General features: G+C 49.4%; 4 protein-coding genes and 1 long non-coding RNA gene across 13 annotated transcripts in view; 2 read left to right on the plus strand and 3 right to left on the minus strand.

Annotated features, from left to right (window-relative positions):
• The window catches only part of PLA2G4C (phospholipase A2 group IVC), a 61,681-nt gene extending 30,391 nt beyond the window's left edge, over positions 1-31,290 (minus strand). The window contains exons 1-11 of one of the 3 annotated variants that reach the window (XM_033223844.1): positions 30,925-31,290; positions 29,088-29,336; positions 25,276-25,315; positions 24,177-24,257; positions 23,398-23,534; positions 19,003-19,192; positions 17,508-17,628; positions 15,035-15,175; positions 9,006-9,059; positions 6,708-6,737; positions 3,065-3,121 (exon numbers count right to left, since the gene is read on the minus strand). In XM_033223844.1, coding sequence (XP_033079735.1) covers positions 3,065-3,121; positions 6,708-6,737; positions 9,006-9,059; positions 15,035-15,175; positions 17,508-17,628; positions 19,003-19,192; positions 23,398-23,534; positions 24,177-24,257; positions 25,276-25,315; positions 29,088-29,336; positions 30,925-31,079 — 1,255 coding nt within the window. In that variant the 5' untranslated portion in view covers positions 31,080-31,290. Of the gene's footprint in view, positions 1-3,064; positions 3,122-6,706; positions 6,738-9,005; positions 9,060-15,034; positions 15,176-17,507; positions 17,629-19,002; positions 19,193-23,397; positions 23,535-24,176; positions 24,289-25,275; positions 25,421-29,087; positions 30,306-30,924 lie in introns of those variants that run through there. The other 2 variants (XM_033223843.1, XM_033223841.1) reach the window with 2 other exon arrangements.
• A 2,741-nt stretch (positions 31,291-34,031) lies between these two features.
• LIG1 (DNA ligase 1) lies at positions 34,032-90,051 on the minus strand. 2 transcript variants are annotated; one of them, XM_033223848.1, is made up of 28 exons: positions 89,693-90,051; positions 85,198-85,271; positions 81,690-81,779; positions 80,807-80,942; positions 75,751-75,877; positions 72,301-72,396; positions 69,836-69,943; positions 68,691-68,813; positions 68,365-68,443; positions 62,921-63,001; positions 62,582-62,638; positions 59,141-59,313; positions 56,681-56,847; positions 56,180-56,256; positions 55,245-55,336; positions 54,896-54,995; positions 53,189-53,274; positions 52,196-52,311; positions 50,269-50,364; positions 47,096-47,206; positions 46,479-46,550; positions 43,082-43,226; positions 42,853-42,935; positions 41,055-41,207; positions 38,756-38,809; positions 37,110-37,253; positions 34,456-34,548; positions 34,032-34,317 (listed from the first exon to the last, which is right to left on the minus strand). In XM_033223848.1, exons 2-28 carry the CDS (start codon positions 85,212-85,214, stop codon positions 34,234-34,236), a joined length of 2,760 nt encoding a protein of 919 aa, XP_033079739.1. In that variant the 5' UTR covers positions 85,215-85,271; positions 89,693-90,051; the 3' UTR covers positions 34,032-34,233. The 2 variants fall into 2 exon arrangements, with proteins under 2 accessions (XP_033079739.1, XP_033079740.1); XM_033223849.1 differs by lacking the exon at positions 89,693-90,051 and adding an exon at positions 89,096-89,208.
• Positions 90,052-90,206: 155 nt separating this feature from the next.
• Positions 90,207-116,328, plus strand: ZSWIM9 (zinc finger SWIM-type containing 9). The gene is given in 5 exon segments (XM_033223847.1): positions 90,207-90,479; positions 91,237-91,520; positions 102,201-102,513; positions 113,353-114,976; positions 114,979-116,328. Coding segments are annotated over 5 exon segments (2,850 nt in total). The 5' UTR covers positions 90,207-90,407; the 3' UTR covers positions 115,536-116,328.
• Positions 116,329-122,667: 6,339 nt separating this feature from the next.
• The window catches only part of LOC117091496, a 48,537-nt gene continuing 29,719 nt past the window's right edge, over positions 122,668-141,485 (plus strand). For both annotated transcript variants that reach the window (XR_004440438.1, XR_004440439.1), the window contains exons 1-2: positions 122,668-123,038; positions 125,257-125,354. This is a non-coding gene — a long non-coding RNA (uncharacterized LOC117091496). The remainder of the gene's footprint in view (positions 123,039-125,256; positions 125,355-141,485) is intronic.
• The window catches only part of CARD8 (caspase recruitment domain family member 8), a 52,489-nt gene continuing 36,348 nt past the window's right edge, over positions 125,345-141,485 (minus strand). For 3 of the 5 annotated variants that reach the window (XM_033223852.1, XM_033223850.1, XM_033223851.1), the window contains exons 7-10: positions 141,193-141,318; positions 136,855-136,996; positions 135,028-135,072; positions 133,866-134,548 (exon numbers count right to left, since the gene is read on the minus strand). In XM_033223852.1, coding sequence (XP_033079743.1) covers positions 134,283-134,548; positions 135,028-135,072; positions 136,855-136,996; positions 141,193-141,318 — 579 coding nt within the window. In that variant the 3' untranslated portion in view covers positions 133,866-134,282. Of the gene's footprint in view, positions 126,711-133,865; positions 134,549-135,027; positions 135,073-136,854; positions 136,997-141,192; positions 141,319-141,485 lie in introns of those variants that run through there. The other 2 variants (XM_033223853.1, XM_033223854.1) reach the window with 2 other exon arrangements.

The raw sequence follows: 141,485 nt of genomic DNA on the forward strand, positions 1-141,485 counted from the left end.
AGGAGAATTGCTTAAGCCTGGGAGGTGGAGATTGCAGTGAGCTGAGATCATGCTGCTGCACTGAAGCCTGGGTGACGGAGTGAGACTGTCTCAAAAATAAATAAATACATGGGACCTGAGTAAATTAAATACGTTCTGTACAGCAAAGGAAATAATTATCAGAATAAACAGACAACCCACTGAATGGGAGCAAATATTTGCAAACTAGGCATCCACAAGAGACTATTATACAGTACCTATAAGGAACTCAAAGAAATTAGCAAGAAGAAAACAAATAATCCCACCAAAAAGCATTCCAACGATATGAATAGACATTTCTCAAAAGAAGATATTCCAGTGGCCAAGAAACATAGGAAAAAATGGTCAGCATCACTCATCATTAAAGAAATGCAAATTAAAGCCACAATGAGATACCATTTTACTCCCACAAGAATGGCCATTGATAAAAATTCAAAAAAACCAATAGACGTTGGTGTGGATGTGGTGAAAATGGAACACTAATACCCTGCTGGTGGGGACGTGAATTAGTACAACCATTTTGGAAAACAGTATGGAGATTCCTCAAAGAACTAAGAGTAGATCTACCATTCAATCCAGCAATCCCACTACTGGGTATCTACCCAAAGAAAAGGCAGCCATTATATGAAAAAGACACTTGTGGGCTGGGTGCAGTGGCTCACGCCTGTAATCTCAACACTTTGGGAGGCCGAGGAGGGCACATCACTCGAGGTCAGGAGTTCAAGACCAGCCTGGCCAACAAGGTGAAAGCCCATCTCTACTAAAAATACAAAAATTAGCTAGACATGGTGCACGCCTGTAGTCCCAGCTACTTGGGAGGCTGAGGCAGGAGAATCACTTGAACCTGTGAGTTGGAGGTTGCAGTGAGATTGCACAACTGCATTCCAGCTTGGATGACAGAGCGAGACTCTGCCTCAAATAAAATAAAATAAAAGGCCGGGCACAGTGGCTCAAGCCTGTAATCCCAGCACTTTGGGAGGCTGAGACGGGCGGATCACGAGGTCAGGAGATCGAGACCATCCTGGCTAACACTGTGAAACCCCATCTCTACTAAAAAATACAAAAAACTAGCCGGGCGAGGTGGCGGGCACCTGTAGTCCCAGCTACTCGGGAGGCTGAGGCAGGAGAATGGCATAAACCCGGGAGGCGGAGCTTGCAGTGAGCTGAGATCCGGCCACTGCACTCCAGCCTGGGCGACAGAGCGAGACTCCATCTCAAAAATAAATAAATAAATAAAATAAAATAAAATAAAATAAAAAAGACACACGCCCATATATGTTTATAGCAGCACAATTCACAATTGAAAGATATGGAAGCCACCTAAGTGCCCATTGACCAATGAGTGGATAAAGAATATGTGGTATATAAACACCATGGAATATGACTCAGCCATAAAAAAGAGTAAAATAATGTCTTGCAGCAACTTGGATAGAGGCCATTATTCTAAGTGAAGTAACTTAGGAATGTAAAACCAAAAACCATATGTTCTCACTTATAAGCGGGAGCTAAGCCATGGGTATGCAAAGGCATACGGAGTGGCATAATGGACTTCAGAGATTCAGAAAGGGGAGGGCAGGGAGGTGGGGACAAAAAACTACACACTGAGGCCAGGCGTGGTGGCTCATGCCTGTAATCCCAGCACTTTGGGAGGCCGAGGCGGGCAGATTACTTGAGCTCAGAAGTTTGAGACCAGTCTGACCAACACGGCAAAACCCCATCTCTACTAAAATTATAAAAATCAGCCAGGCATGGTGGTGCGTGCCTGTGGTCCCACCTACTTGGGAGGCTGAGGCAGGAGAAGCACTTGAACCCAAGATACAGAGGTTGCAGTGAGATGAGATCCCTCTACTGCACTCCAGCCTGGGCAACAGAGCGAGACTGTCTCAAAAAACAAAACCAAAAAACTACATATTGAGTGCAACATACTCTAAAACATACACTGATGGGTGGACTACAATCTCAGAATTTACTACTATATAATTCATCATGTAACAGAAATCACTTGTACCCCCAAAAGCTATTGAAGTAAAAATTCAAAAAAACAAAAAAACTTAATATAATATTTTAAAATATTATTACCTAATAGTAGCAGAGTTAATCCCTATAATTAAAATATTGTACATGTTATACATTTTTACTTGAGATCAAATCAAAATTCAATTTTTCCACATGTGTTGAAAATGTGATAGAAAGCTGAGTCCGGATATGTGTTGGTTAGGTCAAGCTTCTGCTTCATCTTTTTCAGATTTTTGAATAGTCAATAAATTTTGTCTGCTTTTTTTCTTTCTTTCTTTTTTTTTTTTTGAGACATAGTCTCGATCTGTTGCCCAGCCTGGTGCATAGTGATGCGATCTCGGCTCACTGCAACCCCTGCCTCCCAGGTTCAAGCAATTCTCCTGCCTCAGCCACCCGACTAACTGGGACTACAGGTATGCACCACCACGCCTGGTTAATTTTTGTATTTTTAGTAGAAATGAGGTTTCACCATGTTGGCCAGGCTGACCTCAGGAGTCTCAGACTCCTGACCTCAAGTGATTCACCCACCTCAGCCTCCCAAAGTGCTGGGATTACAGGTGTGAGCCACTGTATCCTGGCCTCAAGTGATCCACCCGCCTTGGCCTCCCAAGTGTTGGGATTATGGGTGTCAGCCACTGCATCCAGTCAGATTGCTAATGTTTACTGAGTGCCTTTATCTGCAAGGCACTGTCCTATGTGCTTTTGATGAATTAATTCATTCATCATAACTACTATTATTATCACCCGCATGGGATAGAGGCAGAAACTGAGGCACAGAGAGGTTAGGTAACTTTTCAGAGGTCACAAAGCTCACATGTACCAGAGCAACATTCCTTCCAAGGGAGTCTGTATGCTCATCTACTCTGTGGTCATCCTGGCTGCCCAGTTACATGAGAATAAATGACAGGAAATGCATTTGCTAGAACAATTACATACAGGTCTCTCCTCTGCCATGAGTAGGAAAAGTACTGTGAATCTCCTCGCATAAAATATCTCTAGGCTTTGACCTTGCTGTTCCCCAAATACTCACCAAAAATAAGGCGTCCAATGTTTTTAACACCTGCAACAGTCCTTCTCCATAAATATCCTAAGAAAATAGCAATAAAATTCAAACATTCTCCATCATGTGACTGTCATGCTTGATATTCAAAGCACCAGCAGACTGGTATAAAGCACTGCAGGGATCTGTAGCAGGAAGAAAGATCATTCTTCCATTCCATAAATATTTACAAAGCAATGAGTGGACATCCAGCCCTCTTTTGGCTGCTGGAATAGAGCAGTAAACAAGACAGATTTGTCCTCATGAACCTTCTATGGGTGGAGCCAGCCAGACACGGTAGACTGGCTACTACTCCCAGGCCCATTTCAAGCTCCCTTCCATGCCAACATTTCTCAGCCCACAGGCAGGAAGGGCAAATATTTCCCAGCCTCCTTTGCAGCTAGGGGAAGGTCAAGCTCTGGCCCATGCACATTGCTGGGGGCACTTCTAGAAAGTCCTTGCTCTCCTACTACGAAAGAGCAAGACAGCAAACATGTTGGATTAGAGGCATTGCTGGCATACCCCTCCCACGTGGAAGGACAAAACACTGTGTAGAGATTCACACTGTGAACTTTTTTTTTTCAAGAAGTGATTCAGGAATTGGACAGGAAATCTGAAGGAATCCACCGTCCCTTTGAAGGAACTGACGGGCTGCAGCCTATACTGTGACTCAAGTGTAGGGCTGAGAGTCCCCGGGGTGTGAGATGGGGAAAGACTGCGGGATACACGCCCCCACTTTCAGGGAGCCTGAAAGTCCAGTCTCTGGGGCAAGGCCTTAACCCTATTCAGTGCAGGATATGACTTGGGGAGGTTCATGGAATATAAGTAGGAGCTGCAGGAAGAACCCTGCATGCACTCCCAGATCCCAGTATGGACTCAGGGAAGCCATTCCTTACTGTTCCTCACAGGGCACCCTGCAGTGGTCAGCCAAAAAGTTCAGGGGGTGGTGGCAGGTTGAAAGAAGCCTGTAACTGGGTTTCATGAGATAACTGTGGGTGCCGATGAACTTCCTTGGCCAGGGCTGGGATTGGGGCATGGGGTAAGCGAAAAGCAAGCTGCAGTCACGTGTATGCAGGACCCTGGCACATGGCTGGGTGGGATAGATGGGGAGGGGCATGGCCTGAAAGCAGTGGTTGCTATCTCTGCAGGGAAAGCTTATGACTTGGAAGCATTTGCAAGTTCTGAGCGCAGGCTGCCTGGAACTTAGCTCGCCGCTGCCAGTGGAACAGGGTTGGAGGAGATCTGCCTTGCCAAGTGTGTGGGATGTGTGTGGGGCTTACTGCCACCTGCCACTCCCCACTCCCTGCAGAAACTCTTCTGTGCAGCAGAGGCAGAAACACTCCTCTCTGAATTATCAGCACACTGGTCTGGAAACCAACCCCACCTCCGATACCCAACAGGGATTGCTGCTTGCCCCGCACAGGGAGAGTTAGAGCACAAAACTGCCTGACCCAGCCCACACCTGGCTTTGCCCTGCCACCTGTCCTGGTAGCTTAATACAAAGAATAGAAATTTTGGGGAACTCTATGACCCTGCCCATTGCCTGAGAAACAAGAGTAGCCACCCTGGGCAATATAGGGCAAGTGAACATCCCACTGCTACTCCTGCAGCTGGTGCTCCGCCTGCTGGGTGGAGGCCAACCAACACAGTCCATGACAGCATCTCCTGGTAGGATAACACTGCCCCCAGGAAGGAGAAAAAGGCTGTATGTCCTCAGCTGTCACCACTGCGTGCACCACTCTAACTAACCAGGAGGTCCTGAGTCTGTCCACATGATCCGTTCATTACTACTGTAACTAGCATTCAAGGAAGCCAATATACTAAGGCTACCTATAACAGGAATCTCACAGAGCCTGTGTCTCTCTCCCGCCACCCCCATTAGAGCTGGTGCTGCTCCCCACTGCTGGGAGTCTCAAGGACAGGTGACATGATCGGATTCCTTGCAGACATTCCCCAGAACCAGCCTGAAGTGTGGCAGCTTCACTGGGTGGCTAGACCCAGAGGAACAGCACTCACTGTAGTCTGGTGCCCAGTGACTCCTATCCTACGGGCATGGGGAGTGCACCATGTCAAGGGAACGCCCCATGGGACAAAAGAATCTGGACAGCAGGCCTTGAACACCAGATCTTTCTGCTGGTGGGAAGTTTTTTTCAGCAGGAGCACAGTTTCAGTGCCGGGCTCAGCAGGGAAAGCCCACAGCTCTAACCCAACCATCAGACAGCCCTGGTGTGAGTGAAGGGTCTTGGAGAAGGGGATGTCTTTCTCCTCTCTTCCATCGCCACAGGCACAGCGGGGGCTTCTCCCATGGGAGCTCAGCGTGGGTGCAACTGTAGACAGTCTTTCTGGAACACATCAGGGTGACGGCATCCCTGCAGGAGGAGCACCCTCTAGGTTTAGGCTTGCACAAGAGACAGATCCCCAATTCCTCTCTACTTGGAACACCAACATTCCTACAGATGAAAAGAGGTACCTGTCTGATCTGAATAGCTGGAGCACTGGATCACGAGTGTGTCTGAGAGGTGGATGGCTTTCCAGCTGACCTGGCAGGGGAGCTGAAGTGGCTCCAACCCTTCCACTTGATAAGACCTCGGTGCACAGCCAGGTGCGGTGGCTCACGCCTGTGATCCCAGCACTTTGGGAGGCCAAGTTGGGCGGATCACCTGAGGTCAGGAGTTTGAGACCAGCCTGACCAACATGGAGAAACCCCGTCTCTACTAAAAACACAAAATTAGCTGGGCGTGGTGGCAAGTGCCTATAATCCCAGCTACTCGGGAGGCTGAGATAGGAGAATCACTTGAACCCGTGAGGCAGAGGTTGCGGGGTGAGCTGAGATCATGCCATGGCACTCCAGCCTGGGCAACAAGAGCCAAACTCTGTCTCAAAAAAAAAAAAAAAAAATCTCAGTGCAACTCACTGAGAGGTCCTCCAGTCACCTCTGTCAAGGCTGGGACCTTTGCTCACCATTGGGTGTTGCATTTACTCACATGCTTTAGCCACAATCACTTCCCATGCAGGCACACCTCCCCTACAGACCTGAAACCTGAACCATCACACCAGCCAATAAAATACTGGGGAAAAAAATTGCATGCCATGTGGGGAATGAGTTAAGCTTCAGAGACTTCTACCATTCCCACCCTGTAGGCAACAGTGAACTTGCTCACACAGTGAGCACATTGCTTCTACAACCAGCATATGAGAAAGCCATCACACAAAGACTCCCTATATCCAAGGAACTCTTCCAGTCTTCACCCCTGAAAGCACCAAGGACCAAATTAGGCTGTAATTAGCTAGGGACATTAAAGTCACATCCTTAAGCGGAAAAAAGAAAAAAAAAAAAGTCAAATCAAACATAAATTCAAGAATAATTAAAATAAATAGTCTACTCAAATGAGAAGGAACCAGAAAAGTAACTGGTAATATGATAAAACATGGTTCTACAGCACACCCCCAAAAGATCACACTACCTCTCCAGCAACAGATCCAAATCAAGATGAAATCTTTGAAATACCAGAAAAAGAGTTCAAATGGGCACCAAATGAATCATACGTGTAACGTTCTTAGGACAATGGCTGGCCTCAAGCAAGTGTGCAGTCCACATTATCATTAGGGATTCACAATGAAGTAGGATGCTTACCTCTCAGGGTCAGAAGATTCCTTAACTGATCTGCAAAAGAGTAGAAGCAGGGGGAATGTTTAGCTGTACAGCAAAGTCCCTAGTTATAACATAAAAAATACAGATGACCTGCAGGGATATTTCATTAATAGAAATGGCAGCCATGGGTTCCAATGGCAGCCAATGCCTCTCGAGAGCCAATTTTGCACCTCTCTTCCAACTCTGTGCTCAGTGACCTCATGTCGGTAGCTTGAAGTATGGCCATGGTGGGAACATTTACACCACAGGAATTGGCAAACACTACATATCAGGAGTTTTGTTTTTGTTTTTTAGAAAGCTTAGCAGACCCGCTGGAGAAGTAACACTCAGACCCATCTCACACCTTCAGTTAGCCATTTGGAGGTTGGAGATAGATAGATTCCCTTTTTCAGTTTGTTTTTAACCAAGTTATGGTGAACACCGACGTCAAAGAAAAACATCAACCCAGGCACGGTGGCTCACACCTGTAATCCCAGCACTTGGGGAGGCTGAGGCGGTGGATCACTTGAGGTCAGGAGTTCAAGATCAGCCTGGCCAACATGGTGAAACCCTGTCTCTACCAATAATACAAAAATTAGCCAGGCATGGTGGCACGCACCTGTAGTCCCAGCTACTCAGGAGGAGAGTCGCTTAAGCCTGGGAGGTGGAGGTTGCAGCGAGCCGAGATCACACCACTGCACTCCAACCGGGGCAACAGAGCAAAACTCTGTCTCAAAAAAACAAACAAACAAAAAAGTCAAAGTATAAGAACTAGTACAGTGCCTGGCATACGGGAGGTCCCATGAATATGCATTAAATGAATGGTGAGTTGTTCAGGGTGTGAACTCAATAATGATCCTAAAAATACGATTAATATAAAATGAAATACTCCCATGTGTCAGGCTTTGCTCTAAGCATTTTACATACATGAGGTCATTTAAACTCCACATCAAATATACGAGACTGGGACTGTGTACTCTTGTCTCCATTTTAGGAAGGTGAAATTGGGTCACAGAGAATTTAAGCAGCTTTCCAGAGTCAGCAATGCAGGAGAAGCAGAGCCGGGATGTGGATCCAGGCAGACAGGCTTTGGATTTGAACCACCACACTATTCCCCTAGAGATCCACCACCCAATTCTCCTATAGAATCCTGCGTCTACGCTCCCTGACCAGCAGCATGGGTGAGTCACGCATCCTTCCCATGACTTGGTGGATCTCCGCAAAATGGAAGGGACAAAAGCATCTGCCTCCTAGGGTACTGAAGGGGTTAAATGTTAAATGAGGGGCTGGGCTCGGTGGCTCATGCCTGTAATCCCAGCACTTTGGGAGGCCGAGGTGGGCGGATAACGAGGTCAGGAGATTGAGACCATCCTAGCTAACACGGTGAAACCCTGTCTCTACTAAAAATACAAAAGATTAGCCGGGCGCGGTGGCGGGCCCCTGTAGTCTTAGCTACTCAGGAGACTGAGGCAGGACAATGGCGTGAACCCGGGAGGCAGAGCTTGCAGTGAGCCAAGATAGTGCCACTGCAGTCCAGCCTGGGCGAAAGAGCGAGACTCCGTCTCAAAAAAAAAAAAAAATGTTAAATGAAGGACCAGGTAATGATTGCTAATGTTTACTGAGTGCCATTATCTACCAGGCACTGTCCTATGAGCTTTCAATGAATTAACTCATCAAATATTCACTATTATTATTATTATTATTATTATTTTTTGAGATGGAGTCTCACTCTGTTGCCCAGGCTGCAGTGCAGTGGTGCGATCTCCACTCACTGCAAGCTCCGCCTCCCAGGTTCACGCCATTCTCCTGCCTCAGCCTCCCGTGTAGCTGGGACTACAGGCGCCCGCCACCGCACCCAGCTAATTTTTGTATTTTTAGTAGAGACGGGGTTTCACCATGTTAGCCAGGGTGGTCTCGATCTCCTGACCTCGTGATCCGCCTGTCTCGGCCTCCCTAAGTGCTGGGATTACAGGCGTGAGCCACCGCGCCTGGCCCATAACTACTATTATTATCACCCGCATGGGACAGAGGCAGAAACTGAGGCACAGAGAGGTTAAGTAACTTTTCAGAGGTCACAAAGCTCACATGTACCAGAGCAACATTCCTTCCAAGGGAGTCTGTACTCTCATCCACTCTGTGGTCATCCTGGCTACCCAATTATATGAGAATAAATGTCAGGAAATGCATTTGCTAGAACAATTACATACAGGTCTCTCCTCTGCCATGAGTAGGAAAAGTACTGTCAATCTCCTTGCACAAAATATCTCTAGGCTTTGACCTTGCTGTTCCCCAAATACTCACCAAAAATATAATTCCTATTGACTTCAGCGTTACCAAGAGCACTTCCCCATAAACCTGCCAAGAAAATAGCAATAAAATTCAAACATTCTCCATCACGTGACTGTCATGCTTGATATACAAAGCACCAGCAGACTGGTATAAAGCACTGCAGGGATCTGCAGCAGGAAGAAAGATCATTCTTCCATTCCATAAATATTTACAAAGCAATGAGTGGGCACCCGGCCCTCTTCTGGCTGCTGGAATAGAGCAGTAAACAAGACAGATAAGGTCCTTGTCCTCGCGAACCTTCATTTTTTTTTTTTTTTGAGGCAGAGTCTCGCTCTGTCACCCGGACTGGAGTGCAGTGGCCAGATCTCAGCTCACTGCAAGCTCCGCCTCCCGGGTTCACGCCATTCTCCTGCCTCAGCCTCCTGAGTAGCTGGGACTACAGGCCCTGCCACCTCGCCCGGCTAGTTTTTGTATTTTTAGTAGAGACGGGGTTTCACTGTGTTAGCCAGGATGGTCTCGATCTCCTGACCTCGTGATCCGCCCGTCTCGGCCTCCCAAAGTGCTGGGATTACAGGCTTGAGCCACCGCGCCCGGCCGTCCTCGCGAACCTTCTATGGGCAGAGCCAGCCAGGCGCTGTAGACTGGCTACCCCAAGGCCATTTCAAGCTTCCTTCCATGCCAACCCTTCTCAGTCTACAGGCAGGAAGGGCAAATATTTCCCAGCCTCCCTTGCAGCTAGGGGGAGGTCAAGCTCTGGTCCGTGCACATTGCTGGGGGGACTTCTGCAAAGTGCTTGTTGTCCTTCTCAGAAGGAGCAGGCCAGATGTGGTGGCATGCAACTCTAGTCTCAGCTACTTGGGAGGCTGAGGCAGGAAGATCGCTTGAGGCCAGGAGTTCGAGACCTGTATCGGGCTATGATTGTGCTTCTGCACTGCAGCCTGAGTGACAGAGAGAGACCCTGACTTTAAAAAAAAAAAAAAAAAAAAAAAGTTGTGGCTTCATTGGATGCAGCAGCCATCCTGTAGTGTGGAGGAGTTCAGCATGAGGGTGACTGTTAATATGCTAAGGATGGAGGAGCAGAAACCCAGAATAAACGTGGGTCCTTCTGCTTAATGTTCCACAGCTAAACCAATGTCACCAGCCACCTATCTTTGCATTATTTATGTATTTATTTTGAGATGGGGTCTTGCTCTGTGGCCCAGGCTGGAGTGCAGTGATGTGATCTCGGTTCAATGCAACCTCTGCCTCCCAGATTCAAGTGATTCTCCTGCTTCAGTCTCCCAAGTAACTGGGATTACAGGCATGGCCCCCATGCCCTGCTAATTTTTGTGCTTTTTTAGTAGAGACGGGGTTTCACCATGTTGGCCCAGCTGGTCTCAAACTCCTGACCTCAAGTGATCTGCCTGCTTCAGTCTCCCATAGTGCTGGGATTTCAGGTGTGAGTCACGATGCCCGGCCTGTCTTTTTCTTTTATAAGAAAATTAATCCCACATTTCCTCAGGGCACTGTGGTTGGTTAGTGACTTTTAGCCAAACACATTTGTATAGATACAGGGAGACATAAAAAATGAATAATCAGCCAGGGCCAGGCGCGTTGGCTCACACCTGTAATGCCAGCATTTTGGGAGACTGAGGTGGGTGGATGAATTGAAGTCAGGAGTTTAAAATCAGCCTGGCCAACATGGTGAATCCCTATCTCTACTAAAAATACAAAAATTAGCTGGGCCTGGTGGTGTGCACCTATAGTCCCAGCTACTCGGGAGGCTGAGGCAGGAGAATCACTTGAACCCGGGAGGTTGCAGTGAGCAGAGATTGCACCACTGCACTCCAGCCTGGGCGACAGAGTGAGACTCCATCTCAAAAAAAAATTTAAAAAAAAGAAGGAGAAGAAAACTCAAAGACACTATAGACACACCCATTGGGTAGGCTGGTATCCGAAAAACTCCAGAAAACAGTAAGTGTTGATGAGGACATGGAGAAATTGGAACCCTGGTGCACCACTGGGCAGAACATAAAATGGTACAGCCACTGTGGAAAATGGTATGGTCGTTCCTCAAAAAATTTTTTTTTTTTTTTTTTTTTTTTTTTTTTTTGAGACGGAGTCTCGCTCTGTCGCCCAGGCTGGAGTGCAGTGGCCAGATCTCAGCTCACTGCAAGCTCCGCCTCCCGGTTTACGCCATTCTCTCGCCTCAGCCTCCCGAGTAGCTGGGACTACAGGCGCCCGCCATCTCGCCGGCTAATTTTGTATTTTTTTAGTAGAGACGGGGTTTCACCGTGTTAGCCAGGATGGTCTCGATCTCCTGACCTCGTGATCCGCCCGTCTCGGCCTCCCAAAGTGCTGGGATTACAGGCTTGAGCCACCGCGCCCGGCCTTTTTTTTTTTTTTTTTTTTTTTGAGATGGCCCAGGCTGGAGTGCAATGGCATGATCTTGGCTCACTGCAACCTCTGCCTCCCAGGATCAAGCAATTCTCCTGCCTCAGCCTCCCGAGTAGCTGGAATTATAGGCAGGTGTCACCACACCCGGCTAATTTTGTATTTTTAGTAGAGATGGGGTTTCACCATGTTGGTCAGGCTGGTCTCAAACTCCCGACCTCAGGTGATCCTCCTGCCTCGGCCTCCCAAAGTGCTGGGATTACAGGCATGAGCCACCAGGCCTGGCCTCAAAATTTTAAAAATAGAATTACCACATACATGATCCAGCAACTCTACCTCTAAGTATGTACCCAAAAGAATTGAAAGCTAGGTCTCGGCCGGGCGCGGTGGCTCAAGCCTGTAATCCCAGCACTTTGGGAGGCCGAGACGGGTGGATCACAAGGTCAGGAGATCGAGACCATCCTGGCTAACATGGTGAAACCCCGTCTCTACTAAAAAATACAAAAAACTAGCCGGGCGAGGTGGCGGGCGCCTGTAGTCCCAGCTACTCGGGAGGCTGAGGCAGGAGAATGGCGTAAACCCGGGAGGCGGAGCTTGCAGTGAGCTGAGATCCGGCCACTGCACTCCAGCCCGGGCGACAGGGCAAGACTCCGTCTCAAAAAAAAAAAAAAAAGAAAGCAAGGTCTCAAAAAGATATTCATAGACCCATGTGCAGCTTCCTTCACAACAGCCAAAAGATGAAAGCAATCCCGTGTCCATCGATGGATGAATTGATAAGCAAAACGTGGTATATTCGTACAATGGAATATGATTCATCTATGAAAAGGAAGGAATGGTACACATGGTACAATATGGATGAACTTCAAAGTCATTTTCCTCAGTGAAATCAGACAGACACAAAAAGACAAGCAGTGCATGATTCCATTTACATGTCATACTCAGAGTAGTCAAACTCATAGAGGCAGAAGGTAGTATTGTGGTTGTCAGGGGCTAAGGGAGGGGTGACAGGGAGTTAGTGTTTAATGGGCATAGAGTTCCAGTTTTACAAGATGAAAAGGTTATGGAGATGGGTGGCGGTGATGGTTGCACAACATCATGAATGTATTGTATTTATACCACTGTACTCGACACTTTAAAATGGTTAAAATGGCAAAATTTATGCTATGTGTATTTTGTAATAATAAATAAAAAGCACCCAGGTGTGTGAGGGGGGGATAAGAGACATGTACAGAACCACTTCAGTAGGTGATACATACACCCGAGGAAATAATAATGTTATAAAGAGCACCTGGGAGTGACAATTCCAGAATATCTGATGCCCAAGACCAGATTTTGCAAAGAGATGGGGGGGATAGGAGACAGGAGCCAGGCTTGGCAATATGAAGGACCCCTTCTGTTCAGACCAGAGAAAGGGGGAAGATCCCCTTCATCCTATCTCATTCTTCTCCCTGAGAACACCCCTCCATCTACCAGGTTGCCGGAGCTGCAACCTTTAATGTCATCTCTGATTCTCCTTACTCTCCACATCCAATCCAGGTATAATTCTTCTTCATCCATCTCCAGGTTTCCAGAGTCCAGCCACTTCCCTCCCATATCCACTCTGGTACCCAACCTTAAACTGCCATTATCTGTCACCAGGACCATTAGCTTCTCAACTGCTCCCAACTTCTAAGTTTGCACACCCACCCCTAATCCATGCTGAGAGAGAGAGATCGATCTTTTCCAATATAAACTGAATCAAGTCACCACCCTAATCAAACTGCCTCCCTGGCTCTCCCATCACACTTGGAATACAAACTAAACTTCATCTGTGTCCCTCAGGATCCCATATGATCTGGACCTTGCCTACCTCTCCAGTCCTCTCTCCCAGCCTCATTCAGGAGGCTCCAACCTCATTGGTCTTCTCATTGGTCTAGAGTAAGACAAGCATGGTCCTGGCTTAGGGTCTGATATGGTTAAGCTTTATGTCCCCACCCAAATCTCTCCAGTTGTAATCCCCAGGTGTTGAGGGAGAGACTTTGTGGGAGGTAATTGGATCATGGGGGCAGTTCCCCCCATGCTGTACTCGTGATAGTGAGTGAGTTCTCACGAGATCTGATGGTTTTATAAGTGTTGGGTAGTTTTTCTTTGGCTTGCTCTTCTCTCTTCTGCCACCATGTGAAGAAGGTTCTTGCTTCCCCTTTGCCTTCTGCCATGATTGTAAGTTTCCTGAGGTCTCCCCAGCCATGTGAAACTGTGAGTCAATTAAACCTTCTTTGTCTACAAATTACCCAGTCTCGGGTAGTATCTTTATAGCAGTATGAAAATGGACTAATACAGGGTCTCTGTATTTGCTCTTCCCTCTGTCCATGTGCTTTTCCCCTAAGATATCTGCATGGCTTCAGTTTTCATCAGGTCCACACTCAAAGGCCATCTCCTTTCAGAAGCTCGACCACAAATTAAAAATAATACTGTGGTCACTCTCCAGCCCCTTATCATGAATTATTTTTCAAGATAGCATTTACCATGATCTGACATTATAATATATATTTATTTTTGTGTGTGTTCATTCATCATCTCCTTCCCTGGAGTGAAAACTTGATTAGGGAATGAGCCTTCACTGTCCTGCTCATGACTGAATCCCCTGCATTTAAAATAGCATCAAGGTCCCAGCATGTCTCAAAAGTGTATGCTAAAATCATGGCAATTCAACCATCCTTGAATTACTACCATGTGCTGGGGACTGGGCTGAGTGCTTTATTTGTGGATTATACCTAACTCTCACACCCACATTTTGAGATAAGTACTTTCCGTATGAGAAAACCAAGGCTCAGGTAACATAAACGACTTTCTCAAGCTGGCATTATTTGTAGGGGAGCTGTCTGCCCAGCAGGGTAATGCCTTCAGACCCTGAGTTCTGAGAAGATTATGAAGCCACAGCTAAAAGTGATACCAGTGTGTAAGCTACAGTCAAGGACATTTAATCAAGTTCTGATTTTACTCACTATCACTGTTTCGATTGTTTTTGGTTTTTGTTGTAATTTTTTTCTGAAAATACCCTGTTTTAAAAAAATTGTATGCCCCTTGCTTTGCTGGTGCCCAAAACACATTCTAGTTTTTTTTGTTGTTGTTGTTTGTTTTGAGATAGGATCTTTCTCTGTCATCCAGGCTGGAGGGCAGTGGTGGATCATAACTCACTGCAGCCTTGAACTCCCAGGCTGAAGTGATCCTTCCACTGCCTCAGCCTCCTGAGTAGCTGGGACCCATAGGCACATGCCACCATGCCTGGCTAATTTTTAAGTTTTTTTAGAGACACAGTGTTGCTATGTTGCCCAGGTTGGTCTCAAACTCCCAGTCTCAAGGGATCCTCCCATATCAGCCTCCCAAAGCACCATGTCATCCCAAACACATTCTGAATCTGCTTATTGGAAGCCACAGCCCTGGACTTGAGCCCCTCTATTAAACTCTCTCTCCTGGATTGTGTGATAGGATATCATGTATCTGACACATTAAGGAGACCTTTGAGAGACACTGAAGACTCAGCAGGAGGAACACACCATTCCTCTTTCTGGAAGCATACCAAGTCCTTTTCTTTCCCCCCAGAAATGTAAGAGCTGGGCAAAGCCAGACCCTCTTACCTCTCCTCTACTTCCCACCCCCATTTAATCCCCTCTGACCCTAGCACTGACCTCTCAGGAAAGACAGGTCTCTCTCAGGGTGAGTTCTGACCAGTCTTCCCTTCTCGAATTTGCTTCCAAAGTGGGTTATGGAGACATAGGCCCCCAGTGCAGGGAAGCCAGCATGGTGAGGGGTGAACTCGAACCAGGTCTCTGCAGAGGAAATACAAGGGCAAGTGAGTCCCAGCACAGAACTTGGAACATAGCAGGTGTGCAGGAAAACAAACAAACAAAAAATCTATTAATGAGGAACCACAACCATGCCAGGAGAATGTTAGAGATCGACTGTGTGATGTCAGAAACCACTGGGGATCTCATCCTCAGACCTGAGTCTTTATGCTGCTGGTGGCAGCTCATAACTTCCACAGCAGCCTGTTTCCAGTATTTTCCAGAGCTTGAACCCTCAGCCCTGCCTCTCTCTTCCGTCTCATTGTGGCTACAACTCCATGGAATCCTGGAGTACAAAGGAAGAGTGTAGCCACGTGACTGCATGGAGGTTTGTCTGTGGGCATAAATCTAATGCATGATTCCAATGTGAGTCATTAGAATATTCCAGGGAAGAAAATGACATGATCAGATTTTCATCCTGGAAACTTCCATCAGGTAGCCAGGGAAGGAGGTGAACAGCTTGGGTTGGGTGGGCCAGTGAGGAACTAATTACAAGAGTCTCCCAGGAGACTGGGAGACCTGGTCTGGGGGTGATGTAGAAGAGCACAAAGGATGAAAATGAGAAGGGGGTGATTTCTAGGTCTGGGAAGGATTGAATTTGTGGGGCTTATGGAATGGATGGAGTCAGCTCTATCTGCTCTGGTGAGAAAACAGCACAAGGAACCACACTGAGGAGAGAGATAAATTCACGGCCAGGCGCGGTGGCTCACGCCACCCAGCACTTTGGGAGGCCCAGGCGGGTGGATCACCTAAGGTCAGGAGTTTGAAACCAGCCTGACTAATATGGTGAGACCCCGTGTCTACTAAATCCCAGCACTTTGGGAAGCCCAGGCGGGTGGATCACCTAAGGTCAGGAGTTTGAAACCAGCCTGACTAACATGGTGAGACCCTGTGTCTACTAAAAATACAAAACTTAGCCGGGTGTGGTGGTGTATGCCTACATTCCCAGCTACTTGGGAGACTGAGGCAGGAGAATCACTTGAACCCGGGAGGCAGAGGTTGCTGTGAGCTGAGATCACGCCATTACACTCCAGCCTGGGCAACAAGAGCAAAACTCTGTCTCAAACAAACAAACAAACACCATTCACACTGGGAGCTTCTGAGCCTTGAGGTGCCGGGAGATGTCCAACCACTGGTAACTGGTAACATTGCCTGATATATCTTGAGAAACCAGGACACAGTTGCTGAACAAGTAAGTGCACAAGTAAGCGCTTAGGAAATAGGGTAAGGAGGTGTGGATCTCAGGAGAGAGATGAGCTCAAAAGAGAAACTGGAATGACTGGAGAGCTGCCAGCATTTGGTGACAATTGGACCTATGGAGAAGGAAGACATCTAAAAAGTGAGAGATGGCTAGGAGTCGTGGTTTATGCCTGTAATCCCAGCACTTTGGGAGGCTCAGGCAGGTGGATCACCTGAGGTCAGGAATTCGAGACCAGCCTGACCAACATGGAGAAACTAAAAATACAAAATTAACCGGGCGTGGTGGCACATGCCTATAGTCCCAGCTACTAGGGAGGCTGAGCCAGGAGAATCGCTTAAACCCGGGAGGCGGAGGTTGCGGTGAGCCGAGTTCGTGCCGTTGCACTCCAGCCTGGACAACAAGAGAGAAACTCCGTCTCAAACAAAACAAAACAAAACAAAACAAAACAAAAGTGAGAGACAGCCCTTCCCACCCACCCCGCCATCCTTCAAGCATCCCTTATTACAGTTTTCTTTCCTTTTTTTCTTTTTTCCTTCCTGTCCTCTCTTTTCTTTTTTTTTGTGGGGGGACAGGGTCTCACTTTGTCGCCCAGGCTGTAGTGCAATGGTGCAATCACAGCTCACTGAAGCCTTGAATTCCGGATCTCTAGTGCTTCTCCTGCCTCAAACTCCTGACTAGATTCTTCAGGTTCCTGCCACCATGCTTGACTATTTTATTGTGGTTTTTTTTGTTTTGTTTTCCTATTGAATGTTGCTGTTGTTTTGAGATGGGACCTCACTATGTTGCCCAGGGTGGTCTCCAACTCCTAGTTTCAAGCAATCCTCCCACCTCAGCCTCCCAAAGCACTGGGATTATAGGCATGACTAGGATTACAGGCGTGAGCCACCATGTTGACCTCTTAAAGGTTTTCTCGATCCATGCAAAGCAAGTGCGTGTCCTCTGGTCACTTCTGGGACTTCCCTCTTCTCTCCTCTAAGCTGAGCACCCTGTTTTCTGCAATCCTGAGCCCTTCGCTCTTCCTGGGCTCCCCAAGGGAAGGGCAGGGAAACATTCTTCCATTTCCCTCCATGCCGTTCCGTCCCTTACTACCTCTCCCCCCTCTAAATGTCTGCTTACCCTGTGCTTTTGCCTCCTGCCAGGAGGGTTGCAGGTCATTGTCAATGGCTGCAAATATCGGGTAGGGTAGTGTCCCTTCTTCCACAGGCTTCTTCATATTGGACAAATGGGACTCCGGTAGCTTTGGGAGAAGGTGCCAAGACAAAGTGTGAGGGAGCATATGGGTCCCTGTAGGCCAACTTTTTTTTTTAGAGGGGTCTCAGTCTGTCACCCAGGCTGGAGTGCAGTGGTACAATCATGGCCCACTGCAGCCTCAACCTCCTGGGCTCAAGCAATCCACCTGCTTCAACCTCCCAAGTAGCTGGGACTACAGATGCATGTCACCATGCCCGGCTAATTTATTTTTTGATAGAGACAGGCTCTTGCTATGTGGCCCAGGCTGGTCTCGAACTCATGGCTTCAAGCAATCCTCCCACCTTGGCCACCCAAAGTGCCTGAATAGGCTAGGTGCAGTGGCTCATACCTATAAATCCCAGCACTTTGGGAGGCTGAGGTGGAAGGATCACTTGAGCCTAGGATTTGGGGACCACCCTGAGCAACGAAGCAAGACCCTGTCTCTACAAAAAAATAAAAAATAAAAGACAATTAGGCACAGTGGGGGGTGCCTGTAGTCCCAGCTACTTGGGAGGCTAAGCTGGGAGGATTGCTTGAGCCCAGGAGATCAAGGCTGCAGTGAGTATGACTGCACCACTGCACTCCAGCCTGGGTGACAGAGTGAACCCTGTCTCAAAAACAAAGAAAACAAACAAAACAACAACAAAAGCCTAAAGTGTTAGGATAGGCTGGATGCAGTGGCTCATACCCATAATCCCAGCACTTTGGGAGGCTGGGGTGGGAGGATCACTTGAACCCAGTAGTTGGAGGATTGTTTGAGCTCAGGAGTTTGAGACCAGCCTGGGCAATATAGCGAGATCCCTGTCTCTACAAAAAAAAAAAATTTAAAAATTAGCCAGGCATGGTGGTGCATGCCTGTTGCCCCAGCTTACTCAAAAGGCTGAGGCAAGAGGATTGATTGAGCCCAGAAGGTCAAAGCTGCAGTGAGCCATGATCCCACCACTGCACTCCAGCCTGGGTGACAGAGCAAGACCCTTTCTGAAAAATGAAATGAAATGAAATGAAATAGTGAATTCAAGACATCAAATGGCCAAGGAGGGATAGAGAGGAAAGTTGTTTTGGGTCTGAGACTTTCCCTATTTTTGCCTTATTCCATCATAATTCCTCATTGTTCTTCTTGCCCTGGATGTCTGTGTATCTTTCTAGGAAATCATATCACTTTATTTTTTGCATAAATGAGTAAGAGTCAGTTTCTGTCACTTGCAACCAGTTATCCTGATATACTTAAGTTTTGAGGCATCCATCAAAATGCCCAGATTTTGATGTCTTGAAAGTCCTGAAAGACTTAAAAGGTGGTGCCAGTCAGGATCTTTGGCAACCTCACGCCCTGAGACCCCTTGCTCCTACCCCCACCCCAGGTCCCCAGAGGGGAATGTCTTACTTCTCTGGTTTGCTTGGAGATAACCAGGTAGGCCCAGAAGTCGGTCAGAGAGTAATTCTCAGACCTCGCTGCTTGGATGGTTTTCTGTAGGCTCTTAGCCAAGTCCCACTCCTGTCGGCTAAACTGATGTCTCAGGTCAGCCTCGACAGCTTCCATGTCACCATCACTGGTGTAGAGAGAAGATATCGCCCTGGAGGACAGAGCAAGAGAGTGAGTTCGGCATTGTATGTGTGGACGATGAAGACTGCGGAAGGATGCGTGGGAGGAGGTCCTTCACAGGAACACCTGCTTCACAGAGAGGGCGACATGCAAAGGAAATGGAAAATTTACATTAAATAAATATAACTGCAGAACAATCAAGTTCAAAGGAGGAGGCTCAAAATCATCTGGGACAATCCTTCTATTTCACAGGCAGGAAAATGAGAGCACGATGGGAGAAAGGCCTCATCAGAGTCAAATGTTTTTTGCAGTCAGCATTTATTAAAGGTTTACATGTGACAGCAACAAACTGTCTTTAGTCTTTTATACCTATTAACTCACATAATCCTAGAAAATCAATGAAAGGGACCAGGCGTGGTGGCTTATGCCTGTAATCCCAGCCCTTTGGGAGGCCGAGGCGAGAGGACTGCCTAAGGTCAGGAATTCAAGACCAGCCTGGTCAACATGGTGAAACCCCGTCTCCACTAAAAATACAAAAAAATTAGCCAGGCGTGGTGGCATGCATGGTGGTGGGCACCTGTAGTGCCAGATACTCAGGAAACTCCGTCTCTACTAAAAACACAAAAATTAGCCAGGCATGGTGGCACATGCCTGTGGTCCCAGCTGCTCGGAAGGCTGAAGCAGAGGAGTGGCTTGAACCTGGGAGGCCGAGGTTGCAGTGAGCCGAGATTGTGCCACTATACTCCAGCCTGGTGACAGAGCACAACTCTGTCTAAAAAAAAAAAAAAGACTTGATATTCATTTGTTCACTCAACAAATATATGTGTGTGTGTGTGTGTATATATATACGTATGTGTATATATATATCTTTTTAAATTTATAAAGAAAAGAGGTTTATTTAGCTCACAGTTCTACAGGCTATACAAGAAGAAGCATGGTGCAAAAAGCTTCTACTCATGGCAGAAGGCAACGGAGCTGGTGTGTCACATGGAGTCTATATATATATATATAATTTTTTTTTTTGAGACAGGTCTTGCTCTGTTGCCCAGGCTTGAGTGTGCAGTGGCATGATCTTGGCTCACTGTAGCCTCAAACCCCTGGGCTCAAATGATCCCCTCACCTCAGCCTCCTGAGTAGCTGGAACCAGTACTCACCAGGTGCATCACCATGCCCTGCTCATTTCTAAATTTATTTTCTGTAGAGACAGAGTCTCACTATGTTGCCCAGGCTGGTCTCAAGCTTGTGGCCTCAAGCAATCCTCCCACCTCAGCTTCCCAAAATACTGGGATTATAGGTGTGAGCCACTGTGCCCGGGCTCAATAAAAATTTTTGATGTTCTTAATGCTGCTTATTGGGTGCTATCTACACTCACACCATCCAATGCATTAAACACACATTGTAGCTCTTGAGCCCTTGAAGTGTGGCTAGCATGATTTTAAATTTTTATTTTATTTTAATTAGCTTAAATGTAAACACTGGTACTCCATTCAGTTACTGGGAAACTCTGAAGTATGTTTGGAACAAGCTGGGTATGAAAAGCTCTTTCCTTTAACAGTTTTTTTTTTTTTGGAGACAGAGTCTTGCTCTGTCACCCAGGCTGGATGGAGTACAGTGGTTCGATCTTGGTTCACTGCAACCTCTGCCTCCTGGGTTCAAGTGATTCTCCTGCCTCAGCCTCCCAAGTAGCTGGGATTACAGGCGCCCACTACCACAACCAGCTAATTTTTATATTTTTAGTAGAGACAGGGTTTCACCATGTTGGCCAGGCTGGTCTCAAACTCCTGACTTCAGGTGATCCACCCGCCTCGGTCTTCTAAAGTGCTGGAATTACAGGTGTGAGCCACTGCCCTGGGCCTTCCTTAACATCTAATGAGACTTCTGCATCCAACTGGGAATGCGCTGAGTATAAAATGCCCAGCAGCTTTCAAAGACTTAGTCTGACAAAAGGAATGTCAAATATCTCATTAACAATGTTTTTCTTAATGATGTGTCAAAATGCTAATGTTTTGGATATATTGGGTTAAAGAAAATTGATCATTCATTTCACTGTTTCTTTTTACCTTCTTGAAGAGGCTACTAGAAAATTTAAAATGGGCCAGACATGGTGGCTTATGCCTGTAATTCCAGCACTTTGGGAGGCCAGGGCAGGCAGAACACCTGAGGTCAGGAGTTTGAGACCAGCCTGGCCAACATGGTGAAACTCCATCTCTACTAAAAATACAAAAATTAGCTGGGTGTGGTGGCAAGTGCCTGTAATCCCGGCTAACTGGGAGGCTGAGGCAGGAGAATCGCTTGAACCTGGGAGGTGGAGGTTGCAATGAGCCAAGATGGCACCACTGCACTCCAGCCTGGGCAACAAGAGCGAGACTGCATCTCCAAAAGGAGAAAAAAAAAAAAAAAAAAGAAAAGAAAAGAAAAGAAAAGAAAAGAAAGAAAGAAGGAAAATTTAAAATGATAGAATAGATGAGATATGGCTCATGGTATACAGTTCTACTGGATAGCTCAGGTTGAGACGCTTTGCATATGTTTCATCATTTAATTCTCAAAGAGTCCTGTGAGATCAGTAAGTTATCCTCCTCAACAGTGGAGGAAACCAAGGCACAAAGAAGTATGTCTGGGCTCATAACAGCCCACGAAGGACAGCTCCAGGAACTAACCCAAAGCTGTTGGAATATAAGGCTTTTGTTGTTGTCATTTGTAGAGATGGGGTCTCGCTATGTTGCCCAGGCTAGTCTTGAACTCCTGGGCTCAAGAGATCCTCCCACCTCGACCTCCCAAAGTACTGGGATTACAGGTGTGAGTCCCTGTGTCCAGCCAGGTCCCAACCACCGCAGCCTTGGAAAGATTACAGAAGAAATCATGTAGTTCCTATCTCAACAGCGCCCCCTGGAGTTCTGCAATGTGCAGTTCGGCTAAATCCTCATGCCATGCCACTCAACATGTTAGATGAGCCTTGGAGGAATAGAGGGGTCCTAGGTGTGACTCTCCAGTACCTTTCCCACTCCCAAGCTCTGCAGCTCTGCTCTTCATGCTGTCATCTCCATGAACCTCATCCTCCACACCCAGCTCAGAACCCAGCTTCATATCAAACTTTGAGCACAGAAAGGAAAACAAATCATGCCAGCCAGGTTCAACATTCATGCCTCTGCCCTGCCTATCTCACTCGAGCCTCTGCTGCTCTGCCCAGCCTTACCTCCTGCTCTGAAAATGTGCCAAGATCGATTAGTCATGTCTGCCCTGGGCTTGGAAACAAACATGCAGATATGAGGTTTCATACCTGCCATCTGGGGCCACCTGAATGAGACAATCCTACACAAATCAATGCAATACTTTATCATGGAGGCTGAGAAGTTAAAAGGGCAGTATTCTATCCACCTGCAGTGTGAAAAGTGCACCTGAACCTGTAAATCCTCCTTTAAAGTCAGAAGGTAGTATTATTATGCTTTGTCCACAGCAGTTTTGTGTAGTAAAGAAAGATACTTGGTGTTTTTCCCTGCTTCCTGGTGCAGAGTTCCTAAAATCCTTGGAATTTTTTTTTTTTTTTTTTTTTTTTTTAAGAATTTTTGGGTTTTTTTTTTTTTCAGACAGGGTCTCTCTGTCACCCAGGATGGTGTGCAGTGTGTGACTGTAGCTCAATGTAGCCTCAGCCTCCCAGGCTAAAGCAATCCTCCTGCCTCAGCTTCCTGAGTAGCTGGGACCATAGGCATGCACCACCACACCTGGCTAATTTTTTCACTTTTTGTAGAGATGGGGTCTAGCTATGTTGCCCAGCCTGGGTCTCAAACTCCTGAACTCAAGCGATCTTCCTGCCTCAGCCTCCCAAAGTGCTCGGATTACAGGCATGAGCCACCACACCTGGCCCATCCTTTGTAGTACACCAGCAAATGTAAGTAAAGTATGTTCCTGAGTTCTGTGAGCTATTCCAGCAAATTATTGAACATGAGGAGGAAGCTGTGGGAAACCCCAAACTATTGCCAGTCGGTCAGAAGTACCAGCAGCTAGGTAATTGCAACTCATGTCTGAAGTGGGAGCAGTTTTTTGGGACTGAGCCCCTTTAACCTGTTGGAATCTGACCTGAACTCCAGGTAGACAGCATCAGAATTGCCCAGCACACCTAGCTAGTATCAGAGAGCTCAAGAAGCAGCGTTGGAAAAACCACACACATTTGGTGTCAGGAGGAAAACAATAATCCCATTTATGTGTCAGAAAGCAATCTGAAACACGAGTGACACTTACCAAGTGGATCCAGAGACCCCTGCGAGGTACGTGACAGCATCCAACAGGCCCTGTTCTTTCATCTCACTCAGGACCCCAAGGCAGGCAATGTGAGCCCGCAGTCCCCCGCCTGAGCCCAGCACAGCAACAACTGGGACCTAGACATTGGGGAGAGAATCAATCAGAGGTTCAGAGCCTGAGGATGGAGGTGGGAACAAGAAGAAGGGTACCTGGGGTCAGGCACTGTGGCTCATGCCTGTAATCTCAGCACATTGGGAGGCCGAGGCAGATGGATCACTTGAGGTCAGGAGTTCAAGACCAACCTGGCCAACATGGTAAAACCCCATCTCTACTAAAAATACAAAAATTAGCTGGGTGTGGTGGCACACACCTGTAATCCCAGCTGTTTAGCAGGCTGAGGCAGAAGAATAGCTTGAACCTGGGAGGTGGAGGTTGCAGTGAGCCAAGATCATGCCACCACACTCCAGCCTGGGTGACAGAGCGAGACCTTGTCTCAAAAAAAAAAAAAAAAAAGAAAAAGAAAAAGAAAAAGAAAAGAAAAAGGAAGGAAGAGGAGGAGGAGAAGCAGAAGGATAAGAAGAAGACCTAGGATCTCCCTTAGGCCAGGGCAATGTCTGTCCCATAGAAGTTCATATCCTTCTATTTCTGTCCCATAGAAGTTCGTATCCTTCTATTTCCTCCCTTTGGTCTAGCTCTCCCTGGCTGAGATGGGCCCTGGACACTGGGCACAGAGGGGGCGATTCCGGGATCTCTGGGGCCACCCTCCTCCCCTCACTTACCTTATCAGCCTCAATATGTAGCTTCTTCAGAGCTTTCAGCACGTGAAGTCTTCGTCTCTCCACAGCCACCTTTTCTTCTTTCTGGAGCCCAGGAATTATGGAAACCTCAGAGCTTCCCAGGAGAAAACACAAAGAAGTCCAGAAAATTCACAGGGAAAAGGGATAAAACACAGAATTTGACCTAGAACCGGGCTGTCCAAGCAGGTAGCCACCAGTCCATGGGTACACGGTTTCCTTTTGGGGTGAGGAAAACATTCTGAAACTAGATAGAGGTGACGGTTGTACAACACTGTGAATGCATTGAATGCCAGTTAGTTATTCACTTTTCAAAATGGTTAATTTTGGGACCAGACGCAGTGGCTCACAGCTGTGATCCCAGCACTTTGGGAGGCCGAGGTGGGTGGATCACTTGAGTCCAGGAGCTCAAGACCAGCCTGACCAACACGGTGACCTTCCTTCCCTCCCTCCCTCCTTCCTTCCTTCCTTCCTTCCTTTTCTTCCTTCCTTCCTTCCTTCCTTCCTTCACTTCCTCCCTCCCTCCCTCCTTCCTTCCTTCACTTCCTCCCTCCCTCCTTCTCTCTCTCTCTCTTTTGAGACAGAATCTTGCTCTGTTACCCAGGCTGGAGTGCAGTGGCGCAATCTCAGTTCACTGCAACCTCCACCTCCCCAGTTCAACGATAAGACAGGGTCTTGCTCTGTTGCCCACCACCAGTGCGGTGGTGCAATCATAGCTTACTGCAGCCTTGAGCACCGGGACTCAAGTGATCCTCCTGTCTCAGCCTCCCAAGTAGCTTGGACTACAGGTGTGTACCACTATGCTGGGCTAATTTTTAAAAATATTTTCTTTTATTGTAGAGATAGGGTTTTACCATGTTGCCCAGACTAGTCAGTCTCGAACTCTGGGGCTCAAGAGACCTTCTTGCCTCGGCCAGCAAAAGCACTGGGATTACAGGCGTGGGCTACCACGCCCAACCTTCAGCTCTTTCTATCTCCACCAAGCGAGAGGAACGGTCGCAGCCCTCACCTCTTGATACTCACTATGCATTCCATTACACAAATGCTCTGCCTCCCCGCAGTGGTCAGCTCTGAGAGGACTTACCTTCCCATGGTGCACTGCGGTCAGAAAATTCTCAGTCCTTCTGCCAAAGAAATGGCTCTTCTTAGACCTGTGCCCACTGTTGGGCTTAGCAAAGACAGTGGGGGAGAGCTGGGACTGTCACGGGCTCACGGGTTCTTCTTGTGCACTGCCCAGACAAAACCAATGTGAACAGCAGGTGTTGCAGCAAAGAGAGAGAGTTTAATAATCTCAGGGGCGGCCAAGAGAGGAGAATGGGAGAAATATTTCAAGCGCGTCTCTCTGATATTTGGAGGCTAGGGTTTTTCCTCTCTGTCTTTCTCTTTTTCTCCTCTCTCTCTCTCTAGATGAAGTTTCCCTCTTGTTGCCCAGGCTGGAGTGCATTGGCATGATCTTGGCTCACTGCACCCTCCGCCTCCTGGGTTCAAGCAATTCTCCTGCCTCAGCCTCCCTAGTAGCTGGGATTACAGACATGCACCACCATGCCTGGCTAATTTTTGTATTTTTAGTAGAGATGGGGTTTCTCTATATTGGCCAGGCTGGTCTCGAACTCCTGACCTCAGGTGATCCGCCTGCCTCGGCCTTCCAAAGTGCTGGGATTACAGGTGTGAGCCACCGCACCCGGCCTGAGGCTAGGGTTTTTTAAGGAAACTTTGGTGGGCAAGGGGCTGGGGGAACTGAAACAATGGATCAAGTATGGATGAAATCACAGGGGTGTCCAAAACTATCTTTGTATGGCTGAGTCAGTTCCTGGGAGTGGGTCTCAGGACCAGGTGGTAGCTCTTGGTCTGCCAAAATGCTCACTCTGAAAACTATCTCAAAGACAAGTTCTTTTTTTTTTTTTTTTCCTTAAAAAAATAAAAACAAAAACAAAACATTATTGCCAGGAGCAGTGGCTCATGCCTGTAATCCCAGCACTTTGGGAGGCCGAGGCAGGCAGATCACCTGAGGTCAGGAGTGACCAGAAGACAGGAGTGTGACCCTCTGTCATGTCCGGACAGGGCCACTAGAGGGCTCCTTGGTCTAGCGGTAACGCCAGCGTCTGGGAAGACGCCTGTGGCCTAGCGGACCTTGGTCTAGCGGTCACATCAGTGCCTAGAAAAAGCACCCATTACTTAGCAGACTGGGAAAGGGAGTCTCCCTTTCCCTGGGGGAGTTACAGAAGACTGCTCCACTGCCTCTTGTGGAGGGCCTGACTGATGTCAGCCGCCCACAGCCATCCGGAGGCCTAACCATCTCCCTGTGATGCTGTGCTTCAGCGGTCACGCTCCTGTTTCACTTTCATGTTCCACTCTGTACACCTGGCTCCGCCCTCTAGAAAGCAGTAGCAAAATTAGTGAAAGTATTAAAGTCTTTGATCTTTCTGAAAAGAGCATAGAAGAAATAATGACGTAAGCTGTCCTCTCTCTCTCTGCCTCGGCTACCTAACAGGGAAGGGCCACCTGTCTGGTGGACACGTGAGTCACGTGACCTTATCAATCACTGGAGATGACTCACACTCTTTACCCTGCCCCTTATTATCCAATAAATAACAGCGCAACCGGGCATTCAGGGCCACTATCGGTCTCCCCGTCTTGGTGGTAGTGGTCCCCCAGACTCAGCTGTCTTTTCTTCTCTGTCTTGTGTCTTTATTTCTACGATCTCTCATTTCCGCACACGGGGAGAGAGACCCACAGACACTGTAGGGCTGGTCCCTACAGTGGCGCAATCATAGCTCACTGCAGCCTCCAACTCTTGGGCTCAAGCAATGCTCCTGCCTTGGCCTCCTGAGTAGCTGGGGCTAGAGGCATGCACCACCATGCCTCTAAAACTTTGCCTCTGGCAACGTTTTAATTTTTTTGTAGAGATTGAGGTCTCACTATGTTGCCCAGGCTGGTCTTGTTCTCCTGAGCTCAAGCAATCCTCCTGCCTTAGCCTCCCAAGAAGTGGGGATTACAGGTGTTAGCTACCACAGTCCACTAAAAAGATGAGATCTGTAGGTTTCACAATAGTGATGTTATTTGCAGAAGTAGCTGGGGAAGTTACAGATCTTGCGACCCCTGGTTACATGACTCTGGAGCACATATAGAAAGGAAGCTAAGGGATGGCAGGTCATTGTTTAACCCACAACTGTTGTTTCGCAAAGTTCCAGCACCTTCATGATTCTAACCTTGTCTTATGAATGTGGCTTCAGGCCGGGCACAGTGGCTCATGCCTGTAATCCCAGCACCTCGAGAGGCCGAGGTGGGTGGATCACTTGAGGTCAGGAGTTAGAGACCAGCCTGACCAACATGGTGAAACCCCATCTCTACTAAAAGTACAAAAGTCACCTGAGCATGGTGGTGGGCGCCTGTAATCCCAGCTACTCAGGAGGCTGAGGGAGGAGAATCGCTTGAACCCAGGAGGTGGAGGTTGCAGGGAGCAGAGATCACGCCATTGCACTCCAGTCTGGGCAACAAGAGTGAAACTCTGTCTCAAAAATAAATAAATAAAAAGTAAATGAATGTGACTTCAGTCTCTCAACAAGGACTGGGGGTCAGTTTTCCTTGTCTCAAAGTTTAACTATGAATTAAATTCCTCTCATGGTAATTTTGGCCTCTGCACTAGAATAAGAAAAAAAAAAAATCTAGCCTGTGAGGTTAGAAACAAGATGGTCAGTCATGTTAGCTTTCTCTCATACTTTCATTTCTGCAAAGGCAGTTTCAAGATCCCTGTTATGAAATTAATCGGCTTCCCCCCACCACCTCCAAACTCATGTGTTGGACTTGTAACCTCCAGAACCTCAGAACGTGACTGTATTTGGACACAGGATTCTTTTTCGTTGCTTGCTTTTTGAGACAGGGTCTTGCTTGGCACCCAGGCTGGAGTGCAGTGATGCGATTGTGGCTCACTGCAGCCTCAGCCTTCCCGGCTCAAGTGAATCTCTCACCTTAGCCTCCCGAGTAGCTGGAAGTGCAAGTACATGCTACCATCTCCACCTAAATTTTTTATGTTTTGTAGAGATCAGGTCTTGTTATGTCACCCAGTCTGCTCTTGAACTTCTGGGCTCTAGAGAGCTTCCCACCTTGGCTTCCCAAAATGCTGGGATTACAGGCATGACTCATCGCACCCGGCCAGACATAGGCTCTTAAAGAGGTGACTAAGTTAAAGGAGTCCTGAGGGTGGCCTGGAATTTGGCTTGATTGGTTTTATAAGGAGAGATTAGGGCCTCTGCAAGAGGCTTCAGGAGAAACCAACTCTGCCAGCACCTTGATTTTGGACTTCCAGCTTCCGGAAGTGTTAGAAAATAAACTCCTGGCCTGGTGCAGGGGCTCACGCCTGTAATCCCAGCACTTTGGGAGGCCGAGTGGGGCAGATCACAAGGTCAGGAGTTCAAGACCAGCCTGGTCAACATGGTGAAACTCTGTCTGTACTAAAAATACAAAAATTAGCCAGGTGTGGTGGCAGGTGCCTGTAGTCCCAGCTACTCCAGAGGTTGAGGCAGGAGAATGGCTTGAACCCGGGAGGCGGAGGTTGCAGTGAGTGGAGATTGTGTCACTGCACTCCAGCCTGGGCGACAGAGCGAGACTCTGTCTCAAAAAAAAAAAAAAAAAAAAAGCCGGGCGCGGTGGCTCAAGCCTGTAATCCCAGCACTTTGGGAGGCCGAGACGGGCGGATCACGAGGTCAGGAGATCGAGACCATCCTGGCTAACACGGTGAAACCCCGTCTCTACTTAAAAAAAAAAAAAAAGAAAAAGAAAAAGAAAAAAAAAAAGAAAAAGAAAAAAAATCCTGTTGTTTAACTGCACCCAATCCCTGGTCCTTCGTTATGGCCACCCCAGCGGGATGAAACAGCCCTCCCTGCCCCGACGGCTTGCCTGAGTCTGGGCTGGGGCTTGTGCGCATGCGCAATGGAGCTGGGTGCGCGGGAATCCGGTACAGAGGCTTGGGCTCCCTGGGCGTAGCGATGTAGTCGCTGCGCAGCTCCTTCAGCCGGGATCTCAGTGGGTGAAGACTGCGGGAATCTTCGGTGCCAAAGCTTCTGTGGTCCTCCTGCTTTCCTTTTCCCGCTGTGGGGGGAGGTCGCGGGCTGGAGGTGTTTCCGCCTGGTCCTGAGTAGGGCCAACCTGGAGGTAAAATGCCCCCTGCGCTTTTATACAGCCCTCCTCGGCTTGTGGGCCCTGCTCGGTTGCTCCAGCTTTTTCAGCTGGCCCGAAGCTCACCCAGAGCTATTTGCATCCGTGGGATCACGTGGAAAGATGGACTTTCCAGGGTTCCTTAATGATGTCACTCTTCTATAATTAGGCACCCGAGACCAGTATTCAAAAAAGGAATGTTGTCGTTATATAACTATATTGGAGATAAATATTCCTCAGAACAGATTTAGCTAATCTTCCTATGCAATGGGCTGCCTAATAACCATCATGTATAACATCATACTCAAATACCCAGAAAAAGAAATATTGAAGCCAGGCATGGTGGCTCACACCTGTAATCCCAGCACTTTGGGAGGCTGAGGCAGGCGGATCATGTGAGGTTAGGAGTTCTGAGACCAGCCTGGCCAACATGGTGAAACCCCATCTCTACTAAAAAATACAAAAATTAGCCGGGCATGGTGGTGTGTGCCTGTAATCCCAGCTACTACTTGGGAGGCTGAGGCAGGAAAATTGCTTCAACCCAGGAGGTAAAGGTTGCAGTGAGCCAGATTCTTGGGGCCAAGTCTGGTTCATTTAATGTCAATTTTTAGAAAATCTGTGAGCTCCATTCACAGTGAAGGTTTGAAGCCCAGAAGTGGCTTCCCAACAGGGAACCGCATTTCCCAGCATCCTTTGCAGCTAGGTGTGGTCATGTGACCAAGTTCCAGTCAGTGCAAAGGAGCATCTGTGGCGAGCGCCACTTCTAGGAGCGGCTCCTAGAAACCTCCCGTACTACCCTCCTGCCTACTCTTCCTGAAGCCCAGCACTAAACATCCCAACTTGATGGGTTTTGAATTTTTACTTTTTTTTTTTTTGAGATGGAGTCTTATTCTTTGTCAACCAGGCTAGAGTGCAGTGGTGTGACCTCAGCTCACTGCAATCTCTCCCTCCTGGGTTCAAGCGATTCTCCTACCTCAGCCTCCTGAGTAGCTGGGAATATAGGCACCTGCCACCACGCCCAGCTAATTATTTTTGTATTTTTAGTAGAGACGGGGTTTTACCGTGTTGGCCAGGCTGGCTCGAACTGCTGAACTCAAGTGATCCACCTGCCTCGGCTTCCCAAAGTCCTGGGATTACAGGCACTAGCCACCACACCCGGCCTGAATTCTTATTTTTTAAAAATAGAGATGAGGCCATAATCCCAGCACTTTGGGAGGCCAAGGTAGAGTATCACCAATTTTAGAACAGGATTTCACCAGGGAGAAGATGGTTTCCCCTGCTCCCCCTAACTCCAGGCTCATCTCTTCAATGCTCACAACTCCAGCCATTGCAGGATCTTTTCACTCCTAGACCTGACCATGCCATTGCCCGACCTGTGGGATAAGGTTCCGCACCTCACAGCAGCTCACGAGGCTCTCCACAGTAGAGAGAGTAGTTACAGATGCAGGGTCAAGGAGCTGACAGCATGGACCAAACCCTGGCCCACCACCTCCTAGACAGTGGACCTAGGGAAGGTAACTTACATCCCTGCACCCCTCAGTGTCCTCACTTGTTAAATGGGGAGAATAAAAGTACCTACCTGATGGAGCCATCATGAGGGTCACTGAGGAGGATGACCCTGCCCAGCTCCAGCAGAGGGACATGGCGGCCCTGTGTGGCGGGAGAAGAGCCAAGCCTAAGGGAACCATGGATCTCCACACAGAGCCGGACAGTGACGTGGGAATCCCCTGTCATACAATATTTAAATACGTAGTTTTTTTTTTTTTTGCCTTAAATATTTTATTTGAAATTGACACACAAATGCATACTAATTTGCCAGTTCTTTAAGGCAGAGCTGTATCAGGAACTCTTGGCTGTGAGAAACAAGTTATATTTTGCTTTTTTTTGAGACACTTTTGCTCTCGTTGCCCAGGTTGGAGTGCAACAGCTTGCTCTCGGCTTACTGCAACCTCCACCTTCTGGGTTCAAGTGATTCTCTTGCTTCGCCCCCATGAGTAGCTGGGATTACAGGGTGTGCAACTACACCCGGCTAATTTTGTATTTTTAGTAGAGACGGGGTGCCTCCATGTTGGTCAGGCTGGTCTTGAACTCCTGACCTCAGGTGATCTGCCCGCCTCGGCCTCCCGAAGCGCTGGGATGACAGTCGTGAGCCACTGTGCCCAGCCGAAAGCCATGTTTTAGAGTGGCATAATCACACTGGGGCTTATTCTTCCCCCACTCCCATGAACAAAAGCCCACAGTTAGGCAGTTGCTGCCGTTGGCTCGCCGGCTTAGGGTCGTCAGGGGTAGTCCGTTACTCTCCTTTCTTTTTCCTCATGATTACAAGGTGGTGACTTGGCTCCAGCCATCATCTCTAGTCAAGGCAGGAGGAGGGGAAGAGCTGCCACAACCAGGGCTGTCCTTTTTGTCAGGAAAGATGTTTCTCCAGAAGCCCCCAGCAGCCCCTGTGCTTATGTCCCCTGGGTCTGCCCACACAGGGCCACAGGGCCACGGCTAGCCAGGAGAATGGGAAGACAATGTTGTATTCTTGGGCTATGACAAATAGAAACAAAATGCCCAAGAGATGGCGTGTGCAAGAGACCATGATGGAGACACAGGAAGAGAGACAGGGAGGGTGAGAGTCACAGTGACAGACAGTAAAGTGAGCCTGGCACAGACTTGCATAGCAGGGAACAAGGCCTGGCAGATACAAAGAAAGGGAAGAGAGGACGAGTGGGAGACAAGGGCAGAGGAACCTGATGAGAGAGAAGGGAAGAAGGGAGGGCAGATGTGAGAGGGAGAAACAGAATGTGAGGGGCAGGGGGACGGCTAGGAGCTCTTTGTCCAACTCCTGCAGGAGTATCAGGACATCCTGATACTCTCATGTCCAGAAGCTCATGTTCCACGCTGGGCCCCGAGGTCAGAGGCCTCCTGCTCTAGAAGACCCAAGCCTGGGCCGCACCCCGAATGTACCTGTTTTCCCCGACCCAGCCCTGTGGTACCCAGGGCTGGGTGCGTGTCCCAGGCATCCTGCTTGCCTTGTCTGACCATTTCCCGATGGTTTTCCTCTAACGTATCATCCCATGTGGGGTGGCTGGAATAATAACAGCCCCCGCCCCCCCACAAGAGATATCCAGGTCTTAATCACCGAAACTTTTAATGTGATCTATTTTTTTTGAGATGGAGTATTGCTCTGTCCCCCAGGCTGGAATGCAGTGGCATGATCTCGGCTCACTGCAACCTCTGTCTCCCAGATTCAAGTGATCCTCTTGCCTCAGTCCCACTAGTAGCTGGGATTACAGGCATGCATCACCATGCCTGGCTAATTTTTGTATTTTTATTAGAGATGGGGTTTTGCCATGTTGGTCAGGCTGGTCTTGAACTCCTGACCTCAGGTGATCCACCTGCCTCAGCCTCCCAAAGTGCTGGGATTACAGGCGTGAGCCACTGTGCTTGGCTCTTTTTTTTTTTTTTTTTTACATTTTTAATTTTTGTTATTATTTTTATTTTATTAAGGAGACGGAGTCTGGCTGTGTTGCGCAAGCTGGTCTCAAGCTCCTGGCTTCAAGTGATCCTCCCACCTCAGCCTCCCCAAGTCCTGGGATTACAGGTGTGAGCCTCTGTGCCTGGCCTCTGTTAATGTATGATCTTATGTAGCTAAAGGGACTTTGGGATTGAGTTAGGATCCTGAAATGAAATTATCCCGGATCATCCAGGGGGCCCTAAATGGAACCACTTGAGTGCTTGGAAGAGAGAGCAGAGAGATCTGATGGAGGAGAGGAGGTGACCTGATGACCTCAAGAGAGAGATTTGCAGGCAAGATGCTGCTAGCTTTGAGGACAGTGGAAGAAGCCATGAGCCTCGGAACAAGGTGGCCTCTGGAAGCTGGAAAAAGCAAGGACACAGTTTCTCCCCTAGAGCTCCCAGAAGGAACTGGCCCTGCCACCACTTTGACGTTAGCCCAGTAAAACTGATTTTGAACTTCTGACCTCTGGAATTGTAAGATAATACATCTGGGTTATTTTAAGACACTGCATTTGTCTTCCTTAACAGGGTTCATGATGGTGCCTCCCTGTGGGATGGCTGGAAGGTTAAACAAGTTAAAAAACATATGTATGTAAAGATTTTAGACTACTGCTGTCCAATACAATTCAATAAAATATTTGGCATGGCTGGATGGGGTGGCTTATGCCTGTAATCCCAGCACTTAGTGGGGCCAAGGAGGGTGGATCGCTTGAGGCCAGGAGTCAAAGACCAGCCTGGCCAACATAGAGAAATCCCATCTCTACTAAAAATACGAAAATTAGCCGGGCGTGGTGTCACATTACTGTAATCCCAGCTACATGGAAGGCTGAGGCAGGAGAATCACTTGAACCCGGAAGGTGGAGGTTGCAGTGAGCTGAGATCTCGCCATTACACTCCAGCCTGGGCAACAGAGTGAGACTCTGTCTCAAAACAAAAACAAAACAAAACAAAACAAAACAAATTTGCATCCTCTGTCATGCTGGCCACCTGTCAAGTGTTCGGGCATTGCAGGTGGCCAGTGGCGGTCACACTGCACAGAGCAGATACAGAAGATGCCCGCCACTGCAAGCAGTTCCATGGCTGGTGCTGGCTCTGGCAGTTCCTAGGCCACTGCTACATGCTATGCAAGTGACACCCATGAGAGCTTTGCCCCCAGAGCCCAGCACAGACCTTGTCACAAAGTAGCTATCCGATAATTATTTATTGAAAGAAATGATGGGATGAATCCCAGACTCCGGTGTAAGCCACCCCCTCACACACACACCCCTCCCCTGACTCTCAAAAACCATAGCCTGCCACAGCAGATTTGCTAGAGCAAAGGCAATAATAACCCTGGGTTCCATCCAACTCATGCCCTGTACCCAGGCCCTAGGAGGGCAAGGACTTAGTAGGTATCTTCAGGGTCAGAGCCTGAGTCCTCGCCTTGTTGGTTCTGAATCTGACTTTGCTTCCGGTACAAACAGGCCACCTGCGGAGACAGGGTGGGATGGGGTGGTCAGAAGCTCCCTGGCTGTCCCCACTTCCACAAGGTTCGAGAGGCCACCACACTAAAAAGCTGGTAGGGCCAAGCAGCTGGGCGGCCCAGCCCTGCTTCCCAGGGCCTCACCTGTGCACTGGTGGTGGCCTGCTCCGGCTGCTTGTCTTCACGGACTCGAATAAACCGAGGGAAGCGAAGGGAGATCCCCTTGTCACTATCCACCTGTGGAAGCGGGATGGAGACTCCTGCGGTCCAGCCCCAGCGACACCCTGCTCAGTCTCCTCCCTCCTCCACTCTGGACTGCTTCCTGATCCACACGAGGGGGACAGACAATGGGTTGTCATAAGGATTAAACAAGTTGACAAAGTGCTTGGAACCGTACCCGGGGCACAGTAAGTGCTTAAGAAATGCTGCCTGTTGGCCGTGCACAGTGGCTCACGCCTGTAATCCCAGCACTTTGGGAGGCCGAGGCGGGAGGATCACAAGGTCAGGAGATTCAGACCATCCTAGCTAACACGGTGAAACCCCGTCTCTACTAAAAATACAAAAAATTAGCTGGGCGAGGTGGCGGTGCCTGTAGTCCCAGCTACTCAGGAGGCTGAGGCGGGAGAATGGCGTGAACCCGGGAGGCGGAGCTTGCAGTGAGCTGAGATGGCGCCACTGCACTCCAGCCTGGGCGACAGAGCGAGACTCCATCTCAAAAAAAAAAAAGGAAGAAATGCTGCCTGCTACCGCCATTACTATGATGATGATGATTCGGGCTGAGGCTGAACTATAGGGCCAGGGCATGGGTTCTAGAACCTGACTGTGGGATTCCAGTCCCAGCTCCCAACTCTCAGGAGCCATGTGATCCAGAGGCAGTTACTCGAACTCTCTAGGGCTCTACATCCTCACCTGTAAAATGGAGATGTCTGTGTGACTATGTCCTAGGGATCTGGAAAGGATTAGATGAGGGTCTATGAGTGACATGCTGATTACCACACAGCGCCCGCCGCACAGCAAGTGCTGGACACACACTGGCTCCAGTCCCTTGTTACTAAGGGTCCGTGGCTCTCTAACGTGCAGCATGGTAAAAAAATTTTTTTAATTAGATCAAAAATGTAAGCTCTTGGCTGGGCATGGTGGCCCACGTCTGTAATCCCAGCACTTTGAGAGTCCCAGGTGGGTGGATCACTTGAGGCCAGGTGTTTGTGACCAGCCTGGCCAACATGGTGAAATCCTGTCTCTACAAAGAAGACAAAAATTAGCTGGGTGTGGTGGTGCACGCCTGTAGTCCCAGCTACTCAGGAGGCTGAGGTTGGCCCACCTGAGTCCAGGAGGTTCAGGCTGCAGCGAGCCATAATCGTGTCACTGAATTCCAACCTGGAAAACGAAGGCCGTGTCTCCAAAAAAAAAAAAAAAAAAAAAAAAAGTTATTTAAAAGTGGAAGAAGTGGAAGTCTGCTTCTCATCAGAAAAGTCTGTGCTAGCTTGGTTTTGAAGGACAAGGAGAAACTGAAAAGAAAATATATCTAATTAAAATTATTTATTTATATATTTTTTGAGGCAGTATCTCACTATGTTGCCCAGGCTGGTCTTGAACTCCCGGCCTCAAGCAACCTTCCCGCCTTGGCCTCCCAAAGTGCCCAGATTACAGGCGTGAGCCACTGTGCCCAACCTCATTTTAACTTTGAGATGTGCTGTTCTTTGGAAGGAAAAGCTGGGAGCTCTCCTAGTGCTGGCCACGGGCTGGTGTTCTGCCCCGGTTTACAACAGTGCTCCGGTGAGTGCTGAAGACTGAGGCACTAGAGAGAGAAATTAGCCAAGGCGTTCTAAAACCTGATAGCATGAAAATTAATTATGGTTGAGGAAAAAACTGCAGCAAAGTAAATGGTGAGGAGGAAGTGAATTAAGTCTTTGCTTAAAAGAACTGAGTTTCTAAAAATGATTTCAGAGCTGAAGATGAGATTATGATACTGAAAGGAGCAATGTCACTGTTTTCTTACTACTCCTGTTTTTTTTTTTTTTTTTTGAGACGAAGTCTTGCTGTGTCGCCCAGGCTAGAATGCAGTGGCATGACGGATCACTGCAACCTCTGCCTCCTGGGTTCAAGTGAGTCTCCTGCCTCAGTCTCCCCAGTAGCCGGGACTACAGGCATGGGCCACCGTACCTGGCTAATTTTTGTATTTTTTCGTAGAGGTGGGGTTTCACCATGTTGGTCAGGCTGGTCTTGAACTCCTGACCTCAAGTGATCTGCCTGCCTCAGCCTCCCAAAGTGCTGGGATTACAGGCATGAGCCACTGCACTTGGCCTGGGAATTATTTTTTTTAAGAAAATACTTTTTTTTTGGAGGCAGAGTTTTGCTTTGTCACCCAGGATGGAGTGCAGTGGTGTGATCTCAGCTCACTGCAACCTCCGCCTCCTAGGATCAAGCGATTCTCCTGCCTCAGCCTCCCAAGTAGCTGGGACTACAGGCACCCGTCACCACACCTGGCTAATTTTTGTATTTTTGGTAGAGATGGGGTTTCACCATGTTGGCCAGACTGGCCTTGAACTCCTGACCTCAAGTACTCTGCCTGCCTTGGCCTCCCAAAGTGCTGGGATTACAGGCACGAGCCCCTGTGCCTGGCCCATTTTTAAAGAAAAAATGTTTTGACCTTGTTATCTGACAGTCAAATAAAATGCAAACTCATCTTCCCAATCCTTACCTGGAAAAGCAGACATGAGCCAAGGTCCCCTCCCTACTCTGCTGTGTGCCTGCCCAGAATCCCACACAGGGCCAAGCCCAGGTCCTCTGCCACTCACCAGGCCCCGCGCAGCAGGGTAGATGGGAGAGAGGGAGAGGTCGGCACACTTCACCTCCCACACAGCACTGGGGTCCAGCCAGTGGTCCGGAGTCACGGCACCATCTATCCGCACATAAGGGCGGGGGCTGGGCAGCACCAGGGCCTGCAGTGAGCAGAGGAAGAGAGGATCTGAGGGTCTGGAATCTCAAAGTCAAGGCCAAGCGTTGGAGGGCTGGGGAGAGGGAGGAAGGGAAAAAAACAGACACCCCCCCTTGAAATAAACAGAAATAGAAACAGAAAGTGTAGGAAGGGAACAGAAACACACACCCCCTTAAAGTAAACAGAAATAGAAAGTGAAAGAAGGGAAAAGAAACAAGACACCCCCTTGAAGTAAAAAGCTGGGAAAGGTGGGAGTTTGGAGGAACGAGAGACGGCAAGAAATGAAAGGCCCTGGGGGCTGAGGCAGGACATTAAAGACAAAAAGAGGCAGAGAGAGGGCCAGAGACCTGGAGGAAGGAGACAGAGACACAGTGGGAGGGGGACGGAGATGTAGAGAGAGAGGGCAACAGAGAGAGAGAACCGAAGAGTGGGACAGAGATGGCGTCAGGGTCTGTGTGTCCCCACCCACATCTCATCTTGAATCACAGCTCCCGTAATCCCCACGTGTGGTGGAGGGACCTGGTGGGAGGTAACTGAATGATGGGGGTGGGTTTTTCCTGTGCTGTTCTCGTGATAGTGAGGAAGGCTCACGAGATCTGACAGTTTTATAAAGGGCAGTTTCCCTGCACGTGCCCTCTTGCCTGGCGCCATGTAAAACGTGCCTTTGCTCCTCTTTTGCCTTCCACCATGACTGTGAGGCCTCCCCAGCCATGTGGAACTGTGAGTCCAGGAAACATCTTTCTTTATAAATGACCCAGTCTTGGGTATTTCTTTCTTTCTTTTTTTTTTTTTTGAGACAGAGTCTCACTCTGTTGCCCAGGCTGGAGTGCAATGGCATGATTTCAGTTCACTGCAACCTCTATGTCCTGGGTTCAAGCAATTCTTCTGCCTCAGCCTCCTGATTCGCTGGAATTACAGGCACATGCCACCACGCCCGGCTAATTTTTGTATTTTTAGTAGAGAAGGGGTTTCACCACGTTGGTCAGGCTGGTCTCAAACTCCTGACCTCAGGTGATTCACCCGCCTTGGCCTCCCAAAAGTGTTGGGATTATAGGCATGAACCACTGCGCCCAGCAAGTCTTGGGTTATTTCTTCATAGCAGTATGAGTATGAAAATAAACTAATACAGATCCAATATGTAGGACAGACACTCATGCCTGAAATGCCTGTGACCATGACAACTCATACTCACACTGATCAGGGCTCACAGGCACTTCACAAGGAGCAGATGTGGCACCTGCTGTGTCCTGCGGCTACCCCCTGGTGTGAATGAGGCACAGGGCTTGGGGAGGCAAGGTTCCTTGAGCAGGGTCACCAGCTAGTAGCCGGCAGCGCTGAGACATGAACCTGGAGATGCTGGACTCCAAAGCCAGCTCCACTGCCTGCTGCCCTCCTGCCCGCACCCAGAGCCCCAAGATGGTGGAGGTCAAGAGCCCTGACGGAAGGAGTGCGCTGTCAGGGGCGGGGGGCGGCAGGGGTGGCTGAGGCGTGGCCGCCATGACTCACCTTGAGGCTCTGGTGATGCTCCTCCAGCTCCTCGTCGCTGAAGCCAGTTCCAAGCTGCAGGGAGGAAGTGGGAGGTCAGAGGCTCAGCCGGCCATGGGCCCAGCACTTGCTCCCGCCATCTAAAGCTGTGTACACTCATGGCCCCCACCACCTTCTGGTCTATGCAGTATCCACAGAAAACCAGAGAAGTGGGGAGCTGGGGGTGTGGAGCATCCAGCCCGAGATTCCCCGGGTGGGGAATGCCCTCCCAGCAGGCCTGCCCTGTCCTCCGCTTTATGGAGAAACTCCTCTGCTTCCACTGTCTCCCTGGCCCAGGAAGTCACTCCCTTATGCCCACCCACATCCTCACTGCCCAGTAACTGGCTGTCCTCACTTCCAGTCTTTTTTTTTTTTTTTTTGAGACAGGGCCTAGCTCTTTCACCCAGGCTGGTGTGCAGTGGTGCAATCTTGGCTCACTGCAACCTCCACCTCCTGGGCTCAAGCGATCCTCCTGCCTCAGCCTCCCAAGTAGCTGGGACCACAGGCATGCGCCACCACACCTGGCTAATTTTTTTTAAGAAGTTTTTGTAGAGGTGGGATCTCACTATGTTGCCCAGGCTGGTCTCGAACTCCTGGGCTCAAGTGATCCTCCCGCCTCAGCCCAATCCAAAGTGCTTGGATTACAGGCGTGAGTCGCCATGCCCGGCCCGTCTCTAATGTTAACACTGCCAAGAGCTTCTTTCACCTACCAAAATAGGAAAGCTAAAAATTAGCAATAATGCTCAATGCTGGCAGATATGCAGCAAGTGAACAATAACGACTGATATCACCTGGAAGGCTCCTGTTGCATTGAGAGTCTTAAGGATTTTTTTGCCTTTTGTCCTGACAATAGCTTGTTTAAAAATCTATTCTAAATAATGCAAAATGGTGACAATGTAGATTGGTGGCCAAAATATTTGTGAATTATAGAATCATTTCTGTCACTGATCATTTAGGTTAACAGACACTAAGTACTTATGTTACCCATAAGAACAAAGCTGGCAACAACTTCCCCAGACAGCCCCAGGGAGCTGGTTCAGGACACTGGGGCACAGCACTTGAAAATTCTTGTGCAGGCATTCGAGTCCTGTTGCCATACTGCTTAAGGGCATACACAACATTGAAAATAAAGTACTTCCAGGGTAAAAAGGCAAAAGAGAAAATTACTCATAGAGAAGGATCACAACTTTGCAAAAATGTACATAAAACATTCCCTCAAACGTTACTACTGCGTGTCTCTGGGCGGTGGGATTCTAGGTGATATTTTGTTCTGCTTCTGTGGCAAAAAGACCCAAATTTGCTGGAGAGGGGAATATAGGAAATACATTAAGAAAATCTAGGCCGGGCGCGGTGGCTCAAGCCTGTAATCCCAGCACTTTGGGAGGCCGAGACGGGCGGATCACGAGGTCAGGAGATCGAGACCATCCTGGCTAATACGGTGAAACCCCGTCTCTACTAAAAATACAAAAACTAGCCGGGCGAGGTGGCGGGCGCCTGTAGTCCCAGCTACTTGGGAGGCTGAGGCAGGAGAATGGCGGAAACCCAGGAGGCGGAGCTTGCAGTGAGCTGAGATCTGGCCACTGCACTCCAGTCCGGGCGACAGAGCGAGACTCCGCCTCAAAAAAAAAAAAAAAAAAAAAAAAAAAAAAGAAAATCTAGTCCAAAATGTGCACAGCTTTAAGAAAAACTTTAACGTGAAAAAAAATAAAAATCACTTCACATTTCCCAGAATTCCTTGCAGCTAGGGGTGAGCCATGGAGCAGACTGATGAGCAACAGAACCTGAGCAGAAGGTGTTCACTGGACGAGGCTGACTCAGGGTCCACCCCCCTTTGCTCCTTCCTGGTGTGTGGAGCAGGCATAGCCATGAGGGCTGGAACTCCTGCAGCCACATTGTGATGATGAGGCCAGAGGCACATGACAAAAAATAATGTGGGGAGAGAGAGGAGGAACCTGAATCCCTAATGGCATCAGACTGCCCCCTCCACACTTCTCATTTCATAAGGAAAAAAATACTTTTCTTAGTGTGAGCCACCACTGTTTGTAGCTAATCTCCATCTCTCACTGATACACATTCCTGACACCTTTCTATCCCAGCCCGTTTTTCTATATGAAGCAAGAGTTACTTATAGAACCAGAAAAAGTAAGTAAAAACTGGGGAGAACGAATCCTTCACAGGGGGATGTGAGTGCCCCTAGGTCTGGGTTGTGCAATAGGAAGTCCCCCCAGGAGTCTAATCTCCTTCCCTCCTGCTTGTGCGGTCAGCCCCAGTCCCCCAGGACCTTGCATATGGCCTGCAGCTCCTCACTGTCCTCGTCGTAGGAGGCCAGCAGGAAGCCCCCGTACCGGCCGGCCCGCTTCCCCCGGCCCAGGTAGGCGCCGATCACCACCAGGTCCAGAGTGTCACCCACGCCATCAAGGTAGTCCTTCTTCAGCTGGGAGAAGGGGAGGCAAGAGATGAGAGGGGGAGCGCCCAAGGCGGGGGCCTCACTGCTGGAGAGGGGCTCCTCCGTGGACTGAGGAGGGACTGGAGGTAAGTCTGAAGGGAATTTCCAGAAGGAACCCCAAGGATGGCCCCTGGGAAGAGACTGGACATGGGAAGGACTTCTAGGTTTAAATAAGAATAAATGGGGCCAGGCGCGGTGGCTCACGCCTGTAATCCCAGCACTTTGGGAGGCTGAGGCGGGTGGATCACCTGAGGTCAGGAGTTCGAGACCAGCCTGACCAACATGGAGAAACCCCGTCTCTACTAAAAATACAAAATTAGCCAGGCGTGGTGGCGTGTGCCTGCAATTCCAGCTACTCAGGAGGCTGAGGTAGGAGAATCGCTGGAACCCGGGAGGCGGAGGTAGCACTGAGCCGAGAACGTGCCATTGCCCTCCAGCCCAGGTAATGAGAGCAAAACTCTGTCTCTAAATAAATAAATAAATAAATAAGAACAAATGGGAAATGCAGGCAGGATCGACGGGACCTCAGGAGTCAGCCTTGGCGCCCTCTTTCCCTCAGTACAGAGACGTGGCCAACTCACTCTGGCCACTCCTCCAAAGGGAGAGCATTTCCCATTCATTCAGACACTAAGTGCTGACCGTGTGCCAGGCAAAAGCTCAGCCTTAAGGGCACAACAGTGCTATTTCCTGAGACAGGAAAGGTCTGTGCTGGAGGGAAGATAGCCACAGACAGCCATAAGCACACAGGAAGAGCCGGTAAGCAGGCCTGGCCAGCTCAGTGCCACAGTGCCTGCCACTCCAGCCCCTCGTCCACCCTGCACTGCCCTCTCCACTCAAACATCCATGAACTCTTACTAACGACAGGCTCCTGCTCGCTGGCCCTCACCACACCCGTCCTCCTCTCGAGGGGAAACCCCGGGAACTTTGCACAATGACAACCTGACCATGACTCCTGGCACGGAACCCTCATTGACTTCCTGAAACCCTCAAGAGGAAGATCCAGCTTTATCCCACAGTGGCCCCCAGATGCTGTGTCATCTGGGGCCTGCTCCTCACTCTGAGCTCACCTCGCGCCTCACCTGCCCTTGCTCCCCGCACAGGCAGAGCCTGCTTCTCCCTCAGGGCCTTTGCACCAGGGGTTCTCTTCCCTAGTGCTCTGTCCCTAGCCTGATCACCTGGGGCACTCCCAGCCCCTCCTCGCTGGGCCGGAGCTGACTCACTTTTCTTCACGGTGCCCACTCCTGCCCAACTTTCTCTTATTCATGTCCTGGCTGACTTCCCGCCCAAGAGCCTGGCCTGACATGGGCGGGAGGCTCAGGAGAGAGAAACCTCATCTACGCTGCACCTCGTGGGATGTGCAGTGCTCAGGCTGGGGCTGTTCTCAATCACAACTCGTGAGCAAGGGCTTGCAGCAGGGAGAAGGTCTGAACTCGGCTGCAGCAGGGAGGAGGTCTGAACTCGGCTGCAGCAGGGAGAAGGTCTGAACTCGGCTGCAGCATGGGGTTGGGGTGGGATTGTGGAAAGGGGCCCTGAGTTCAGACAGGTTACAGAGTGGAGGCTCAAAATCCACAGCCCAGCTGGACAGACCTCCAGACCCGGGGCAGGGAAGGCCCGGTTAGGGGGTGGGAATCACCTTGAGCCAGTTGTGCGATCTCTTGGCGATCTCGTAGGTGGCATCGACATCCAGGGTCTTCACCATCAGCCCCTCGCAGGAGTCTGAGGGAGACACAGAAGCGTGGTCCTTGGGAAACCCTGGCTCACAAGCGCCAGAGCAGGCAGGATTCTGGTCAAACAGTCCCGGATTGGGGACAGGCTGGGAGGCCAGGGTCAGCGCAAGCTGCAGAAAGAGAAAGCACCCTCACCTTTCACCGACTGCTCCAGGAACTCGGCGATCTGCTCGACGTCCTTGGTGTCCAGAGAGGTGGCGAAGACAAACTCGCCCTCCGTCTCCACAAAGTTCTCCCGGAGCAGCTGCCGGCGCCGGGAAAGGGGCTCACGTACCAGGGACTGCAGGGCCGGGGAGAAGAGAGATGAGACATCGTTGTGGAAATAAAGACAGTAAGCCCCAAATGTGAGGCGAACAGGACACGTGCAGGTCACAACTAGTGACAGCTAGTTCGTGGAAAGCCTTGAGAGGGAAGAACCCCGATGTCAGAAGGATTCCGGGAGCTTAAAGCACCGGGCTAGTCACTGGCAAGAGGGCTTGACATCATTTAGAGTCGGTGACTTCAGGAGCACCAGACAGGGGGCCGCGGCCTCGCTGGAGCTTGAATGAACACTTTATGGGCATCTCATCAGTTATTATTATTTTTTTGAGACAGAATCTCGCTGTTGCCCAGGCTGGACTGCAGTGGTGAGATCTTGGCTCACTGCAGCCTCTGCCTCTGAATTCAAGCGACTCTCGTGTGTCGGCCTCTCAACTAGCTGGAACTACAGGTGCACGTCACCACACCCAGCTAATTTGTGCATTTTTAGTAGAGACAGGGTTTCACCATGTTGGTCAGGCTGGTCTTGAACTCCTGACCTCAAGCGATCCACCCACCTCAGCCTCCCAAAGTGCTGGGATGACAGGTGTGAGCCACTGCACCCAGCCTCATCCCTAAGATGATTAAAAAAAAAAAAAGTCCTCCTTTCCCTAGAATTCCGCAAGTTTTCACTGAGTTTTTCCAGTACCTTTACAGTTTTGTGTTCTGCTTTGAAATCAGTTCCAGCTGGACCTTGCAAGAGTGTGTGTCAGAGAGGAAGGGGGTGATCTAATGTTTTCAAAGGATAAAGCAGTTGTCTCCGCATATCAACACTGAGTCATCCGTCTTGTGGCTTTGAATTGCTTTTCTCTTTTGTGCGGTCGGTTCCCATCCACGCGCAGTGTTCCTGCTCTGCCCTTTGCCCAGGGCTTCTGTCTGTGTGGATGTTAAACTACCGTCACCGCTTGCCCTCCAGGGGGACACGCACGTGTTTTCCACTGACAGTTCTTTTCTGTTGTAAAATTGTGCTCATGAACGTCTTGTATGAAAAGATGAGAGAGAGGAGCCACAAGGGTTAGGCAGGTACAATATATCTGAGGTCAGACCATTTCAGGTTTACATCCCAGCCACACACTTCCTAGCTGGTGACTTCAGGCAGGCAAGCGTTTACCTCTGTGCACCCAGAGCTCCCATCTGTAAAATGCAGCAATACCTACTCAGGGCATGTCTGGAAAACTCAGCTGAGCAGGTGCTACCCAGTGTAGCCGCCACCAGCCATGAGCCCTTGAAATGCAGCAAGTTCAATCTGAGATGTGCTCAGGGCAAAATAGTCACTGGATTTAGAAGACTTAACCCAAGAAAAGAGTGTAAAATTCCAAGTTAATAATTTCTTATATTCATCACACATTGAAAGGATAATATCTTAGACACTGGGTTAAAGAAAATATGATTTTATCTGTTTCTTCTTACCTTTTAATGACTACCAGAAGCGCTAAAAATAGAAATGTAGGCCGGTTGTGGAGGCTCACACCGGCAATCTCAGCACTTTGGGAGGCTGAGGCAGGCGGATCATTTGAGGTCACGAGTTCAAGACCAGCCTGGCCAACATGGTGAAACCTGGTCTGTACTAAAAATGCACAAATTAGCTGGGCAAGGTCCTCGGCAGGCACCTGTAGTGCCAGCTACTCGGGAGGCTGACGCAGGAAAATTGCTTGAACTCGGGAGTTGGAAGTTGCAGTGAGCCAAGATCAAACCACTGCACTCCAGCCTGAGAGAGAGAGACTGTGTCTCAAAGAAAAAAAAAAAAATCTAGGGGGTGAGGACACATTAAAGAGAAAAAAAAGATACATACTTGACTGCATAAAAACAGTTCATCCATGTTCAACTACTGATAATAAAAAAAATTTTTTTTTTTTTTTTGAGAAGGAGTCTCACTCTGTTGCCCAGGCTGAAGTCCACCACACCCAGCCTGATTGCAGCTAAATTTCTTTTGAAAGCTTCCATGTACTAGCTACTGAGTTCCACACCCCTGTCCTACCAGTTAGCACTCACCCTAACAGATGAGGCACCTGCCACTGTTAGCTCTTTACTGTAGATCAGGAAACTGACACACAGGGAGGCTGAGTCATTCATCTGTAGCCACGCAGCTGGGAAGGGAGGGCTGAGATATGAAGGCATGTGGCCTGGCTCCAGATTCCTGATACCCCAAAGCAAGCCATTCTCAAACTTCTCTTTCTTGAGACCTCTTTACACTCTTAAAAGTTACTCAAGGCCAGGCGCAGTGGCTCACGCCTGTAATCCCAGCAATTTAGGAGGCTGAGGGGGGCAGATCACCTGAGGTCAAAAGTTCGAGACCAGCCTGGCCAACATGGTGAAACCCCGTCTCTACTAAAAATACAAAAATTAGCTGGGCATAGTGGCGCACATCTGTAATCCCAGCTACTTGGGAGGCTGAGGCAGGAGAATCGCTTGAACCTGGGAGAAGGCGGTTGTAGTGAGCTAAGATCGCACCACTGCCCTCCAGCCTGGCTACAGGGCGAGACTCCGTCTTGAAAAAAAATTATTCAAGACTCAGATCGCGCCATTGCACTCCAGCCTGGGTGACAGAGCAAGACTCCGTCTCAAAACAAAAACAAAAACAAAAATTTTTCAAGACTCACTGCATACAGCTTGTTAATGTGGGTTACATAGTATTATAGTTACACCATATTAGAAATTTAAAATGAGAAATTAAACAAATCCAATATGCTAATCCAAATAATACTATTACTATTTTTTTGAAATAGACACAGGGTCTTTCTATTTTGCCCAGGCTGGTCTTGAACTCCTGGGATCAAGCGATCCTCCCGCCTTCCAAAATGCTGGGATTACAGGCACGAGCCATAGTGCCTGGCTCTAAATAACATATTTTGATGAAACATAACCTATGTTTTAAAAAATTGGTGAGACTAGAGGCATTATTTTACACTTTTGCAAATCCTCTAATATCTGGCTTCACAGAGGCTGGATTCTCCTGTGTGCTTCTGCAACACAATTGTTCTGGTGGCAGGACCTGAGGAAGATCCACCTCACGCCAACATGGAGTTAGAAACAGAGGGACGTCGAAGATGTCCTTAAAAGAATCTTAAGGAACCTCAGGGGTCCTCAGACCACACTTTGAGAACTCCTGCCCAAGTGTGGCCTCCTGGCCGTGTGAAGTGGCAGAGTCGGAAAAGGAAGTCAGATTGGCAGCTGCCAGGCTCACACCCCACCCCATCACCCCTCAGCTGCCCCTGGACAGGAAGCCGGAACTCACCTGTCCATTGAGGTAGATGAGGTCGAAGGCGTACAAACACACCTGCACCTGGATCTCGGACGCATCCACTTCCTGGGTTGGGGCACAATGGAGTTTGTGAGTGCAGGAAGGTGAGACAGGGTGCTGGGCCTGAGGCCGACAGCATGCACCTACTGGTCTCCCTCTCGCCCCACCTAACTGGCTGCCCATCTGTGAGGGCGGCCATGCTGCTGGTTCCAGGTGCTGGATTGTAACGGCTCTCAGCTCATTCCGACAACCTCATTCCCCTTCACCAGATATTTGCTCTCTCGGCCTTTTCTACAGCTAATGGCAGTGACATGGCACAGTCCTGGCCAATGAGATGGAAAAGGGGAAACCTGTGGGGGTTTCCAGAACAGATCTTCTTTCATAGTGAAACAACAGAGATGCAGGAAAAGGGCCCTTCCCCTCTTCCTACTTGGGATGCTGGGATAAGAATGTGATGGCTGGAGCTGTGGCAGCCATTCTGCAGAAGGCTGAAAGAACTGCATCCAGACTGACACTCTGCCCTCTGGGCACTGGGCAGGACCCGCAGCCAGGACTGGGCGGAAGATGAGGAAGTACAGGGCCTTGGCAGGCAGTGGAGCGGGTGATGCTACCTTGCGTTTGCGGGTGGTGAGCACTTGGAATGGCTGGATCTGCTTCTTTTCCCGGTCCCAAGCCACAGCTTCGGTGTCCAGGATGAAGGATGTGACCGATGGGAGTTTAATCTGAAAAGTGAAGGCAGAGACCCAGGGCCTGTGAGAGGTGGAGGATGAGGTGGAAAGACAAACACGGGGAGATAAATTCCCCTTTCCTTCTGCAGCTCTCAAGATGCACTAACAAAGAGGCACATGCACACAGATGCTTTTCTCTTATTCCCCACCAAGAGGAGACAGAAACGAACGTTTCTGAGAATGTAATATTTGGTCCCACAAGCTGGAAACCCAGGAGCTCTTGTCATCTCCCTCCTTCTGTCACTCACACTCAGTTCCCCAGTGAACTTGATGATTTCCTAAGCTGTCCACTTCCCACGGCCTCCCTGCTCAGCCCAGCCTACTGGGCCTCCCTGTCCTGCACCGACCCTCTCCAATCCAGCTTCCCCATAGCGGCCAGGGTGACACTGGCAAGCCCCAAATCCGATCACAGCACCTCCCTGCTAAAAACCATCCCCATGACTCCCCAAAGCTGTGGGGACTCTCCTGGGTTGTCCCTCGCCTCGCCTGGCCCCCTCAGCCTCTCTTCGCCCCAGCATGTGAACCTCTCTGTTTCTCAAATAAATGGGCGATGCCTCTTCCACCACTGGGCCTTTGCATATGCCGTTCCCTCTAGAATGCCTGCCCCGTCCATCTCCTCCACTGGGAGGCCTTCTTTTCCCTCAAGGGAACACTGTGTTGCCCAAGCCGGGGCAGCATTCTTGTATCCTGGAGCCACGGAGCTTCCCCAGCACCAAGTCTAAGCCAAGCCTGTTTCTTTTCTTTTCTTTTTGAGACAGTCTCGCTCTGTCGCCCAGGCTGCAGTGCAGTGGCATGATCTCAGCTCACGGCACCCTCTACCTCCCAGGCTCAAGCAATTCTCCTGCCTCAGCCTCCCAAGTAGCTGGGATTACAGGCACATGCCACCACGCCCGGCTACTTTTTGTATTTTCGTAGAAACAGGGTTTCACCATGTTGGCCAGGCTAGTCTCAAACTCCTGACCTCAACTGATCCAGCCGCTTCAGCCTCCCAAAGTGCTGGGATTACAGGTGTGAGCCACCACGCCCGGTCTCTCCTCTTTTCTTTCTTTTTTGAGACAGAGTCTCCCTCTGTCACCCAGCCTGGCGTGCAGTGGTGCAATCTCCGCTCAGTGTAGCCTCTGTCTCCCAGGTTCAGGTGATTCTCCTGCCTCAACCTCCCAAATAGCTGGGACTACAGGTGCGTGCCACCATACCCGGCTAATTTTTGTTTTTAGTAGAGTCAGGATTTTGCCATGTTGGCCAGCCTGGTCTCGAACTCCTAACCTCAAGTGATTTGCCTGCCTTGGTCTCCCAAAGTGCTAGGATTACAGGAGTGAGCCACTGAGCCCAGCCAGGCCTGTTTCTTACATAGGCTCATAGAATGCTGGTCCTTTCCCGTGGAGCCCGGATCTCCACGTATAATTACAGAGCCAACTGCAGGACTCCCTGGTGAAGGTCTGCTTGCTCTGCTGAGCTATGAGCTCAGTGAGGTCAGAGACCATGGAAGGCCTGTTACGCTCCCAGTCTCCAGCACAGGGCCTAGCTCGGAGCAGATGCCCACTAAATACTTGCTGAACGAATGAGCAAAAGCAGCCAGATGCAAGAGACTAGTGACATATTATACCACCGACAGGAAACTCTAGAACAGGCAAAACCAACCTGTGGCAACAAAAAAGCAGACCTGAGGTTGCCTCTGTGGCGCATGCACGGTATAGGGCACAGGAGGCGGCCTCGCTTGGCCAGGGACCCAAGGAAATATTTGATTTTTTATTTTTATTTTTTTGAGATGGAGTCTCACTGTCACCCAGGCTGGAGCATGGTGGTACAATCTCGGCTCACTGCAACCTCTGGCTCCTGGGTTCAAGCGATTCTCGTGCCTCAGCCTCCCGAGTAGCTGGGATTACAGGGGCTCGCCCACCACACCCTGCTAATTTTTGTATTTTTAGTAGAGATGGGGTTTCACTCTGTTGGCCAGGCTGGTCTTGAACTCCTGACCTCAGGTGATCCACCCGCCTCAGCCTCCCAAAGTGCTGGGATTACAGGCGTGAGCCACTGCACCCAGAGGAAATATGTTAGAATGATGAGAATGTGGAAATATTTTATACGTCCATTGAGTTGTTGGTTACTTGGATGTATGAACTTTTCAAAACTAATGAAACAGCATAGTGCACACTGCAAGTCACTAACTTTTAGGGAAATTACACCTTAAGAAAATCGATTTAAAAAACAGTGCTTGGCACTGAACAGGAGCTCCCTGAATGCATGTACTCAGCTGTGCCTCTCGCTGTCACTGTCTCTAACAGGCAGAAAGCTGGCCACTGTGCCCCCTGCTTTCTGAAATAGCCTACTTCCTATTGAATTAGGGGCAGGCAAAGAGAAAGGCTCTTTGATGGAGGACTCCTTGAACAGGCACAAGACCCCTATTGGATGCAGAGAAGCCCCCAGCTCACAGAGCTGTGAGGCCCAGCTCTGTATGACTCTATCTCGGAGACTTGGGGCCTATCCGCAGGCTGGCCCCGTCTACACTCGTCCTGACTCCCTCTCCCTGCGTTCCTGACCAGAGAGGCTGCAGAGTTAGACTCTGGCTTTTCAAGACTTTGTTGCACTAGGGTGGCCACGGAACCCAGTGCTGGACAGTGACTCCCAGCTAGAGTCCACGGCGGGGAAGTGGGTGTGGGTGGGAGGTGTCCAGGAAAGCGTTAACTCAAGCTAGAATCCCTTTTCCCTCTTTCTGTCTGGAAGAGTGACATCTGTTTGGGAAACTCTAAGGGGACAAGCATCGGCACTAAAAGCCAACCAGCCACGGACAGCAGGGGACAGAGGTAGTGATAAGCTGGGTTCAGGGGGACATCAGTGCTCAGCCAAGTCTGTGCTGGGGTGCCCACCTCTAGATGTGAGAAAAAAATCCTTTCAGCTTACACCTCGCAGGACTGAGTGCTCCGTCATTTGCAGCCAAATGCAATCTGATCTCCTCCCAATAAACCCCACACTGTGCCACACTGGCCTAGACTGGCCTCAGGTCTTTGCACCCCTGACCACAGCCCGTGGCAGAGTGCAAGTGCGTGGCAGACGCCCACCTTGGGGATGCGGCTGATGATGTCCGGGTACTTTCCAGTGTTGTCTTCCTGATTCCTGCTGAAGATCTTCACCTCCCCGCCTTCCAGGGCGTGGATCTGTCACGATGGGAGAAGGGAGGGGAAATCAGCTGAGTCCCCTCATGTGGCCTCACCTTTCTCTTCTGACCCCACCTGCACTGGTAGAAGGTTCTGGAAGCTCTGGAGGAGGAACTGGTGTGGAGACGTGAGTGAATCATCTCCTCCGTTCCAACAGCACCTCCCAGTCCTGTCTCTGGAAGCTCCTACCATCATTTTCTTCTTCATTTCCAACCCTACACCTCTCCCCATGTAAGCACGTGCACCTTGCTGCATGTGGGTGCTGATTTGTTTAAATGTCATTACACTCTAGATCTGATTCTGATTTTTTTTTGGGGGCGGAGTCTCGCCCAGGCTGGAGCGCAGTGGTGCAATCTCTGCTCACTGCAACCTCCACCTCCCGGGTTCAAGAGAGTCTCCCGCCTCAGCCTCCCAAGGAGCTGGGATTACAGGCACCCACCATCACGCATGACTAATTTTTGTATTTTTAGTAGAGACGGGGTTTCACCATGTTGGCCAGGCTGATCTCAAACTTCTGACCTCAGGTGATCTGCCCACCTTGGCCTCCCAAAGTGCTGGGATTCCAGGCGTGAGCACCGCACCCAGCCTCTATGCCTATTTATTTTAAGACAGTCTGGTCACAGCCATTAAGCAGGGCTGCATATATAGTATCTTGTATGTATGTTGTTATTTCAAGGAACAGTTGTCAAGAAATCATTGTCACTGTCATAAATCATCTTGTGTATTTTTTCTCAACACTATTTTAGAGATCCATCTGTGTGATCCTGTGTCTACTGGATCCACCCTTGTTTTTTTTTTTTTTTTTTAAATAGAGTCTCACTGTATCGTGGAGGCTGGAGCGCAGTGGTGCGATCTTGGCTCACTGCAACCTCTGCCTCCTGCGTTCAAGCGATTCTCCTGCCTCAGCCTCCCGAGTAGCTGGGATTACAGGCGCGCGTCACCATACTGGCTCATTTTTGTAGTTTCAGCAGAGATGGGGTTTCACCGTGTTGGCCGGGCTGGTCTCCTCAGGGGTCCACTTCCTGTAACTGCCCCAAGCCCTGTGTTATCCACCCACTTCGCTTGCTTACCTATCCCCAGGTGAGAAGGCCCCACACCTGTCAGGACAGAAGAGACATAACCCATTCTTACAGACCCCAGGACCAAGGACGCCTGAGACCCTGGACCACAGGACACAACGCACAACACAGCATGAAGGGGTCATGTGGGCACCTCCCAGAACAGCTGTTGAAATGAACACACCCACCAGCAGCATCAGCAGAGCCCACGTTTCATGAGCTCCCACTATCATCGGTCAGGATTCTGGATGATTGTTGCTTTGGATAAGCCAGTGAGGTAGTTAAGACCACACTCTACAGGTTGGGCATGATGGCTCACAGCTGTAATCCCAGCATTTTGGGAGGCAGAGGTGGGTGGATCACGAGGTCAAGAGATCGAGACCAACCTTGGTTAACACAGTGAAACCCCATCTCTACTAAAAATACAAAAATTAGCTGGGTGTGGTGGTGGGCGCCTGTAATCCCAGCTACTTGGGAGCCTGAGGCAGGAGAATCACTTGAACCTGGGAGGCGGAGGTTGCAGTGAGCCGACATCACGCCAATGCACTCCAGCCTGAGTGACAGAGTGAGACTCTGTCTCAAAGAGTAAAACAAAACAAAACAAAAACCGCATCCACTGCATGGAGGTGGATGCTGAAGCCCAGAGGGACGAGCGAGGGCAGCTGGGCAGTCTGTGGTGCAGGCCGGCTTGGAGCTCAGGCCTCAGAGACCCCCCCGCCCCTGCTCTTTGACGTTCTCCTGTCTGTGGAAGGGACATGTCCCACTCCCCATACCTGTGCCCTCTGCCCATCGTATTTGTATTCGCAGGTGAAAGCTGCCTCCTCAAAGCGTTTCAGGACCTCGCTGACGCCCCGCGTGGGATGGGCCAACATTGGTTTCAGGGGAATCCCTGGGAGAGGAGGAGAGTGAGTTAGAGGAGAGGGAAGGCAACGGATTAGAGGGGAACATGGCGAGGAGAACTGCTAACGGGCCCCAGGACCATTCTCCTTCCTTGCTATTCAGTCACGAAGCCTCCCACATTTTAGAAGGGGACCTAGCCTCCCACTTGGGACTACAGCCTCCAGCCTTCCTTACAGCTGGGAAAGGCCATGTGATTGGAACCCACGCAGCATGTGCAATGTCTGGCTCACATCCTTGCAAGGAATCTGGTTGCCTCCCTTCCCTCCTCTGCGTCCCTCCTCCCACAATTAGAACAGGGAAGTGAGCCACATTGGATCACAGACACTGCGGTGACAACCTTTGGAGGACAGAGGGACAAGATACAGGAACCTGGGTCATCCCTGGGTCACAGCTGCACACCTGTACCTTCCTTGTCCACCTCCCTTGCTCTGGACATTCATGTGTGAGAGAAAGAGATTCTCTCTTGCCTAACCCATTGCCTTCTGGCCCATTTTTATTGACTTATTTATTGTCTCACTCTGTCGCCCAGCTAGAGGGCAGTGGCGCGATGACAGCTCACTGCAGCCTTGAACTCCTGGGCTCAAGCGATCTTCCCACCTCAGCCTCCCGAGTAGCTGGGATGACAGGCACACGCCACCACGCCCAGCTCCTGTTTATCACAGCAGCGTCGCCTACACCCTGTCTACTCCAGAAGGGGAAACGGGAAATTCCAAGGAGAAAAGCAGTGGGTTTCAGCACCAGGGAAGAGCATTTGGTTTTGGTCGGGGAGAGGACCCTGCAGGTTCTGAGAGGGGCGCCTACAATGGCCATCCTCATGCTGACTCAGGAGGGGGCAGGGCTGCTCTCAGCGCCCCTGGGGTCTGTACCTGGGCTCAGCCTGCAGTGCTCCGGGAGACGTTCCAGGCCGTGCTCCAGCAGCACAGGGATAATTCGGTCCAGGTCGGGCACCTCGCTGGGGTGGAGGGTGAGAACAAGATAGAGGAAGCCTTTCTAGAACTCACACAGTTTGGAAAGAGAGCTCGGCCTGCTCCCAGAAACCTGGGCTCCTGGATACCTCTGCCCACCTCAGTCACCACGTGCCGAACTCCTCTTGCCACCCTGTCTCTGTGCTCTCCCTTGGTGTCACTATCTGTTACCTTGTCTCCCTCAGTCTGGCCCTACCCCTGTTCCCTATCTGTCACCATGAGACCAGCGATTCTCTACTCGGGCTACACATGAGACTACTCAAGGATATAGTTTTTAAAAAAAGGTTTTTGGCCGGGCATGGTGGCTCATGCCTGTAGTCCCAGCACTTTGGGAGGCCGAGGCGGGTACATCACTTGAGCCCAGGAGTTCAAGACCAGCCTAGCCAACATGGTGAAATCCTGTCTTTACTAAAAACACAGAAGTTAGCCAGGGGTGGTGGCAACGCGCCTGTAGTCCCAGCTACTCAGGAGACTGAGGCAGGAGAATCACTCGAACCCTGGAGGCAAAAGTTGCAGTGAGCCGAGATTGTGCCGCTACACTCCAGCCTGGATGACAGGGCGAGACTCCATCTCAAAAAAAAAAATAAAAACAGACAAATAAATAAAGGTTTTCAAGGCCAGGCTCCACCTACAAAGATTCTGATGTAGCTGGCGTGGGGTAGGCCTGAGGTCAGCAGCTGGTAGAACCCCACGTGCAGGCTGGGTTGAGCTTGCTGCCCGGGCCTGGGAGCTCTGCTGGGGCTTGTTCACCGCTGTCTGCTCTGCCTGGCCCAGAGCAGGTGCTCTGAGGGCATCTGTGGAACTGCCATCAGCCCTCCTGCCTCTGACATCCTTTCTGGAGCAGTCATGATCTTGGAGTCACCAGCCCTGGGTCAGCTGCTGTCCTAGGTCCCTCCACATGGCTCTCGTGACCACTCCACAGATGTCTTCTCCATGACTCTCAGGACCCTTCACCATGTACTAGTCACCTGCTCCTCTCAGGGTCCCTTGAGGCCTTTCTACATGCACAGCCCTGTCTGGAACTCAGAAACTTCATGAGGCCGGCTGCCCTCCCTTGCTGTCAGCGTTTTTCTTTCTTTTTTTTTTTTTAAAGACAGAGTCTCACTCTGTTGCCCAGGCTGGAATGCAGTGGCGTGATCTCAGCTCACGGCAGACTCCGACTCCCGGGTTCAAATGATTCTTGTGCCTCGGCCCCCCAAGTAGCTGGGATTACAGGCTAATTTTTGTATTTTTAGTAGAGACTGGGTTTCACCATGTTGGCCAGGCTGGTCTCAAACTCCTCACCTCAAGAGATCTGCCCGCCTCGGGCTCCCAAGTGCTGGGATTACAGGCGTGAGCCACTGCGCCCGGACGCTGTCAGCATCTTTCTATACCTCTCCTGGGGTCACTGACCCTTCACTGTTTGCCACCCTCTTGATCTTTGTCATCAACCTTGTGCCAAGCACCAGTCTTGTCTAGATCACCACCTCTGCTCTCAGTCACCCCATGACCGCACTAGTGACGCCTGTCCATCACTTACTGGCCCCGCCCACTGCTCCTCTGGCTCCACCCCATCCCTGGCACTCTGCCCACGGCCCCTGGCAACTCTGCCCACGGCCCGGCTCTCACCAGAACGTCTGCTTCAGGATCATGCCTTGCTCCTCCAGCCATGTCTTTCTGGCCTCTGCTGTCTTGCCCTTCCCAGCATCCACCACGGCTGGTGGGAATTCTAAGAAAAGACCCACCAGAGGTTTTGGAAGGTGCCCATGTCCTTGGCTACACCAAGGGTGCACAGTGGGTGGTTTGCCGTATGGCAAGGAATGCAGATGCCGCAGCCCAAGACGCTCCCCCCTACAGGAGAGGAGCCTGGGATGGCAGGGGCCCGCTGGGGAAGGGGCGGGCATGGGCCTCTGAAGAGGAGGGGGGAAGCCCAAGTTAACTCCAGTGAGGGACGCAGTGATGGGCCACAGGAGCTCACCTTGGCCTGGGGGCGTGAGGCTCACAGCCTGGGAGAGGGCGGCCAGCACCGACTGCTCTGCCAGCCCCAGGCGCAGCCGTCCGCTCAGGGACCTGGGGAGAGAGCAGGCCAGGGAAGGGGGCTTGTCTGCACCTCCCCGATCTTGCCTCCTCCCTTCTCTGGTCTACCCTACCTTGACATGTATAGACCCTCTCCTCAAAAACCAGAAGAATCTTCAGAGCCCGAAAAGGACCCCAGACATCACACAGCCCCATGTGTCAGATGAGGAAACTGAGGCCAGGCAGTAATGATCCTGCCAGCTAGCATGGACTGGGGAGGGGCACAAGTAGGTGCACCAGCACCTCTCATCTCAGCTGCCCTGAGGGGTTGGCGAGGCTCAAGGAGGGTGAGTCAGGGAGAGAACTAAGCCTGGCGCCCGCCCTGGTGACTGTGACGGTCAGGACCCCAGCATGGTCCTTGCTTTGAGCCAGTGGCAGGAGGCAAGTGGCTTAGTTTGCCTCCCCATGTCTCCATTTCCCCTTCTATAAACTGGAGGTGAGGGCAACAAGACCAGTCTCACAGAGGTGCTGGTAGCAACTGACAAGGCACATGGCACAGGGCTGGGCACCCAAGAAATGCTCCATGATGTGAGCCCTCAATGGCTTTGCTCTCAGGGCCTGTGCCCAGGCAGAGGCAGACCCCACTAATCAATCACAGCATGCTTCATCCACAGGGGCCCAGGGGCCTTCTCTAGACAGCACTACCAAGGGACAGAAGCTGGCCTGAGAAAGGAAACAGTGCCCCTTCGCACTCTTTAGGGGCCAGGCCTCCTGCTCATGCTTTTCTCATCCCAGGATGGTCAGGGCATTCGTGATGATTCCGGCTGCCAGTCCCTCCCTCCTTTCACCTCCAGGTCTGCAGTCCCCCTCCGCAGCCTCACAGGCCCACACACTCACCTGGCGATGAACCGGGCTTCTGAGTGGCGGCAGGCCACAAAGAGGCCTTTGATGATGTCTATCTTCTTGGCTGTGGACTGGAGAGTCGGGGGAAGAGCCGTCAGTGCCTGGTGAAGGCAGGGACCACACCTCCACCCCACCAGCCACGCTGCTGCCCCGCATTTGGAATACCTGCCCTCCTTCCCTCACCCCATCCCCACGTCCCAGCTCCCATGGCCGCCTGCTCTTAGGGCAGTAAGAACGAGTTAGCTCTCCTTGCCTCCCTCTCCCTTTATCCAGGAAGTATTTAGAGTCCCGTCATGTGGCAGCCATGGCATTAGGCCTGCTAGACTCGAGAGAATCCCCTAGGCTTGGGTGCAGAAAGGAGGAGAGGAAGCCATGCCCCCCACAAGCAGAACTGAAGTGACCCAGCTGACGGTCTACCCAGAAGCCTTCCTGATGCACACACGGCCTCAGGTCCCCAAAATGTCTGGGGTCCGGGGTGAGCAGCCCGCCACTCACAGCACTGCCAGTGAGCCTGGCGATGTCACGGAACTTGCTGAAGACCCCGGAAGCAGTGAGCGGAGGTGGTGGCAGCATGAGCCTCTGGGTGCTGCGGCTGTTCTCGGCCACCAGCCCCACGTCGCCCTTCTCAGCTGCCTCAGCCCGGACGGACTCCAGCTGCCGACCTTCAGGGGAGAGTGCGGGTGGGGGTGTCGAGGGTGACAGCTGTGGCTGCGTGTCTCCCTTCTCTGGCGGCCTGGATAAATTTTCTCCAGCTGTGCGCGCTTCTGGCGAGTCCCTGCACCTCCCTGTGTCTAACGCTCACCCACTTGGTAGAAACGGCTTGAGGAAGGTGTCCCCAGCTACGCTGGCTGTAGGAAGCCAGCAGACATGCCCGTGGAGCCAGGAAAGCGGTGGATGAACCAACATGACCACACTCGGGAGATATCTGGGCTGGTGTCATCAGGGAGGAGATGGGATTTAAAGCCATAGGCGGGATAAGATCACTAGGGACGTGAGTGTGGACAGAGCAGAGAAGGCCAAGGGACCCTTTCCTCCGGTGGGTCAGGAACATCTCTGGCAGTGACCAGTGACCCTTTGGCTTGTTTTGGAGCCACCAGCTTACACACGTGGGATGTGCTCTGGCCCCACTTACTGTCCAGAGCTGGGTCCCGTGGGCGCCTGGGTGTAAGAGCTGGGGAGGTGGAGCCTCAAGTCACAGTGACAAGTGTGACAAGCAGCTCTCAACGTATCAGAACCAACATACCCTTGTCACCAGATACTGTGTGTCACCTCTTCTGTTCTGAAATGAAATGTGGAGATAACATACCCTGCCTACACATGTCGAAATAACGCCCTAACCCTAACACAGAAAAGAACGATAGGGAAAGTAGTCTGTGACGAACAGGCGTGCATTTCAGTCCACGGACGCTTGGCCGCGGCACATGAGGGGACACAGCAAACGGCCGGGTCTCGCACGTGAAGTGAAACTTCCATAAATGGGAGCGTCAGCAGTGAGTGTTCACCGGTATGTGACGTATCGACTCACACGTCAAAGGGGATGGGATTCTCCACAGTGGTCAACAACTCACAACAAACCTGGGACTTGGGCAGCCACGGGGGCCACGAGGCGGCAGGGAGAGGAGTGTGAGCGTGAACACAAACACGCCAAGGGTGGAAGCATGAGAGAACGGAAGAGGCCCCGGCCGCCATGGATCGCTGGGCAGGAAAGCCAGCATCTGCAACTTCTTTTGTGAGAAAAACAGATCCTTCTTTGTCCAAGCCAATGTAGTTGGGTTTTCATTACCTGCAGCTCAGAGTATTCTCAACAGACCCTCTGTGTGCTGGGTCTGCTATGACGTCAGTGCTCGAGAAACACATCTCGAGTGAGTGAGAGAATCTTGAGTCTCATCTCCTCTGGCTCCCATAAGCCTCTAACTCTTTCCTGATCCAAGTCAACTTTTCTCAGTCCCTTTGTCCTCTCATGAAAGCCTGAAACCCCCGCCTTCCCTAAACGTTGGTCTCCATGGCCCTAAGCCAGCTCCAGTGCTCCTAGCACATCCTCTCCCCAAGTGGATGAGAACTCACCAGTGGGTGGTCATCCCTCCTGCGCTGACCACTCCCGAACCCTGGGCTCTGAGCCAGACCTGGTGAGCCTCAGATGCAGTTCCAAACTTCCTGGATGGCCCTGGGGGCCCACAGATAGAGGCTGCTCACGCCTGCCCCACGCCGGTGTGATGAATGCCCCCTGCAGGCGCCTGCCCCTCACCAGGGTCCCAGGCTGCTGATGGCTTCCTCATCCATCCCCTCACCCAGGGAGATCCTGGAGGCATTCCTCCTGCCTTCTCACCCTGACACCCACTGTTTGCCAGATCTCTGCTGTGCTCCCTCTCTCCCAACTCCTGCCCTCTCCTCTCTTCTCTACAGCTGGGATCCAGCTCTTCTTCTCCTGGACGCTGCCCCTTGCCTGCTCACAGCCCTTCCATGGCTCCCCAGTGTCCTCATGATAACCACCGAGCACTCCAGGCCTTTGGCAGGCGGGTCGTCCACATCACCAGCCTTTCCACCCGGCACTGGCGGCTGGGCCCCTGCAGGCCACTGGCCCCTCACACACGGTGCACCTTCTTTCCTCCCACTCCTTCCAATCCCTCCAGTCGAAGTCCTTTCAGACCTCTCTACGCCCCAACCTTCAATCTCAGCCCCTAAATCCTGCTGTCGCTGGCTCCAGCATCTTTCCCCAGCCCTCCCCTTTAGTGCACCCCACGGCCCCTGTCCCAACACAGGCCTGGTCCTCCCTCACCTGAACCGCTGCCCCATGTTCTCTCCCACACCCCTGCAAATCTGTCCCCATCAGGTTCTCCTCCCTCTCAGCCTTTGCCTCACCCCAGTTTCAGAGTCTCTCTCTGATCCGCCTGACCTCTGCATTTTCTCTGGCTGAGCTCCCGTCCTTCCAGTCCCTCCAACCACAGTCCCTCTTACCTGTGGCCTGGGCCACTGCCTTGAGAAGGACACCATCACCCACGCCAAGCTCCAGGCCCTGCTGCGGTGGCCCAAGGTGGTTGAGGCTGAGGTAGAGGACAGGGAGGAGGTCTGGAGGCGACAGGGCCACCACGGAGCGCAGCAAGTTGCTCAGCGTCTCCACCATCCGGAGCCTGGAGGAGGGGACGGGGGTGTGACCACCTGGTTCTTCAAGGCCAAAGTGTGGTATAGGGGTGGGGTGGGTTTAAGGGGGTGGACACTAGAAGGAAATGGAGAAAGGAGAAGAGGAAAGGGCTCAGGAACAGTCCCAGGCTCTGGGGCCTGGAGCCATGAGGAAAATCACAGATTGCTAAGTGGTGAGACCGCCTTTGCAAAACCCTAACTGAGGAAATGATGACAGTGGAAAGCAATCACACCTAACCGATTCCATCTTGCTTCTAACCTTTCAGCTGTCCTTGTTCAGTCCTGAGTACAGGCAGAATTAACTTTGGGAAGGAGTTTGGCTCATGGTTTGACTTTGAAACGAAATTGGTAATAGTCCTTTCTGGAAAAGACCCCTTTTTGCCTAGGGACCTGCCTCTGCAAGACTCACAAATTAGCTACAAGATTAGAAATTTAGGTTTAGGGGTCACGCAGCCTCTGGCTCCTCAGCCGCTCCTGGGGATAACATCACTATTGTAAAACCTAAGATCAGGGCCTGAGAGAGCTTGCAGACCCTGCACTCAGCCTGACACCACCCAGATAATCTGGCTCTGCGAGTTGTGCCATCCCAACCAGGAACGGAAGACGGCAAGAAAAACTCACTTTGACCCCCAGTGAGTCCATCTTCAACCTGACCAGTCGGCACTCCCCACTTCCCAAGACCCTACCTGCCAAATTTTCTTTAAAACCTCTGCTCCCCAGATGCTCAGGGAGACGGACCTGAGTGAAAATAAAACTCCGGTCTCCCGCCCAGCCGGCTCTGCGGGAATTACTCTTTCTCCGCTGCAGTTCCCCTGTCTTGATAAATTGGCTCTGTCTAGGCAGCGGGCAAGGTGAACCCACTGGGCGGATACAGTGGGGGGAGTGACTTGGTGTGATAGTAACAATGATGAAGATGGTGATGATCAGCCCAGAGAAATGACAGCTAATGCTACGGGGCGTTTTCTTTCTTTTTTTTTTGAGACAGAGTCTCGCTCAGTCGCCCAGGCTGGAGTGCAGTGGCCAAATCTCGGCTCACTGCAAGCTCCGCCTCCCAGGTTCATGCCATTCTCCTGCCTCAGCCTCCCGAGTAGCTGGGACTACAGGCGCCCGCCACCTCGCCTGGCTAATTTTTTGTATTTTTAGTAGAGACAGGGTTTCACCGTGTTAGCCAGGATGGTCTCGATCTCCTGACCTCGTGATCCGCCCGCCTCGGCCTCCCAAAGTGCTGGGATTACAGGTGTGAGCCACCACGTCCAGCCTGCTAGGGAGCGTTTGCTAAATTCAGGAGCTGGCTTTGAGCACTCTGCACTCTTTTTTTTAAGGCGGAGTGTCGCTCCGTCGCCCAAGGTGGAGTGCAGTGGCACGATCTCGGCTCCCTGCAACCTCCACCTCGTGGGTTCGGGTCATTCTCCTCCGGAGTGGCTGGGACTAGCAGTGCGTGCCACCACACCCGGCTAACTTTTTTTTAATTTTTAGTAGAGACGGGGTTTCAACATGTTGGTCAGGCTGGTCTCGAACTCCTGACCTCAAATGATCCGCCTGCCTTGGCCTCCCAAAGTGCTGGGATTACAGGCGCGAGCCAACACGGCCAGCCACTTTGCACCTTTTCACTCACTGGATCTTCACAGCTCGTCTCTGAGGTAGGTACTGTTATTATTTCCATCTTACAGATGAAGAAACGGAGGCACAGAGAGTCCACGGCCTGCCCAAGGTCACAGAGCGAGTATCAAGCTGAGATGTAAACCGAGGCCGTGTGCCTGAGGACTGTGCTCCTGGCCACTAAGCTGTGCTGCTTCTAAAAAGAAAACCGTGTTTCTGTCTAAAACATCAAAGCTGGAAAGAATGGGTTTGTTACTGGCAAACTTAGGGGGCCTCATTAAAAAGAGAAGCTGTGTTTTTCTTACAGAATTCTCATTACCAAGGTTTCTAAGGTTCAGAGAAGAAATACAAAAACCAACATTAGGGAAATCCTGCAGTAATAACTGTAGGCAAGAGCCACCATTGGATGGTGCGGTGGGTGGAACAGCCTACCCCAAAATTCGTGTCTACTCAGAGCCTCACAACATGACCTGATTTGGAAACAAGGTCTTTGCAGATGTACCTATAGATTAAGATGAGATCATAGTGAATTCAGGTAGGCTCTGAATCCAAAAAGTATCCTTACAAAATACAGAAGAGGGCCGGCTGCGGTGGCTCAGGCCTGTAATCCCAGCATTTTGGGAGGCTGAGGCGGGCAGATTACTTGAGGTCAGGAGTTCGAGACCAGCCTGGCCAACATAGTGAAACCCTGTCTCTATTAAAAATACAAAATTAGGGCCGGGCGTGGTGGCTCACGCCTATAATCCAGCACTTTCGGAGGCCGAGGCAGGCGGATCATGAGGTCAGGAGATCGAGACCATCCTGGCTAACTCCGTGAAGCCCTACTAACACACACACCAAAAAATTAGCTGGGCGTGGTGGCGGGCGCCTGTAGTTCCAGCTACTCGGAAGGCTGAGGCAGGAGAACGGTGTGAACTTGGGAGGCAGAGCTTGCAGTGAGCTGAGATCGCACCACGGCACTCCAGCCTGGGTGACAGAGCGAGACTCTATCTCAAAAAAAAAAGTGCTGGGCTGGGCGTGGTGGCTCAAGCCTGTAATCCCAGCACTTTGGGAGGCCGAAACGGGCGGATCACGAGGTCAGGAGATTGAGACCATCCTGGCTAACACGGTGAAACCCCGTCTCTACTAAAAAATACAAAAAAACTAGCCGGGCGAGGTGGCGGGCGCCTGTAGTCCCAGCTACTCGGGAGGCTGAGGCAGGAGAATGGCGTAAACCCAGGAGGCGGAGCTTGCAGTGAGCTGAGATCTGGCCACTGCACTGCAGCCTGGGCGACAGAGCGAGACGGCATCTCAAAAAAAAAAAAAGTGCTGGTAACATATGCTATGTGAGAAAGAAGGGACACTACAGAGCAGTCACAACAGGCTCGAATCACTTAACCAACATGGACACATATGGAAGTGGGGTTGACAGTGAAGGCAGGAAGCAGAATGAGCCACACATCTGGGCTCACCCTTGTGTCTTGCTCTGACCCATGAGAACCAGGCAGAAAGTCAAGAGGATCTGCTTTTGTGACCATGTCTGACATCCATGATCATACGCCCGAGTGGGATCGGAGGCCAAGTTGAAAGGATTTGGCGGAACAGGGCAATATGGACCGCCATGCAGAGGACAGAGTCAGAAGCATCCCCGTCCCCGCCCAGGCAGGCCTGATTAGTTACCGGGCAGACACCTCCTCGATCTTCTCAAACGTCCGGGCCACGGCCAGGTAAGGGACCCTGGGGAAGGAACAGAGACACAAGAGTGACAGTGGTGCAGGCTATACCACGCTGCCCGTCTGTACCCTTGCTTCCTCACACCTCTTTGGGACAACCTTGCCAATACCCAAATGCATGAGCTCACTGCCCAGGGCTGTCTCTCTGTCCCTTTCAATGCTGCTGATTGTCGCCAAAACACAGAAGGGAGAGACTTGACCATTCTCCCAACCAAGGCTCTGCTTAGAGAGCCTCCGGCAGCAACAGGGACTGCAGGGGGACAGTCTGAAAAGGGAGAAACCTCACTTCTGGCCCAGTTTCCAGCAGGCGTCTTCCACGGGATGGTAGTTGTTCTTGGCAGGATTGTAACCAGATGGGTCCAGGGGTCTATGGAGGCAAGAGGGAGATTGAATTGCAGAGCCCTGGGTCAAAGCGAAGTCATTTCTCCAACTGTGATGTGCCAGGCTCTGTTTAAGACACACAGTGCAGAGCTAGATGAAACAAAGTTTGCTAACCTGGAGCTCACATTCCAGCAGGAGAGTCAGAGGAAAGTGGGGAAAAAAGACAACCCCTGTATAAACACATCATTAGTTTTAAGTGTTAAAAAAAATCTTTCAGAAAACAAAAGAAAGCTGAGTAGAGGGAGAGGACGAGATGAGAGATGCTGCTTCACAGGGCATTCAGGGAACGCCGGAGACATGTGGGCAGAATGAGGGGAGGGGTTAGCACAAGGGGCAGCAGGGGAAGAGCATTCCAGGCAGAGAGAATACTGAGTGCAAAGGCCCCGAGGTGCAGACGCGCTTGAGAAACAGAAAAGGGATCGCATGGCTGGGGTAGGACAGAGGGAGGTGTGTACAGTCCTGGGTGTCACAAAGTGCCAGGTGCCGTGCTAATGCCACATTGATTAACAATCAGACGTGGGAGGAAGGGGATTTTCCTTTTTTTTTTTTGAGACAAAGTCTCACTCTGTTGCCCAGGCTGGAGTGCCGTGGCATGATCTCAGCTCGCTGCAACCTCTGCCTCCTGGGTTCAATGGGTTCAAATGATTCTTCTGCCTCAGCTTCCCGAGTACCTGGGATTTTACAGGTGCGCACGACCACACCTGGCTAATTTTTTTGTTTTAGTAGAGATGGGGTTTCACTATGTTGGCTAGGCTGGTTTTGAACTCCTGACCTCAAATGATCTGCCACCTCGGCCTCCCAAAGTGCTAGGGTGAGCCACCGTGCCTGGTCAGAAGGGGCCTTTCTAACTTCCTTTTCCAGATAAGGAAACTGGGGCACAGAGTGGTTGAGTAACTCACCCACGGCCACACAGCTGGTGAGCAGCACAGCTCTAGAGACTGTTCCCAACCTCTTTTTTTTTTTTTTTTTTTTTTTGAGACAGGGTCTCATTGTCACCCAGGCTAGAGTACAGTGGAACGATGCTCACTGCAGCCCCAACCTCCTGGGCTCAAGCGATTCTCCTACTTCAGCTTCTTGAGTAGCTAGGACTACAGGTGCAAACAAGCAAGCCCAACGGATCTTTGCAGAGATGGGGTTTTGCTGTGTTGCTCACGCTGGTCTCAAACTCCTGGGCTTAAGCGATCCTCCCACCTCGACCTCCCAAAGTGCTGGGATTATAGGCATGAGCCACTGCACCCGGCCTCAACCTTTATATCGTAAGTGGTTCACACTGACCCCAGCCAAACTGCATTCAGACTCATCTGGGTTCCAATCTGCTCTGCCCCAGCCAGCTGTGCCTGCTGAGAAAGCAGCTTCCCCTCTCTGAACCACAGCATCTCCATCTGTCTGGGGAGCTCAAGGGTCTCTACTATGACAGGTTGTCCTGAAGGCTAAATAAAAAATGACAGTGAGGGTTCCCACTCCTGGATGCATTTTATGGAACAATGAGGACTCCCCAGCCCCAGGCCTACATCTCTACCAAAATGGGGACAAGGGTTCAGGGGCAGAAAGAGACTTCAGGATACTTTTCAGCTCTCCAGCTGATTCTGATGCTCACATAGGGCATGGATGGCCAAGATGGACAGTGCCACTGCGGGGTGCAAGAAAAGCAGTCATGCCGGGTGCGGTGGCTCACGCCTGTAATCCCAGTACTTTGGGAGGCCGAGGCAGGCAGATCACTGAGGTCGGGAGTTTGAGACCAACCCAGCCAATATGGAGAAATCCCGTCTCTATTAAAAATACAAAATTAGCTAGGCGTGGTGGCGCATCCCTGTAATCCCAGCTACTCGGGAGGCTGAGGCAGGAGAACTGCTTGAACCCGGGAGGTGGAGGTTGCAGCAAGCCAAGATCGTGCCATTGCACTCCAGCCTGGGCAACAACAGTGAAACTCCGTCTTAAAACAAAAAAAAAAAAGAAAGAAAAGCAGTCATAGTGTCACTTTAAATAGAAAACAGAACTTTATATACAGAAGGACACTGATTTTATCAGGAAAACATACTTATAAATACATAAACACGGACACACTCAGGAGGCACGATATAGCAATGAGGAAGAAATAAACAGACATGCTTAGGAATAAACAGACATGGGTCCCAGGCCTGGCCCTACCCCGATCTCCCTGTGTGACCTGGCGAGGCCGACCTAACCTCTCTGGGCTAAATCACGTTAATGGGTGTAAAATGGCTAAAGTGCTCGCCTCCTCCACAGGAATACTGCAGAGAAGTTAACGTGCTATTTACCTCCTTGATAAGGTCTCAATTGGGGGTGCAAAATTGACGTCAAGAATCCCCCGAACACTTTTTTGTTAGACTTAAACTTTAATCATGAAATGTTAAAGCTGAAAGAATTTCTTGTCGTTATCTGTTTCATTTTTAGAGGCATCGAATCAAAGAGATTCTGGACTCACTGTGTCATACTTTTTAACCCACCTGTCCTTTCTGCCGAACAGCAGGGATTATTCCAAACCCCTTTTCTAAAGTTAATTTTTTTAGCTTTCAGGAACATCAAGAATTCAAGAGGGGATAAAGTCCACACTGCTAACACCATCACATTGTATTTGAAAACACAATCAATCTTCAGAGGAAAAACATAACTTCAGACAGATATATGATTATGTAAGAAATGAGGCTGGCCGTAGTGGTTCATGCATGTAATTCCAGCATTCTGGGAGGCTGAGGTGGGAGGATCACTTGAGCCCAGGAGCTTGAGACTGGCCTGGGCACTGTAGTAGGACCCCATCTCGACAAAAAATAAACAAAAATTAGCCAGGCATGGTGGTACATGCCTGTAGTTCCAGCTACTTGAGAGGCTGAGATGGGAGGATCCCTTGAGCTCAGGAGCACCACTGCACTCCAGCCTGGGCAACAAAGCAAGACCCTGTCTTTAAAAACAAAACAAAACAAAAACCAAATTCTATAAAGTGGAATTTTTGTCTGATTTGTTTTCTAGCAGATCTCCGGCACCTAAAATTCAGTAGCTAACACACAATCAGTCCTTAGTAAATACTTACTGAGTAAATAAATGAGTCCATGACTGACTAGTGAAAAAAAAAAATATCTGAAAGTGCTCATTTAAATTTCTTTCCTGGCAGATTTCCTGGGCTTCCCAGGGGCCAGCCCCAGTGCTGGGAGCTAGGCAAGAAGACTAAGAAGGTTGGGACCTCCCACAGCTCTGGCTCTGTGGGAAGGAGCTTACGTCTGGTTAGGGAGGCTCTTTACCATGTGACAAGACATAAAAGAAAGTCTGACTCAAGTGCTGGGGACACGCACCTCCTGTCACGCACGAAGGGCGAGGCACCAGGCTTCCCCAAGCAGGTGCAATAGGAGCTGGGGCCTGAGGGAAGCCTGCTGGGCAAGGTGGGTTGGGGCCTGAGGGAAGCCTGCTGGGCAAGTGTTCTAGGCCGGGGGCAAGCATGTTCAGAAGTAGGGCGGAGGCTGGGCGCGGTGGCTCATGCCTGTAATCCCAGCACTCTGGGAGGCTGAGGCAGCCGGATCACCTGAGATCAGGAGTTTGAGACCAGCCTGGACAACATGGTGAAACCTGGTCTCTACTAAAAAATACAAAAATTATCCAGGCTTGGTGGCAGGCACCTGTAATTCCAGCTACTCGGGAGGCGAAGGCAGAAGAATCGCTTGAACTCAGAAAGTAGAGGTTGCAGTGAGCTGAGATGGCGCCACTGCCTCCAGCCTGGGCGACAGAGTGAGACTCTGTCTCAAAAAAAAAAAAAGCAGGGAGGAATGAGAGGACATGGGGACATGGTGTGCAGAGGGAGCAGGAGGAGGCTGCAGATGCCAGGAGGCTGCAATGTAAGGTGGACAGGGCTGGCTGGTGAGGGCACTGGGAAGCCCAGCATTTATCCTCTGTGCTGGGGGGAATCGTAGATGGGTTTTGAGCATGGCAGGGGGGTGACATCATCACTTTATGGGATATGTATCCACCCGCGCATCCAATCAGTCTTCAGTGTGGCCTCCTGCGTGCATATTAGGTGTCATGGGAATCAGCCCAAACATCTCTTCAAATAATTAACAAAATTACAGTGAAGCAACGAATTGTTTAACAACCTACTCAGTGTCCCACAGCCCCAGCACACTGTACACACCAGGGCCAGGGCGGGGCGGCCAGCTCTCTATGGTTCATCCCCGTGGGCCACCCAGGGCTGGCACAGAAGGGGTGTTCAGTGAATTTTAAGGCAGAGGAGATGAGCCTGCTGGCTTCCAGCACATACACTCAATCTGGTGAGTTCAGGCCAGGTGTAGTGGCTCCCGCCTGTAATCCCAGCACTTTGCGAGGCCGAGGTGGATGGATCACCTGAGGCTAGGAGTTCAAGACCAGCCTGACCAACATGCTGAAACCGTGTCTCTACTAAAAATACAAAAATTAGCTGGGTGTGGTGGCGTGCACCTGTAATCCTAGCTACTTGGGAGGCTAAAGCAGGAGAATCGCTTGAACCTGGGAGGTGGAGGTTGTAGTGACCTGAGATGGCACCACTGCACTGTAGCCTAGGCAACAGAGCAAGACTTCGTCTCAAAAATAAAAAATCTGGTGAGTTCGGAGCCAGAGGAACAGAGAAGTAGGAAGTGAGGCCAGAGAGGGAGGTGGGGGTCAGTTGTCGAATGGGCATAGATTTTCTCCTGAGGGCTCTGGGGAACCCTAGAGGGGCAGAGTTAACTCTGGGTGTTAGAAAGATCCCCCAGGCTCTACGGGGATCAGACTGAGGATGAAAGACTGGAGGCAGGGTCAGGGGGTGGCTGGGGCCATGGTCAGCAAACTCCGATCCCGGACCGTTTCTACAGGTCCTGGGAGCTAAGAATGGTGTTGCAACAGGGGCCAAATGTGTCCTGTAAAGCCTAAAATATTTACTCTCTGGCTCTTTATTTTTTTTATTTTATTTTTTGAGACGGAATCTCGCTTTGTCGCCCAGGCTGGAGTGCAGTGGCACCATCTCGGCTCACTGCAAGCTCCGCCTCCTGGGTTCATGCCATTCTCCTGCCTCAGCCTCCGAGTAGCTGGGACTACAGGCGCCCGCCACCACGCCCGGCTAATTTTTTGTATTTGTAGTAGAGACGGGGTTTCACCGTGTTAGCCAGGATGGTCTATGATCTCCTGACCTCATGATCCGCCCGCCTCAGCCTCCCAAAGTGCTGGAATTACAGGCTTGAGCCACCGCGCCCGGCTCCCTCTCTGGCTCTTTATAGAAAAGGTTTGCCAAGTCCTGTAAGAGGAGGAAGCCTGAGCTGGGGGTGGGGCTGTGGGAATGCAGAGAAGGAAACACGCCTGGAAGACCCATTTCAGACCCGGACACTGACTCACCCCTCAGCAGCTCCCTCCTTTCCTGGAGCCCCTGGCTCCTCCTCCTTCACTTCTTTTTTGATTGCTGGCTTCCGGGGGGCTAGGAATGAAGACAGAAAACAGTGGGCCTTTTCTCCTTCCGGTAGCCCCCGCCTCCCACCCATTCTGCACCCAGCACTACCCCAGTGCGTGGGGAGACGGGTGACAGGCTGGTAGAGACAAGGCTGACTTTCCAACCAGCAGGGAAGGGAGAAGGGTCTCACAGCATCTGAGGCCTCTGGAGAGAGAGGCCCACCAGCCTCCTGCCTGGACAACCCCGGGAGGTGGGGTGAGCAAGGAAAACTCACTGAAGAAGCTGCTGAGTGTCTTGGGAGCGCTGCGGGGAGGCTTGGTCTGCTCTTCCTCCTCCTGCAGTTCCTGCCTTGTGGTCACCTCGGGCTCCGAAACGCTTTCCGTTGGAGTCCCTGCTTCTGCAGTGAGAGCGCTCAGACGGTGATGCAAACTCTTTTGACCCTGAGACTTTTTTTTTTTTTTAACCTCCAAGATCATTCTGACCCGGTGGATGGAAGATATAGCTAAACCTACCCTTTTCCTTTCTGCTAGCTTTGAGCTGAGATCTCAGGCCTGCTGTCTACTCCTCAGTGCTAAACTAGTGGAATTCTAGCACTTGGCCTGACATAGGAGACTTAGGAATAGTGGTAAAAAGAAGTTTCATCCTCATGAGACGAAAATATTCCCAATCCTCCCAGCAGCTGAAGAAAATCAGATACAACTCTGTATCCCTAAAATTCTCCCCGCAAGCATTTCTAACACAGAGGCCTCACGGCCACTTGGACTACCCTGGGAGGGTAACATCAGCCTCTAAAATCCTGTAACTCAGTTTGGTTGTCTAACTTAATTAATAACATTTAATTTACACCTATGACTTCTGAAAGCTGTGAATACTTTTTATCTTTTACTTTTTTTGAGGCAGGGGAGTTCTTGCTCTGTCACCCAGGCTGGAGTGCAGTGGTACGATCACAGCTCACTGCAACCTCCACCTCGGGGACTTGAGCAATCCTCCCACCTCAGCCTCCCAAGTAGCTGGGACTACAGGTGCGTGCCACCACACCCAGCAACTTTTTGCATTTTTTTTGGTAGAGATGGGGTTTTGCCACGTTGCCCAGGCTGGTCTCGAATTCCTGGGCTCAAGCAGTCCACCCACTTCAGCCTCCCAAAGAGCTAGGATAACAGGTATGAGCCACCGCACCTGGCCTATGAAGACTTTTTAAAGAATGACTAGCTCTTTCCTCCTTTCCCACATGCATGGGAAAAAATAATAATTTTTAAAAAAAACAAAAAACCTAGTAATAAAAACTATGCTTCTTCTAGATTTTGCACTTAAGCAATAAGTTTGAGAATCTATGCCTTGTTTAAATTAATTGTCCTCCAAAGACTTCTGACCCCAAAATCAGGAGGTGGGGCAGGGCGGAGGAGAGGACCAGAAACTCACCGGAGGTCTTTAGGGGCTTGGGAGGTGTGGTGGGCTGGTCCCTGTCTTCTCCTTCCTTCTCTGTTGCCACTTCAGCCTCTGTGAGGCTTTCTTCTGGGGTCTCCACTTCTGACAATAGACAGAACGGTCAGATGGCAAAAAAATCACAGTGAACCTACAAGGGCATTTTGACTCTGGAGGCAATCTGCCCTCATCTGTTATCTGTTTTTTGTTGTTGTTGTTGTTGTTGTTTTGAGACAGATTTTCGTTCTTGTCGCCCAGGCTGGAGTGCAGTGGTGCGATCTCGGCTCCCTGCAACCTCCGCCTCCTGGGTTAAGCGATTATCTGGCCTCAGCCTCCCGAGTAGCTGGGATTACAGGCACCCACCACCACGTCCGGCTATTTTTTTGTATTTTTAGTAGAGATGGGATTTTACCATGTTGGCCAGGCTGGTCTTGAACTACTGACCTCAGGTGAGCCACCCGCCTCAGCCTCCCAAAGTGCTGGGATTACAGTTCTATCTTGTACCAATCCAAGGTACCTGTTAAGTGGCGGGCCATGTAAGACCCTGCTCCATGTTAACCCCAAGCAAGGCAGGGACCTTGAGGGAGTCCAGCCCCCATTTGCCTATGTAGCCAAGACATACATGGTGTGTCTTTCCTTACAAACGATTCCTTTAGTGTTATTCACCCCAAAATAGAATCTGAAAGGGTTAAAAATGTAAATGACAGCCTGCTATAGACAAAAATGTTTAAAGTTAAAAAAAATCATACCTCTAGGGTCACAATAAAAACTGCAAAAACCAACTTGGGAAAAATCTGCCTTAGTAGAAAGAGGCCACCTTCGCTGCCCCTCACTGGATACTGACAATGGCTAAAAGTGTAGTTTACAGTAAAATTTGTACTAAAAATTATCAATAAGAAATCAAATCTTTTTTTTTTTGAGACGGAGTCTCCCTCTGTCGCCCAGGCGGGAGTGCGGTGGCGCAATCTCAGCTCACAGCAACCTCCACCTCCCAGGTTCAAGTGATTCTTGCGCCTCAGCCTCCTGAGTAGCTGGGACTACAGGCGCCCGCCACCATACCCAGCTAATTTTTGCAATTTTGGTAGGGATGGGGTTTCACCATGTTGGCCAGGCTGGTCTCTAACTCCCGACCTCAAGTGATCCACCCGCCTCAGCCTCCCAAACTGCTGGGATTACAGGCATGAGCCATCGCACCTGGCCAAGAAATCAAATCTTAACCAAATTTAAATCTGCCCTGGGAAAATGGACCTTTTATTTGTTTGCAGAAACAAAAAACCTGACGACCTTAAAGGCTGCAATTGGTGTAATCTCATGCAGGCCCCAGATGATCAATGGATCAGATCTTTATGGCTGTTTCTGGTGGGTTCACCAACATGTCGGGAACTCACTGGGCACTGAAAGGTATTTTGGATTTTTCAAAGGAAACCCGGCGACACCTGTTGGCCACTGTATGAACTACAAGTTCGAGGTATTTCAGTTTTCAGTATTACGTCACATTCCTTGCAATGACACTGCATCTCTGCAAAGCTGGGTTTTCATAGGTTGCTGCTATAAAAATCAAGTACTGTACAAAAATCAACATAGAACAGGATATGACGGTGGCAGTTTTCAATTAGATTCCACTGTTTAAGATGTTACAGAGTATCTAAGGCATTTCCCACAAGTAATTGTGGTTATTTAAGAACAAAATACAGGCTGGGTGCGGTGGCTCACGCCTATAATCCCAGGGCTTTGTGAGGCCGAGGTGGGCGGATCATGTGAGCTCAGGAGTTCGAGACCAGTCTGGTCAACATATTGAAATCCCATCTCTACTAAAAATACAAAAATTAGCTGGGCGTGGTGGTGGGTGTCTGTAATCCCAGCTACATGGGAAGCTGAGGTGGGAGAATCACTTGGGCCTGGGAGATGGAGGCTGCAGTGAGCCCAGACTGTACCACTGTACTCTAGCCTGAGTGACAGAGCGAGACTCCATAAAAAAAAAAGGAACAAAACACAAATATTACATGTTTTTGCAATGTATGTATAGTATCTACTAGATGTTTGGACATAACCACTTAATCAATAGAACTGATAAGGTATTGGCCTAGGAGCACCATAAAAAAAAATTACTAAGACATCAAGGGTGCTGTGAACTAAGAAAGTTTGGGAACCTCAGCTTTATGGTAAAATTTACAAGGAAAAGGAAATCATTTAGAAGAAAATAGTTTCCATTAAATAAATATAGAAACAGAAAATGAAAATGGGAAACTGTGCCTGAATTATGACTAAATTAAGATGTCCAAAGAGATATATCCCACAATGTTTTCAGAACAGAAGTTCCCATATTGGTAGGTGGAATTCCTGGGGTTCCTGGACACAGGCATCAAATCGGCAGCGTCCGAACATCCTGAGCTCTCAGGTCCCTGCCCTTGCAGATCCCCCACCACACACACACACACAGTTCTCTCCTCCTGGGGGCTCACCTTCCTCCTCCTTCTTCCTTTTGGCTTCTCTGTCCTCGTCCGCACTCTGCTCTTCCAGGACTTCCTGAATGGTCCGTTTCGGGAGCTGCTTCCGAGCTGGGGAGGCAAAGGGCTTGGGGTAGCTGACCTCGCTGGCTTGTGTGCTCCCATCCCAGAGAGCTCAGACCCGCTGATGTAGCCCCTGGAAGGCTCTGGGCCCTCTCCCCTTCTCTGCCTGCACACAGCCACTGCCCCAGTGCAGGCCGCACCCTTCAATCCCTGCTGCTTCCTGGCTGTGTGACCTTGGGCAGGTTACTCAATTCCTCTGTGCTTTGCTCTCTCACGACTGCAGAATGGAAATAATCCCCACAAGGAAACAATGATGTAATGTATTCGGCACAGTACCAATTCCAGCAGGTCCCCTGAGCTCCCCACCACTCCCCTCAGATCTTAACTGCCTCCACATGTTCCAGACAGCTCCCCCGGAACCTCGGAAGTCTGGAAGTGGCAGGGAATAAACTAGCCCCAGGAGAGGCCCTCACCCCATGATCGGCAGGAGTTGGTATATCAGTACCCCAGCTGCCTCGCATCTCGAGGATCACTCTGGAGCACTGACACCATCCTCCAGAGAATCCCAAAAAACTAAGCTCCAGCTGCCCAACGTGTAGCCGACCTAACAGCCCATCCCGTGTTGGCTGCTCCCCTGCCCTGAATCATCCTCTGTTCCCTGCACCTCCTAAACAAATCACTTGCATTTGGATCCCTGTTTCAGAGCTTCAGAGCCTGCTTCCAGAAGACTCTAAACTAACTAAACCTAACTAACCCTTGATGAAGAGCTCACACGAAGGCAGTTACACGCAGCTTCACTGTTATATCTCATGGTGCCTGCTGCGCCACCTGGTCCCTGGTCTCGCGGCCCCCAGTGGCTCCTTCACATGGCCCCAGAAGGACCTTCTATCAGCATGGCAGGCACTGTCTCTCCCGCTCAAAACCCTTCCACGACTCCACATTCTCTGCTGTATCCAGGATAAAGTCTTTTGATGTCTACCCCGATCCCACCTAATCTCTCTTCATCTGACCTTCTAACCCTCCCCACACCACATACTCCACCTTCTTTGATATCACCGCTAAACTGGGGTGTTTCCAGACACACCCAGCCGTGTCACCCCTCCTGGCCTCAGCATATGCGATTTGGGACCCAGCTCAATGTCCCCCCCTCTGAACACAATCCCCTGACGCACCCCCAGGGCCCACCTCAGCGTCCACCCGGAGCTCCCAGCATGCCCTAAGCCACACCGTAACTTCCTTATGGCCACCTTTCATTCAGGGATGAACCTGCTTCCCCGGCTCACAGCCCTTCTGTGGCTCCCAGGATCTGCAGCACGAAGCCCAGGCTCCTTAGCTGGGCATGCAAGACCTTTTGATATCCAGCCCCCACTCTCCTCTCTAGCTCACCTCTCACCACGTGCTATCCTCCAACTTTCCCTGCTCCTCAGATCGCATCCGATTCTCCAGAAACAAGGAAGTAGATGAGAGGCCTCAAACATGCCGTGCTATTCCCATCTCGAGGCCTCTGCATGCGCCTTTCTTGTCTGAGACACGTGCATCTGTCCTTTCTCAACATGGCCAACTCCAATCCATCTTCTTTTTTTTTTTTTTTGAGACGGAGTCTCGCTCTATCGCCCAGGCTGGAGTGCAGTGGCGCGATCTCGGCTCACTGCAAGCTCCGCCTCCTGGGTTTACGCCATTCTCCTGCCTCAGCCTCCCGAGTAGCTGGGACTACAGGCGCCCGCCATCTCGCCCTGCTAATTTTTTGTATTTTTCAGTAGAGATGGGGTTTCACCGGGTTAGCCAGGATGGTCTCGATCTCCTGACCTCGTGATCCACCCGTCTTGGCCTCCCAAAGTGCTGGGATTACAGGCTTGAGCCACCGCGCCCAGCCTCCAATCCATCTTCTAAGACGGCTCAGCCATCACCTTCCCCGGGCTGCTTGACTTCTGAGCTCCCAGAGTACCCTGTGTCACCCAGCGTCGTCCAATGGAAAGTTCTGGCAAGCCATGTATGTAACCTTAAACTTTCTTGCAGCCACGTTAATAAAAAGCGGGAACAACCAGGTTGAACTTGGTTTTTTGAAGAATCTATGTGGCTCAACACATCTAAAATAGTATGATTCCAACATTCTTTTTTCATGCTAGGTCTTCAAAATCCAATGAACTCACTGCACATCTCAAGTTGGACACCAAATGTTTCATCGGAAACATGGTCTGTGCAGGTTTCATAAAATGTACGGCTATTCACATACCAAAGGTGTTCCAAAATTATGTGGAAAAAGTGCAAAGTCTTTACTCACTGAACCGCATATTAGCTTTCAAATGTAAATTCAACTGAAAGGATCTAACATGAAAGATTCAGCTCCTCCGTCACACTCACCACGCTAAAGCGCTCAGCAGGCCGGACCGGACAGCAAGGGCTCACGCTGCCCCACGTTACGTGTGGGTCTCTCGCCCCGTTCTTCCCCCACAGCAAACATTCCCACTCCCTCTTAGGACAAAGATGCTGTTCCCCAGGCTGGCTTTCCAGGACCTTCTCACCTCATTGCTCATCGTCCCCAATCCTGCCCTCTACACGCCAGCACGCCAGGCCCTGAGCTGCCCCAGGCCTTCTCAATTTATATGTTCCCTTGCCTAGCATGCTCCCCTCCTCCTTTGCTGGTTGCCTCTTCTTTGTCCTAAAGGGCTCGGTTTGGTGAGCCTCTCTTCTGGAAGTCTCCCTTGAGCCATGGCCCCACGCTTGTGTTCCCACATGAGCTGTGAGGCCTCCATCTCAGCAGATAATTACAACCACGATGACCAACAATGACTGAGCCCTGACTGAGGGCTGGGCCCAGTTCTGAGCAGCTTACATGTGCTATCTTCTAACTCAGATATTTCTGTGCGGTAGGTGCTGCCATGATCATCATCTCTACAGATAAAGCAACCTAAGCTCAGAGAAGCTTGGTCATTTGTCCCAGGTCATACAGCCAGTGGATGGTGGACCCGTGCTCTTAACCACAACACTGAGACCACCACTGTCATAAGGATGACTACCCTGGATGGAAATCCAAGTGGGGAAAAAGGCAGGTGACTGGCCGGTGCGGTGGCTCACGCCTGTAATCCCAGCATTTTGGGAGACTGAGGTGGGTGGATCACCTGAGGTCAGGAGTTCGAGACCAACCTGGCCAACATAGTGAAACCCCGTCTCTACTAAAAATACAAAAATTAGCCAGGCACGGTGGTACGCTCCTGTAGTCCCAGCTACTCAGGGAATTGAGGCAGGAGAATCACTTGAACCCAGGAGGCAGAGGTTGCAGTGAGCCGAGATCTCGCCACTGTACTCCAGCCTGGGCAACAGAGCAAGACTCCGTCTCAAAAAACAAACAAACGAAAAAAGAAAGGCAAGCGACTGAAGGGGCAGTGGCCCCTGTGTTCTCACCTGTGCGACGCTTCGGGATCCCTGATGGGGAGCTGTCCATGGGAGAGGTGTCAGAGAGGGAAGCGCTGTTTTCAGGAGATGTGGCAGGACGGGGCGGGGAGACCTGTGAGCAGTCCGGGGTAGGCTTCTGGAAGAGGAAAGAACAGTTCTAGAGTGAGTGGGGAAGGAGGGACTCCATTTCCCAAAAGTTGAGACTAGAGGGGACTGAAACCTCTCTCTGAGTCTACCCTCCTCTCTGACCTTATGATCTCAGCCCTAACCCAGGTCTGGCCTCTTGTCACCTGGGCCATCATCCCGCCCTCCAGTGCAGGATCATGGTCCCCTCAAGGACCCCCACAGCACTTCTGTTTTCTGCAGTAACAGAATCTTCGATTCTCCTGCCTCAGCCTCCCGAGTAGCTGGGACTACAGGCCTGCACCACCATGCCTGGCTAATTTTTGTATTTTTAGTAGAGACAGGGTCTCACTACGTTGGCCAGCTCTACACAGCAGGATGTCAGGAGAAATGATATACACCTCTTCGTATAGTTTTTTTTTTTGAGACAGGGTCTCACTCTGTCGCTGAGGCTCGAGTGCAGTGGCGCGATCTCGGCTCACTGCAATCTCCGCCTCCCAGGTCCAAGGAATTCTCCTGCCTCAGCCTCCCGAGCAGCTAGGATAACAGGTGCACGCCACCACGCCCAGCTAATTTTTGTATTTTTTATAGAGATGGGGTTTCACCATGTTGGCCAGGCTGGTCTCAAACTCCTGAGCTCAAACGATCCTCCCGCCTTGGCCTCTAGAGCACTGAAAATACAGGCGTGAGCCACTGTGCCTGGCCTTCTCTCCATGCAGATTGGATGTTTGTTCCCTCCAGGTCGCATGTTGCAATCTGGTCTCCAATGTTGGAGGTATGACGTGGTGGGAGGCATTTGGGTCATGTGGGCAGATCCCTCATGAATGGCTGGTACCCTCCTTGTGGTAGGAACCGAGTTCTCCCTCTACTGGTTCACATGAGGGCTGTTGTTTAAAATGCCTCTCTCGCCATGTGACACACCTGCTCCTCCTCCACCGTCCACCGTGACTGGAAGCATCCTGAGGCCCAGGAGCAGATGCTGGCGTTATACTTCTTGTACGGCCTGCAGGACTATGGACCAAAATCAACCTCTTTATAAATTAACTGCTCTCAAGTATTCCTTTATAGCAATATGAAATGGACTAACATGCATTTCTTGGTTCAAATAACATCCACTTAATGTTGAGTGGGTGCCCTCCTCTTCCTGTCGGTGGAATATGGATGTTCACAGGGACAAGGGCATCTACAGAGAGCAGACGACAGCATAGAGGAAGCCTGGGCCTCTCACCCTGTGAGACTGTCACATGAATCCCGGACTCTGCACTCATGAGCGAGAAAAATAAGTTTGCATCTTGCCTGAGCCACTGCTACTGTGTCTCGATTTCAATCACTCACTTCTCTTCTTACAGGACTCTGTGCCAGTTATTAAGTGATTTTCTCTCAGCTCCAAACCTGTCACTGTCCAGTCTCCCTCATGATGCCAGGACTGGGACTCCACAAATCTCCTTCTTGCTCTGGCACCACCTCGGCATCAGGCAGTGCCCATGGCGGGAACTAGAGGGCACTGCATGATTGGAGGCATAGCCAGCTTCTCTCCACCTGGGGGCTCAGCTGCTGGATCCCACTGACAGTTTTCTCTAACACTCATGAGGCTTGCCACGTGGTACCTGATCAGAGACACTGGCATCTCCCACCCAGTGCTCTCTTCCTGAAAGATCAGAGTTCCAGGCTCTTGAGGCACCTTCTCTAAGCTCAGAGACCTGCCAGCAGTCCCGCCACAGAGGTGTGAATTTCAGCTCCAAAGCCACAGGGATGGTCGCTGCACCTGGCAGTTGCTACCTCCATGATGCCTTAGAGTTAGTTCTCTCTTTACCCCTTCAGTTACCTATTGAACAACTGCATACCTAGTGACCATCCTTTAAACTCCCTCTGTTCAAATCACTGGTATGGTTTCTGTCTCCCATTGAGACCCTGATGGAGATAGAGGTCTCAGAGATTTTTTTTTTTTTTTTTTTTTTTTGAGATGGAGTCTCACCCTGTTGTTCAGACTGGAGTGCAGTGGCACGATCTCGGCTCACCACAACCTCCGCCTCCCAGGTTCAAGGGATTCTCCTGCCTCAGCCTCCTGAGTAGCTGGGACTACAGGCCCGTGCCACCATGCCTGGCTAATTTTTGTATTTTAGTAGAGACAGGGGTTCACTATGTTGGCCAGGTTGCTCTCGAACTCCTGACCTCATGATCCACCCGCCTCGGCCTCGCAAAGTGCTGGGATTACAAGTGTGAGCCACCATGCGTGGCCAGAGGAATATTGTAAACACTGCCCAGGACTAAATAATCTCTGCCTCTCTTCTGCCCAAAACTCTTCCTAGCTCCCTAGAAGCCTCAGGGTAAAGTCCGAGCTCCACAAGAGATCTCTGTCCTGATACCTGGAACCTGGGCATACGTTAGGTTACATGGCAAAGAGTAACTGAGGTTGCTAATCAGTGGACCTTCCGAGAGCAGGATTATCCTGGACTATCCAGGTGGGCCTGATATAGTCACAGGGTTCTTCAAAGTAGAAGAGGGCGGCAGGAGGGGAAAGTCAGGGTGAGATGTGGCCACAGAAGAAAGGCACAGTGTGGGGAAAGGAAAGAGAGATCAGCCTGTTACTGTGTCTATATAGAAAGAAATATACATAAGAGACTCTATTTTGTTCTGTAGTTGAGATGCTGTTAATCTGTGACCCTACCCCCAACCTTGTCCTTGCAAGAGACATGTGCTGTGGTGACTCAAGGCTTAATGGATTTTGGGCTGTGCAGGATGTGTCTTTGTTAAACAAGTGCCTGAAGGCAGCTTGCTGGTTAAAAATCCTGCCCGTCCCTGGGCAAATGAAACATCTTGGTGTAAAACCCGATTGTATGCTCTGTTTACTGAGATAGGAGAAAACTGCCTTCCGGCATAAGGTGGGACTTGCTGGCGGGACTTGCTGGCCCAATGCTGCTAAGAGGTTTGAGGAGATGTTTGCATATGCATATCAAAGCAAAGCATTTTCCTTTGAACTTATTCATGTCACCGAGATCTTTATCCATATGTCTTACTGCTAATTTTCTCCCTAAAATGATCCTATTGTCCTGCCACTCCCTTATCTTTAAGATGGTAAAGATAATGATCAATAAATACTAAGGGAACTCAGAGACCGGTGCCGGCGTGGGTCCTCTGTAAGCTGAGCGCAGGTCCCCTGGGCCCACTTTTTCTTTCTCTATACTTTGTCTCTGTGTCTCATTTCTTTTCTCAAGTCTCTCCTTCCACCTAAGGAGAAACGTCCACAGGTGTGGAGGGGCAGGCCACCCCTTCAGCACAGAAGGAGGCAATGCCACATGTTTTTTTTTTTTTTGAGACGGAGTCTCGCTGTGTTGCCCAGGCTGGAGTGCAGTGGCATCATCTCAGCTCACTGCAAGCTCCGCTTCCCAGGTTCATGCCATTCTCCTGCCTCAGTCTACCAAGTAGCTGGGACTACAGGCGCCTGCCACCACGCCCAGCTAATTTTTTTTATTTTCGATAGAGATGGAGTTTCATTGTGTTAGCCAGGATGGTCTCCATCTCCTGACCTCGTGATCCGCCCGCCTTGGCCTCCCAAAGTGCTGGGATTACAGGCGTGAGCCACCGCGCCCGGCCACTTGCTTTGAAAATGGAGAAAAGGGGATCTCCGGTGGCTGCAAAAGGCAATTCCTGGATTCTCCCCTAGAGCCCCCAGAAATGAACGCAGACCAGCTGACACCTTGATTTTAGCCCAGTGCAACCCATGTCAGACTCACGACTCCCAAACTGTAAGACAATAAACTGGCATTGTGTGAAGCCACTGCATTTATGGTCAATTGTTACGGCAGCAAATGGGAAGCTCATATAAGGTGAGGAAAGTTTCGCTGAGAAAGTGGTATCTGAGCAAAGCATGGAAGAAAGCAGGGGACTGAGCCAGGTGTGTATCTGGGAAAGAGAGTTTTAGGCTGGGAAAAGAGGTAGTGGCCCAGACGTGGAAGTGCACCTGGTAGGTGCAGAAAGCCAGGATGGAGCGAGCTGAGGCAGAGCTGTTGATGCAGCTGCAGATGTGATGGACAGGGGGAAGAGAGCAGGAGCAGGAGGGGCCTGGTAGGTTCCCACAAGGCCTGGCTTTGGCCTGTGGTGGTAATACCAGGGGGTTTGGGCAGGGAGTCACAGGACCTGACCTCACCACTGACAAGAATAAGCAGCACTGTGCTTTGGACATCATCCACAAAGCAATGAACAAGCATTAAATGACTTAAACAGGGGAAGAGAGTGATCCAATGTTTTTGGAGAAGTTAAAAAGCCCTCTGACCACAGGAGAGGCTAGATATACTTTTGAGCCCCCTTTTTTTTTTTATTTTTGAGGCAAGGTCTTGCTCTGTCACCCAGGCTGGAGTACAGTGGTACAACTGTAGTTCACTGAAGCCTTGAACTCCTGGGCTCAAGCGATCCTCCTGCCTCAGCCTCTCAAGTAGCTAGCACCACAGGCATGCGCCACCACACCTGGCTAATTTTTAAAACATTTTTTTTTAGAGATGGGGGTCGCACTATGTTGCCCAGCCTGGTCTCGAACTCCTGGCCTCAAGTGATCCTACCATGACGGCCTCTCAAAGCGTTGGGATTACAGACGTAAGCCATTGTGCTGGGCCCTGAGCCCTAACTTTACATCAGGCCCTATTCTCAGATCTGTACGTAAATGAACTCACTTCATCTTCCCAGTCACTCTATGAGGAAGGCGTTATCAGGAGCTGCATGCTACAGGTGAGGCACCCAAGACGTAACTTGGTGAAGGAGACCACCTGAGGCCCTAGGGCAGAGGCAATTAGGACCAGGCCGTCTGCACCTGACACAACCAGGAAACGCATCCACTTCTCCCAGGCAATTGTTCCAGAATCCTCCTCAACAGCTGCTGCGCTCCGTTCCAAAGGCTAATGGGAATTAGTTTCTTCGGGTAAAAATGGGCAAGCTGATGGGGACCTACCTGGCCTTTAGCAGGGCTAAGGGCTTCATCCTCCTCTTCCCCTTCACTGCCCAGGACCCGGGCCGCCTTCCTCCCTGGCCTCTTCACTGGAGAGTCACTATCAGACACCACTCCATTCCACTCTTTCAGTGCCGCCCTGGAAGGTGGGGAAATGGGGGTGTAAAGGGGCGACTACAGCAGGCAGAGTGGGGTCACTGCTCACAAACACCCTGGTTTCTTTGCTGTTTCCTTCCCTTCCTTTCAAGCATCCAATGAACATTCTCTAGTTGCCTCCTCAGCAAATCTCGTCATTTCATCCTTCAATGCATCCATCCACCTGCCCACTCATCCACTCACCCACCCATCACACATCTCTGGAGGCCTTCGGAGTGTCTGCCCTGTGATGGGTGATGCTGAGGAGCAAATGGAGTCCCTGCCTAAGGCTCCACTGGTCTCCAGCATCTATTGGGAAACCTTCTTTTTTTCTGAGATGGAGTTTCGCTCAGTCACCCAGGTTGGAGTGCAGTGAGCCGAGATCACGCCATTGCACTCCAGCCTGAGCAAGAGCGAGACTCCATCTCAAAAAAAAAGAGTATCGCTGTCTTCTACTTAGATGAGACAGCATTAAGATGTGGCCAGTGGCCAGTGGCCAGCTTCTCTGCATCATGGAGAATGTCCGGTTGCAGAACGAAGCCAAGACCTGCAGAAACAGAGACCAATGGACAACTCCGAGGCCCTGGATCCAGCTGTGCCTGCAGCTGCTCTTGCTCTTGGACTTCCGGCTGCCTGGCTGAAAAAATCTTTTGGGTCCCAAGACATTTTGCATTAGGTTTGTACACTTGCAACCAAGAGAATCCTGACTGCTAAAGGAAAAAATTCACCATATCCCAGCCCTGTGACGTACTTTGGAGGGGGCTCCGTCTCTCTGCTGCTGTTGGATGCCTCCTTCTCAGGCTTCTTCGCTTTACCCTCTTTCTTGGGGTGGAAGAATGACCTAGAGGAGCATAAAAGGGGATTAAAAAAGGAGAATAACAGCACCAATACCCTGCCTATCTATGCTGCATTCTATAACTTCTAATACCATTTCCCATCTCAGCACATAACAGGGAATTTCAAACAAGCCCTTGAACCTAACTGATAAGGAAACTCAGACTCAGACAGAGGAAACAACACTGTACTTATTTTTCTGCCCTTACTTTTTGCAAGATACAATACATCCCAAGTTTCATTCAACAAATATCAACTAAGCACTTTTTAACTTTTATTTTTTTTTGAGATGGAGTCTCGCTCTGTGGCCCAGGCTGGAGTGCAGTGGCGTGATCTCAGCTCACTGCAAGCTCCACCTCCCGGGTTACAGGAATTTTCCTGCCTCAGTCTCCCGAGTAGCTGGGATTACAGGTGCCCGCCACAACACCCGGCTAATTTTTTTCATATTTTTGGTAGAGATGGGTTTTCTCCATGTTGGCCAGGCTGGTCTCAAATGCCTGACCTCAAGTGATCTGCCTACCTCGGCCTCCCAAAGTGTTGGGATTATAGGCATGAGCCACCACATCCAGCCTAAAAAAATTTTTTTTTCTAGATGGAGTTTTCACTCTTGTTGCCCAGGCTGGAGTGCAGTGGTGTAATCTTAACTCACTGCAACCTATGTCTCCTGGATTCAAGCAACTCTCCTGCCTCAGCCTCCTGAGTAGCTGGGATTACAGGCGGCCGCCACCAAACCTGGCTAATTTTTTTTTATTTAGTAGAGATGGCATTTCACCATGTTGGTCAGGCTGGTCTCGAACTCCTGACCTTAGGTGATCCACCTGCCTCCCAAAGTGCTGGGATTACAGGCGTGAGCCACTGTGCCCGGCCTAACTAAGCACTTATTATGTGCCAGGGCCTGTTCTGGGCCTGAGGGGTTTGGCGGTGACCCAGACACATGAAGTTCCTGCCTTCAAGCAGTTGACACTCTGGTGAAGGACACAGATAGTAAGCAAACAATTAAATATAAAATGTTGGGGCTGAGCACGGTGGCTCATGCCTGTAATCCCAGCACTTTGAGGAGGCTGAGGTGGGCGGATCATGAGGTCAGGAGATCGAGACCATCCTGGCTAACATGGTGAAATCCCGTCTCTACTAAAAATACAAAAACAAAATTAGCTGGGTGCAGTGGCGGGCGCCTGTAGTCCCAGCTACTTGGGAGGCTGAGACAGGAGAATGGCGTGAACCTGGGAGGCAGAGCTTGCAGTGAGGTGAGATCGTACCACTGCACTCCAGCCTGGGCGACATAGCGAGACTCCGTCTGAAAACAAACGTTGGAAGGCGTGCAGTGCTCTCAAAAATATAAATAAAGTAAGGCACTTTTCAGCTAACTCATTAGAGATTGCCTAGAAGGGGGCTTCTTCCTAAGAACAGAGTGCTGAGAGGAAAATTAGGAACTTTACAGTGGAGAGGTCTGGCCAGCACTACCCTAACCAAGCGATGAAGGTTAGCTTCACCAGCGATGCCACAGGAACCTTACATGCGCCTGACACCAGCCAGCCTCTTTCGGTGGTATCTTTCCAAAAGCCCATAACCCGAGTGTAATTATGAGAATAACACTGCACATACCAACACCAGGGACAATTCTACAGGATACCTGTTCAGTATTCCCCAAGACTGACAAACGACATAAAAACCAAGGAAACTCTGAGAAACTGCCACCTAGAGGAGACTGAGATGTGATGATTAAATGCAATATGGTACCCTGAATTGAACTCTGGAATAGAAAAGGACATTTAAAACAAAAAAAATCTGGTGAAATCTGAATAATAAAATACAGAGTTAAGAGTAATGTACTGACGTTGGTTCCTCAGTGGTGAGAAATGGATCGTAGTCACGTATGATCGTAGCAATGTGCTGTCGGGGGGCTGTCCTATGAACTGAAGGATGTCTAGCAGCGTGCCTGGCTTTTAGCCACCAGATGCCAATTGGCAATGGACACTGGGCGAGGGTATACAGGACCTCTCTGTACTGTCTTTGCAACTTTCCTGTATCTCTAAAATTATTCCAGAATAAGAAGTGTATTTAATCTTCAAAAAGAAAAAAAGAAAAGGAAAATCATGCAAAAGCAATGGGGGACACAGAGCAATCGAAGGCATCATCAGCCCTGGAGAGACCATCCACAGATTCCTTAGCACGGGAGAAAAATGGAACCCAGGATTTGCGTAAGCCACTCACCGCCTCCCAGGTTTCTGGGACGGATGCCCAGGCCTGGGTCTCTCTACCATCCACTTTCTCCTCCTGGTAACAGCCCCTCCATTTTCCTCTTGGGATGCTTCTTACCCCACTCTCTCTCAGTGCGCACGATTTGAGTGCGCTGGCCCTTTTGCTCATGAGCAGGGGTGGACACATGACTCAGGCTGCATCCCCGTGGCCGGTTCGGGGATAGGGATGTGGCCCGAGCTGGGCCAGTGAAACTGGGCTCTAACACCCTCTTTCTATGGGAAGGCTAACCAGGGGAGAGCCTGCCTGAGGGTGAGGACAACCTCAAGGACAGCAGAGCTGAACAACGGAGAGAGACAGATTCCCAGGGAGAAAGTTTTGGCCACTGGATGGAACCAAGCCTGAGGCTGTGTACTCCAGCAGGTTTCAATGATGTAAGTCAAGTCACGCCCTTTCTTGTCTTCCTGAAGCCAGACTGCATTAACACGAGGTTTCTCAACCTAGACACTACTGACGTTAGGGATGATGGTTCTGTGTTTTTGGGGGGCTGTCCTACAAACTGAAGGATGTTTAGCAGCATGCCTGGCTTTTAGCCACTAGATGCCAACGGCAAACCCTGTGTCCCTAGGTTGTAACAACCAAAAATATCTCCAGACACTGGCTGGGCGCAGTGGCTCACGCCTGGAATCCTAGCGCTTTGGGAGGTTGAGGAAGGTAGATCACGAGGTCAGGAGTTCCAGACCAGCCTGACCAACATGGTGAAACTCTGCCTCTACTGAAAATACAAAAATTAGCCAGGTGTGGTGGCGTGCACCTGTAATCCCAGCTACTCAGGAGGCTGAGGCAGGAGAATCGCTTGAACCCGGGAAGCGGAGGTTGCAGTGAGCCGAGACTGTGCCACTGCACTCCAGCCTGGGTGAAAGAGCGAGACTCTATCTCAAAAAAAAAAAAAATATCCAGACACTGCCAGATGTTCCCTGGGGAGCAAAACTGCTGCTGACTGAGAACCGCTGGGGTGGGTTTCTGTTCCTTGCAACTAAAAAGAGTGGTTCAATATACGGTCTTCCATATCCCACGGCTCATTTTCCTTACTACTTGACTCCTGGAAATTCCAACTCAAAATCTAACGTAAGGGTTTTTTTTTTTTTTTTTTTTTTGTACAGATTTACACAAAGAACCAGAGGACTTGGAGAATGAAAGACTCAGGGGCAAGGGAGGGTCCTCACATGATACTTCGCTGCATGTTGGCGCCAGAATTCTCCCTTCCTGTCCAGCACTTTTCTTTGCCTGTCAGCTGCTCCTGGAACAGAAATCCAAACACTTGTTGAGGTGACTGGTTGTGCAGAGATCCAAACACATAAAACCCTTTCTTTCAGAAAGGAAAAAAAAAACAAACAAACCCAGAAACATGAATTTTCCCTTTAAGAAGAAACTCCTGTTTTTATGAACCAAAATAATTGGCTAGTGAGACTTACTGGTGAAGAATAAAACTTACAAATCAGAAATTAAGAGGCCTCCTTTACCATAAGAAGAATGTTTTTCATCTAATATGAAAAATAGACTGAGGACCTGAAATGGGTTTTTTTTGAAGTTTAAAGGTTAGTGAAAAATTGTTTTACGGTGATGACATAACTCCCTAAAACAACTGTGGAAACTTATAAAATTATACCCGCTGATCTACATAAATTAGCTGTTGGGCAATTTCTAAGGTATGCTGTTATTTCAAGCAAAGGGCAGAATATCACAGAGTGTGCTACTGTACTGTGTAAAAGAGAAAGACTATAGGCCAGGCACGGTGGCTCACGCCTGTCATCCCAGCACTTTGGGAGGCTGAGATGGATGGATCACCTGAGGTCAGGAGCTCAAGACCAGCCTGGCTAACATGGCAATACCCTGTCTCTACTAAAAATACAAAAATTAGCCAGGCGCAGTGGCGAGCGCCTGTAGTCCCAGCTACTCTGGAGGCTGAGGCAGGAGAATCGCTTGAACCCGGAAGGCGAAGGCTGCAATGAGCCAAGACTGTGCTACTGCACTCCAGTCTGGACAAGAGTGAAACTCCATCTCGGAAAAAAAAAAAAAAAAAAAAGAAAAAGAAAAAAAAGAAAGACTGTAAATGTATCCACATATCTTGTATATGCACAGAGCATCTCTGTTGGAAGACAAAAAACTGGTGATGCTGTCGCCTGAGGAGGGACAGACACTGTAGGGAGATTTTTTTAACACGCATGCTTTTGCAGGCAGAACAATCAGAATCCATTACCCCTTCAAAATATATTTTTAAAAATTAAATACTTTTTTAAAAAGTCTATTATTTAATGAAATCAATAACAGTCACTGGAGCTTCCACAGTTTAGAGTAACACTAATGAAAGGGTTCCTAGGCCGGGCGTGGTAGCTCACCCCCATAATCCCAGCAATTTGGGAGGCCGAGGCGGGTGGATCACTTGAGGTCAGGAGTTCGAGACCAGCCTGGCCAACATGGTGATATCTCGTCTCTACTAAAAATACAAAAATTAGCTAGGTGTGGTGGCTGGCACCTGTAATCCCAGCTACTGGGAAGGCTGAGGTAGAAGAATCACTTGAACCCTGGAGGCGGAGGTTGCAGTGAGATCACGCCACTGCACTCTAGCCTGTGCAACAGAGTAACACTCTGTCAAAAAAAAAAGAAAAAAAGAAAGCGTTCTTAATCTGGGGTCCACAGAACCCAGAAGTCCAAGAGCAGAACTCAAGTTTGACAGGAAAGAAATGACGACTTTATTCTTGTAAACTTCTTATTGGAACCGAGCCTTTTCTTCCATTATAAATATTAAACATATAAAAAATTATATATTTTCTACATCTTTAATATTTATAATGGAAGAAAATAAATTACACCTTATAATCATTTACACTGTATTTCCTTCCATTATGAATATATATTTTTTAAAAGTACTAGCAGGACCTCTGCGTGGATTGTCTGAGTTGAGACCAGCCTGGGCAACAGGAATGGTTTTTTTGACTTTCCTTTCCTTTGCACAGGAATCTTCAACCCATGAGCTTCCCTTTCATTTTCTGGAATCAGTACTCTCCGTCCGCACCACATGCCTCTAAGTCTCCACTCCTCTCCACAGCCTCGGCTGCCACATGCTGGCACCAGAAACTCAAATTCAATCTTGGAATCAAAAAACTCAGTAGGCCGGCACCATGGCTCACGCCTGGAATTCCAGCACTCTGGGAGGCTGAGGCGGACGGATCACGAGGTCAGGAGTTCGGGACCAGCCTAGCCAGCATGGTGAAACCCCGTCTCTACCAAAAATACAAAAATTAGCCAGGTATGGTGGTAGGCGCCTGTAATCCCAGCTACTCGGGAGACTGAGGCAGGAGAATCACTTGATCCCAGGAGGCGGAGGATGCAGTGAGCAGAGATTGTGCCACTGCACTCCAGCCTGGGCGACAGAGCGAGAAAAAAACAAACTCAGCAACTTCCAAACAGGGTTTCTCAGGGCTAGCTGGGGAGCAGGAAATACGCAATGCTTCAACCAAACAGTTCACAAAGAAAGCAGGTTAGGGACTTAAGCCACCAAAATCCTGAGGGCAAAGAAAATGATTACGACCACTACTGAGCGCTCACCTAGCTAGGTACTTTACATTCTCAATTATACTGACTCTCCACAACAACTCTGTTACAGAAACTAAGGCACAGAGGGGTTTTTAAAGGAACTTAACCTGCATCTCTAGTACGTTCCACCCCAGGTGTCTGCCTGCTTCACAGCTCACCTCTTAACCACCAGACTGAGTTGCAAGGGAAGGAGAAAGAAACAAGCGTTTACTGGGAAGCCTGCTCTATGCCTGACAGGCTGATCACATTCTCAAATACCCTCAATCCTCAAGTCAGCCCTCCAAGACAGGTGTGATCACCCCCACCTCATAGACGAAGGCACTGAGGACAGGGGGACACAGCTGGGGTTCAGGCAAGGCTTCAAACCCCCGTGTGGCTGGCTCCAAAGCCCATGTTCCTTCCTCCTTACCACGGTACTCAAGGCTGGCTTCTCAACTCCGTGTACTGCTGAGTTGGGGGAAACAAACTGGTTGATGCCTCTGGAGGACCACCTGGCATCTCTATCAGAATGGCAACCCCACTTCTGTGTATTTGGCCCACAGAGACCCTCACAGGTGGACCAAGTGAGGCACAAAGTTACCTGCTGCAGCACCAACTGTAATGAGAAAAGACTGGAAACTGGTGGAACGTCTACCCTTAGGGAACCGGTTCCCTAATTACTGGAATACCATATGGTGGAATATTGTTCAGGGTTAAAGTGAAATGAATGATGGATAAAAGGTATGGGAATTTTTTTCCGGGGGGGTGATAAAAATATCCTAAAATCGATCATGGTAATAACTGCACAACTCAGTGCAAAAACTAAAAACCACTGACTTGTACACTTTAGATAGGCAAACTGTATGGTTTGTGAATTATATCTCAATAAAACAGTTACCAAAATGAAGAAATGACAGGAAAAATATCAAGTGAGGATGAAACAGTACTCAGTGATAAAAAGAAACAGAGCACCGATACAAGCAACAACTTGGGTCGATCTCCAGGGCATTGTGCAGAGTGGAAAAAAGGTCACATCCTAATAATATACGATTCCATTTACATAACACTCTCCAAATGACAAAACTAGAGATGGTGAACACATTAGTGGTTGTCAGGGGCCTGGGGAGTTCTTATGTGGAGAGGGAACTGTTCTATATCACAATTATGATGGAGGTTACACAAATCTATACAAGGGATCAAACTGCACAGGCACACAGATACACAATCAAACTCACACACACAAAAACTGGTGAAAATTGAACAAGGTCTGTAATCTAGTCAACAGAATTGTACTGATGTCAATTTCCTGGTTTCGATATTGGGACTACATAAGATGTCACCATTAGGGGAAGACGGATATACTATTTTCACAACTTCCTTGAATCTATAATTATTTCAAAATAAAAAGTAAAAACAAGAGGTAAGCTCCACCCCTTTATCAAGCATACATTAGGCCAGACTTCTCCCCATTCAGATGATTCTCTATCTTTTGGGAGCCCTTTACCTAGACCTGGACCTTACCAGTGACCTCTCCCTGACATCACCTACCTCCAGTACGGCCCACTCCTTTCAGGTGATGCTGCTGCCTGCAATTTACCTTCCTCTAGCCCCGCCCCTTTCAGATGGCCCCGCCCTCAGCACGTCCGGTCCTCGGCCAGCCCCGCCCCTCGGCACCTCCCCATTTCAGGTGGCCCCGACCACACGCAATCTTTCCCAGGCCCCGCCCCTCAGCTCCCTTCAGCCCCTGCCCCTTCCAGATGGCCACGACCCTCGGGGGGGTCGTCCTATTTCAGGTTGGCTCCGCCCACACACAATTTTCCTCCCCGGCCCCGCCCCTCAGCTCCATTTGGCCCCTCCCCCTTCCAGGTGAACTCGCCCCTCGAGGCCTCTTCTCAGAGGCCCTGTCCAACTGTCTCTATCTGTCGTCTACCCTCTACCTGGCCCCTCTCCCTCTGGGGGACATCTCTCTGCACCCTCCGGCGGCCCGCAGCCCGCGATCTTCCCTCTCTACCGCGCTCTCGGCAGCCTCAGCGTCCCCACGCCCGCTCCTCTGCAGACACCCCGACATGGCGAAGCATGGACCCCAGGCATTCGGCGCGCCCGCCGCCCTCCGTCTCCCATCTGCTCGCGGGCGGCCCCACTTGCCTCGCGCTGGTCCCGCGCGCCGCTGCCCGGGCAACACACTCAGATCCGCCGGGCGCGCCTCTGCAGTCCCAAGTTCGCGCCACGGCATTCGCGCGCAGACGTCGGCGGGCGGGGGCGGGGCAGAGCCTAGGGGCGGGACCTGGGCACCGTGCGCACCGCCGCCGTCGCGCGGAGGACACTGGGAGTCGTAGTCTCCCGAATGGGAGGAGGGCGGGAAAAGGGGTGAAGTGGGGCGAGCCCTCCCGCAGAGCACACTGGGAAAATGTCCCGAGCTTTCCCTCGCCCTGGATGAGCGGGTGTGGCTGAGGGTCTGAGGAGTGACTGGCAGGGAAGGAGGAAGAATTGGTGGAAGCGCCCGCGCGAGGCACGGCGGGAAGAGAGGCGGGAGACCGCGCGGGGCATCCCGGGAGCAAGGGCCGGGCCAGGCCTGGGCGCGGGGCATTGTGGGAGGTGGACGCCGCTCCGGGGCGGGTAGGTGAGTGGGGAGGGGCGGGAAGGGTGCACATCTTGGGGAGGGGAGAGGCACAGTTAGGTGGGACGGCGGGGCTGGAAGGTGCCGCAGCGGGCGGGGGCGGGGAGTAGGAGCGTCGGGAGCAGGCTGGATGGGGCTGCTCGAGGGGAGACGCGCAGCTGGACGTGGGGGGAGCATCTGGGGTGAAGGAGCCCATCTGAGGACGAGGGGCCATGTCTAGAACGAAGATGCACATTGCGGGGAATGGTGGGTGTAACTGGGAGGAGGGGCCCACAGCTGGACTGGGGGCCGCATCTGAGGAGCAGGGGACCACAGGTGAATATTGCTGACACTTCCGAGGAGAACTAGCCACAAGTGGGGCACACACCTGTAGGCGAAGCGTCGATAACTGCATGTGGGGAGTACATCTGGAGATGAGAGCGTCTCAGGGAAGCCCCAGCCACAGCTGCATGTGGCGAGTCATAGGGTCATAATCGGGGGAAGGGGCAACAGCTGCACGCCAGAGACACATCTGGGGAGTGCGGAGCCACAGGTGCATGAAGCATGTGACCGGGTGAGGGGTCCGTGGCCTGGGTGTGGGAGCACATCTGGAGATGGAGCGTCTTTGGAGGGGTTACAGCCAACTGTTGACATATGGAAGGAGGAGTTCCAGATGATTATGAGCGCTAGAGGTTACTCTTGGGTGAGAGACATAGCTGGAAGGGGAGGAGGTTTTAGCTGGAATTTGAGAACACATTTGAGGAGATGTCCACGGCTGAGCTTAGGGGTCATATTTTGGGAGACGGGTTTTCAACTGTACCTAAGGGTCACATCTGCGGAGGAGGAGGCGAGTTGGAATTAGGAATCAAGATGACAGGCTCCAAGTGAACCAGGGATAAGGCGGTGAGAGGAGGCCAAAGATAGGCTGGAGGTTTATATTTATATATTTGGAGAAAAACAGGCACGTCCGACCCTGGGCTACCCACCTCGATAGAGGCACCAACACCGACGGGGCAGGCCGAGAATGGGGTAGATGAGATACCCCGGGTGGAAATGGGTCTGATATCCACCTGTTCTCCTCTCCTCCACGCAGGCCCCCAGGATGGAGCCGCCGGAGCCCCCACCTGGCACGGCTGCGGGGCAGGAGGAGCAAGAGCTGCGGGAGCGGGCCTTCTTCTCGTGGGCCGAGTTCAGCCGCTTCTTCGACGCGTGGTGCCAGCAGCGGCTGGCACTTTTCTTCGTCAAGAGCTCCATGCACCTGGCGCGCTGCCGCTGGGCCAGTGCGCCCCCGCTCTACACACTCATCGACGTGCTCAAGTACAGCTACGTGCGACTCGTCTGCAAGGACGTGCGTGCTCCCAGCCGGCCCGCCGTGGGGTGCGTGAACCTGAGCCGCTGTCCTGCTGGGGGGGAAGGGGAGCACCGGGGGTGGGTGCGGGTGGGAGACGGGCAGAGAACACCCCACCCAGAGATGCAGAGGGAGAGAGGCCAACTGAGATAGCCAAATACACCTTGTAGAGAGGTGGGAGTCAAGGAGGGACATGTACTGAGAGACAGTGAGAAGAGGAGCTAGAGAGATAAAGACACTCACGGAGCAAGAGATGGTGTGGGCTCGACTTACAGACTTTTTTTGGTCTTTTTTCGAGATGGAGTCTCGCTCTGTCGCCCAGGCTTGAGTGCAATGGCGCCATCTTGGCTCACTGCAGCCTCCACCTCCCAGGTTCAAGTGATTCTCCGCCTCAACCTCCTGAGTGGCTAGGACTACAGGCACCTGCCACCATGCCCGGCTAATTTTTGCGTGTTTTTTTGTTTGTTTGTTTTGTTTTGTTTTTTGAGACAGAGTCTTGCTCTGTCACTCAAGCTGGAGTGCAATGGCACAATATCAGCTCACTGCAACCTCCACCTCCCGAGTTCAAGCATTGTTTCTCCTGCCTCAACCTCCTGAGTAGCTGGGATTACAGGTGCACGCCACCACGCCTGGCCAATTTTTGTATTTTTGTAGAGCTGGGGTTTCACCACGTTGCCCAGGCTGGTCTCAAACTCGTGACCTCAGGTGATCTGCCCGCCTCACCTCCCAAAGTGCTGGGATTACAGCCGTGAGCCACTGTGCCTGGCCTGATTTACAGAATTTAATAGAGACTTTGAGAGGCAGAGCATAAAACACACACACCCCAAGAGGAGAAAAAAGTCACCGAAAATTCCAGAAACATGGAGACATGGAGGCAGAGACACCAGAGAGAGCCAGGGAAACAGAAGAGCCAGGTTTTGTACACATGACAAAGACTGGGAGACAGAGACTGGGAGACTGAACTGCAGAGAAGCCACAGGATAAAGAAAAGGATCCATCTATTCAGTGAATAAGGGGCCAGGTCCCATGCTGTGGGCTGGGGATATTCTAGTTGGAGCATTGGAGTTGGGCAAGAGACAAAAATCCCTGCCCTTCTGGTACTTTCTGACTGGACAGGAAGATTGACATTAAAAGAACAAGCTCATAGGTAGTTCCCTACAACTGTGCAATGCTGCAAGGAAGGGCAGGTGAGAAATCCAAGAGAGCCAGAATTATACCCAGGTGGCCAGGGGTATTTTAATGGACTCCAATTTTATTTTATTTATTATTTATTTTTTTGAGACGGGGTCTCACTGTGTTGCCCAGGCTGGAGTGCAGTAGTGTGATCTCAGCTCCCTACAACCTCTGCCTCCTGGATTCAAGGGATTCTCCCACCTCAGCCTCCCAAGTAGCTGGGACTACAGTTGTGTGCCACTACGCCCACCTAATTTTTGTATTTGTAGTAGAGACAGGGTTTCACCATGTTGGCCAGGCTCGTCTGGAACTCCTGACCTCAAGGAGGCCGGGGTGATCCATCCACCTTGGCCTCCCAGAATGCTGGGATTACAGTCATGAGCCACCACACCCAGCCATATTGACCCCAATTTTATTTTATTTTATTCTATTTGAGATGGAGTCTTGCTGTGTCATCTGTGCTGGAGTGCAGTGGCGCACTCTCTGCTCACTGCAACCTCAGCCTCCTGGACTCAAGCAATTCTCCTGCCTTAGCCTCCCGAGGAGCTGGGATTACAGGCATGCGCCGCCACCATGTCTGGCTAATTTTTGTATTTTTAGGGTTTCACCATGTTGCCCAGGCTGCTCTTGAACTCCCGACCTCAGGTGATCCACCTGCCTCGACCTCCCAAAGTGCTGGGATTACAGGCATGAGCCAGTGCCTGGTGTGATCCCAGTCTTAAACTGGGGTTGTTCCCCACACAATGTTAGGTTTCCAGCTTCCATTGGAACACCAGAAGAGGTGAGCCCATGTTTCCACTGGCAGACGGCCACCCCTCTTGGATGGGGCTTTGCTGCCCAGGTTTGCCCCAAACCCTGCCACTCTCTGCTGCCTCATGCCTAGCGCTGTCATTTGCTTGTTTTGCCTGCCTGGCCCCAGTAGGTGTGTGAGTTTGAGACCCTTGGTTGGGGCGCTGTAGACAAGAGCAGAGTGCTTAAGAACACGGGCTCTGCCTTCAGGCTGCCTGAGATGTGCTCCACGACTTCCTGGATGGGTGACTTTGGGCAATGGACCTTCACATCTTCAAGCCTCAGTTTTCTCATCTCTGAAATGGGGTTATGATACCCGCTTCATGGGGCCATTGTGAGGATACCGTGAGATCATACATGAGAAAAATGCATAACCCTGGTGCCTGGAACATGGGGTGGCTGGTTAAGTGATAGCTGTTACGGGATTCAAGAGCATGAATCCTGGGCCATTGCATTGCTGATACTTGGTGGATGCTGTTGAGCAAGTGACTGCACCTTTCTGTGGCCTCAGTTTCCTCATGTGGAAAATGGGGGACATAATAGTGTCTATCTCATAGGTAAATTATTCAGAGAGACGTCCAGCACGGAGTAAGCACACTCTAACAGCTCTTTCACTGGTAGTTATTTATTTATTTTTTATTTTTTTTTTTTTTATTTTTTTTTTTGAGACGGAGTCTCGCTCTGTCGCCCAGGCTGGAGTGCAGTGGCCGGATCTCAGCTCACTGCAAGCTCTGCCTCCCGGGTTTACGCCATTCTCCTGCCTCAGCCTCCCGAGTAGCTGGGACTACAGGCGCCCGCCACCTCGCCTGGCTAGTTTTTTGTATTTTTTAGTAGAGACGGGGTTTCACCGTGTTAGCCAGGATGGTCTCGATCTCCGGACCTCGTGATCCGCCCGTCTCGGCCTCCCAAAGTGCTGGGATCACAGGCTTGAGCCACCGCGCCCGGCCGGTAGTTATTTAAATATGCATTGTGAGATACATTCTTGCACCTTTTTTTCTCACTACTTATTCTAGAAGCAGAGACTTGGAGATCTGAAAGCGGAACAGCATCAAACACACACATCACCCAGAAACCTAGAACGTTAGAGCTTGCAAGAAACTCAAAGAAGCTCAGGCCTAATCTGAAACCTATGAACAGAACCCAATCCGATGTAACAAATACTTATTGAGCACCTACGATGTGCATGCTCTTCACTGGACATTTGGAATCCAAGGCTGATCTCGGCCCTTGAACAGCTCAGAACTTAATGCGGTAGACAAGGACCAAAAAAAAAAAAAAATTGTAGATAGTGGCCCATAGTAGTCAGAGCGAGATTGAGGGGGAGATGACAGGAGGATACAAAGGGAATGGTCAGCCCCACCTGAACGTTTACTGAGTGGTTCTGGAAGGCTTCCTGGAAGAGGTGGCCAGTAAGCAGAACCTTGAAGAAATTTGTTGATATGTTTATGTATGTATAGTATTTGAGCTAACAGATGCACTAGGTTTACTATGTGCTGGTACTGTCCCAAGTGCTCTACCAATATCAGAGACAGCCAAGAAGCAGGAGAGACAGGGCTATGGAGGGGGCGAGGACAGGGCCCTGGGTACACTCCTGGGAACGGGTAGATGATGAGATGGTCTCTGAATGGGGAGTGTGGGAGCAGGTGGTTGATGAGCCGGTTCAGGAATGATGTCTTGGACCCGTCACGTCTAGCTCCCCAACTCTCCTGAGCTGCTCAAGGCAGAGCCTCCCCAGTGCCACAGCCCAGGGACAGCCCATGGGCTGAGGTCAGGCTGGAGAAGATAGCGTGTAAGGAAAGGCAGGAAATGAGACTGCAGTGGTGGCAAAGCCTGGACCTGGCAGGGCTGAGTCCAGGGGTTGAGATTTTATCCTGGAGGGTGGTGGGGAGCCCTAGAAGGCTGTGAGTAGGGTCAGTTCTGGCTGGAGGGAGATCCCTCTGGGGCCATGTGGGAGACCATCTTGGGGACAGAGAACGGACACGAAGGAGGAGGCTGGGGCTGCAGGTGCAGGGAACCAGACAAGAACTTTCTTCCTGGCCACTCCTTCCCCCTTGCCAGAGGTTGCACAGTGACTCTCTCGAAGTCACCACTGCTGCAGCTTCAGCTCTCCAGCTCCAGTTCCTCCCCTGTCCCTCTCTCTCAGCACTTCCCTCCATAGAACAGAATTGCTCAGCCTTTCTCAATACACACCAGCCTTTGAAAACACAAAGATCCTGAAAACCTGAAAGATCAAGAATAAATGAGTAGCTGGGTGCGGTGGCTCACGCCTATAATCCCAACACTTTGGGAGGCCAAGGTGGGCAGATCACTTGAGGTCAGGAGTTTGAGGCCAGCCTGGCCAACAGGGTGAAACCCCGTCTGTGCTAAAAATACAAAAATTAGCCAGGCATGATGGTGGGTGCCTGTAATCCCAGCTACTCGGGAGGCTGAGGCAGGAGAATCACTTGAGCCCGGGAGGCGAAGTTGGCAGTGAGCTAAGATCGTGCCACTGCACGCTAGCCTGGATGACAGAGCGAGACTCTGTCTCAAAAAAATGAGTAAATGGGTAAGTGGAAGGCAAAACAAAGCCAAGCAATAGGTCCTTGAAAAAAAGTTTTGAAAATAGCAGCTACTATTTCTGCATTGTTTACTATGCACTAGTCCCTTTTCTAACCCCTTTATGTAATTTAATCCTCTTATTTAACCCTCTCAACAAGACTGAGACCCTAGTGTTACTATTAGCCCCACTTTCCAGGTGAGAAAACTGAGGCACAGAATACTTAAAAGACTGTTCCCAGGATAACACAGCTGCTAAGAAGGAAAACTAGAGTCTGGACCGTCATTCTGGTTACTAAGCCCATGCTTTTAATGACCACCCTCCCGCCTTTGTTTCTCACTTTCTCTTTCTCTCTCCTCCCCTCATCTTTATTTCAATCATTCAACCCTCAGTGTGAGGGTTGACTGTTGCCATGGGTCCTCTAAAGATGTGTTGGTTCTGGGCACCAGCCTATCTGTCCCTTCACCCAAGAGGCTTTTGGGAGCCCCTGCAATGTGCAAGGTGGTGTTTTTAGATGCTAGGATTTCTGTGGGGTGTGTACATTACAGATGGACATAAATAAAAATCTCGGCCAGGCACGGTGGCTCACACCTGTAATCCTAGCACTTTGGGAGGCTGAGGCGGATGGAATGCCTGAGTTCAGGAGTTTGAGACCAGCCTGGGCAACATGGTGAAACTCCATCTCTACTAAAATAAAAATTAAAAAAAAAAAAATTAGCCAGGCGTGGTGGCGCGCACCTGCAGTCCCAACTACTCAGGAGGCTGAGGCAGGAGAATTGCTTGAACCAGGGAGGTGGAGGTTGCAGTGAGCCGAGATTGCGCCACTGCACTCCAGCCTGGGGACAGATTGAGGCTCCGTCTCCAATAAATAAATAAATAAATAAATAAAATAAAATAAAATAAAATAAAATCCCTACATGTGATAGACTCTTCCCTAGCCTGGATATGGTCAGGGAAGACTTCCTGGAGGAGGCGATGCTAGCTGTGAGGCCTGAAGGATGAGTAGGAGTTGACTAGGTGAAAAGGGAAAGGAATGTTTTATGAAGGATGGAAGAGCTTACGATAGGTTGTGGAAATGGAAAAAAAAGTGGATGGGTAGGACTTGATGATGGATGGTTTTGGTGGAATGGAGACCATATCCCAGAGTAGGTGTGCCAGGGTTTGTAGATTACATAGTCATTGAATCATCACACACTTACTGAACACCTCCAGACACCAGGTACTATTCTAGGTGCTGATGATACAGAGATAAACAGACAAAAATTCTTATCCATGTGGAATTTGCATTTAGCGGGAGATGACATTATTCCTCCGGATAGGTGGAGAGATTGCAAAAAGGGTGTGTTGGAGCACCAGTAGGTGGTTATGTGAGGTTCTGGGTCCCTGCAGAGGAGATGCACTGTTCTCTGGCAAGATATATGGCTTCACAGAAGAGGTGACCTAGGTGGGGCAAGGGGCTGTTCTAGGGCCTGAAACACCTAGGCTGAAGGAAGTCAGACCAAGGGTTTCACAAAAGCCCATTAATTATTCTAGAAAAATGAACCGGGTAACATTCCATGAACTTGCAGTCTTGACAGATCAAACATGGCTTCACATTGGAATTTTCTTTGCTTCTATCTGATACCACGTGGTGGCAGTAGGTTTATTTTATTGATGTTTATTTGCACATTGAATAATTTTCTAAATTTGCATTTTGTTACTTTATTTATTTATTTTTTGAGATGGAGTCTCACTCTTGTCCCCCAGGCTGGAGTGCAGTAGCACAGTCTCAACTCACTACAACCTCCACCTCCCAGGTTCAAGTGATTCTCCTGCCTCAGCCTCCTGAGTAGGGGGGATTACAGGCACCCGCCACCACGCTCAGCTAATTTTTGTATTTTTAGTAGAGACGGGGTTTCACCATGTTGGCCAGACTGGTCTTGAACTCCTGACCTCAGGTGATACGCCCGCCTCGGCCTCCCGAAGTGCTGGGATTACGGGCGTGAGCCACTGTGCCCAGCCTTGTTACTTTAAATAAGGCATAAAGTCTCGGACTCTGTATTTTGATTTTTAAAATCTAGCAGGCTTCTGGGTTTTTCTTTACCTCGTGCATGTAGGAAAAAAGGAGTGTGTCAAGGGTGCTCTTCTGGTTTGACAAAGAAAATTTGTAAGCATTTATACTGGTGGATTTAAGCATTTCTCTGGGTGGATCCTGGGGAGAATCACCCAGTTGGGGGGCCATTTGGAAAAAACACAGGAGGGTTTTGTGGGGTGTGCTACTGGGGTATTTACTACCTGGGAGCCAGGGTTTCTTAACTACATGCCAGGCCCTGGGCAGTCTGTGTTACAAGGGTCAGCAAACTAGGAAGCCCTTGGACCAATTCCAACCTGCAACCTTTTTTTTTTTTTTTTTTTTGAGACAGAGTCTCGCTCTGTCACCCAGGCTGGAGTGCAGTGGCACAATCTCAGCTCACTGCAACCTCCACCTCCCAGGTTCAAGCGATTCTCCTACCTCAGCCTCCTGAGTAGCTGGGACTATGGGTGTGTGTCACCACAACTACCTAATTTTTGTATTTTTAGTAGAGACGGGGTTTCACCACGTTGGTCAGGCTGGTCTTGAACTCTTGACCTCATGATCTGACCATCTCGGCCTCCCAAAGTGCTGGGATTACAGGCGTGAACCACCACACCCAGCCTGTAACGTATTTTTATAAATGAAGTTTTATTGGAACATAGCCATGCCTGGTCATTTACATATTGTCTATGGCTTCGTTTGCAATATAGCAACAGAATATGTTAAACATTTACTGCCTGGCCCTTTGCAGAAAATGTGTGACAGCCCCTGCTGTATAAACATAAAATCTGCCAAAAAATGCTGATATTACCTCACATGGAGAAACACGGAACCCTCTTCAGAAATCAGATAGCAATTTAAATACTATTATCAGAGAAATACACTCTGATTTTTTTTTCTATTCTCTTTTATTTTCTTTTTTGAGACAGGGTCTTGCTCTGTTGCCCAGCCTAGAATACAGTGGTGCCATCATAGCTCACCGTAACCTCGGTCTCCCAGGCTCAAGTGATCCTCTTGCCTCAGCCTCCCGGAATAGCTGGGACTATGGGTGTGGGCCACTATGCCTGGCTGGTTTTTTATGTTTTCATTTTTTGTAGAGAAGGGCTCTTGCTATGTCGCCCAGGCTGGTCTCGAACCCCTGGACCCAAGTGAAGTAATCCTCCTGCTTCAGCCTCCCAAAGTGCTAGGATGACAGGTGCTAGCCACTGCACCCGGCCCTATTTCATTTGCTACAGTGCTGGTTGCAACTCCCTATGTTAATTTCATGTAATGGGAACCAGTGTCCTAAGCAAACTCTTGCTCACACACATAAAGAGATGTGTAAGAGAGTGTTGTATCACACACTGGGGTGAGTGAAGCGTCATTCGTAAAAGAGGAGAACTGGAAACACCGTCATAGATGGCAGAGTCGTGGAGTGGAACACTGGGCAGCAGTAAAAGGAATGAAACTGAACAGTTTTCAAAATCCAAGTGAAAAGCCAGCTGGAAAGGCATCTATAGGCCAGGATGCTTGTCTTAGTCGCAAATAAATTACCACCAACATGGTGGCTTCACACAATACCAATTTATTATCTCGCAGTTCTGGAGGTCAGAAGGCCAATATAGGTCTCTGGGCTAAAATCAAGGCATTGGCAGTGCTGTGTTCCTTCTGGAGGCTCTAAGGAGAATCTCCTTCCTTACCTTTCCAACTTCTAGAGGCCGCCCATGCTCTTTGGATGGGAGCCTCTTCCTCCTTTTTTTTTTTTTTTTTTTTTTTTTGAGATGGAGTTTCGCTCTCATTGCCCAGGCTGGAGTGCAGTGGTGAGATCTTAGCTCTCCACGTCCTGGGTTCAAGCGATTCTCCTGCCTCAGCCTCCCAATTGCTGGGATTACAGGTGTGCGCTACCATGCCTGGCTAATTTTGTATTTTTAGTAGAGACAGGGTTTCTCCATGTTGGTTGAGGTGGTCTCGAATTCCTGACCTCAGGTGATCCGCCCACCTTGGCTTCCCAAAGTGCTGGGATTACAGGCATGAGCCACCGTGCCTGGCCATACTTCCAATTTTAAAAAAGAGGTAGGGGTCTCACTATGTTGCCCAGGCTGAACTCCAGTGATCCTCCCAGCTCAGCCTCCTGAGTAACAGGGACTATAAGCAAGTGCCACTATGCCTGGCTCTTCCTCCATTTTTAAAGCCAGAAGGGTAGCATCTTTCAATCTTTCTCTGACTTTGATCGTCTTACTTCCCTCCTTCCCTTATAAGAACCTTTGTAGTGACATTTGGGCCTACCTGGATAATCCACTCTCCCCATCTCAAGACCCTTAATTTCATCACACCCGCAAAGGTCCTCTTGCCATGGAAGGCAGTGTATGTACAGTTCCAGTGACTATGATGTGAACATTTTGGGTAGCCATGATTCTTCCTACCACAATGCTCAGACACAAAGAGTTTTCTTTTTTTCTTTCTTTCTTTTTTTTTTTTTTCTGAGCCAAGGTCTTGCTCTGTCACCCAGGCTGGAGTGCAGTGGTGCAATCTCGGCTTACTGCAACCTCTGCCTACCGGGTTAAAGCCATTCTCCTTCCTCAGCCTCCCAAGTAGCTGGAATTACAGGTATAATCCCATTAGCCTATTATTCACCACCACACCTGGCTAATTTTCTTTTTGTTTTTTGGTTTTTGGTTTTTGGTTTTTTTTTCTTAGTAGAGACAGGGTTTCACTATGTTGGCCAGGCTGGTTTTGAACTCCTGACCTCAGGTGATCTGTTCCCCCTCAGCCTCCCAAAATGCTGGGATTACAGGCATGAGCCACCATGCCCGGCCAAAACAAAGTTTTTTCTAAGTAGACTTTTAAAAAATGTAACACACATCCAGAAAAGTATACACATCATACATGTGCAACTGAATGAATTTTCCCAAAATAAAATTCAGAGGTAACCAGCACCCAGAACAAGAAACAGAATATGTCCAGTCCCAAGAAACCTCCTGGTGCCCCCTCACAGGGTTAACCACTTAAGGGTAACCACTATCTAGCCTCCTAACAGCAGAGGTTAACTTTGCCTGCTGTTGAACTTTATATAAATGGGAATCATATCATCATTTCTCTTTTATGTCTGGCTTCTTTCACTTGGTAGGTTTATGAGATTCATCCATGTTGTTGGAGGTTGCAATGGTGTGTTCACTCTTGGTGCTGATTAGCATTTTACTTTAGGAATATACCACAACGTATTTTCTCATTCTATTGTTGGATATTTAGGTTTCAAGTATTTGTCAAATATACATAGTGCTGCTGTGAACATTCTCGTACACATCTTTAGAGGCCCATTTATCTTGAGTGGCACCACTGGGTCACAGGAGAGGCATAAAATCTTTTAGTAGATACTGCCATGCAGTTTTCCAAAGTGCTTGTGCCATTTCACATTCCCATCAGTGGTGAGTGAGAGTTCCAGTTGCTCCACGTCCTCATCAACACTTGATGTTATCAGTCTCTTTTGTCTGACCATTCTGCTGATGTGTAGTGTCATTTCCTTAGGATTTTAATTTGTTATGTCCTTGATGACTAATGAGTTTGAGTCCTTCTTCACATATACAATGCTTTTAAAACAGAGAAACGTACCTCCCATTGTTTGTGGGTATATAAAAATATACATGGAATGCTAATAGATAATTTTGATAGTGGCTGCCTCTGGAGACAGAGTGAAGGAGGAGAATTTGTTAGGGCAGCGTTCACAGAAGGCCTCAACTTTCGATGTTATTGCTAAACCAGAAGCAGATACAGGACTATCCGAAATTTTTTATTTCTATGAAAAGTTAAGGTAAATACAATAAAACATTCATTCACTTTTGACAGAACTGAGGGTGGCAGGTATAGAATTTTAGAACACTTACTGCTTGCCATATTCCAGACACCATGTAGTGCTTTACTTATATTAACTCTTTTCATGCTCACGATGATCCTATGAGGAAGGTATGATGAGTAGGACCTCCCTTTTAACCTATGAGGAAACTGAGGCATAGAGACTTGAAGTGACTTGCCCCAGGTCACACAGCTGGCATATTCTTAAGGCCCTCTTCTCTATGCCTGAAACAATTCTTAGTTTAAAAAAAAAAAAAAAAAAAGTTGAGTGGAAAGGAAGAAGAGGGCAGCAGAGTGATGTGACCAGGGCGGTGGTGGTTCCTCCCACAGGCCCCCCCAGCCCGGCTGCCCCGCCTTCATCATCGTCAAGCTGAGCCCGCTGCGGGACCGCCTCGTGGTGACGGAGTGCCAGTTGACCCACTCGCACCCGGCCTGCCCGCTGGAGTTCGCCTACTACTTCCGCCCGGGCCACCTGCTGGCCAACGCCTGCCTGCCGGTGCGCACCACCAACAAGATCTCCAAGCAGTTCGTGGCCCCAGCCGACGTGCGCCGCCTGCTCTCCTACTGCAAGGGCCGCGACCACGGCGTCTTGGACGCCCTGCACGTGCTCGAGGGCCTCTTCCGCACGGACCCCGAGGCCAAGGTGGGGTCTCGGGAGAGGCAGGAGGGGGGCGGGGGCGGGGGAGAGCCACGCTGAAGACTTGTGGGTCATTCATTCCTTCATCCGCCCTCTCATCCCTTCACTCCTTTCCTCCATTCATCCGTTCATTCATTCAGTAAGTACTTAGGGAGGCACTGGGGATGCAGCAGCAAAGGAGACCCACCTGATCTCTCTCTGCAGCTAGCTCACCTTCTAGTGTAGTGCTGCCCAGTAGAACTTTCTTCCAGGATGGAAAGGTTCTGTGATTCTGCACCCCCAGCCACACGTGGCTATTGAGCACTTGAAATGTGTCCAGTACACTGAGGGACTGAATTAATTAATCAATTAATTTTTTTTTTTTTTTTTTTTTGAGAGGGAGTCTGGCTCTGCCGCCCAGGCTGGAGTGCAGTGGCCGGATCTCAGCTCACTGCAAGCCCCGCCTCCCGGGTTCACGCCATTCTCCTGCCTCAGCCTCCCGAGTAGCTGGGACTACAGGCGCCCGCCACGTCGCCTGGCTAGTTTTTTGTATTTTTTAGTAGAGATGGGGTTTCACCGTGTTAGCCAGGATGGTCTCGATCTCCTGACCTTGTGATCCGCCCGTCTCAGCCTCCCAAAGTGCTGGGATTACAGGCTTGAGCCACCGCGCCCGGCCAATCAATTAATTTTTTTGAGACGGAGTCTCACTCTGGAGTACTCTATTGCCCAGGCTGGAGTGCAGTGGCATGATCTCAGCTCACTGCAACTTCCACCTCCCGGGTTCAAGCAATTCTTCTGCCTCAACCTTCTGAGTACCTGGAACTACAGGCCATGCCACCACGCTGGCTAATTTTTTGTATTTTTAGTAGATACGGGGTTTCACCGTGTTAGCCAGGATGGTCTCGATCTCCTGACCTCGTGATCCACCTGCCTCGGCCTCCCAAAGTGCTGGGATTACAGGCAAGAGCCACCGCGCCCGGCCTGAATTTATTCTAACTCATTAAAATGTAAATAGCCACCTTTGGCTATTGGCTGCCTTGCAGAGGTAACTGCCAGAATGCCGCTGCAGTTCTGGCGGGAGAAACCAACAACCAACAAACACATCCAAATGTGATGTAACATCACTAGAGGCTGGGTGCTAGCAAGAAGAGGAGCCACAGTGATGACAAGTGCTATGTACATTTTTTAAAAAAAAAAAATTTTTTTTTTGAGACAGGATCTCACTGTCACCCAGGCCGAGTGCAGTGTGGCAATCACAGCTCACTGCACCCTCAATGTCCCAAGCTCAAGCAATCCTCTCACCTCATTCTCCCGAGTAGCTGGGACAACAGGCATGCCCCATCACACCCAGCTAATTTTTTTTAGTTTTTGTAGAGATGTTGCGGGGGGGGGGGTCTCCCTATGTTGCCTAGGCTAGTCTCGAACTCCTGGACTCAAGCGATCCTCTTGCTTTGGCCACCCAAAGTGCTGGGATTATAGGAATGAGCCACCACGCCAGGCCTATTTAAATTAAAAAAAAAAAAAAAATTGAATTACACAAATAGAAAATGCACAAATGATAAATATTTAGTTTGGTAAATGTTCACAAGGGGAGAATACACTCGAACCCCCCACGCAGATGGAGAATTAGAAGAAGGAAGAGTGCTATGTCCTGTGTCCTGTGATGTGATGGAGCAATAAGTATTATAAAGGAGAAAAAGGCCAGGGCCTGGAGTGGGACAGTTCTAAGGGTGCTGTTTGAATTGGTCAGGGAAGGTCTCTTTAAGCAAATGATGGTGAAGCAGAGGAGATGGAACAGAGGCAAGGGACCCTCATTCTGTCATCAGAGGGAAGAGAGTTCCAGGCAGAGGGAACAGCCAGTGCAAAGGCCCAGAGGCACAAGCAAGCTTGTGTTGGATGAACAATGAGGATGGCTGCTGCTCCATAAGGGATCTCTGCGGTTTTAATCCAACATCAAGTTTGGGGTGAACTTGAAGTTGAAAAAGGAAAGAAAGATGAGAAAGTGGTAAAAGAACTGGTTTCTCCTCCTGGCTGTGCCTTTGTCTCCCTTGGGTGTGGAAGAGGTCCCAAGGCAGAGTGAAGTCGAGATTCAGCTCTGGCACACTCTTCCTGTCTTCATCTCATGCCCAGTAAGAAGCCCCGATTCAAGCCACCAGCCCAAGCCCAGGCCTCTGTCCCGACATAATAATCATTTTAGCTAATGTTTATCAAGCACTTACTATATGCCAGGCACTACCCTAAGTGCTTTACATACTATAACTCATTTTAATCTCACCTGAGCCCTATGAAGAAATACTCTACCATTCTCATCTCCATTTTACAGATAAGGAAACTGAAGCACAGAGAAGTCAAGTAACTGACTCAAAGTCACACAGCTATTTAGTGACAGAGCTGGGCTTCGGACCCACACAGCCAGGATCCAGACCCATGGCCTTCACTGTGGGGACAAACACACATGCATTTCCCACTCCTCTAGTCTTTACTGACCTAGTAACTCTCATCCACTGCCCACCATTACATACGTAAGCCTCAGGTGTTCTTCCCTGAAACCGCCCTCTGCAGGATTGTTCCTGTGCAAAGCAGCTCATTCATAAATCAGAGCCTTCCCTGGAAGGGGAATTGTCTTTTCATTTTGAAGTCTGTCTTGGAATCTAGGCTAAACCAAGGTTGGCTCCTGGGTCTGTGTGTTGGCCTGCCTTAATACTTTTTTTTTTTTGAGACAGAGTTTTGCTCTTGTTGCCCAGGCTGGAGTGCAATGGCGCGATCTTGGCTCACCGCACCTTCCGCCTCCTGGGTTTAAGCGATTCTCCTGCCTCAGCCTCCCGAGTAGCTGGGATTACAGGCATGTACCACCATGCCTGGATAATTTTTGTATTTTTAGTAGAGACGAGGTTTCTCCATGTTGGTCAGGCTGGTCTTGAACTCCTGACCTCAGGTGATCCACCCACCTCAGCCTCCCAAAGTGCTGGGGTTACAGGCATGAGCCACCGTGCCCAGCCACTTAATACTCTTAAAAGAAAGGAGGAAGAAGTTCTAGGACAGGAGAGACAGATTAGTGAAGCAACATTTAAATATTTACTTTTTGAATATGTTATACATTCACATGGTTCTAAAAAGGTTATATGGTGAAAAGTCTTTTTGTCACATCCTGTCCCCCAGGTTCCGTCCCCTCCAGAGTTATTAGCAGCTTATAAATCATATCTAGCTTTCTATCCTATGGACCAGCACTGCCCAGTGGATCTTTCTACAATGATAGAAATGTTCCTTATCCAGGCTGGGCATGGTGACTCACACCTGTAATCCTAGCACTCTGGGACTCTGAGGCAGGTGGATCACCTAGAGTCAGGAGTTCAAGACCAGCCTGGCCAACATGGCAAAACCTGGTCTCTACTAAAAATTCAAAATTAGCCAGGCATGGTGGCAGGTGCCTGTAATCTCAGCTACTCGGGAGGCTGAGGCACACGAATTGCTGGAACCCAGGAGGCAGAGGTTGCAGTGAGCTGAGATTACGCCACTGCACTCTGGCCGAGGTAACAGAGTGAGACTCTTGTCTAAAAAGAAAGAAAGAAAATGGTTCTTATCTGTACTGTCCAATACAGAGGCCACTGGCCACACATGGCTATAGAATACTTAATGAGGCCAGTATGACTGAGGAACTGAATTTGTCATATAATTTACTGAAATGTAAACAACCTAATGTGGCTAATTGGACACACAGGTCTGGATTGGACAGCACAGGTCTGTACATATAAAGGTCAATTTGCATGTCTGTATTTTTAACTTTATTTCCTCTTTCTGTCCTCCCATCCCCCACCCCCAGCAAGGCAGCCAGTCACCCAGGCCAACTGTTTGTATACACACTGTTTGTTTGGTTTTGGGGTTTTTTTTTTTTTTTTTTTTTTTGAGATAGGATTTCACTCCTGTCACCCAGGCTGGAGTGCAGTGGCACGCTATTGGCTCACTACAACCTCCACCTCCTGGGCTCAAGTGATTCTCCTGCCTCAGCCTCCTGAGTAACTGGGACTACAGGCGTGCACCACCAAGCCTGGCTAATTTTTGTATTTTTAGCAGAGACAAGGTTTCGCTGTGTTAGCCAAGCTGGTCTCAAACTCCTGACCTCAAGTGATCCACTCACCTTGGCCTCCCAAAGTGCTGGGATTACAGGCGTGGGCCACCGCACCCACCCAAACTGTACACACTGTTTTGCATCTTGCTTTATACGTTGGGGAGTGCCAGATGTCACCATCTTTTGTTCTTCTTCTGGGGCTGGTCAAATCCCCCTAAGAAAACTCCTCCGGCCTCCTGGCGGGGGGTGAAGGCCAGGCTGCCAAGGCCAGGCTGCCAGCTTCTGGGAGCCACCCGGGCAGAGGCAGGGAGCTGTCAGGCATTCAGCCAGCAAGACTCACTCAGTCCCTACTTGGGATTCAGAATCCCCCTCCCTCATCTTCAGATGGGCCAGATGTCCCCAAAGCCAGCGGCCCCTTTGTGTTTTGCCCTGTCTACAGAATAAACCCCCATAACTGGGAATGGAGGAAGAGTAAGGGGAGAGGGGAAATGGGATTTGGAGATCTAGCTGCTGCTGAAACAGCCCTCAGTTCATCTTTATTTTGCCTTCCGCAAAACTGGCCTGGTGTTGCCAACTCCTTTTGAGGACTTCGCTACTGGTTCTCAGCATCCCCCAGTTGCTGGCTTAGGATTCATGGGTTTTGGGGGTGGGGTGGAATTAGCATGTCCAGCTGCTTTCCAGTTTCCAAAGTTCTATCCCTGTCATATTGCCTGTCTTTAAAAAAAAAAAAAAAAAAGCCATTTTAAAAATAGATGTACTTGAGGTTCAAGAGGGAGTGAAACTAGAGCGGTGTTCAATGCATCACTTTTACAGAGAAGTTTCACCTTTTTTTTTCACTTATAAAATCTACTGAAAGAGTTATATATTATTAATATGTTAATAATACAATAGTAATATAATATAACATAATAGATAACACAATATTAATATTATAATATGTTACTCATAATATGTAATACTAATAATATAAAAGGTGCAATGGCTCACACCTGTAATCTCAGCACCTTGGGAGGCCGAAGTGAGAGGATCACTTGAGCCCCGGAGTTCAAGACCAGCCTGCCCAACATAACGAGCCCCGTCTCTACAAAAAAATGAAAAAATTAGCCAGGCATGGTGGCGGGCACCTGTAGTCCCAGCGACTCGGGAGGCTGAGGCAGGAGAACGGTGTGAACCCGGGAGGCGGAGCTTGCAGCGGGCCGAGATCGGATTGCGCCACTGTACTCCAGCCTGGGCGGCAGAGCGAGACTCTGTCTCAAAAAAAAAAAAAAAAAAAAGAATACTTGATGGGAAGCTGGTATGATCTCAGTGGAGGGCAATTTAGCAATATCTAGCTATCAAAATGACAAGAACACTCACCCTTAGGCCCACAATCCCACGACTGGTGATTTATCCTGCAGATGTAGTTGCACAGCTGTGGAAGGACAAGGTTACTTACAAGGTTGATCATTGTTATTTGTGAAAGCAACAGATTAGAAACAACCCAGACTCCAATGGGTAACGGTTACATCACCTGTGGTATGTCCATCCATGGATTACTACACAGCACTAAAAAAGAATGAGAACTTTGGGAAGCCAAGGTGTGCCAATCACAAGGCCAGCAGATCAAGACCATCCTGGCTAACACGGTGAAACCCCGTCTCTACTAAAAATACAAAAAATTAGCTGGACATGGTGGCAGGCACCTGTAGTCCCAGCTAATCAGGAGGCTGAGGCAGGAGAATGGGGTGAACCGGGGAGGGGTGGCTTGCAGTGAGCCGAGATTGCACCACTGCACTCCAGCCTGGGCGACAGAGCGAGACTCTGTCCTAAAAAATAAATAAATAATAATAATAATAATGAGAACATGTCTAGGAACTATTTTGAAAGATCTCTCAAACACATTTTTAAGTTAAAAAAGCAAAATGCAAAACTGTACATAATATGCTGTATTATCTATAAAATAGAGGAAATCAGAATTATAGGTGTGCTTACTTGTATTCATATAAAGAAACTCTAGAAGAATACCAAGAACTGTGAATGGCGGTAGAATAGTGAATGGAAACAGACTGATTAGACCAAACAGGTGGGAGTAAGGCCTTTGACATATCGCTTTACATTATTTGACTTTTGGACCATGTGGATGTCGGCATATTCAAATAATTCTTAAAAAGAAGGTAAAAAATAGAGCTGGGCACAGTGGCTCACACCTGTAATCCCAGCATTTTGGGAGGCTGAGGTGGGTGGATCACCTGAGGTCAGGAGTTTGAGACCAGCTTGGCCAGCATGGTGAAACCTCGTCTCTACAAATACATGCTGGTGGGTGCCTGTAGTCCCAGCTACTCGGGAGACTGAGGCAGAAGAATGACTTAAACCTGGGGGGGCGGAGGTTGCAGTGAGCCAAGATCACACCACTGCACTCCAGCCTGAGTGACAGATTGAGACTCCATCTCAAAAAAAAAAAAAAAAAGGAAAGAAAGAAAAATAGGCAATAGTCCCAGCACACTAAACGCATTTGTTTCTCTCCTCAAAGGACAAATTAGAGGGTGAGTGATAGAGGGTCTCGAGGCTGTGTGAGTCAGGATGGCCTGGGTTTTGCTGTAATAATGAACAGCCCTCAAATCTCAGTGGCTGAACTCATTGAATTTTATTTCTTGCTCACCTATATGGCCACCATGGGATGTTGGGGGAGTATCTGAGTCATTCTGGGACCCAGGAGGATGGGCATTCATCCCAACGTAATAACCATATCTGGCAGGGGTGGCTGCGAAGGCTTCTCCTTGGATGGGATGCCTCAGCTCCCTCCCACTCACACTTCATTGGCCAAAGCAAGTCACATGACGCTGCTTACCTGCAAGGGGGCAGGGAGGTGCAATGCTCCTCAGTGCCCAGGAGAGGGAGAACTGCAATTTCTTGGCAAGCAGCAACCATAGGGTGCTGTTTCATCAAGGGTCGCCCAAAGCCCTGTCTGAATATGGGGCTCGAGTTTCCCCTGCTCTGTAGTTACACAGGCCTCCTGCAGTTCCGTTTCAGCTTTTCTAGCTTTTCATGGCTTCCAAAGGGAATATTTTCTATGCCATATAGGCTGTTTTTACATCAAGCCATTTTTGGGGTGTTGATTTTGGTGACTTGATTTTATTTATATTGATAGGTGCTGAACGCTTTATGAACGTTCTGGCTGTGCCCATTACTAGCTACGGGACATAGAACAAGTTATGAACAACCTATTTACGCTCTCCAAACCTTATTTCATTTATCTGTAAAATGGGGATAATACTATCTTATAGGGCTGTTGGGGTTGTGTGAGAATGAAGGTACAGTGTGTGTGTGTGTGTGTGTGTGTGTGCGCGCGCGCGCGCGTGTGTGTGTGTGTAGGATGGGAGGAATGGTGCTCAGAGAGTAGAAAGCCCTGCATATGTTCAAATTTAGCTATTATTTTGTTGTTGTTGTTTTTGTTTTTGAGATGGAATCTCTCTGTGTCGACCAGGCTGGAGTGCAGTGGCACAATCTTGGCTCACTGCAGCCTCCGCCTCCCGGGTTCAAGCAGCTCTCCCGTCTCAGCCTCCCAAGTAGCTGGGATTACAGGTGCGCGCCACCATGCCCAGCTACTTTTTGTATTTTTAGTACAGATGAGGCTTCACCATGTTGGTCAGGCTGGTCTTGAACTCCTGACCTCAAGTGATCCACCCACCTCGGCTTCCCAGAGTGCTGGAATTACAGGCGTGAGCCACTGTGCCTGGCCTTAGCTATTATTTTTATTCCTTCAGTTTTTTCTTTGGGGCAGTTTGGTGAATAGTATCGTTCTGATCACATGAAAAAGGGAGGATTTACTCACGTGTCGGAAGAGGTGTGAATGGAAAGTAGTAAGGGCATGGTTTCTGATGTTCATGTTCGTGGAATCTGCCGTCTATGGCAGATGCTTCCCCATGCTACCAATTTGTGTGTCTGAAAGGACACCTGTACTCATTCACATCCTCAAAATCTGTTCCTCCGTGGGTTTTTCCATCTCTGTGAAATGCACTGCCGTCCACTGTGTGCCTAAGCCAGGGCTGTTTGGTCACTTTTTGGAAGGCTGTAGGGTAGAGTGGTCAGGAACAAGAGGCCCTGGACCCAAGCTGTGAGGGCTTAAATCTCAGCTCACCTGGTGTTGCAAATCACATGGGTGACTCCAGGCAAGCAACTGAAGCCCTGTGTGCCTCAGTGTCCTTATCTGAAAAAGGGGGTGATAATCATAGTATCTGTCTTACAGGGATATTGTGAGGATGAAAGATTAATGGCTGGAAACATGCCTGGTGCAGAGAAACTACCTCATGTGTGCTTTGCACACCCAAAGCCTTCTTTTTTATATTTATTTATCCTTGGCCTGCAGGCTGTCTCCTCTCACTCCGTGGTATGTCTCATTTGTTCTCCTCTGTACCTGAGCCAGCACATGGCACATCATATTTTCTCAGTAAATATTGTATTCATGAGCCTGGCCAACATGGTGAAACCCTGTCTCTACTAATAGTACAAAAATTAGCCGGGTGTGGTGGTGGGCACCTGTAATCCCAGCTACCTGGGAGGCTGAGGAGAGAGTATCACTTGAACCCGGGAGGCAGAGGTTGCAATGAGCCAAGATCATGCCACTGCACTCCCCCCCAGGGCGACAGAGTGAGACTCTGTCTCAAAAAAAAAAAAAAAAGTATTCATTTACCTAGCCCCGCCTTCATCGAATGTCACCCTACCCCTTAAAATGCCACCCACACATGTTTTCCCACCCACTGCTTTCCTTTCCAATCATTCCTAATGGTCTGGGTCCACTGGATCCCAGCATCACCACTTGTTAGTGCCACGGCCTCGGGCCAGTTTCTCCTCTGGTATAGCTGGGGGTCCCTAAGACCACCCTCAGTTTCCATGATTCACTAGAAGGAATCATAGAACTCAGAAAAATTGTGATAGTCAAGGCTACAGTTTATTATAGCGGAAGGATACAGAATAAAACCAGCAAAGGGAAGAGCCACATGGGGCGACCCCATCAGTCTCCCTGATTCCTTAATTATCCCGCAGCATCACACAGGGCAGAGGCCAAGAGAGACCAGCATGAGCTGCCGAATGTCCTCTCTCAGTGAAGTCCCGTGGACAGTGCTCAATTCTCCCACCAATGATGTATGACGACAGTGATGTGTTGCCAGCCAGGGACACTTACTTGGGCCTTGGTGTCCAGAGTCGTTATTGGGGTCAGCCATGTAGACTTGTGCTGAATACTGCTGAGAGTTCGAGACAGACAGTAAGAACCGCTGAGATCTGATGCACCCCAGGTGTCCTTCCATGCGTTGGCCAGGAGTGATCTCATTTTAGCCCATCCATGACCCTGTTAAATAGACATCCCCATTTTTCCAGACAAGGAACCAAGGCTCATTGAGGGGAGGTCACTTGCCCGAAGTCCCACAGCTAATAAGAGGCAAATCCAGGAGTCTGATCCTTGAACCTCTGCCCTACAGATGTGGCCTTGGACATGGCTGCACACCCTCGCGTGAGTTCCCTCACTCAGGATGTACTGAGCCATTTTTCCGGGCAGGTACCATTCAAAGCATCACAGATGCTGTTACAGCCAAGGCTACAGTTTATTACAGCAGAAGGATACAGAATAAAATCAGCAAAGGGAAGAGCCACATAGGGCAGAGGCCAAGAGAGACCATCCCAAATGGGAACGTCCCTGTGCTTGTGGGGCTTACATCTTAAGGAGGGCAAGCAGGCAATGGGCAGATCAGCAAATGAAGATATGACTTGCCAAAGGGTGGTAAGTGCTATGGCCAGAAGGAGCCAGAGAGAGATAGGGTTTTTGCTTAGTTGGGAAGGTCAGAGAAGGCCTTGATGACGTGGTGTTTGAACAGAGATGATAATTATGACCACTTTCAGAACACTTACTCTGTGTTGGATAAGTAGTAACAGTAATATTATATGTACCAGGCAATGTTCTAAATGCTTGCCTGCATCTCATCTTTCCAATCACAGAGATGCTTTTATTATCATCACTTTACAAATGAAAGGGAGGTTAGGGAAGTTGGCAGAAAGGCACACAGCCAGGAAGCAGGGTCTCCAAGATCTCAGCCCAGGGATCTTGGCCTCAGAGGCCATGCTTTTCACCATTGTCCTGCCTCTCAGTGCGTGGAGAAAGGAATGTTCAGTTCCTAGAACGGAGAATCAGGGAATATGGAGGTTAGGGAGGAAACTGAGGCACAGAGAGGTTAAATTACCGGGTTCAGAAGTGGTGGGGGTACTCAAAGCTAAACGATCTGCCTCCACAATCGAAGCTCATTACCACTAGACCAGTCATCCTTAACTTAAGCATGCATAGGAGTCCCCTGGAGGGCTTGTCAAACTATATTGCCGGGGCCGCTCCCAGAGTTTCAGGCTCAACAGGTCTGACGTGGCCCAAGAAGGTGCATTTCTGTCAAGGTGCCAGGAACCGATGGTGATGCTGCTGGTCCAGGGCCCACATTTTGAGACCCACTACCTGGACTGCCTCTCAGCACACGGAGGAATGAATAGCCAGCTTCCGGTGGAGGAAACTGAGGCCCAGAGAAGCTAAAAGTGTCATGTGCAAAAAATCACATAGCTGTTAGACTGTGGTACCCGGATCTCAAACCCAGGCAATCCGGCTCCAGTCTGTTTTTAATCATTTCTCTGCACTGCCTCCTGCCGGTCAAAAGAATAAATGCATATGCAGTCAAGAATGAATGGGTTCCCATTTCCGTAGAAGGGGAAACCGAGGTCGGGGAGCTGGGTGGGGAGACCCCAGCATCCTCTGACCTCTTTCCTTGCCTCCCTGCCCCCGCCCGCAGGTGAAGCTGGTGTTCGTGGAAGACCAGGCAGTAGTGGAGACGGTGTTCTTTCTGACGTCGCGCACCAGGGCGCTGCTGCGGCGCTTCCCGCGCATGCTGCTGGTGGACCGGCTGCCGGGACTGCAGGGCGCGCTGGATCTGCTGGCCGTGCTGTGCGTGGACGGCTCGGGCCGTGCGCGCCAGGCTGCCTGCTGCGTGGCACGCCCGGGCACGCCGAGCCTGCTGCGCTTCGCGCTTGCGTCGCTGCTGCAGAGTGCACCAGACGTCAAGGGCCGCGTGCGCTGCCTCACCGCCGGGCCCGAGGTGGCGGCGCAGTTGCCTGCAGTGCGCCAGCTGCTGCCCTGTGCGCGCGTGCAAATCTGCCGCGCACAGGGCCTGGAGACGCTCTTCAGCAAGGCGCAGGAGCTGGGTGGCGCCGGCCGGGAGGACCCGGGCCTGTGGTCGCGCCTGTGCCGCCTGGCTGGCGCGTCGTCGCCCGCTGCCTACGACGAGGCGCTGGCCGAGCTCCACGCCCACGGCCCGGCAGCCTTCGTGGACTACTTCGAGCGCAACTGGGAGCCCCGCCGCGACATGTGGGTCCGCTTCCGCGCCTTCGAGGCGGCCCGAGACCTGGACGCGTGCGCCCTGGTGCGAGGCCATCGCCGGCGACTGCTACGCCGTCTCAGCCCTTCGCGTGGTGTGGCACAGTGTCTTCGCGACCTAGTGGCCATGCAGTGGGCCGACGCGGCCGGGGAGTCGGTGCCCGAGGGGCCCGATGGCGGGGGCCCTTGGCTGGAGGATGAGCCGGGGAGGGGAGCCCAGGTGGAGAATGAGAGGGTGAGGGGCTTGGAGACAGGCGACTGGGGAGGGGCTTCGAAAGAAGGAAGTATTTGCAGGGGGGCCCAAATGGAGAAGGAGTGGGTAAGAGCACTGGAAACCAGAGACTGGGGCGGGGCTCAGCTCGAAGGTGAGAAGGGGAGGGCACTGCAGATCAGAGATTGGAGAGGGGGCCAGTTGGAGAATCAGAAGCCGAGGGGACTGGAAGGAGGTGTCTTGAGAGGGTCGCAGTTGGAGAAAGGGCACCTGAAAGGGCCAGAGATTAGAGACTGGAGGGGGCCCCAGTTGGAGGGTGAGAAAGATTGGGGACTGGAAGGTTATGTCTGGAGGGGGGCCCAATTGGAGGACCAGGCGCTACGAGGATTGGAAGGACATACCTGGAGGGTGGCCCAGTTGGAGGATCGCAGTAGGGCGCTGGAGACCACCGACCTGAGGGGGACCCAGTTTGACTATGAGAGGGTCAGGAGTCTTGAAGGAAGCCCCTGGAGGGGGGCGCAGCTGCACGATGAAAAGGCAGGGGGACTGAGAACTGCAGAATGGAAGGGGCCACAGTCAGAAGTAGAGAAGGGGAGGGGGCTGGAGGTCAGAAACTTGAGAGGGATCCCCTTGGAGAAGTCCCTGGAGTTGGCCCCTGAGAACGGAGACCAAAGGGGACCCCAGTGGGAAGATGAGAGGAGGAGAGGGCCAGAGATTGCAGAGGAGAGGGGAGCGAGGGTGGGAGTCAAAAGAAGAAAGGGCCTGGAGGATATCGTTTTGGTCCAGCTGGGAGACACGAGGGTCACAGGGGTGGAGAATGGAGATGGAGGGGGAGCCGGTCTGTGGGCCCCAGGAGCCGACCTGGACGAGGGATGGAGTGGGGAGACGCGGGAGGGCGGTGTCTAGGGTTGGGGAATGGAGTCGTGTGTGGCACCCCGGTGGGGACTGTATTGGAAGGCAACCCAGAATGGGCAGTGGTGAGGAGCGAACACCTGGCTGCAGGTGACGGCCTGCAGGAAGGAAGCGAAGATGGCCCCAGGGAACCAAAGAGGCTTTGCCGGCCCCCAGGAGAGGAGGAGGTGGACTGGGAACCCCTGGCCAAATTCCGAGCAGCCTGCGGGCCAGAGCTGGCAGACCTGGTGGCTGAGGAGTTGGCCTTTGCTAGGCAGCATGGGACCCGGGGTTTCCACTGGACCGGAGCTGGTTTTGCCCTTAAGGACGGCACCTCGGACTTCTTCCTGGATGGGGCCCTGACACGCTGCAGCTGCTCAATCCATGCCGCCCGCCGTCTGCCCTGCAGACACCTCTTTGCAGCGCGCCTCCTCACTGGGGCAGCCTTATTCCACATGGACCTGCTCAGGGATTGCTGGGGGAGAGCCCCGGAGCCCTGACCCTTCATGCCTCTGCCCACCACCCTCCACCGGGAGGGTCGGAGGGCATTCTTCGATCCCAAAGATAATAGGGCTGAGGCCAAGGAGACCACTCCAGTCCCCCTGGCCACCTCCTGGGTCATCCAGGGACCTCCTCATGGCAGTTTGCCTCTCTGGGTCTAAGGGCAAGCTGACAGTGGTCTCTGAGGTCCTGGAGCCACAGCTAGGGAAGGTGTTGATGGCCAGGGCGGATTCTGAGGGCTTCCCTCTGGAGAGGAAGCATGTGCTGAGAGGTGTAGACAGGGTCAGGCTGGGGCAGAAGGAAGGAAAAGGGCAGAGCTGGGCGGGGAGGGGGAGGAAGCGATGATACGGGGAGTGTCTGGCAAGAGTAGACTGGCCAATCTAGGGAGTGCAGGGGGAGACGGGGAAAGGGAGAAAGTACAGAAGACAGACGAAGGAGAGGAGATAAGTGAGAAAAGATGGAAAGGGGAGCCGGAAGTGGAGGAGAGAGGACAAGAAATGAAGAGACAGAAATGAAGACATGAGGAAAAGCTGGGGGAAGCAGGAGAGGAAGGGACAGGATGTAGGAGAGGGAAAAAAAGTCGGAGATAAGACAAAGGAGATGTGTAGGAGATGGGTAGAGAAGAAATGGAAGGGGCGTGGTTTTGGTTTTTCTCCAAGACCTGGAGACATTGACCCCCTTCGCCTTCTGAAGGGGGGGGGGGCACTGGGGATTGGGAGAGTCTCCAGCAGGGGAGGGGAATTGTTTGGACTATTGTGCTTCAGAATTGGAATAAAACAATCTTATTTTGGTTTCCGTGATGAGTTCTTGGCTTCTGGGGTTGGTTGGGAGTCCCAGATCCAGGGAGCAGTTGAGATGGTCCAGCGTTCCTTCATTCTTTCTACCAACAAGGCCTCCTGGGGCCAGATGGGCAGAGGAGCCTCAATGAATTCATCTCCATTGCAACTCAAGCTTCTTCCTCTATCATCTGGACCAGTACGTCCCAGCGGCAACTTCTTAACATGAGTCAATTCCACCTTCAAATGACTGACTCATGCCAAATGTCCTGGCCACAGAATGGGCATGTGACCCAGTCCTGGTCAACGAGTCTGCGCAGGTTGAGGTGGGAGGCTTCTTTTTTTATTTTTATATTTTTGTAGAGACAGGGTCTTGCTATGTTGCTCAGGCTGGTCTTGAACTCCTCGGCTTAAGCAATCCTCCTGCCACAGCCTCCCAAAGTGCTGGGATTACAGGTGTGAGCCACTGTGCTCAGAACTAGGAGGGTTTTTTTTGTTTTTGTTTTTTGTTTTTGATAGAGTCTTGCTCTGTTACCCAGACCAGAATGCAGTGGCACATTCCCGGCTCACTGCAACCTCCACCTCCCAGGTTCAAGCGATTTTCATGCCTCAGCCACCCAAGTAGCTGGGATTACAGGTGTGTGCCATCCCACCTGGCAAATTTTTGTATTTTTAGTAGAGACGGGGTTTCACCATGTTGGCCAGGCTGGTCTGAAACTCCTGACCTCAGGTGATCTGCTCCCCTCAGCCTCCTAAAGTGCTGGAATCACAAGCGTAAGCCACTGCGCCCAGCCTAGGAGGCTTCTAATAAAGATTCTGTCACTCCTAAGAAGGCCTAGAGACATGATCAGGCCTAGACCTGCTGATGATTACCTTCGTAGGGTGTGACAATGAAGTCCACACTGAGGATGACAGAGCTGAGATGAAGAAAATTGGGATCTTTGCTTGGCTTAGTTGAGTCTCTGGAGTCTGCTCTACCATGGGGCTTCTTAAGTAAAATATATCTTTTTTTGTTAGAGACAGGGTCTTGCGCTGGCCCAGACTGGAGTGCAGTGGCGCAAACATAGCTCTCTGCAGCCTTCCAACTCTTGGGCTCAAGGAATCCTCTGGCTCAGCCTCCTGAGTAACTAGAACTATAGGCTCATGCTACTACCTAGCTAATTTCTCTTTCTCTTTCTTTCTTTTTTTTTTTTTTTAATGTTACTTGGGCTGTTCTGAAACTCCTGACCTCAAGCAATGCCCCCACTTCAGCCTCCCAAAATGCTGAGGTTACAGATGTGAGCCATTGCACCTGGCCAATCAAAGATACCCTAATGATTTAGGGAAGTCTGAGTTGGGGTTTCTGTTGTCGCAACTGATGAAGAGGATTTAATTCTATTATAGGTCGACAAAGTCCAGGTTGAAGTAGCTCAGCACTTTTCAAACTTTAGTGTGAACATGAGTCACCTGGGCACCTTTTTAAAATACAGAGTTGGACTCAGTAGGTCTAAGATGGGGTCCAAAATTCTAGCAAGCTCTCCGATGATGTGGTTGCTGCTGGATTGTGGAGCACACTTTGAGTAGCAATGAAGGAACTCAAGGTAAAAGACAATTCAGGCCGGGTGTGGTGGCTCACACCTGTAATCCCAGCACTTTGGGAGGCCAAGGCAGGTGGATCACTTAAGGCCAGGAGTTCAAGACCAGCCTGGCCAACAAGGCAAAATCCTGTCTCTACTAAAAATACAAAAATTAGCCAGATGTGATGGCGGGTGCCTGTAGTCCCAGCTACTCAGGAGGCTGAAGCATGAGAATTGCTTGAACCTGAGAGGCGCAGGTTGCAGTGAGCCAAGATCGTGCCAATGCACTCCAGCCTGGGTGACAGAGCGAGACTCTCTCAAAAAAAAAAAAAAAGAAAAGAAAAGAAAAGAAAAGAAAAAAAATGATTCAGTGGTTCATGTCATGAGAAGTCAAAGGTTTTGATGGCAGCTGATTGCAGGGGTTCAAATAATGTCAGGTTTCCCCTCTCTCACCTGCTTTTCGTGCGATGGATTTTTCAAAAGACAGCTCTGTCCTGAGAAAGGCGGGGACCAGAAGTTCCCATATCACACCCTTCTATCTGGATCCAAAAATACCATTCTATCAGCATTCATATATTAAGTCTCAAGGAAGTAGCAGGTTGGATTTATGGTGGGTGTCAGTTATCTATGGCTACATAAATGCTGTGTTAACAACTGTAAAACTTCAGAAGTATATAACAATAAACATGTATTTGGAACCAACCTAAATGCCCATCAATAATCATAAACTGGATAAGGAAAATATGATTGGCCAGATGCGGTGGCTCACGCCTGTAATCCCAGCACTTTGGGAGGCTGAGGCAGGCAGATCACAAGGTCAGGAGATCGAGACCATCCTGGCTAACACAGTGAAACCCCATTTCTACTAAACAAAAAATACAAAATAAAGTTAGCCGGACGTGGTGGCGGGCACCTGTAGTCTCAGCTACTCGGGAGGCTGAGGCGGGAGAAGGGCTTGAACCCAGGGGATGGAGGTTGCAGTGAGCCGAGATCACGCCACTGCACTCCAGCCTGAGCAACAGAGTGAGACGCCATCTAAAAAAAAAAAAGAAAGAAGAGAAAAGAAAATATGGTACATATACACCATGGAATACTATAGAGCCATTAAACGAACGAACGAGGTCATGTTATTTGCAGGGACATGGATGAAGCTGGAGGTCATTATCCTTAAGAAGCACAGGAACGGAAAACCAAATACCGCATGCTCTCACTTATAAGTGGAGCTAAATGATGAGAAGAAATAACACAGAGAGGGGGCAACACACATGGTGACCTGTTGGGGGGTGGAGGATGGGAGGAGGGAGAGGATTAGGAAAAATAACTAATGGGTGCTGGGATTAATACCTGGGTGACAAAATAATCTGTACGACAAACCCCCATGATAAAAGTTTACCTATACAACAATCCTGCACATGTACCCCTGAATTTAAAAGTCAAAACAATAATAAAAATGAACATGTATTGCTTATGTGTCTTGGGTCATCTGAGGGGTTGGCTAGACCCTTGCTTTTCAAAGTCCATGCAACAGCGTCATGAACATGCCCTGGGAGCTTGTTAGAAATGCAGATTCTCGGCCGGGCGCGGTGGCTCACGCCTGTAATCCCAACACTTTGGGAGGCTGAGGCGGGCGGATCACCTGAGGTCAGGAGATTGAGACCATCCTGGCCAACACACATGGTGAAACCCTGCCTCTACTAAAAATACAAAAATCAGCTGGGCGTGGTGGTATGCCTGTAGTCCCAGCTACTCAGGAGGCTGAGGCAGGAGAATCACTTGAACCCGGGAGGCGGAGGTTGCAGTGAGCTGAGATGGCGCCACTGAGCTCCAGCCTGTGCGACAAAGTAAAATTCCACCTCAAAAAAAAGAAAGAAAAAAAAGAGAAAAACGCAGATTCTCAGACCCACTCCAAAACTACAGAATCAGAATCTCATTCTAACAAGATCTTAGTATGCATGTTATACTTCGAAAAGCAAAGCAACTGATCATAAACCTACAATTATCTGAAATAGGCTTTTTTAAAAGAATGAAAGCAGCTACTCTTGATAAAGTAGCTGATTTTCATTGGGCTTGCCCACATATAAGGAGTCATATGGCTTTGGGTGAACTAAAAAGGCCTTGTCAGGGCTGGGTGGCTCATGTCTGAAATCCCAGCGCTTTGGGAGGCCGAAGTGGGAAGACCGCTTGAGCCCAGGAGTTCAAGACCAACCTGGGCAACATAGGGAGACCCATTTCTACAAAAAATAGAAACAAAATTAACTTGGTATGGTGGTGCACACCTGTGGTCCCAGCTACTCAAGAGGCTAAGTTGGGAGGATCACCTGAGCCCTGGAGGTCGAGGTTGCAGTGAGCCATGATTGTGCCACTGCACTCCAGCCTGGGTGACAAGGTGACAGAGCGAGACTCTGTCTCAAAAAATGCCTTGGCTGGGAGGACTAGGGTAACTCGTTCAGCACGTAGACCCCTCCAGTACAACCGTATGAAACTTCCCTCCAGCCCCTGCCTCTGCAGACAGCTCTTCCTCTGCTGTGCTGCCCATTGCTTTCGTGCAATGTACTTTCTGTCTAATAAATCTGCCTTTCTTTCCCTACAACTGTCTTGGTAAATGCCTTTACCTCCCACAACACTGGCCCCAGCTAGTCACATCCGCGACGCCCATCTCTTAAAATAAAAAATAAATAAATAAACAAAAGGAAGGAAGGAAGGGAGGGAGGAAGGAAGGAAGGAAGGAAGAAGGAAGGAAGGAAGGAAGGAAGGAAGGAAAGGAGGCAGGAGGGATCCTGGGAAGGCAAACAACAGCAATTGAGTGCAGACCAAATCCAAAACTTCTCCACTTGCCTGTTTTATCATTAGATTCTTAGATGTGGGTTATCTGGTTAGTGACAGGAAACTGAAATAATTCATTAATTCATTAACCAAATAACACACAGAGCCCTGGGGTGGAAAAGAGCTCAGCCCATACGATAAAGAGAAAATGGGCCAGGGTAGATGGGTCAGAGTGTGAGAGAGGGAGAGATTTGGATAGTGAGATTTGCAAGCCCTTAAAGATAGAAGATGAGGTGAGTCTTTATCCTGGGAGGTATGGGAAGCCTTCAAAAGGTTTTAAACAGAGAGCGGCTTGATTGGATGTACGCTAGAATAACCACCTCCCCTGCCCCCGAAGCTTTACTGTGACAAACGGATTGGATGAGTCCAGACCAGGAAGAGATGTATGTGACCATAAACAAACAAATAAAAATACATTTTAAAAAACAGGCAGAAGGATCTTCATAGAACTGGACCTTGAAGAATATGTTTGCCAGGAAAAGAGAATGAAGAAGTACGTTCTTATTGGAGGGAACTGCAGGTATTACAGTATGTGGCCCTTCAGGAAGGCAAGAGGAAACTAAAGGTTAGTGACCCTTAACCCTCTATATGCCCCACATGTCCAGCTCACGAGTGTTAAATCAAGTTTAGCCTAAAGCTGCCTCCTTACGTACTTTAAGTTCAGCCTGAAGGTTTTTCTGTACATCGTGAACTATAACAAGTGGACGTGTAAACAGAAGGTGGCCTACACTTGTGCCAATCACCAAGTTTTGGGCAATCAAATGTAGCTAACTGTTTAAATTGTGTTCAAATAAGGCAAACGCCGAGCTGTAATCAATCCAGCTGTTTCTGTACCTGACTTCGGTTTTCTGTATGTCACTTTCCTTTTTCTGTCCGTAAATCTTCCACCACATGGCTGTGCTGGAGTTTCAGCCTACTCTGGCCCAAGGCTGCCTGATTTGTGAATCCTTCATTGGCTCAATTAAACTCTATTTGTTTATTTAGAAATGGAGTCTCGCTCTGTTGCACAGACTGGAGTGCAATGGCGCGATCTCAGCTCACTACAACCTCCTCCTTCTGGGTTCAAGCAATTCTTGTGCCTCAGCCTCCCGAGTAGTTGGGACTACAGGTGCCTGCCACCACACCCAGCTAATTTTTGTATTTGTAGTAGAGATGAGGTTTCGCCATGTTGACCAGGCTGGTCTCAAACTCCTGACTTGAAGCCATCCACCCTCCTCGGCCTCCCAAAGTGCTGAAATTACAGGCGTGAGCCACCGTGCCCAGCCAATTAAACTTCTTTAAATGTAATTAGTCTGAAGTTTTTATCACAAGTCACATCAATCCCTCAGGCCCCTGCTCAAATGCCACCTCTTCCTGAAAGCCATCCCTAAGTAGTCTCTCTAAAGAGCCACCCCAGCCCGTTTCTTTGCTTTATCCTTCACAGCACTTATCACTACCTGAAATTATGCCACACAGCTATTTACCAATTTCGCATTGTGGTTAAGCTTATCAAGTATGAAGCCAGACTGCCTGGGTTCAAATCCCAGCTCCACTACTTCCTTGTCATGTGACCTTCAGTTGGTCAGCCTATGTTACAGTTGAGGGGTCCTAATAGTACCCGTCTATAGGGCTTTGTGAGGATAAATGAATTCGTGTGTATGCCAGTGTTCTAACATTGCCTGGTTTCCATTTTTCCCAAAGCAGCCCGATTACTTATTAACATACTGCTTTTCCAGTAACATGTGTTCACCATTATTAAGTCGATCTCCTCCCGCCAAAATATAAGCTCTATTTTGTTTTCCATTGTATCCCCAGTGCCTAGAACAGTGCCTGTTGCAAAGTAAGCTTTGAGTTAAGAAAAAAAAAAAAAGATGAAAGAATGAAAATGGCAGACTGCCTAGCAGAACTAGCACTTCGTGATGCTTCATTGTTGCTATGGTGACGATCCAATCTGCACGAAGATCCCAGCCTCCTTAACCTTGTTCTTACCTCCATCCAGCTCACCCATTGGCCACCTGTATCTCCTGCGGTAGCAGCCAGAAAACTACAACTCCCAGCAGGCTGAGCGCCACCAGCGCTTTCGCGCCCAAGTCCCTTTCCTAAGCGTGAGGGCCTGCGCAGTAGAATCCGCGGGCCCAGAATTCCATCTGAGCCTGTGCATGTTGTGGAGTATTTCCTTCGTCGGCAGGCAGGAGAGGAGTGGGGAGGACCCGTTGACCCAAGAAGCATTGTGGGGCCCGCTCGGCTCTCCTTGTCCAAAGGGTCTGGGCCCCGGGGCTGCAGTCTCTGGGTGACGAGGCGGGGGCAGGAAATCTGCTTCGGTCTCCATGGTTACGAGCCGCTCAGCGCTCAGGAAGGGGATTCCAAGGTTGGCGTTGCCACAGTAACCCTGGAGTGGAAGGGGACGGGGATTAGAGACCTCGCGGGAGAAATTAGATTAACAGCCTGGGAACTGGAGGGATGGAGAGTGAGCGATCTCATCTCACTGCAACCTCTGTCTCCCGGATTCAATCGATTCTCCTGCCTCAGCCTCCCAAGTAGCTGGGATTACAGGTACATGCCGTCACGCCTGGCTAATTTTTGTATTTTTAGTCGAGGCAGGGTTTCACCATTAGCCGGGCGTGGTGGCGGGCGCCTGTAGTCCCAGCTACTCGGGAGGCTGAGACAGGAGAATGGTTTGAACCTGGTAGGCGGAGGTTGCAGTGAGCCGAGATCGCGTCACTGCACTCCAGCCTGGGTGACAGAGCGAGATTCCGTCTAAAAAAATGTGTGTGTGTGTGTGTGTATGTGTGCATATATATATATATATATATTTCCTTTGGGTCTTCTGCCATCTGAGGGTCAGCTACAGGCAAAGGCTGATTATGCTTTTGGTTGCAGAATGGCTGGAGCCAGGCCATCCCTGGAGAGGGAGGAACCTATGGCAAATTAATCAGAGCACAATCCAGACAGTCTGCCTGGAGGGATGTGGCAGTTTGGCATATTCCTGAGTCCCTTTGGACTCCGTTTGGCTACAGCCACAAAAGCCTTTACTTCTGTGAATAAAGTCAGAAATGTTGAAATGGAATTATCACAGTGCTCATAAAAGAGGCAGATGGACTACCCTGCACCACGCAACCATGGGTGCCCCAGCTGGTTTACCCCAGGCCCCACTCCCGGCATTGTAACAAGAGCTCCAAAACTGGCTCCCCCATGACTGGACCTAAGTCACTTGCCCCTCATGTAAATCCATAATTGTGATTAGGGGAGTGAAATATCCTTGGAGGCGGAGGTGGCAACTGGTTTTTTTGATGTTCGTAGGATGTGTGAGGAGCGGACGCTGGAAATAAGACATGGGTCCTTTTAAGAAGAGGGAATGGGGTGGATGTTGGGTGGATAATCGAGAAACATCCATAACCGAGCACCAGGAGTTCAGTATCTATCTGTCTCCATCCACCTTCTGGGGTTATAACAGCAGGCATCTTGTTCATCACTGGAAACTCAACATGTAGGCACCCAATAAATGCTAGTGTATTAAATAAAATAATTATTGAATCCTACTGACCACTACTCTCTCTTACTATTATTTTTTAAGAGACAGGGTCTCACTCTGTTGCCCAGGCTGAACTGCAGTGGCATGATCATAGCTTACTGCAGCCTCAAACTCTTGGGCTCAAGTGATCTTCCTGCTTCAGTCTCCCAGGTAGCTGGGAGTACAAACATGTGCCACCATGTCTGGCCTGACCACTCTTTAAGAAAAATAAATCTCAATCCTAGTGCGTGTCTGCCTGCCTGCCTGCCTGCCTGCCTGCCTTCCTTCCCTCCCTCCCTCCCTCCTTCCCTCCCTCCTTCCTTCCTTCCTTCCTTCCTTTGAAAAATAGGCTGAGTGTGGTGGCTCATGCCTATAATCCCAGCACTTTGGGAGGCTGAGGCAGGTGGATCGCCTGAGGTCAAGAGTTCGAGACCAGCTGACAAACATGGTGAAATTCTATCTCTACTAAAAATGCAAAAATTAGCTGGGTGTGGTGGCAGACGCCTGTAATCCTGGTTGCTCAGGAGGCTGAGGCAGGAGAATCACTTGAACCCGGGAGGCAGAGGTTGCAGTGAGCCAAGATCCTGCCATTGCACTCTAGCCTGGGAGACAAAGTGGGACTCCATCTCAAAAAAAAAGAAAAAAAAGGAAAATAAATCTCAGTGCTAGTCTTGTCTCTCCTCCCCTCCCCTCCCCTCCCCTCCCCTCCCCCCTCCCCCACCCTCCCTTCCTTCCTTCCTTCCTCCCTTCTCTTCTCTCCTCCCTTGTAGGGGTGGGTGTGTGTGTGTGTGGTGTGTGTGTGTGTGTGTGTGTGTGTGTATCTGTCTCTCTTTCTCCCCCAGCACTTTCATATGAGCAGTCTCTCCTTCAGGCTGGCATCATATTATTTACATCACCTCTCTAAGCTTCAGCTTCCCATGAAATAGGGACAGCAAGAGTGCTGATTAATGATATTGCTGTAAGGATTAAATGCAACGGTGCATAGGAAGCATTAGCCAAGCACTTGACACGTGGTGTGTTTGACAAACAGCAGCAACAACGATGATCACAGGGATCTGATTCATTTATTTTTCAGGAAACATTTATCAAGCATCTGCCACCCTGCAGTGGGCATTGGGGAATGGCCAAGCAGATGAATGAGATCAGGTGCCCGTCCTCCAGGAGTGCAGCGTGGTAAGTATGACAGACATATGGGCACACAATGGTAATATCAGGACATTATGTCCAGTTGTGGAGATATGATGTACAGTGAGTTAGAGGTGCACAGAGCAGGGATCCAGAACCCAGCAGAGTGTGTGGGGAGGTCAGCAAATCTAAGGCAAAGTCTCCCAGAGGAAGCAAGTATGCTGAAGTTAAAGGATGTGGGAGTATACAGGAAAAGAGGCCATGAGGAGAATCCCAGCTGTAAAAAAAAAAAAAAAAAAAAGTCATGATTGCAGGGTGCAGTGTGTCATGCCTATAATCCCAGCACTTTGGGAGGCCAAGATGGGTGGATCGCTTGAGCCCAGGACTTTGAGACCAGCTTGGGCAACATGGTGAAACCCCTTCTCTACAAAAAATACAAAAATTAGCTGGGCACAGTGGTGGACACCTGCAGTCAGTCCCAGCTGATCAGGAGGCTGAGGTGGGAGGATTGCATGAGCCCAGGAGTTTGAGGCTGCAGTGAGCTGTCATCATGCCACTGCACTCCAGCCTGGGCAACAGAGCGAGACCCTGTCTGGAAAAAAAAAAAAAAGTAATGACAAACTCACTCCTTATTTTCTAACAACATTTATCCCTTGAAATTGACAACCACTGGTTCTACATCTGTTGATCTGTCTGTCTCCCTCCCTCTTTGTCTTTCAATGTTGTCCTGCCCAGTTTTGAAGCCATGGGTGGAGGCCTTTCAGTGCTCCTCGAGCAGCTGATTAAACCAACCTCCAACACTTCTCTTCTTATTTGGCTCTCACACTCTGGGGCCATAATGCACTCACCTCAATGGCCCTTGGCCCATGTACCAAACAACTAGAAATAGCCTCCATGTCCCATAACCTGCAGAATTATGCAAATTAGCCAATCCATGGAAAGCCCTTGAAACCTAGCTAACCCCACCTAAAGTGTCCTATACAAAAACCCCCTCTCCTGCAGTGTCAGCTTGCTATTACATTTCTTCAGGAGCAACCTCCTCTGTGTGGCTCCCTGGGTGATGGCCTCCTCTCCATCTGAATGTTACTGTATTGTGTCTTGCCGTGAAAAGAATCTTTAAATCTTACGAAATCTTACGAAGCAGTCTGTGTAGTTTTTTACATGTTTCTTCCACTGGGGGTCTTCTCGGCTTCTTTATCACATCTGGGGGTGTTACAGGCCGAAAGAATGAGGGTTGTGACCAACTCAGCATACCACTGGAGGCTATATCAGCAAACAGAATGGTTCTTATGACAGCATGATGTTGGAAAACTGACAGCTGCATCTGCCACCAGAAGGGGTGCTGAGGGCAGTCGCACCCCAAGCACAGTGTTCCTTGTGATTATCTATAGGAACATCTGAAGCCTGTTGTACAAAGAAAGCAATTATGTGAACCTGTGATAAATCAAGCAGCTGACCAACCATTACCTCTCCCTCCCTGCCCTTTCTACCTAATAAATACGAAGGGCTGTAAAAGTTATGGGCCCTCGCTCACTAGGAGCAAGGAGACCCCGACCCCTTCTTTTAAAGTAGATCTTTTTGTCTTTGTCTTTATTTCTGCATTTGTCCCCCTTCGTTCAATCCAGTAGCAAATGACAGTGACAAGTGGTGCCCAAACAAGGACGTGGGCAAAGAAGGTCTGCTGGATCAGAGAAAGTGAAACTGACAAGACGAATGAGAAACCCGGGGAAGAGTCTGCCTGACAGCTCACTGCAGCCTCAAACTCCTGGGCTCATGCAATCTTCCCACCTCAGCCTCCTGATCAGCTGGGACTGACTGCAGGTGTCCACCACTGTGCCCAGCTAATTTTTGTATTTTTTATAGAGAAGGGGTTTCACCATGTTGCCCAAGCTGGTCTCAAACTCCTGGCAGTTTGATACAAGGCCAGTGCCCTAAGGAGATACTGGCAGCAGATACAAGGCCAGTGCCCTAAGGAGGTACTGGGATATAAGGTCAGTGCCCTAAAGAGGTACTAGGAATGGAAGGTTTCTGAATCAGAGCAACATGGGGCAGACTTTGTCTATTGAAGAGCAACATTATATGCAGTTGCTTAAAGTTTTACTTAAACAATCTGGTACTCAGGTTAGTTATCAAACACGAAACTAAGATGCTACAGGAGGTTATTACGCATAACCCGCATATATCTTGCGGTATATCTCCTAATGCTATCCCTCCCCCACTTCCCCCACCCCACGACACATCCCAGTGTGTGATGTTCCCCTTCCTGTGTCCAAGTGTTCTCATTGTTCAATTCCCACCTACGAGTGAGAACATGTGGTGTTTGGTTTTCTGTCCTTGCGATAGTTTGCTCAGAATGATGGTTTCCAGCTTCCTCCATGTCCCTACAAGGACATGAAGGATGAGGTCATGAACCCATCCTTCTTTATGGCTGCATAGTATTCCATGGTGTGTATGTGCCACATTTTCTTAATCCAGTCTGTCATTGATGGACATTTTGGTTGGTTCCAGGTCTTTACTATTGTGAATAGTGCTGCAATAAACATACGTGTGCATGTGTCTTTATAGCAGCATGATTTATAATCCTTTGGGTATATACCCAGTAATGGGATTGCTGGGTCAAATGGTATTTCTAGTTCTAGATCCTTGAGGAATCGCCACACTGTCTTCTACAATGGTTGAACTAGTTTATACTCCCACCAACAGTGTAAAAGTGTTCCTATTTCTCCACATCCTCTCCAGCATCTGTTGTTTCCTGACTTTTTAATGATCGCCATTCTAACTGGTGTGAGATGGTATCTCGTTGTGGTTTTGATTTGCATTTCTCTGACGGCCAGTGATGATGAGCATTTTTTCATGTGTCTGTTGGCTGCATAAATGTCTTCTTTTGAAAAGTGTCTGTTCATATCCTTTGCCCACTTTTTGATGGGGTTGTTTGATTTTTCTTGTAAATGTGTTTAAGTACTTTGTATATTCTGGATATTAGCCCTTTGTCAGATGAGTAGATTGTAAAAATTTTCTCCCATTTTGTAGGTTGCATATTCACTCTGATGGTAGTTTCTTTTGCCGTGCAGAAGCTCTTTAGTTTAGTTTAATTAGATCCCATTTATCTATTTTGGCTTTGGTTGCCATTGCTTTTGGGGTTTGAGTCATGAAGTCCTTGCCCATGCCTATGGCCTGAGTGCTATTGCCTAGGTTTTTTTCTAGGGTTTTTATGGCTTTAGGTCTAACATTTCATTAATTTTTAAAAGAGATTATAATGTCTTACTATGAATAATCATACATAAGTATCATAGAAACAATATTCACATTGATTATATGTTCAAGTTATTATTTGGGGGTTAAATGAACATATTACATATAATTAAAAGGAGGTTTTCTGCTTGGTTTTGCTCCTTTTTAATGCAGCTATTGAAATACCTAAAATTACATCTAGACTTTGCATTATATTTCTGTTAAACTGCACTGCTCTAAGCCACTTTTTAAATTCATTCAACAAATATGTTTGTCCGCCTCATATATTTCAGGCAGCAGTTTAGGGGTTGGATATATATCAGTGACCTAAACATACAAAACACGATAACTAGAAAGAGTATATAGAATGATCATGGAATGGAAAAAATATATGTACAGCTGATAAGAGGTATAAAGAAGAGTGCAGATTGAGAGTTTCAAAGTACTTGGAGATTCACTCCTTTACACAGAATTCATTGGTATGCATCTCGTGTCTGTATAAATCCACCCATAATGACACCCATACCTTATCAGGGGTATGCTGACATATTTCATTAACGATCTGTGTATGTCCTGCTGTCCAACGGAGCTTCATCTCTTTCACCAATAGAACTGGAAATTTTTGTTTTGAAAATATTTCAGATCCAATTCAAGCTTCATCATTAAGCATGCCCTCCTTCAAAAGTATCAACTAAGGTTTTTCTTTTCCACTTTTCAAGTACAACAAAAATAGTAAACATTCAGAACAGAAACAATTCCTGAATCGTTACAGTGGACACCGCCGTGTAAACTCATACCCAGATCAAGACACAGAACATGGATAGCTGCTGGACGTCCCTGGGACCCCTCCAGTCTCTCCTTCCTAAGGTGTCCACTTACGGGAAGAATGATACCATCTAGTGTAATCATTTCTAGCATGAATTCCTCCTCAATAATTTTACAAAATCTTGGCTGAGCTCTATCTGAGGCATCTCGAGTATGATCACCTCATGATTCGTGTCCTGCTCTGGGTCCCTGGGGTGCCTCCGCAGACCTCCCCCACCAGGGCTCCCCGTGATTCCCTTCACATTGCATTTGGTCTGCTCATGAGAAAGAAGACCCACGGTCGGTAGGATCTGAATTTAAAACACCCATCTTCGAAATACATTTCGATTGTAAAGAAAATGGAAAACATTTTGCCAGATGAAATATACTCATGTATTTATCTATGACAAATGTGAACATTATACAAGTTGAACGTACAGACAAAGTCATGTTCATCATATTACATACTTGTAAGACATTCACACAGGCACAGTAAACATTTTGGCACTTGTTGTATGTGTTTCATGGGTAACATTATACAATGATAGGTTGTAGTTTATCACTGGACATTCATTTGGCCTGGCTGATTGCCTCCGGTTGTGGCACTTGCCTGAGGATGGTACTTAAAATGTACTTGTTAAAGGAGTTAAATAAATACCTCATTTTATATTATGTACTTGGTTATAGGTGTTTGTCATATGAGATTGTATGTTTTCTGTACAGTTGAAAGAATTCCTACCTGTGACTTAAACAGGACATAATATGCCATGTAGCTATGTCTCTATGGCTTACCTGAACCTCCAGTATTAGCCCACATTTAATGCATTCTCATTTCTCACTATAGATGCCCTTACTCAAGGGACATTTGCCTTGAGTAAGGGAAATGAGGGAAATCCCTTCCTCCATCCCTTGAGGAAGGGATTGATAGGTAATAGTTTCAGTGGGAGAATAGGCGGGAGTGATAGTTGAGAAGGAAAACAGCTGGCCATGAGGGACAGATGTGGGAAAACTAGCTGCTTCCTTTGCTGCATTATCAGCATAAGCGTTGTCTCTGGTTTCCTTGGGCAGTGGAGCAGCCTTAAGGAGAATTTTTATTAAGGAAGCATTGACGATGGAGGAACCTTGTGTAGTGAGAAAACCTCTTTCTGCCCGTATAACAGCATGGTGATACAGGATGTGGAAGGCATACTTGGAATCCGCGTAGATATTGACACGTAGTCCCTTTGCAAGAGTAACAGCCTGGGTTAAAGCAATGAGTTTGGCTTGTTGAGAGGCAGTGGAAGGGGGCAGGGCAGTAGCTTCAATGACAGATGTGAAAGACACTACAGCATAGCCTGCCCTTGCCGGTGACTGATGATTGGGCGTTGAAGAACTACCATCAATAAACCAAGTGTTTATGGGAATGTAGCCCGGTAGGTCTCAGCCTCATTTTGTCCAGCTCCTACTCAAGATGGAGTTGCTCTGGTTCACATGTCTCTGACAAAATGTCTATGGAGGCTGGGTGCGGTGGCTCACACCTATAATCCCAGCACTTTTGGAGGCTGAGGCGAGTGGATCATGAGGTCAGGAGTTCGAGACCAGCCTGGCCAACATGGTGAACCCGCGTCTCTACTAAAAATACAAAAATTAGCTGAGCGTGGTGGCACAGGCCTGTAATCCCAGCTACTCGGGAGGCTGAGGCAAGAGAACTGTTGGAAGCTGAGAGGCGGAGGTTGCAGTGAGCTGAGATCGTGCCATTGCACTCCAGCCTGGGCAACAAGAGCGAAACTCCGTCTCAAAAGAAAAAAAAATGTCTATGGAAGGCGTCGGTCTCCTATAGCTGGGACATCAGCGGTCTGTGGTGAGAGCCTGCCATCCCTCGGTCCCTTCACTCACCCCTCCCCTAGGAGCCTTTCAGTGCTGGGAGCTGGCCCTAGGGTTTAGCTACCCCACACCACATTCCCAGGTTCCTCGCTCTTCAGCCCTGGTGTCTGCATCGCCTCTGTATCAACTCTTGGTGTTTTCTCTCCGAAGATCTGCTCTAAGTCTGCTGGCTTACCCAATATCTTGGTTTCTCTTGGTGGGAGTGGTGCTTCCGGGCTGTGTCCAGCCAGCCATCTTGACCCTCCTCTAGGCATGATTTTGAAAATTTAATCTGCTCCCCTGACTTCCTGGAAACATACGCCGAATGGGAAATGTGTCTGCGAGACATTACAACATCCCGAGGAGCCTTCTCCTCATCGGGAGGGATCAGAGGCTGCCCTTGCTCTCCTCCCGGTCGTCTCTTGTGAGATGTGAGCTTCATGTGAGTATTGTGTGCAGCCAACACCATGGAAGGCCGGGTGGACACCTGGAGAAATGTTCCTTCCTTGTGGTGTTTTTGGAGCCCATGGATCAGCCTCCCTGGGGTCAGTCCTACCTCCTGTCCTTGCATTCAATAGAGCCAGGACACTCTCTATTTATTTTTATTCCACTGAAGTTGAACTTTCAGTCATTTGCCACACAAGAGTTGACATAGATCCAGAGGACATTGCAGATTGCTGCCCTGGGTGATTTAAAAAATTAATCTGGAGACAACATTAGGAGATAGAGCGTTGTAGACCTAGATCTATTACTTGCCAGTTAATGGAACTTTGGTCTTTGGAGTCTTTACTCTTTTTTTTTTTGAGACAGAGTCTCACTCTGTTGTCCAGGCTGGAGTGCAGTGGTGGGATCTCGGCTCACTGCAACCTCCACGTCCCAGATTCAAGCGATTCTCCTGCCTCAGCCTCCCAAGTAGCTGGGATTACAGGCATGGGCCACCATGCCCGGCCAATTTTGTATTTTTAGTAGAGAAGGGGTTTCTCCATTATTGTCAGGCTGGTCTCGAATTGCCGACCTCGGGTGATCCGCCTGCCTCAGCCTCCTAAAGTGCTGGGATTACAGGCGTGAGCCACTGCGTCCAGCCTGCATTCCATTTATCTTTGCCACACTGTATATATATGTATATACTGGATAAACGGGTCCTAATTTTATAATATCTAGTCTTTAGCTATTAAAGAGTTTGTCAAGATATAACAAAAGTAGAGTTAGTAAACTAATATATTTCGTACACTTTGTGTTAACATTAATTAAAACGCTATCTACTGAAAAAGACTTTTGGAAGTGAAATGGTAAGATCAGCTCTCAGTGACACACGTCACTTAGAAAAGAAGCCTAGTGCCTTCTTTTTAATGGACTTGTATTTTTAACTTCACATACTCAAATGAATCAATAAAACTCATATTAATATATACCTTGCTTTGTTTTAATAACGACATATTTTTATTTTTTTCATAAAATGATGGTGTTCAATCTTCAAATGCAAAAGTTCAGTTCTACTTCAAGTTAGGGTATAGAAAAACAACAAAATGCCGTTTCTCTCACCATAACAATAATAAAGCACATGGAGCGGCAGAAAGCGAGTCCATGAAGACTTTTATGAATTCCGAGGCTTAACCCCGACTTGGGTATCCACTGCTGTGATCCCAATTCACATTTAAAGGCCCTGAGACCTGCACTAGCAGGTCAACCTCCACCCGATCTCACAGGCACACACGGGATAGATAGAATAGAACTGCACAGACTTTAAAGATGACCTAACACGAAAACCTCACTTCATAGAAGACTTAAAAAAAATGGACACTTTGTGTCGAATACAGATGAATCGTAGAGTCTCATAACATAACATTCAAATGTCCAGGGTACAAATCAAAATCTCCTACAATACAAGGATGAGCCATGGCTGGGTGCGGTGGGCCACATCTGTAATCCCAGCACTTTGGGAGGCTGAGGTGGACGGATCACTTCAGGTCAGGAGTTCGAGACCAGCCTGGCCAACGTGGTGAAACCCCATCTCTACTAAAAATACAAAAAATTAGCTGGGTGTGGTGGTGGGCGCCTGTAACCCCAGCGACTCGGGAGGCAAAGGCAGGAGAATTGCTTGAACCTGGGAGGTGGAGGTTGCAGTGAGCTGAGATCACGCCACTGCACTCCAGCCTGGGCGACAGCAAGACTCTGTCTCAAAAAAAAAAAAAAAAAAAGAAGAAAGAAAAGTAAGAGAAGTCATAGCTATCAGATCTGCTCTAAAAGAACTACAAATCAAAGTTTTTCAGACAAAAAAGAAAACTGCAGAGTGAAACTTGGAAAATCAAGAGTGAAGGAAGAGCGGCAGAAATGGTAAATATCTGGTAATCCGTTAATAGGCCATTTTCCTCGAGAGCTATTGAAACAGTCAATGAGTTATACAAAACTCAATGATTAAAAGTACAAGATACATAGCAATTTCCCAAGGGTTTTTTTTTTTTTTTGGATGGAGTCTCCATCTGTCGCCCAGGTTGGAATGTGATGATGTGACCTCGGCTCACTGCAGCCTCCGCCTCGCGGGTACTTGTAGAATAACGTACTTACATTATTCTAGTAATAACAGCAATAGACAAAATGTTAAAGGAACAACGTGTATAAAACCAATACCATTAAGAAATACCTTGAGTCTCTTCGATTGAGAGATTTTGTTAGCTTTCCTGCTTTTTGTGGTGGAATGGTGAGACATCAAACAGAGTGTCCAGAAAAGTTGGTTTTCAGGTTCATCAGGAGAATTTTCCTTTCTAGAGCCTGTCATGCATAAACACAACTGCCTTGACTTATTCGCTCTGGGTCTTCAGGAAATGCGTCAGTGGATGGAATAGTTATATATCGAGCCATGGTTAGAAAAGATTTACAAGCACTATTGTTACATTCTTCAGATATTCTTGAGGGAAAGGCATGGGGATACAGCCAATGGGTATCTTCCAGGTGACGTCTCTGTCCCCAAAGCCTGTGTGATGGGCAAATGTGACCCAGCCCTCCTCTGTTTTGGACACTGGAATCAAGGATGCATTTCTACTCATTCATTTCCAATGAGAACGCTGGATTCTCTCTTCCACACTCTCGGACTGACTCCCTTTACAAACTCAGCTGTCTAAGATAGGACACGAGGTAAGGGTCCCTCTCACTAAGGCTTCTGAAGAGCAGCTCCAGGGCCCGGTCCCCTTTCTTCTCCACCATGGTCAGCAGGGTGTCGTTCTTGCTCTGCCGTGTCTTTGCCTGCTCCACCAGCTCCTTCTCATTCTTAGCGAGAACCTCATTGTCTTGGAGATCATCGAGCACCCCTTTCAGGTCCCCCACCCTGGCTTGGAGTTGCTGGTGGTTCTCCCTCACAAAGACTGCACCTGGATGAAAGGGGGAGTTGCGGACTCTGAGAATTGCTCTCTTACAGGATTTGGGATCCGCACCAAATGAAGATTCATAATTCCAGGGTGGGGGATGGGTCTTTATCTTGTGTCTGTTGCCTAACCCCATTCATTTCATTTTGGATATTTTACTTCCAGTTCTTGATTAACTTTGTAGTCTCATAGTTACTATATATTTCTCAAAGTTCAGTATAGAACTACTTTAACTTACAGTTCCCCAGATGCAAGACATTTACCCCAGTAACTTGTTGTTTCCTGCTCCTTTGTGTGGACGTGATGTCCTCACGTCTTCCCATAAGTAAATCATACTCATCGTTTGTATTTTTCTCTGGCATCACTTGTTCTTTGTAAATGACAAGGTTAGAAGAAATGGAGCCTCCCTTTGTGAAGTTAAAGCACTCAAAGGCCTCTTGATATCAGATACATCCTCCTGGCTTTAGTGTAAACATTTCACTAACCTGAGAAGGTACGAGGGGCTGATGCAGCTCCAAGCTGGATATCCGCTACAAAAGAGGGAAGAATTGGAGATGACGTACAATGAATCATATACCCTTACTGAGCTTTTCTAGTCTTTCATGCGCCAACGAAAATAATTTAATTCTACATATTTTATAAGGCAGGGATCTTGTTTGGCACACTAATATACTAATGAAACCACAGTAAGTCAAGAGCCACTCACTGCCCATTCAGGAAATGTATCAGAGAAAGGAACACATTTTTCCAATATTCTTTCTGTTTTTGTTTTTTGTTTGTTTGTTCATTTTTTGAGACAGAGTTTCACTCTGTTACCAAAGCTAGATTGCAATGGCCCAATCTCAACTCACGGCAACCTCCGCCTCACAGGTTCAAGCAATTCTCCTGCCTCAGCCTCCTGAGTAGCTGCGATTATAGGCATGTGCCACCATGCCTGGCTATTATTTGTATTTTTAGTAGAGACAGGGTTTTGCCATGTTGGCTAGACTGGTCTCGAACTCCTGACCTCAGGTGATCTGCCCACCTCGGCCTCCAAAGTGCTGGCATTACAGACATAAACCACTGCGCCCAGCCCATTTTTCCAATATTCTTTCTATGCACAGGTGAATGTCTTAGGAACTCTGAGGGTTACAACAATATCATATCATACTGTCTTACATAAATTACAGTCAAGGTAAATGTGTTTTAGGCATGAACAATCAACATTTAAGGAGTAAATTTTTATACATGTTGGTACCAGAACTTATAAGTTGATAGAAGATTTCACAGTTGGAGCTGCCCATTTGAAAATAATTGAAATGATATTTCCCAGGAGGCCTTCAACATGGTCTTATCCTTTTATCTAAAATCCCTGATGTGGCTTAAAGTTCTGATGAATTTTGTGACCCCTCCGTTGGTAGCAGCTCAGTCTCCGTGTCACCAACACAGAATGAATCTGATGACTCTGAGTCTCCCATTGACTATGAGGCGCAGAAACTGGGTTTCTAGTCATTGGACTTCCAGGAAGAGCATCAGCTTCATGGAACAGCACGTTCACCCAGAGGCCCAGCCACCCACAGGCTCCCCATGTCATCCAGAATTTCCCTGTTAAGGAGTTAGCAGGCTCATGACACCTGGAAAAATCTTGTTTTTTTAGATGGAATTTCCCTCTTGTTTCTCAGGCTGGAGTGCAGTGGCACCATCTCGGCTCACTGCAACCTCCACCTCCCGGGTTCAATCATCTCATGCCTCAGCCTCCTGAGTAGCTGGGACTAGAGGCACCCTCCACCACGCCTGGTTAATTTTTGTATTTTAGTGAAGACAAGGTTTCACCACGTTGGCCAGGCTGGTCGAGGCGGGTGGATCACCTGAGGCCAGGAGTTTGAGACTGGCCTGGCCAACAGGGCAAACCCCCATCTCTACTAAAAATACAAAAATTAGCCAGGTGTGGTGGCGCATGCCTGTGGTCCCAGCTACTTGGGAGACTGAGGCAGGAGAATCACTTGAACCAGGAGGTTGCAGTGAGCCGAGATCGTATCACTGCACTCCAGCCTGGGTAACACAGTGAGACTCTGTCAAAAAAAAAAAAAATCTCCTGTTCTTTACCCCCAGCTGCGAGGGGTTTCCATTCCCATGGCCAGCCCCATTCTCAGGTCCCTTGAGCATTTCACTTCCTACGGACTACCATCACTTTCGTTGTCCTCACATTGGCAGTATACTGACAATGGACTTCTTTTGTGGGACGGAATGAGAAACAAGCTTTCTTCTTTGACATCCAATGGTGGAGGTGCATTTTCTCTCACCAAAAATGCCATCCTCACCCACTCACCTACCTGGCTTCACCACAGTCTTCCAGACCAAAGTCCCATGTCTTTTGTCAGTAACTTCAAGCTGAATGGGTTCCTTCATCTGCCCAGCATAGAATTTCGAGAAGGGCTGGATTTCTCCAGGGCTCCTGTAGGACAATTTCAACTCCTAGAGGAAACATAGCAGTTGACTTAAGCAGTGGAGGGTGGAAAGGCCCAGCTCCCTACAGTGAACTGGCCAATGGAACTTTCCCCCTGTTATCTTCACAACGTCCTAGCTGGTTGAGAAGGAAATAGAGGGAGAGAGGTAAACATCCTTTTTTGTTTTGTTTTGTTTTGTTTTGTTTTTTTGAGACGGAGTCTCGCTCTGTTGCCCGGGCTGGAGTGCAGTGGCCGGTTCTCAGCTCACTGCAAGCTCCGCCTCCCGGGTTTATGCCATTCTCCTGCCTCAGCCTCCGAGTAGCTGGGACTACAGGCGCCCGCCACCTCACCCGGCTAGTTTTTTGTATTTTTTAGTAGAGACGGGGTTTCACAGTGTTAGCCAGGATGGTCTCGATCTCCTGACCTCGTGATCCGCCCGTCTCGGCCTCCCAAAGTGCTGGGATTACAGGCTTGAGCCACCGTGCCCGGCCTGTTTTGTTTTGTTTTGTTTTTTGTTTTACAGAGTCTTGCTCTGTTGCCCAGGCTAGAGTGCAGTGGCACAATCTCGGCTTACTGCAGCATCCGCTCCCAGGTTCAAGTGATTCTCCTGCCTCAGCTTCCTAAGTAGCTGAGTTTGCAGGTGCGCGCCACCGTGCCCAGCTAATTTTTGAATTTTTAGTAGAGACGGGGTTTCACCGAATTGGCTAGGCTAGTCTCGAACTCCTGACCTCATGATCTGCCCACTTTGGCCTCCCAAAGTGTTAGGATTACAGGCATAAGCCACTGCACCCAGTCGGTAAACATCCTTTTAAATTGACAATGTTAGGAAATAATTTTATTCTATGAAAGCAAGAGTAAATTAGCTCTCAACACCCCATGAATCAGAGAAAAATGATCTGAGCTGAGTACAAAAATCTTAGGTGTTGGCTGGGCACGGTGCCTCACGCCTGTAATCCCAGCACTTTGGGAGGCCGAGGCGGGCGGATCACCTGAGGTCAGGAGTTTAAAACCAGCCTGGCCAACATGATGAAACCCTGTCTCTACTAAAAATACAACAAATTAGCGGGCTGTGGTGGCGGGTGCCTGTAATCCCAGCTTCTTGGTAGGGTAAGGCAGGAGAATCGCTTTAACCCGGGAGGTGGAGGTTGCAGTGAGCCAAGACCAAGCCACTGCACTCCAGCCTGGGTGACAAGAGTGATACTCCATCTCAAAAGAAAAAAAAAAATCTTAGGTGCTGAGGCTCCTCATTAATAACTGTACTAACAGGATCTCAGACTGTAGAGAAATGTGGGAAAACTGGCAAAGGCAGCTCATCAGGTCTGTCCTGGCCTCGCTGGGAAGCCAAGGGTCAGATGTGGCACTGTGCTTTCACGTCCTTCTCTTCGTTCTGCACCCGACTTCCCCAGGATTCCTAAGCAAAGCTGCCCTAGGGAATAGGAGCTAACCTCATAGGCAGGACAGAACTAGGAAAAGCTTAGTTCATGCAAATCTCTAGTTTCTTTAGGAAACAAGCCCTACGACTCTTGGAAAATAGCAATTTAAAAATTCTAAGAGGTGAGGTCCTTGGTTCTTTGTCTTTTTTTTTTTTTTTTCTTTTTTTTGGAGACGGAGTCTCACTATCACCCAGGATGGAGTGCAGTGGCTCGTTCTCGGCTCACTGCAACCTCCGCATTCCAGGTTCAAGGGATTCCCCTGCCTCAGCCTGTGAGTAGCTGGGACTACAAGCACCCGCCACCACGCTCAGCTAATTTTTTGTATTTTTAGTAGAGACGGGTTTTCACCGTGTTAGCCAGGATGGTCTCAACCTCCTGACCTCATGATCCATCTGCCTCAGGCTCCAAAAGTGCTGGGATTATAGGCGTGAGCCACAGCCCCTGGCCTAGATTCTCCATCTCTTTAAAAGGAAGATGACTCTAAGGAGATTCTACCTTGCTCAAGATTATCACCTCATATTACAACTGCCATTTCTTTTTTTATGTTTTTTTTTTTTTTTTTTTGGAGACAGAGTTTTGCTCTGCCGCCCAGGCTGGAGTGCAGTGGTGTGATATCGGCTCACTACAGCCTCCACCTCCCAGGTTCAAGCGACTCTCCTGTCTCTGCCTCCTGAGTAGCTGGGACTACAATTGCTTGCCACCAATCCAAGCTAATTTTGGATTTTCAGTGGAGGCGAGGTTTCACCATGTTGGCCAGGCTGGTCTTGAACTCCTGACTTCAAGCAATCTGCCCACCTTGGCCTCCCAAAGTGCTGGGATTACAGGCATGATCCACCACGCCCAGCCTTATGATGGCCATTCCTTATGCCATGTTTACTATTTGTATTTTTATTGAAGGAACTCCCTGTATTTTATTTATCTCCATACCAACAATGTGTATGGAAGGTCCTGCCACAACCAAGGATGTATCTTGCCTGAAGGACAACTGAGCTTCTGGGAACTGTCTGGCTGGTGTTACAGGGATAGAAAGTCATTTACGAAGATAGGGTGAAGAGATTCCCCAGCCAAAAACTTTCCTTCTAACAAGAAGCAGCTCAGAAATTGCTCCCTTTCTAACCTCAGGCAGTTCAAAGAAATCACTTCTCTCCTAACAAAGAGCAGCCTGGAAGATCAGGCTGTAAAACACAGATAAGCACTGGGCACATGGTGGCCTAATGCTGGTAATCCCAGCACTTTGGGAGACCAAGGCAGGTGGATCACCTGAGGTCAGGAGTTCAAGACCAGCCTGACCAACATGGTGAAACCCCGTCTCTTTCACGTCCTTCTCTTCATTCACCCGACTTCCCCAGGCTTCCTAAGGAAAGCTGCCCTGGGGAATAGGCGCTAACTTCACAGGCAAGACAGAATTAGGAAAAGCTTAGTTCATGCAAATCTCTAGTTTATTTAGGAAAGAAGCCCTATAACTCTTGGAAAATAGCAATTTAAAAATTCTAAACTTTGTAAAAAATACAAAAAATTAGCCAGGCAGGGAGGCACACAACTGTAATCTCAACAACTTGGGAGGGTGAGGCAGGAGCATCCCTTGAACCAAGGAGGTGGAGGTTGCCGTGAGCACAGAAGCCTGGGAGACAGAGTGAGACTGTCTCAAGAAAACAAACAACAACAAAATATATAATGGACTGTGATGCATTTTTTCCCGTTCAAATTGGAAAACAATTAAATTTTGATACTTTATTCTAGAGATGGATATTTTGTTGGAAAATCTCGTCCTTTATTCTTGAGAACTTATATTGTGGGAAATCTTTGAAAATCTCTTTGGAAATGTGCTAGCTTTAACTTGGTGAGTTCTCTTTGAATCAGTCACTTCTCTTAGGACACTCTAGCTTCACATGAAAAACGTAAAACTGTACGAGTTGAAATATTTATTGCCAGGGCACTTGTTATGAGAAATTACAAGCAATTCAACTAAATGCTGAATAATAATGAAGTGATTTAAAAAGCTCTAGCGTTTTAGCTACATGGCATATTATGTCCTATTAAAATAACAGGGAGGAATAATTTCGATTGTGCAGAAATATACAGTAACCTCCAGTAAAAATACATAAAATATAATACATATCATATTTTTTTAATTTTATTTATTTTATTTTTTGAGATGCAGTCTCACTCTATTGCCCAGGGTAGAGTGCAGTAGTGCGATCTCAGCTCACTGCAACCTCCAGCTCCCGGGTTCAAGTGATTTTCCTGCCTCAGCCTCCTGAGTAGCTGGGATTATAGGCGCACGCCACCACACCCGGCTAATTTTTTTGTGTGTTTTTAGTAGAGATACGGTTTCACCGTGTTGGTCAGGCTGGTCTCAAACTCTTGACCTTGTGATCTACCTGCCACGGCCTCCCAAAGTGTTGGGATTACAGGCCTGAGCCACTGAGCCCGGCCAAGATATCGTATTTCTTCATTCAAACACCTTAATAAATACTCCTTAAGTGACTTAGCTAGGCAAGATGTCAGGCCTGCAGGGAACCATAACAGAGAAGTGGAAACTTCAATTTAGAAAACTGAACATACAGTTTTAATCACAAGATAAGTGCCCCAAATGCTAAAATGTTACCTCTGCCTGTGTTAAGGTTTTGGAAATATTTAATTTGATTAAGACTGTTTTCCTGTATTTTCAATTTTTTAAAACTTTGTATTTGCGATTAATGAAAAAAAATGCATCTTGCTAAAATTCTTCTATTTGTTTCAAAAGTACAAAATATTCTGAAATCTGTTGTTAGATTTGAATTCTACCAACCGTGGGTATTATTTCCAGATGAGCAGAATTAGACACACTATAACAAGCACCAAAGGTCAGGGGTTCCACTGGGGGTGAAGTCTGTAGACGCACACCGCAGAAGCGATCTTCCTCGTCATCTATCATCTGAGGAATAAGGGGGAGAAACACCAGAAAGCACACAGAAAAAGAAATAAGCACAAATAGTGGCATAAAAGTTTTCCATATATTGTATTAAGTAGCATGTAGGATATGATTCAGTTGATGTAAAGATTGAGATGATGGGGCCAGGCACGGTGGCTCACGCCTGTCAT

This window comes from Trachypithecus francoisi, unplaced genomic scaffold (genome assembly GCF_009764315.1).
Source record: "Trachypithecus francoisi isolate TF-2019V2 unplaced genomic scaffold, Tfra_2.0 Lachesis_group12, whole genome shotgun sequence".
In the NCBI taxonomy this organism is placed as follows: Eukaryota; Metazoa; Chordata; class Mammalia; order Primates; family Cercopithecidae; genus Trachypithecus; species Trachypithecus francoisi.

What these genes read in the sequence shown, in the direction of transcription:
- LIG1 (XM_033223848.1), bottom strand. An exon ending in GACACTCAGCAGCTTCTTCA is followed by an intron (nt 68,444 to 68,690) that starts GTGAGTTTTCCT and finishes CTTCATTCCTAG; the next exon opens with CCCCCCGGAAGCCAGCAATC. An exon ending in CCTCACGCCCCCAGGCCAAG is followed by an intron (nt 54,996 to 55,244) that starts GTGAGCTCCTGT and finishes GTCTTTTCTTAG; the next exon opens with AATTCCCACCAGCCGTGGTG.